At 41.3% G+C, this 144,179-nt stretch overlaps 1 protein-coding gene across 1 annotated transcript; it reads right to left on the reverse strand.

Moving 5' to 3' along the window:
- Window positions 1-35,892: 35,892 nt before the first annotated feature.
- BASP1 (brain abundant membrane attached signal protein 1) lies at window positions 35,893-89,148 on the reverse strand. The gene is made up of 2 exons (XM_004274474.3): window positions 88,928-89,148; window positions 35,893-37,479 (listed from the first exon to the last, which is right to left on the reverse strand). Exon 2 carries the CDS (start codon window positions 37,468-37,470, stop codon window positions 36,784-36,786), a length of 687 nt encoding a protein of 228 aa, XP_004274522.1. The 5' UTR covers window positions 37,471-37,479; window positions 88,928-89,148; the 3' UTR covers window positions 35,893-36,783.
- Window positions 89,149-144,179: the final 55,031 nt, after the last annotated feature.

Raw genomic sequence — 144,179 nt, forward strand, 5'->3', positions numbered from 1 at the left:
AGAACAGAAACCACATCTTCTGGTTATTATTCAGATCATTAATTAGTTTCCTTGGTTTGAAATGGGCAAAGCATCCCTTTTTGGACAATGTATAACCTCCACTGTTGCAAAAAAAAAAAATGAGAATTTGGTACATGGTCAGATGAAGTCATTGCTTGCTTAATGTTTTTTATTACAATAAAATAGAAAATCTTGGAGTGCAAGTCTGTATAACATAATTATTCTAGACTATTTCAAGATAGGAAGTTAAACTTCAGCCTTGAAATTATCTTTCCCTACAGGAAAGTCAGCCATCACTTTTCTAGAATATTCTCCCTTCTGACCTTAATGAAGAATTTATAGGACACCTCCTTCTGGAAGTATGATCACCACACTACAGAGTGTCCCCCAAAAGGGGAAACTGGAAACTTGAAGAGCAACCAATCCCAAACTGGCTGTATTCTGGGGGTTTTGTGCTGAACCCTGGGGATATGATGAACTCCAGGGTCATCCAAGTTGGAATCTAACAGAAAAACCTTTGCTTTAAGCTGAGACCCCAAAAGAAAACAAGAAATACATCATGCACAAAAGGAGACCAAAGCCAAAATGAAACAAAACAAAAACTACACACCCATCTCAAAGTTGGTGTTGGATAAATGGAAAAGAAATCTCCTTTAGGATTTTATAATGGTAGTCTGGCCCTTATATGAGTTTCAGTCTAAATGTACACTGTTCATGTGATCTAAAACATCTCAACAGAGAATTGGATTAAAGTAGTCTCAGTTTTATTGCAAACAGAGTCAAGATATATCCTCTCTAAAAGATCTCAAGTTCAAACCAAACCTCAAACAATTGCCGCTAATAAACTCCCAAGGGAAATGGGCAGCGCTCATTCAAACTTCAGGGTACACACAAGGAATAGGCACCTTAATGAAAATCAGCAAAAAAGAGGAAGTATCTGAAACAGACATATAAAATTTTAGATATTGAAATTATTAGACACAATATAAGTAATTATATTTAATAGTTTATAAGGGACATCTTTAAAAAGAAGCTTTAATATATAAGCAGGAAAGAGGAAAATTTAAAAAAACAACTTCTCAAAATGAAAAGTGTAATAATTAAAATAAAAACTTAATAAACGTGAATATTTGATAATAAGAAGGAATTATCGTTAATGATTGTAAGTGTAATAGTAATATGCTGGGGAATGTCCTTATTTTGAAGCAATGCATGCTGAAGTATTCATGAGTCAAAGTTGATGATATCTGCTACTTATTTTTCAAAGGCTCTAGAAAGAGAGACAAATGGGAAGATAGATCAATGGGTGGATGAATGGATGCACAGAATGGGAAGGGATGGAGAGATAGAGGGCCAAGGGATAGTTGAACGGATCGATACATTGATGGGTGGATAGAGCAAATATAGGGAAATGTTAACAATTTGTTTAATCTAGCTGGGTGGATATACAGGGGTTCACTGAACTATTCTTTCTGCTCTTCTTCATCTTGAAATTTTTCAAAACAAAAGTTGCAAGAAGAAATAATCTGTATGAAGAGAACAAAGACCTCCTTCTCAGTCCTGGAGTCTTTTCTCCTTCCAAAATTCCCCATGCCTTTCCCGTTTTCTCTTCACCTGATGCTGCCCTATTCTTTTCTTCCCAGACAGCAGAGAAGAAAAATGTAGTTTCCTAACTTCTCAGTGGGCACTTCTGGAAAGCCGTTCTTTATGGGGAAATAAAACTAAGTTGTCTAAGTTAAAACTTTTACTAATAATTATTGAAATGTAGACATTTGGCTTTGTATAGAGTCTGTTCTAAAGATCACAACCATAAAGTTCCCCTTCATCTCTCACCAATTGTATTTGCTGTCACTTGAAATTTCCATGATGCTTCTCCTTCATTCTTTATTTTATTTTATTTATTGAGATAGTTGATGTACAATGTTATATAGGTTACAGGTGTACAACATAGTGATTCACAATTTTTAAAGGTTACACTCCTTCATTCTTTAGTGCAAGTCTAGAACACAGCCAGTCTTTCCCTCCTTACAAGAGGGCACATGTGTATGTACACACACACACACACACACACACACACACACACACTCACACTCACACACATTTTCTGCTACTTCAAATCAAAGCCCAGCTGGCCCTATGAGAATCGAACAGAGTGAGGTGATGAAGCAGACCACACAGTATATTTACGACTGGATCCCTGGAAGGGATGAGAATTCCTTGACATCTCCCCAGGGAAAAGTAAAGTAAAATTGTGTCATCCTCAAATACTCACGTAATTAAATTCACGTAAAATTAAAACCAAAATGAAACCTTCCTCTTCATGTTAAAAGTAGTTCACTTAAGCAGTCCATGTACTGTCGGCTGCTTCTGCTACACATTATTAAGTGACTGAAAAGATTAATTTTAGCAGAAATCACAGTTCAGTGGTTATTAGGCTAGCATTAAGCAAATAAGCATCCTGCCTCCAAAAGAAGCTGATGGCTGCTTGGCAGAGGGAAAGAATAGAATCACCTTTTTCTGCCACAGGCAATACTATAGTATTCATATTCCATGTTTCAGTTTGCAGCTTGCATATGTGTCTTCAACTCGTGAAATATTAGGAGAGGACCCTTTTCAGGAAGTGAGAGTCTGAACATGACAGACACATAATCTCATCTAGAATGACAACTGCCTGGTTCCTAAACCACAAGTATTCATTTCCACAATTTGCAATAATCTACCCTGTGCATACCAGAGCATTCTAGACAGAACCAGCAGTAGCAGGCTGGTCTCCCGCCCCACAGGCTTTTCCGTTAAAACCAGATCCATAATCAAATGCTAAGAAAATATATGCCCTCAACCCTAAGTCAAAAATACAAATGCAAACTATATGAAAGTATGTTCTCTGGGAGAAGATACTTGTAAATCTAGTTTGCATATGGAAATCGAGGTTGCTTTGCTTCCCTGCACATTATGTTGAAACAAAGAAAAACAACTTCTTTGACCTTGACCAGGAACTAGGAGGCTGTTGGTGACACTGAATGACACAAGCTGGCCTCAGACATGGGGCGGGAAGAGCGTGGTGGAGATGCGAGAAGAAGGTAAAGAAACAAAGGGTTTACAGCAGGGGTGAGCAACCTCTTTCTGTAAAGGGTCAGATAGTATATTTTTAGGCTCCGTGGGCCGCTGGGTCTCTGCGGCAACTCCCTAACTCCGCCTCTTGGAGTGTGAAAGCAGCCAGACACAATCTGTAATGAACGGGCTTGGCCATGTTCCAATAAAACTATTTACGAACACTGAAACATGAATTTTAGATCATTTTTACATGTCACGAAAGAGTGTTCACTCTTTAGAAATTATTTTAAAATGTAAAAACCATTTCTATTCTAGCCTTGATAATTTGTCAACCTGAACAGACTAAGATTGTATGCCTGTGCTCTGAGTATGGAGAACCACACCTGGCAATTTGCAAGCACTTAAATCTCCTTGAATGAATGAATGTATAAGGGATACCAATCTATCTGGGTTTAAAACAAGAAAATATGTGAAGACAGTCTGACACTTTCAAGGGCTTTGTCACAACCTTTTACTTGCTTATAGTTCATATGGAGATCATAAAAAGAAATTGAGTATGCATGATTCTGTAAACTTTATGATCTTGCAGCTGCGAGTTTAGTCTCGAGCATCACGATTTAGGATTTTAAAAAGCCTGGGCAACCCTTTCATCTAACCACTTCCTGTCACAGAAGATAAAGGACTTTGTCATTGTTCTTAACTCCAATCCATCCAAAACCCCTCATTTCAAGGGTCTCACTCATGAACTCCGCTGTCTTGGTCTACTCAGGCTGCCATAACAGAATACCATAAACTGGGTGGATCAAACAACAGAAATATATTTCTCACAGTGTTGGAGGCTGGAAATCGCGATCAGGGTGTCAGCATGGGTTCTGAGGAGGCCCCTCTTCCTGGCTCGCAGACAGCTGCCTTCTTGCTGTGTCCTTACGTGGGAGGGAGAGAGCGAGAAAGCTGGGGGTGTGGGCAGCTCTGTCGTCTCTTCTTATAAGGGCTTTAATTCCATCGTGAAGTCCCCACATGCATGGCCTCACCTAAAGCTAATTATCTCCTAAAGTCCGAATCTCCAAATACAGTCACTCTGGGGGGCGGGGTGGGGGGGCATGGCACAAACCCTCAGTCCATAACCACTATCTTTTGTGTTTCCACCCTTCTCCTTGTAGTACCAACTCAAATAATTACTCAACACTAGTTAACTCTACGATCCATCAATCCTACCACTTTTCAATGCCCTCCTTCTTCCTGGGGTTCTCATTTCCCTACCTAGCTTAAATCCTACAGTTTCTCATTTAAAGCATCACCTTAAATACATTCTCAGCCGCCAGAATCTCCATCCACTATCCTGTGAGGTGAATGTTGTCATCCTCTCCATCCCCATTTTAAGGTAAGAAAATCAAGGCCCAAGGAGAAGCGTCCAGCCAACATTCAAGCCCAGACTTCACAGCCTCCACTGCTTCTTGTCTTATTAAAGTTTATTCACCTGGTCATTTAGCACAGTTGGTTTACTAGTGAATACACTAGAGAGATGGTTTAACCAGTGCAACTCCTACTGTGGCCTGCAGACTAGTGCCCACTGGGAACATTGTTACCAGTCCACCACCGGGTCGTTTCAGAAAAGCTGATGCTTACATTTTGTGCATCTTTTTTTTTTAAATCTCATTTTTCTGGTAGTTCATTTAATTGTATTTTATAGAAGTAACAGCCCAGGATGAATTTGAAATTAAAAAACAAACAAACAGAAACAAAACACTTTTTCAGAGATAATTTTTAAAGCTCTAGTTTGAACAACTAAAAATGCAAGTTAATTTAGCCCAGTATGTTCTAGATTCCAATTTTATTAAAAGAGAAAATCTGTCCTATGCAATTATTGCATCTATGAGCCAACCTATTCAAATTAAATGATACAGATAACTTCAACATGGAAACTCAATCCAAAGCGTTTTGAACTGAAAAATTATTAAATATCTTTCTCAATGTTTTTCCCCAACTCTCTATATCCCCCCTGTTATAAGTCTTTTCACCTAACTATGTGAATGATGATCAAATGGCAATATTTTCAATTTCATGAAAAACAACAGTTTGACCTCTTTTTGCCTACTCTGCCACATACACCATACTTTTTCTCATTATTGAAATTTAATTCCACTAATTAGAGCAAATCAATAGTACGTGATCTCATAGTTTCACTTGGATCAGGGCTTCTCAGGATACCTGGAAAACTTGTTAAAACACAGACTGCTGTGCCCACCCCCGGAGATTCTGATTCAGTAGGTCGGGGATGGGCCCATGAATCTGCATTTCTAACATACTCCCAGGTGGTGGCGGTGCTGTGGATATGCCAACCATATTTGGAAGAAGCACCAAAAACACCAGGTAACTTTGTGAATTCAGCCGAAATATTCATTCATTCCATTATTTTTGTACGGTAAATATTTAAAAATACAATTTAACAACTTAAAAATGTTTTTAAACAAATTCAGATTAAAATCCAAGGTATTTAAGAAACATCAGCTCCTAAAGACGACCCTTGCAAACGATAAACTTGACATACTTTCCAGCACGTAGTATTTTACACCTTGTAGATGTCTCATAAACGTTTGCAGAAAAGAAAGGAAGTCAGGAGTGGCTGAGAGTATGGGACCTCACCTAGTTCAACAAAACAATCGGGAATGGAACTACTGTTATTTCGGATCATGCGTGCTCTAATCTATTCTAGTATAATCATGAGCGCAAAGCTACACCGGATTTTGCCAAATATTCTATCCCTTTAATTTGACCCCTCTTCCAGTTGAAAAATATTGCCAAAGAATATCCTCAGATTGTTAAAATATCACAAAACTCTCAGAGAACTGTGATTCTGAGCTTTCCCATGCCTCTTCCCCGGGAGCATACCGAAACACCCTGTCCTTATGTGTGTAGTTTTGTCTCCAATACTGGTAGCAGACATCCTCTCTGTCAATCTCCCAATAGATGTAGTGAAATCTTCTGGATTAGCCCAATTTGGCAGGCTGTTGTTAGGGTGTATTCAACCTAGCAAGCTGATATCTGTATTATCTTCATTACTTGGTAATATGCAAAATACTTCCTAGTTAAATATTTTATTTTAGGCCATCTCAGATTGATCATCAATCTAAGACCTCCATTACAATTCTTCAGCTGCATCTTGCATGTCTGTGCAACTTAAATAAACATTTAGCTTATGCTAATCTAGGGTCAACTTAATAGCCTGCCACACACGTATCAGCCATCTGGGCCATATTGCCAATATTCTTCCTGACATCTATGGGTTACAACTCAATCAAGGTTTCCAGCGATGAATTCAAGAGGTTACTTTTCCATATTTTACTGCCTATACCTTTTATAGAAAAGAAAATTGAGGCCTAGAGAATTTAACTAATTTGCACAATGGAACAATACTTACAAGCATTATAACCCAGTTCTCACTCTCATTCTGTTTATCTGGTTAAAGAACCATATCAAATAGATTCAGCCAGAGTTCCTGTAGGTAGGAGCTGTGGAGAGGGGTGTGGGGCTGGGGGAGGAGAAGGAAGTAAATTCTAATCCTGGGGAAAAAGGGAAAAAATTATATATATATACATATATATATATGTAATTATAAATAGTTTGAAACAAAATATAAGAAAAAGTTAAAGTATGGTGAAAAATAATCATGCATATTTCAAGGAATACAGGACAAAGAAAGAAAATTACCTTCTATATGAGACTAAGTCAGAAGTGTTCCCAAAAGGGAAAAAGAAGTAAGAACAAGAAATTGAGCATATATTCATCACATTTATACAATAACCTTTAGATTGTTTAAAAAAATCAACCTCATTTTTGTTTTCCCTACAAAAACAGTATGCCTCCCAGAGTAGGTACTCAATAAATGTTTGTTGAATTGATTTAAATTACTCAGTTTGGCAAGATGACTCTTTCTTCATAGTGCTCGGAGGGGAAAAAATCATTAAATGGATTTTTATCCTACCTTTTATAAATGATTCTATACTGCTGGCCCAGTTGAGGATTTTCCTTTGTAAGATTATTATATTTTACTTCTAGTCTCTTGTACCTCCATTCTGTGTTTTGTACTAAAACTGCAAGTAAGAGAGACTCTCACTTGCCAGGTCCCCACTGTCAAATTTCAAAGATTTCCGCAAACAGGTTAAGTGTCTTGAAGCCAACTAATTTCTTCAAGGAGCCAGCTGAACCCTGATTTTTGCTTGTATGATATTGCTGCCCTTGTTCTATTTCAACCACCCCAGGCAGAGAATAAAATTTTTGCTTGGCCTTCAATTCCATGTTTGTATTTATTTAGAGTTTGCAAATGTCTTGCACATTATTATAAACAAGGAAAATCTTTGGGGAACTTTAGAACTCCAGTTGGAGAAATCATTGCAATCAGAGCTTTCGCTCGTGGGTAGGCTTAAAGATCCATTGAAGATCCCATCAACGTTTAAGAATTTTTTTTATACAGTGTTAAATTTCCTTGAAAAGTTTACGTCAAGGAGTCAAACTTCATGTATTCGTCATTTTTCCAGACAAGGACTGTTGTCTCAAAAGGCTTAGACTATGTCTTAGAACTCATTCCCACTCATATTTCACAAAATTATATTAAGCAACAAAATTTCACATTTGAAGGAGACTTTCTTCAGCTTTCTTCTTCTTTAAACTTGTCCCATGATCAGGGTGGGGGGAGAGTAGCTGACAATAACTTTCCCATCTTGGGTGATTTTCCATTTATTTCAATGCAGGGACTCTTTTCCTTCGCCACACACATGTGCATAATAATTAAAGTTTAGAATGGGTCAGAGAGGCCATCTGGTCCCAAATTGACTGATGAGAAAATTGAGGCCGAGAGAGATTAAAATCCTCTCCTCAGAGGAGGAAAAGAGCCAGAATTCAAAATGAAATCTAATGACTCCCAGATGATTCTTTCCTCTGCTTTTGCATTGTCATTTATCTTTTTGTTTACTACCTGTGTCTCATCTTGCCAACTAGATTATCCTTAGCTTAGCTCCAAAACTAGTCAATGAGCATCATCTCTGTTCTTGGTGTCATCTTAGATGTTGGAAGTAAAAGATAAATGACACCTTCCTTTCACTCAAGAATGTTTGCCTTTACAGTACCTGTGATGATGAATGTTGAAGAAAATCAGGACTCAGTCCTGATGTTCATTCATTCACTCCTTGACCAAATATGTACTGAGCACCTGTACTATGACAGGTATTTTTTTAGGTACAACAGTGAATAAAAATAATAAAATTCCTGCTGTTGTAGATTTTATATTCAACTGGGAGGAGAGGCAGGAGATATGTCTGTTGGTGAAAAGTGCTGTAAAGACAAAGGGTGAGGGGGACAAAAATGATGGGAGTTCTATTATAAATGGGCCAGAAAGGCCTTTCTGGTAAGGTGACCTTTGAACCAAGACCTCAAGTAAGTGAGACCAACCCAACTGTTTGGCTGGTTTCTATCAGGCCTGTGCTATGATTGGGAATGAAAAGGTGTGAGCATAGCGGGTATAGAAAATTAGATTCCTTTGGTTTTATTATAGATTTAGTCTTTTTAAATTATTTATTCAGATGAAATTCACCTAACATAGAATTAACTATTTCAACACATACGACTGGGTGGTATTTAGTATGTTCACAATGTTCTGCCACCATCACCTCTATTTCTAAAAGGTTGTCATCACCCTAAAAGAAAACTCCATTCCCAGCAGCCCCTAGTAGCCCCCAATCTGCTTTCTGTTTCTCTAGATTTATCCCTTCTGGATACGTCATGTAAAGGGGATCGTACAATCTGTGAAACATTTTGTCTTGGGCTTTTTTCTGTTAGCATCACGTTTTCAAAGTTCATCCACATTGTGGCACGTGTCTGTACTTCATTCCTTTTATTTACGGCTGACTAATATTCCACTGATTGTATAAACCACAGTTTATAGATTCATCCATAAATCCGTATTGGCCTGTTTCTACCTTTTGACTGTTGTAAATAATGCTCCTAGGAAATTTTTTGTGCAAGTATTTGAGCACCTGTTTTCCAATTTATTATTTTTTTACCCCTCCTTAATCCATTTCTGAGTCTGTTCACAAGTCACCTTTGAAATTAAAAAAATATTTTAAATGACCCCACAGGGATGAAGGAACAAGTATATTTGAAGCCTCTAAACGAATGCCTGGCACATAAGAAGCCCTCAATAAATGGCAGTTGTTATTATCAATGAAAATAATGAAAAGAACACTATGCTAAATAGCACACAGGGAATGCAGACTTCATAGAGAATTCTTCCGGTCTGGAGGGTAGAAGTGAGTGGGGACCCAGATCCTTGTGGAGAATCAAGCTTTTCACAGCCTGTCCCTACACTCTTCATCCACCTCATCTACTTCCCAGTAGCTGGAGAAGTTGGCTGGAATTTCTTCTCAGCATTCAGGTCATTTATCTGCCATACTCTAAGATATTCGCTAGTCTCCAGATTTGCCAGTGAACACGCTCTGGGTTTTGCCCTGAAGTTACACAAACCTTGCCATGAAAAGCAAATGGAAAGAGATTGTTGTGTTTCTGATTGTGTAACTTGGCATTAGGTGAATCTCTAATTTATTTATTTAACACGCAGCTGCTGACATCATTGCCTGAAGCAATATCAAGCAGGTCTGATCCCAGCCTATTTGCCACCCAGAGTCAACACCATTTAAATGCATTGTGACAATAAAAATTCCATTTTTATCTAGAGCTAAATATCTGCTCAAATAATCACTTGATCATTTGAACGGCTAGGATTTTGGAGATGCACTGGAGTCAGGAGAACTTGAGGTGTTCCTAGTCATTCTGTGACTTGTTTTGACCTCCAAAAGCATAATCCTGGCATTGTGCTACTTCCCCCATTGTATTAAGGTTACTTTATATGACCCTATTACCTCATCAAAGGTTGCAAGACTTATCCTATATTTGTTTACCTAATCTGGTCAATTCGGTCAACACGGCTATGAGTTGTACAAGTCACTACTTAATTAAGACCATATTTTACTTTTTAACATCAATTATGCCTTCTTTTTTTAATTTCAACTGAAGTTTCTTTCATGCATTACAATATTAACAATGTTGGTGAGAGAAAATGGTGACAATTGGACTAACTGTAATTTGTAGTTACTGGCCAATGCCAATTTAATATCCTCACAGAAGTGGCAATTTTAAGAAAGCCATGTTTTTCTTAAGAAAATAAAACAGTTCTCTTTACAATAATCAAGATCCCTGTTCCTACATTTGCACTTAGAGCTCCTCTACTTGCAGAAACGAATTCTGGCTCTTCCCTGTATAGCTGTCTACCTTCTCCATGTATCATATTGCAGACAGAAGGAAGCTTTCAGAACATGCTCCCCAGACATTAAAAGAAAAACACAGCAACAAGAGGCCTTCACTATCTCAGGGCTGAGTGACCCAGCTGAATTATCATCAGAGCTTAGACCAAACTCCAAACAAAACAAATATAGTTATAAGCAAAATTTCTCTACAAGAAAAATATTTTGCAGCTTTGAAACCTTGTTGCCATTGACTCAGTAAACTATACCGTGCAGAGGTACAAATTGACTCTGTGATGCTACAATCTCCACCTTCCCACTAGAGTGTCTTTAAGAACAAGGCTTTGTATCTCTGGTGCCTGGTGATCAATATAGGGATGCTGAATAAATCTGGAAATGAGTAGGTTCTCAACGCACGTCAGTTGCTGAGCAAATAGGTTCAGTAAATTCCTCTTCCTATATGTATATGTATAACTGATTCACTTTGCCGTACGCCTGAAACTAACACAACATTGTAAGTCAACTATACTCCAAGAAAAATTTTTTAAATTTAAAAAATTTAAAAATGAAATAAAATATAGTAATTTTCAGTAAAAAAAAAAAAAAAAAAATTCCTCTTCCTAGAACTTGAAAACTCAAGGAACAGACAGTTGTCAGTATTGCCAAGACTATTAGAAGTATTTTAATCCTTTATTTGCAAATATTGAATAGATTGTTCTGGAAAAAAAATTATTTTGTAGAAAGAACTGTTTTCATTTATTTCAAACTTGTTCCACTATCTTTCTCCTCCCCTGGACAAAAAATTGTTTCACGGAAGAAATTATATCTTACTCATTTGTTTAACTGCACCAGCTAGCATAGTGCCTATTATTAGTTCCAGCCATAAGAATTTCTGTTATTGCTAAACTGAATCTTTAAGAGGTTGATCAGGAAATAAGTCAGTAAGGTGGGATGGCAACCCCACACCTAGAAGCAATTACTGCCTGACTGAGGGTTTTGCACAGAGGCAGCCACAGTCCCGCTGAATCCTTTGTTGAAGGCACTCTCTCCCACCCAGCACAAGAGCAAAGGAGAGGGCCCGGGAGATCTGGGCCACTTGCATTTAGAAAGGCCAGAAGTCTTTTCCAAGTCCTGTCTCCATGGTGTGCAAACTCAGAGACAATATGTCGTGTATTGGTTTCTCAATGGAATTGAGGTTTCTTGATGAAATTCCACTGCTTTCCCCTGAAATAAAAATAAACATATTTTCTTAAGTGCAAGAGGATCTGCTAGGAATCTTTCACTATAAGGTTAGGGTTTCTGAGACAGAGGACGTTGCCTACAGAAATGTTTCCAGGTACCAACCCACCCCTTCAGCCATTCTCAGCTTAGCATATCGGACTAATCTCAAGGCATCCTACCTTGTCCCTCTGGGCCTCCTGAGAATGGTAAGGGCTACAGAGAAAGAGGATAGGCCCATCCTACACCAGGGACCCCGAGAAGCAGGAAGAGCTCCTTTGGAGGTGAATGAATTTTCTGAAAGTTGTGGTATAGTAGAAAGAACACTGGGAGAGAAAGAAAGGAAGAAAGTGGAAGGGAGGGAGGGAGGGAGGAAGCAAGGAAGGGCAGGAAAGGAGGGAGGCATGCCCACAGATCTGGTGCTCATAGAAACCTTATTAGTGAGCCAAGGCAGGGGGGTTATTTCCATTTTACTAATGAGGAAATTGAGCCCCAGGAAGGTTGTTCAGTCAATATCTCACAAATAGTGGAGCTGAGACTTGAACCCAAATATTCTGATTCCTGGTCCTGTGGTCTTTCTGCTGCAGATACTACAGCATCTTTCTTTCTTCATTCTCCTTATTTGTGCCTACTTAAAATTTCTGTGATAGATTGATTGGCACCTGGATGAAATGGTGTGGGTACAGGGACACTCACTCTGTCCCCAGAGTGTCTGTGATCAAGAAGTTTGGCAGCTCATCAGGAGGAGAATGATGAAATCAATTAACCCAGGGATTCCCTAAGAGCACAAGACAACTCGATACAGCATGATCCTGATACAGCGTGATCCCAAGGTATATTGTCAAGTGTAAAGCAAATGTGATACGTATCAACCTGCACGGTATCAACCCAAGGTCCCCAGGGGTGAGGGCATCTCAACCAAAGGAGGACAGTTCTATGGTCTCCGCTGTGCCCTGCTGGAATCCACACTCTTTTGCCTCCCCCTCCAGCCCATTCAGGGTACAGGGCTGTGAAAACCACTCCATAGGGCTCCTGGAACAGCTCTCTGCAGAAGTCTGGGCTGTGTCTCCAGAGTGAGAAATCCTCTAGATAGGACACCTGGGAGGAGCCCAGAAAGAGTATATTCCTCCAGGGAGCAGTTTACTCTGGGTAGATGTCATAGAGTAACAACAAGAAAAGAGGATTCCTCAGCAAGAAAAGCTGGCGGCAAACAAACAACTCAGAGTTGTAAGACTGAGCAGAGAAAAGTAAGCGTGTGGCACATTTCAGCAGAAACCCTGGAACAGCAGCAGAAGTAGGGGTCTCAGCAAAACCAGCCAAACTGCCGGGTCTGAGCAGTGAAGAAGTGGCAACGCCAATGGGGACCTCAAGGCAGTGGCTCAAGCTACCAACTGATTGCTCAGTAGCAATCCCCAGAATTGCAAGGCTGGTGTAGTTGCGAAGATTCAAAGCTGAGAGGGGTCCAAGGGGAAGTCATGAAAGAATATCCATGGTGAGCAAGGGCCTCCCTGGGGGTGACACTGGCCAGGCACCAGGCAGTGGGACTCTGCAATGACCATATCATGGAAGTGATGAGCATCTTCAAGATCACCTGAGGGTTCCCATCAAGGCAATGAAATGTTTTGCTTCCCTCCCCTCCCCTCAACCTGTATAATTAAACTAATTTGGCACAAAGCTTAGTGCCACAAAGCCAACTCAAAGCTGATAAAAGATCCCCGAATAATAGCCTGAGAATTTTATTACCCAAGGCTAAATCTGGGGGTACAAGGCCAACATCAGAGGGGATGAAAGGAAGTTATTAGCAGCAGAGTGGCTATGTGAGCATTCCAGGGTTTACTGAAGGCAGGAACTTTGTAAAGGGGTTCATATGAGAGGCTGACAAATTCATATTTGCCAACGGAAACCGTTGTCAGACCAAATGAAAATTCCAATAAAATGTTTCTCATGACTGGTATAATGCATTCTAACTTTCCTATTTCCATGATTTGATTAAAGTGTGTGTTTGTTGTACAGTAGGCATGACCATAAGTATATTTTATTTAATCTGAATTCTATTCCTAACATCCTAAATATGCCCCAGGCCACATATTAATAGTTTAGGGAGGTTTACAACCACTGAAGAATATTAACTAGAGCTTTCTTTTGATCCATTATGAATTCAAGTTTTTAAGAATAAATTATGTACAAGCTTTCTTTTCCCCAATGTGCCATTTATAACTAAAGAATATATACAATTCTTTTGGGAAATACATTGCTGTCCAGGGTTATATTATTATAACACACTACTATTATTATTATAGTATAGTATATATTATAACATTTTATTGCACAAGATTGCTATCATAATCTAGCTTGAAGTGGTGTCTTGATACACATCTTTGTCCTTAATATATATCTTATTAGACACAGGTCAGGTGCGGGGAGAGTCAGGCATGGACTGAATTTCTTTTTTTTTTTTTCTTTTTTTTTTTTGGTCATGCCACACGGCATGTGGGATCTTGGTTCCCCGACCAGGAATCGAACCCGTGCCCCCTGAAGTGGAAGCACAGAGTCTTAACGGCTGGACCGCCAGGGAAGTCCCCTGGAATGAATTTCAAACATAGATGAAGCCGAGGTGACAGACTTGAATCTATGGGCCAGACTGGTCCTGCAAACTGTTATTTTATCCCACGCATTTAAAAATATTACATTAACTAACATAAAAATTCAGAAATCCCACATAAAAAACAAAATTGAGAAACAGGCCTGGCAACTCTGGGCCTGCCTTCACTTATAACAACCATCTGTGGGAACTGAGCATCAGCCAACCCCAGAGCTCTTTGTCTCAGTCTCCATTGGGCTCTACGTGGCTCCTGTAGGCCCCTGAGTCCGCAACCCCTGGGTTCACAACTACTGGGTTTGCAACCTCTGAGCTAGAGAATGAAGCAGTGTTGTTAGGGTGTGAGGAGAGGTGAGGACAAAGTAAGAGCTGTGGTGGGAGGAGGGGAAGGATGAGAGTCACAGGTTTTGTAGACTATATGTATACAGCACATAAGGCACATGATTTTACAATTTGTTGTGACACCAGAATGTTCTGCTTAATGTCAAAGACTGGTCGGGGCTCTGCCCTGGTGCCTAGAGATGTGAACAAGAAACAAAGGTTAGGCTCCTTCTCACAGTGTCACCAACGGGAATGAGCATCTGGTGGAGGAAATGAAAAGAAACTGAGCTGGGAATGACACTGAGAATAATTTAAGTTTCCTTTGTGATTTGGTCATCTTTGCACACATCAAGTATTTTATTGTGCACCATAATGCAAGCTTGCCTTCAAGAGCTCTTGAGAAATGTTGGCAGAGATTCCTTAAATTCCCTCTCAATTCTTCTGCCTTTATCATTTCACTATAATACAATTCTAATAAATCCTTACATTTTATTTTTATTGAGGTATAATTGACATACAACATTATATTAGATCCAGGTGTACAACATAATGATTAGGTATTTGTACATATTGTGAAATGATCACTGCAATGTGTAGTTAACCTCCATCACCACACATAGATACAGAATTTCTGTGTGTGTGATGAGAACTAAACTTATATTTTAAATAGGAAAAAAAAAAAAAGGAGTTCCTCAAATTCAAAAAGATACATGTCATGCTTCCCTGGTGGCGCAGTGGTTGAGAGTCCACCTGCCGATGCAGGGGACGTGGATTCGTGCCCTGGTCCGGGAGGATCCCACATGCCGCGGAGTGGCTGGACCCGTGAGCGATGGCCGCTGAGCCTGCATGTCTGGAACCTGTACTCCACGGCAGGAGAGGCCACAGCAGTGGGAAGCCCATATACTGCAAAAAAAAAAAAAAAAAAAAAAAAGATACATGCACTTCAATGTTCATAACAGCACTATTGACAATAGCCAAGACACGGAAGCAATCTAAATGTCCACTGAAAGATGAATGGATAAAGAAGATGTGGTATGTATATACAATGGAATATTACACAGCCATAAAAAAGAATGAAAGAATGCCATTTGCAGCAACATGTATGGACCTAAAGATTATCATACTAAATGAAGTAAGTCATACAGAGAAAGACAACTATCATATGATATCACTTATGTGTGGAATCTAAAAAAAAATTATACAAATAAACTTATTTATAAAACAGAAATAGACTCACAGACATAGAAAACAAACTTATGGTTATTAAAGGGGAAATACGGGGAGGGATAAATTAGAAGTATGGGATTAACAGACACACACTACTGTATATAAAATAGATAAACAAAAAAATACATAAAAAACAAGGACCTACTGTATAGCACAGGGAGCTATATTCAATATCTTGTAATAACCTATAATGGAAAAGAATCTGAAAAAGAATATACATATATATATATATATATGTGTAACTGAATCACTTTACTGTATACCTGAAATATTGTAAATAAACTATAATTCAATTTTTTTTGAATTTTATTTTATTTATTTATTTTTACAACAGGTTCTTATTAGTTGTCCATTTTATACATATTAGTGTATATATGTCAATCCCAATCTCCCAATTCATCCCACCACCACCCCCCTACCGCTTTCCCCCCTTGGTGTCCATACATTTTTTCTCTGCATCTGTGTCTCAATTTCTGCCCTGCAAACCATTTCATCTGTACCATTTTTCTAGGTTCCACATATATATGTTAAGATACGGTATTTGTTTTTCTCTTTCTGACTTACTTTACTCTGTATGACAGTCTCTAGATCCATCCATGTCTCAACAAATGACCCAATTTCGGTCCTTTTTATGGCTGAGTAATATTCCATTGTATATATGTACCACATCTTCTTTATCCATTCTTCTGTCGATGGGCATTTAGGTTGCTTCCATGACCTGGCTATTGTAAATTGTGCTGCAATGAACATTGGGGTGCATGTGTCTCTTTGAGTTATGGTTTTCTCTGGGTATATGCCAAGTGGTGGGATTACTGGGTCATATGGTAGTTCTGTTTTTAGTTTTTTAAGGAACCTCCATACTGTTCTCCATAGTGGCTGTATTAGTTTACATTCCCACCAACAGTGCAGGAGGGTTCCCTTTTCTCCACGCCCTCTCCAGCATTTGTTGTTTGTAGATTTTCTGATGATGCCCATTCTAACTGGTGTGAGGTGATACCTCATTGTAGTTTTGATTTGAATTTTTCTAATAATTAGTGATGTTGAGCAGCTTTTCATGTGCCTCTTGGCCATCTGTATGTCTTCTTTGGAGAAATGTCTACTTACGTCTTCTGCCCAGTTTTGGATTGGGTTGTTTGTTTTTTTAATATTGAGCTGCATGAGCTGTTTATATATTACAGAGATTAATCCTTTGTCCATTGATTCATTTGCAAATATTTTCTCCCATTCTGAGGGTTTCCTTTTCATCTTGTTTGTAGTTTCCTTTGCTGTGCAAAAAATTTTAAGTTTCATTAGGTCTCATTTGTTTATTTTTGTTTTTATTTCCATTACTCTAGGAGGTGGATCAAAAAAGATCTTGCTGTGATTTGTGACAAACAGTGTTCTTCCTATGTTTTCCTCTATGAGTTTTATAGTGTCCGTTCTTACATTTAGGTCTCTAATCCATTTTGAGTTTATTTTTGTGTATGGTGTTAGGGAGTGTTCTAATTTCATACTTTAAGGTGTAGCTGTCCAGTTCTCCCAGCACCACTTATTGAAGAGGCTGTCTTTTCTCCATTGTATATCCTTGCCTCCTTTGTCATAGATTAGTTGACCATAGGTGTGTGGGTTTACCTCTGGGCTTTGTATCCTGTTCCATTGATCTATATTTCTGCTTTTGTGCCAGTACCATATTGTCTTGATTACTGTAGCTTTGTAGTATAGTCTGAAGTCCAGGAGCCTGATTCCTCCAGCTTCGTTGTTTTCCCTCAAGACCACTTTGGCTATTCAGGGTCTTTTGTGTCTCCATACAAATTTTAGGATTTTTTGTTCTAGTTCTGTAAAAAATGCCATTGGTAATTTGATAGGGATTGCATTGAATCTGTAGATTGTTTTGGGTAGTAGAGTCATTTTCACAGTATTGATTCTTCCAACCCAAGAACATGGTATATCTCTCCATCTGTTGGAATCATCTTTAATTTCTTCCATCAGTATCTTATAGTTTTCTGCATACAAGTCTTTTGTCTCCCTAGGTAGGTTTATTCCTAGGTATTTTATTCTTTTGGTTGCAATGGTAAATGGGAGTGTTTTCTTAATTTCTCTTTCAGATTTTTCATCATTAGTGTATAGGAATGCAAAAGATTTCTGTGCATTTATTTTGTATCCTGCTACTTCACCAAATTCATTTGTTAGCTCTAGTAGTTTTCTGGTGACATCTTTAGGATTCTCTATGTATAGTATCATGTCACCTGCAAACAGTGACAGTTTTACTTCTTCTTTTCCAATTTGTATTTCTTTTTCTTCTCTGATTGCCATGGCTAGGACTTCCAAAGCTATGTTGAATAATAGTGGTGAGAGTGGACATCCTTGTCTTTTCCTGATCTTAGAGGAAATGCTTTCAGTTTTTCACCATTGAGAATGATGTTTGCTGTGGGTTTGTCATATATGGCCTTTATTATGTTGAGGTAGGTTCCCTCTGTGTCCACTTTCTGGAGAGTTTTTATCATAAATTGGTGTTGAATTTTGTCAAAAGCTTTTTCTGCATCTATTGAGATGATCATATGGTTTTTCTTCTTCAATTTGTTAATATGATGTATCACATTGATTGATTTGCGTATATTGAAGAATCCTTGCATCCCTGGGATAAATCCCACTTGATCATGGTGTAGGATCCTTTTAATGTTGTTGGATTCTGTTTGCTAGTATTTTGCTGAGGATTTTTGCGTCTATATTCATGAGTTATATTGGTCTGTAATTTTCTTTTTTTGTAGTATCTTTGTCTAGTTTTGGTATCAGGGTGATGATGGTGGCCTCATAGAATGAGTTTGGGAGTGTTCCTTCCTCTGCAATTTTTTGGGAGAGTTTGAGAATATATTTCAATTTTTTCAAAAAGATATGAGAAAATAGAACAGCAACTGCAACAGAAAAAAGAGCTCCTGAGAACTGTGACACCACTTGCTCCATGCTTGATGGACTCAGACTGTGATATTTCTGCCCATCCTTTAGAGTTTTTCTGTCTCCTCTCTCTATGCACAACCATTATTGTGTAATTCTCCATCTTTCTATTCCACTCCCTTATTTGCAGACTACTATCTAAGCAAGGAACTGAGACCTTCTGGAGAGCAGTGCCTTGCAGGCTGTGTAACAGGAATTTTCTTTGATTTCTGCTCATGGTTTTCTTTGGTTTATTTCTGGGTTCACATCTCATGAGCTTCCATAAGCCTGACCCCCCAAGGTAAGAGGAATGTCACAGCGCTAACATGTCCACGAATTGAACTGTTGGGTCTTCATAAAATGTACTTTAAATGTTTCATTGGTTGAAAAAAATTATTTCTTTAAAACAAAAACTCATTTTATTGTTCAAAATATGCGTGGGTGTGCCTACCAAAATGTTTCAGTTCTTAACTGTTTATGATTTTAACTCCATATATCTACTCACAAAGGATATTTCCCCCAATTTATGAGTGACCCAAAATAACAAATATACTTTTTTCAAAGGCTAGAAAATGTATAATAAAAACAACTTTGGAAGGTCCAATCTTATTTCCATTCTTAGTTCTACTGTAGTTTGATAGAAAAAAATATGTAAACTAGTTCTTCTGGAAATTGCCATTAACACAGCAATATTCTTAGACTGCCATCTCAGGAGAGCAGAGAGTTGTGGCAGCAATGTCGCTCTTCCTGTAATGCATCACTGTCAATCAACACTTTGAAATGATCACTGATGTTTTGTGATTATTTTCCATTCCTTCAGTGTGTTCGTTTTGTCCCTACTTAGATGCACTTACATGCACATGCAAACATACATACACAGAAACGCCTTCTACCGATTGTCACTTGTCCACATATAAACTTAAAATACCCTAAAGTTCGTGTCTGAATCTGCAGCGTCTCAGTCTAATTCCTTTTTCCTCTTTTTATCTCTAATAAATATGGCATATCAAACACACCCTTATCTGAGCGCACTATCTGTAAATAATAGCCCCTCCCAAACCATATTAGTACTTCTCTAGGATGTTGCCCTTCTAAAGGTCTGATTAATTAGACACACAGGGTGTGGAGTTCCAGCCTTATTTCCAACATGAAAAATAGCCTTTTGTTTTAAATTATGATTTTTCTCAGATGAAAACAGCGACCAAAGCATAATTCCTCAAGGCAATAACTGAACAACTCCCTTATTCTGGAAGTCAAACTTTTGGAAAATCTAACCATCTTGAATACAGATATGAATGCAGAAATGAGTTAGGCATTAGTGTAGAAAACAATCCAGATCATGAAATCAGAAAGTATGCCTAACATTGTATTTATTTAGCCTGCTGCTTGCTGAGCACTCACCGAGCATGTTTACGCCCAGTATTTGTTGCTTCCCCCTTGCAATAATTCAGATCAGAGAAAAATTACTTTCAAATAAAATGGCAATTCAATCAAGAACAAGTAAGGCTTTAGGGCAGATTTAAACTAAGACACTAGCCATAAATCTACAGAAAGTCAGGGTATTAGAAAATAGCAATGGAAGAGCATATGGATGCTGTCAAACATCCATCTGAGACTGAGATTTCTATATAGTAGAAATATAGCAAAACATGTGAGCAGCGCTTTCCGAGGGCCTGACACTATTAACCGCATTCATCCCCACAAGAACCCCAAGGGATAGGGACCCATTTTACCTATGTGACTGAGCGTAAGTAACTGAGCCAGGATTATCAATGGTTAGAGTCAGAACTAGATGTCAAGCCCATTGAGGTGAAACCCCTGCATTTGTTATTAAGAAAATGTTACCATGGTACCAATGAGCAAGATAAATAAATCTTTTCTTTTTACCTGTTGATGTGGCTTTTTGTAAGGACTTTGAAATGCTAAAATATGGAGTGTGGTACTTTTCTGATAAACACTCTGGCTGTATTTCCAAGACTTTATGTTTTATATTTAGGTAAGTTTCTCTCCTCTGGTATATAAGCACATGAGCTGAATATTTAGGACAGGCCTTACTATCAGACAAGGAAGACAGTCATCCCTGCAACGGGATTTGATATGTCCACTTCCGCCACATATCTCTCCTACCCACCGAGCATACACTGCCTAAAATTGCACCCCCTGAACACTTGTGAGATGGTCATATCTTCACAGTTCAACAGAAATGTGTCTTCAAATTGATTTTCCCCATTCTTCCATGGCAAAGGGCACTGGATGATGGAATGTTGTTACAGCAGTGGCACTCGAGAGTTATAGGAATGGTCCACAACGTGACCCCAACTCTGGACAGAGGAGAACAACAGCAGTTTATCAGTCACGTGTACTCACAGCCTCGGGAGGGGGACGCTGCTCCGTGGAGGCACATGGGAGGTGCACTTGGGAACAGAGTGAAGGAGCAGAGGCTGGAGAGGCAGGCTTTGTAGTAACAAGAGGGTGGGATGGCTCCCACGGGAGGGGGCGATTGGCTCATCTGAACAAATCTAGGGGCTGGCAGGGAACTGAAGCCTGCCGCTCAGCAATAAGCAGGACCAGGGCCTGGTCCCCATGAGAAGGGGGGCTGTTTGGCTAGGGCACCTTGCCCACGGGAGCAGAGAGCAGAGGGAAACATGCTTTAGGCCATTCAAGCCCCTCCCAGTTTCCCCTAGATGTCAAGGCAACACATAATATTGGGCCTTAATTTTAAGGCTTACACCACAAGTGGACAAGTATGGAGAGAAATGGAAGAAGAGAGATGAGAAAAAGTGGAGAGCTTAGTGCCTGGAAGCTGAATGACAAAAGGCTTGAAACTGAATGAAAAAATTGTTTGAAGGGGGCCTGGAGGCAGCTCCTAGCAAACTCTTTGGGGAAGCTCTCAAGGGCAGAGTCTGCACAGAGAGGTAGCAAATGATTCGTTTCTTCTTAATTATTATTGCTGTGTGAAGTAGCAATAAGCTAGTGACATAGCCAGCTAAAGGAGCTCTTTTATATTATTTGAAAGAGGACAGTATGTGATTGGATTCATCTTTCTCTTTTCAGCTGATAGTGTTCACAGCTTAGGTACAATAGGAATTATGTTCAGAGTAGCAGGAACACAGACAGTTTCTGTTGAGCACAGACACAGTTTGGTCATTACTTTCCATGCAGTGTGATGTCCACCCTGGGGACTGGCAAGATGATGTTAGGTGGTTCCTGGAACCAGCATGAAATAAAACACACAGTGGTTCCCTTTTCAGCATTCTTCAATCCAAATGAAAGCCAGGTTAAAGTCTCAATTTGATCTACTAGCTCTTCCTCTCCACTCTTGCACTGACTAATCTCCTCACTTGAGCCAGTATACCTCCCATCCAGAGGCTGTGTCAGTCCACGCCATCTGGCTAGAATTCAAGTCTTCAGGTATCTCCTATTTATGGCAAATTATAATGGCTTTCCATTTTGAAGGTGAAATAAATGTTCCTCTTTAAATAAATATGACTCAATAGAAATAAATAAACCAGTGAACGAATTTGAAGAAAACATTTAAGTAAACAAATCCAGGTGTTACATGAATGCAGCAAAACTATCAACTTTGTATGTGAGTGACTGAAAAAGAAAACATTAAGTTCGTTAGAGACATTTTTAATATATATGTGTGTATGCATACATGTATATTTATTAGATACATATATATCTTGATCGATTTCAAATCTCAAGTCTGACAAAGAATAGTGTTAAAAAAAACTAAAAAGGAACTAAAAAGTATCTAAAATGCCTGTTTTATTTTGTAAAATAAGCAGTCAATTCCCAATGATAGTGCCAAGATTAAACATCTATTTCACAAAAGAATGCTTTTTAATAACTCACTGAGAGTTAACATAATAGATGATCAATAAGTACTCTAGAGGTGCAATGGTAAAGGAAGACAGTAAGCTTTATTCCTCACGGTAATGGAATATATGTAGTTCATAGAGTCTGAGTTCTTATCCAGAGATTAGGCGAAGAACTCTTCCCCAAAACTTTCTATAACACCCTTGTTTCAAAATTTCAGCACATAGTTCTTCTGTTGGGTGACACCATCACCAAACGCTCAGAAATGTCAAGAACATCCACCTCCCTGGCACCCATGTTTCATCTCAGGACATTGTCAGGCAAAGTCAGATTCACTGTGGTGTAAAGATTAGACCAGAGGAGGGGGACCCAGAAATAGGCCTGCCCCTTAATGTGGGAAATGCTCTGACACCCGCCAGTTCAGGGACAAAACTGAGCAAAACTCAGAATTCAGAGAATTTGGTAAATTTTGACCAGTCCAGGCAAATAGTGTTAGGATGTATAGGGTGGAATAACAATAACAGCATTCTCTGTACAGGTAAGAGGGGCAGGGGATCCAGGTAAAAGGCAAAATTCAGAGATTCTAGAGGCAACCTCTGTAGAGTCTGTGAAAAGCCTCTGTTGGCTGCCGGCTGGGATCTCGCTACTAGCAGTGGGCTAACACCTGGCCCCCCAGTCAAGACAAGGACTGGCAAGGTCTAGGAAGGACCTCAGTTCTGGAGGGGCACAGTTGAGGAAGGCACAGGTTCTGGGATAGGCCGCTGATTCTCTTATCCTAAGTAAGTCCAAGGGTAGACTGGGCTTCAAAACCAAGGCCACAGTGCCATCATTAACCACAATGTTGGGCTACGTCTTCCTAAGTCCCCTGACAGGACTGAGGTCAAGAAATTGTCCCCTGGGCTTCCCTGGTGGCGCAGTGGTTGAGAGTCCTCCTGCCGATGCAGGGGACGCAGGTTCGTGCCCCGGTCCGGGAAGATCCCACATGCCGCGCGCGGAGCGGCTGGGCCCGTGAGCCATGGCCACTGAGCCTGCGCGTCTGGAGCCTGTGCTCCGCAACGGGAGAGGCCACAACAGTGAGAGGCCGGCGTATTGCCAAAAAAAAAAAAAAAGAAAGAAAGAAATTGTCCCCTATCCTGGAGGCAAAGATGAATCTTCATGTGGGAATGAGGTCTTCCCAGAGGCAGGTAGAGGAGGGATTCAGAGGATGAGAACGTGGCAGGGGCTGTACACAAAATGGAAGGTGACAGTGTGATCTTTCCATTATTACACGGAACAATTGTGACCTGTGAGGGTCAGTGGTCCAGCCTTCTAAATCTGGTAGGTTATGCTCTGAATCAGTGGTTCTCGTCCAGGGGCAGGGATCACATGAGAGTCTATTCTCTGAGAAGATCACCCAGTGATGAGGATTTTTACATGCCCCAGCATTCTATAAATCTCTGCTATGTACAAACCAAAGTTATGCAGCCTTAATTTAACTTTGTTGTTGTTGTTTTCTTTGGCCGCGTAGCGCAGCTCGCCAGGATCTTAGTTCCCCAACCAGGGATCGAACCCACGGCCTTGGCAGTGAAAGCGCTAAGTCCTAACCACTGGATCACCAGGGACTTCCCAATTTAACCTTATTTCTATTTTAGTCGTATGTGGGGGGTGGAGGGTATGTTGGGAATGGTCAGCAATCCTTTGAGAAAAGAAAACAAAAAACTCTCTACGTAGTAAAAGATACAGGAGCTGTCATTTAGCTGTCTCGTGTTGGAGGCCAAGCAATGACCGTTCAACATCTCACGACTTAAGCCTAGCAATCATTCAGATACAGACAGCAAAGCAGAAAGCCTAGAAATATTTTTTTAAGTACCAGACTGGAAAAAATTAGATACACACCTATGACATACGTTTCCAGAAATCGACAATTATCAATTGTATAAAATAAATAATATTAATTATTTGAAATCCCTTAAGACCTAGCTATTGAAGTGTGGAGCAAGGACCAGCAGCACGGGCTTTCCTTGGGAGCTTTTCAGAAATGATGAGCCTTGGCCCCAGTCCAGACTTACTGAATCAGAATCTGCAACTGAATGAGGGTTCCAGGTGACTCACATGCAGGTTATGTTTGAGAAATACTCTGACATATATACTAGTACCTTTCCCTTTTCAGTGCGCTCAAAAAGGAAAATTTAGAAAATTACATTTATTTCTTATCCAGAGAACTCTCCATCCTGGTTGCCATTAGTTACCTCTTACGTATAGTTCTTAATTGGTGAAGGTAAATACACTAAGGAACTACTTCCTATCTCCACCCCTCCACCTCGACCATTTCAAAAAGGTGAAAATTCCCTTATACTTAGCAAACCCATTATCAGAAACACAGTGGAATGAGGACTGGTGTGAACAGCAGAGGGGAAGCCCACACATTCAGGAAAAGCCCTGGGAGGACTGGGGAGAAATCACAAGGCAGGAAAGGTAGCCTGGGGAGAAGCTGAAAGCATGGAGCATCCATGGTAAGTGCACATATGGTTGGGTGTTTGGCTTCATAAATCACAAAGATCTCTGATTTCTGACTTCGCCAATTGACTGGGTGCTCAAGTGGATAACCAGCTTCTTCTTCATCTGATTTGCTAGTCCCCAGCTGGTGTGCTCATTCCTGGGCCCTGTTGGTTTTCAGGCATCTATCCTGTCTACAACTATTACCCCTGCACCTTTATCTTCCTAAGTGATCTTCCTCAAAAGTCACACAAGACTCTCTTCCAACTCTTCCATAAACCAAACTGTCTCAAGGAACAATGCAGAACCATAGTCTAAGATATAAAAAAGGAGCCAGACTTCAAATACAAAGTATCTTTAGGCTCAACCCAACAAAATCATCTGAATCATCAGCAATACTTTGGCCTCCTCTTGCCTTTGGGAGTGGGTGGCTTGTAGCTGGTATGAAATCTCTCATAAGTATGAACTTGTGCTTGCTTCAGAGAATCGGAAGATGGGGAAAGTTGGAAGAATTCTGATTAACACATCAAAAGGACCTCATGTGAGTGACTCTGAGCTATGAAGTATAGATGGTTGGGCAGCCAACAAAATGGTGACCTTCAAAAAAAAGTAATCAAGATTTAAACTATCAACTTCTCAGTTGATAGATCCCAATGTTTCCTCGAGGACTAAGATTATAAGAAAGTATCAATCAAACTACGTAGCACGACTAGCCAGAATTTCTCTCTAAAATCAGATGCCCAGGATAAATGAAGAAACTAGCAATGTGAATTTTTTTTTAATATAATAATCCACACGCTTTATAACCTTATACAGATTATTTCCATTGTATTATAAACTTGATAAGTAAACAAATTTAAGGATAATAACAGGATTTTTTCTTTTTAGAAGTTGAAGCATCTTTTTGTATGCTTTGTGTCAATGAAGAATACGTTATTTTTAATTACTGAAATATAATGAAGATACAGGCATATGCATAATACATGATATAATTGATGGAAATTATGCACACTGTATATTTTTTTCTGTCAAGAAAAATACTACATTTCATAAAAAGAAAATCCATAAGTGAATCATGTACATTTCCACTAGAAGTTACCGAATCATCATGCGTTACATATAGAGAGAAGGTAACATGTATGTTAGTTTACAGTAGGGGCTTTACCAGAATAAACTCACTCTCTAGTTACTTAATAACCCTGATGGATTGATTATAGACTTAGTGTGTAAACTCCTAGTTCCTTGTTTTAAAAAGATAAAGTTATCCAATAATTATTAGTTGTCTTTAGAGACACTTAGAGAATTAAGTAAGGAAATGCCAGGTCTTCTAGTTGAACTTCCTATGGGACCTTCAGGAAAAGTCTGAAACTCAGAATACAAAACAGACAGCAAATTTCCAGGAATCCAGGAAGAACTCAACAATAAATGTTACTTTCTCCAAAGAATATCAAGCAAATCAGCTTGATATTCTAGTTGCTTTCTAATTTCTTTTATTTTATCCAAATTTAAATTGAATAATAGTATTTTCAGCAAGATCACTATAAGGCCATCTGCTAATTACTGTCCAATTCCACAGGAGGGCTGTTGGAGATCTTTTGGACTCTATGCAGCGATAGGAAGCTCAGGGAGGCAATTCGGTTCAACATCTTCATAAACTAATAATGCTTGGCTTCAATCTGTGATTCATAGATGCATGTTTTTCATTTATAATATTTGATTTAGAACAAGAACTTCCCTCTCTTCTTTTCCAAATGCTAGAGATTGCTATATATTAAATCATTAATAAGAAAACAAGTTATGTTGTTATCATATCATGTATTTGTAACAAATACCAAATACAGAATTGGCCTTATTAGCTGAGAAAGTCCGAACCAGCCACATACGATGCAATTTCAGTGGTTCTAGGAAGTTCCTCATCAATAACGCTGTCCTGCCCACACAAAGTCACCCCACTCTTCCCCAAACAACTACCTCTCCTCTGCCTGACCATTTACCTGAAACTGGGCAATTGAGAGTCTTTTTTTTTTTTTTTTTTTTTTTTTTTTGCGGTACGCCGGCCTCTCACTGTTGTGGCCTCTCCCGTTGCGGAGCACAGGCTCCAGACGTGCAGGCTCAGCGGCCATGGCTCACGGGCCCAGCCGCTCCGCACCATGTGGAATCTTCCCGGACCGGGGCACGAACCCACATCCCCTGCATCGGCAGGCGGACTCTCAACCACTGCGCCACCAGGGAAGCCCTGAGAGTCATTTTAACGTAAACTTTTTGTCTCATCTCAAAAGGCAAATAGGTCTGGGAGAGAACATAAGAGGCCATATTATATAAGCCACTTACAGCTCAACAAATATTTTCAAAATACTAAGTGAGAGGCAACATTCAAAGTACTGGAGATAAGAGAATGAGAAATTATGTTTCTGCCCTCAAGTCACTCACAGCCTAGTGAGGGAGCTATAAGACAGAGAGGTTTTGAAAAGGTCCGGTGAGTCTGGATTTTAGGAAATAGTTGGAGAAATAGAGACAAGGCTGCACATTTTCTTTAGTCCATCACTGGGTTCCAGGTACTGTGCTTCAGATCCATCATATCATTGATCTTGGTGACAACCCTATGAGTCGGGTGATATTATTATTCCCATTTTACAGATAAGGAGGATGAGGCACCAAGAGGTTAAGTCACTTGCCCGAGGTCACTGAGCTCAGAAAGTCTCAGAGACAAGCTTCAAACCAGGAGTCTGCTAAGAGCTTCTCAGTGCAGGTTGTGAAAGAGGAAGGGTCAAGGAGCACAAAGGGATGGGAGGTCTTCGGAGAGATGTGAGGTGTGTGCTGAGCCCACATGGAAAGCAGGTTCACCCACGTGTGCTTTGTTTGAGGTCCAGCCTGCAAGGTCTACTGAGGCAAAGTGGAGAATACCTCTTTGGCCATTAGGGCCAGAGCTCACTGTCCTCAAAGGGGATGTTAAAGCTTAATCTCCACGTCTCTCATCTCCGATTACCATCAGTCAACATGCAGTGTAAGCTACCGGGGGGCCCAATTTGCTGCAACATCATCCTCCCCATAATGCACTCTGTTTCCCTGCCTGGACTCAGCTGCGCTCTCCTCCCCACCTCTCAGACTCTGCTCCAGGAGCGCAGCGTCATAGCAAGCAGAGGTCTTTTGCCCTCCATCGTCTTTTTGGAACATCCCTCCTCCCTCCTTGCCTTAACTGGAGCCACCGAGGATGAGCTCCCTCCTTGCTTTCTACAGCAACTGCCAGAAGCCTGGTCTGCAATGGTCCTGTGCAACACAGCACAAAGTCTGCTTTGAGGCTTCCAAGTGAACAACTTAGCTCAAGTCCTGGCCTCTTAGTGTTTTCACTTTCTCTCATTCAATAACCCACTCACCCCTTCAGTCACCTTCTTCCTCAGTCACCAGGAAAGCTGTCACTGTGCAAAACTTCTCCACTTCCAAAATTTCCAATTCAAGTGTCCTGCTCCATTTCTCAAACAAGCTTTTCCAGCCACTCTTACCAAGACTGTGGTTCGACTTCCCCGCGGTGTTTATCGCACGGACTGGTTTCCTTCTCCCCATCTACCCACCGATCTCCTGGTTCTTCGCTCTCTTGGTCTTATTTCTGTGGGATGGCCACCGTATCAACAACAATCTTGCCAGTTCCCTGATTGGGTTTTGAGGGCTGGGTTTCTGTCACACGCACCTAGAAAAATCCAACCCTGGAGGCCCCCAGCGGTGCTCTTTTTATGTGTCTGCACCCAAGTAGCCAAGGAATTGTGGGGAAGAGCTAGCAACGGAGCGTCATTACCCATCATTCAAGATCAGCCGTCTCCAATGGGCCCTCAAGTGTGTCTTACCACCTTACTAAACTTTGAGGGTCATCTTGCAGATCTTCCTTCTTCTGCATCTTCAAATCTCCTACTAAGCTATCTGCCCAGCACCTCAGCTGGCCCCCCTCAATCACAGTAAATACTCTTGCCTCAGAGGAATAGTCATGACTTTTTCGAGAGCAGGGGTGTAATTTGGACACAGACCTGATGCAACATTCCTTTTCGGTAGTTGTACGGCCTTTTCTGGCTGTCGTCATGGCAACTGTCAACTCTCATGGCACTGGTGGGTGTGTCTTTAGCATGCTAATGTATTACAATGAGCATATAATGAGGCTCAGGGTCTACTGGAAGTCGAATCTTTCACCATCTTGGGCCTAGCTGGTTCTAACCAGTTCTTGTTTTGTTCCCTTTGCAGCTTCCTCCTGAAACTTAGATAAGAGTAGTTGGTTTCCATTTGAGGGAGAGGCAGAGGTATGATGCTGGGGCAACAGCCTTGGTAACACTTATGTACTATGTACTGTGCTGAATATTCCCTTTGATTCTCTCCACAAGCCCCCAAGATAGGCATATTCTCTAACTTTCAGATTAGTATATATTGAGGCTTTGAGAAGTTAAAGCTGTCCCAGTTCATAGAGTTAACTAAATAATAGAGGTAGGATTCCAGGTCTTCACCTGCTATACACAAGGCAATTCATTTTCCCTCCTTGAGTCATATCTTAGTTATCTCAGTAAAGTAATTAGAATATTCTCAGGGAAACCATCTTGGATTTTGACATTCCCCTCCCTCCCTCCCAAATGGTTTCCATGCCTTGCATGTGTGTTTTATTTTTTTCCTACAAACTAGACTGTCTTGTCTAGGATAATGTGGGTCTAAATTCCACAGTCATTGTTTTTGTATTTCCAAGGAAACATTAAGAAATGTCTTCCCATTACATTTTCCTTTACAATTTAAGTAGGATAGACAAGCCAGAGCTTACAATCCCAGCTTTTTTTAGGAACTGAAGGCTCTGCTGTGGTTCATTGAGTATCTATCAAGAGCTGGTTACTTCCAGCTCTTATTAAAAATATTCACAGCAACTTATTATTATTCCTTTTTCCCCTAATGAGGTAAGGGAGCCTCAGAGATGCACAAAAACAGATTCTAACCCAAGTCCCTTTGCAAATCTTGTGAAAGTTTCACTATCTCAGTGAATTCCCAAAGAAGGGCTTTATGAAACTCTTCCCCTCCCTCTACCTTCCATAAGAACTACTGATTCAGCATCATGGCTTGGTGGCTGGAATGTTTTTATTTCAATACCTTAGAAAATTTTATGTAGTCGGGTTGTATGGCATTTCGGAACCGCAGCCCTGCATTCTGCAACAGAGTTTCTTGAGGTGAAACCTTTAGGATTCCCTTTTAATAAGCACTCTACATCAAAGACTGTTTCAAATTATGTTAGATTCTGAATATATCTTCCCTTAATCTCCCTGTTATTCTTTTAGATAAATGGGGATGGCGGGGTGGAGAGGAGATGTAAGTAAAGTACAGGTAAGTTCCAAGTAAAGTATATTGTTCTTCCTGAACAAAGAACAAATGAATAATAAGTGTTGTGCAAAGTAAAAAACAAAAAAGTACACTTAAAGTGCATTTAAGAAGTACACATTTAAGATGTATATAATTTTTATAGTTCTGGCCCAGCGTATATATTTGCCTCAGTGTGAATTCAGTGGAAGGAAGGTAGGAAGGAAGGAAGGGAGAAAGGGAGGGAAGGCAGTGACCATATCACTTTAGAATTTAATTAGTTGACCAAAAAATGTAGAAGTAGGAGACTTGATGGGATAGACAAAATGCAGAGGAAACAGAATAAGGAAGAGAGCAAATAAAAGACAAAATAAGTTATAATGAAGTTCTGACAAGCATCAGAAATGTAAGCAACTCTTCTTTGTCTTCTAATTATGTTATTTTTTGGGGTTTTTTTGTTTGTTTTTAGTATTGTGTGTGTGTGTGTTTTATTTTTATTTTGAAAAGGTAGAATTAGCTCTGAATGTCAAGGCATTTCCAGCTCCTGCAAGAGAAGGCAGTTGAATAGGTAGCAAAATATAGTCTCTATTATCCTCAGCAAAAAAAAAGAAGTAAAAGAACCAAGAACCCTCTGGGGAATTTGCATACTAGTCAGACTCTGGTGGCTGTGGTGGGTGGCTCTGGCTGACAGGCAGCTCTATTCTTAGACGTCTGGGCTGAGGCAGAGGGTAGCATGGAAACTGTTCACTGCTGCTCTAGGACCTTCTTCTAATCGGAGATTTTAATGGGGTTCACCTGTCAGATCAAATTTCCCAAACCTGCGCGAAAGGCAACTGTAATCAGACGTGTCATTTCCTTCTGCTCATGGCAAATGTCCAAACAGGGTCCTTTCTATCAGTAAAGTACTAAAATGTAGTCTTTCTCTTCCATTAAGAGGATTGCTTTCTTTTTGAGGGCTCAGAGATTCTTTTTCTTTTTTTGTTTTCTTCGCTGTCCTTTTTGTTCACAAAAGTGTATTACAAGTGAATGTGTTTTCCTCCAGGTTATAAAAAGTGCCTTTTTCCTTGAGTAACAATGTTATGGGCCTGACTTTCTGGATATGTGGCTCTTAAGTACAGTCCAGTAGGCATTAAGGATTAATTTAGTCAATTATAAAGGTAGAGTCTTTGGTACCTACTCCAACATATTTTCTACTTGAATAAATTCATAGCTTAAAAAGCCAAAAGATAGTGAGGTTGCCAGTAGGCTTTCTAATGATTGAAACTCAGTCTTTAAGATATATGTTTTTAATGTATCAGAATATTTATGTAAGTTTAAAAAATAGATTTCTCTTTAAGTTTTAGTAGATGTTCCTACACCCATGACGTCAGGGAAGCCCGCAGCTTGTCTGGCTTTGTTTTCGTTATCTGAAACTCTGCCTCAGAATTAGGGAAATACATGTAAAGCCACATTCAAGATGAGAATTCCCCAATACATCATTTTTGAGACACTTTTACTCTTACTCTTTTAAATCCTGGACTATATAAGCAAAAACATATGTGAAGAAAGCAAATATGAAAGCTTTCTAGATGCTTCTAAATTGGTGCTTATTGCTGTATCATTTTTTCATTCGACCATTAAAGACATGAACCTGAGGGAGTTAAAACAAAAGAGGTGGATACATTATAGAAGGCTAATTAATTTATAAATGAATGATATTAAATGTGAATTTTCCTGGACTCAGAGGGAAACTTGGGGGAAACATAAAACTACCTTCAAAGGGAACAAAATGAGGAACAAATGTGATATTTGGACCTTAGGAAAATATGAAGGTAAGTGTGCGTGAGATAGAGATATATGATATTGCTATTTGATTTTTCTATTTCAATGTGTACAGTTGTACTAAGTATTCATTTTCAAGAGCATCGTTCTTCTTTAAATAGATATTCCCTCTAGGAATTCAAATATGTAAATGAGTGGAAGTATACAGCGTCAGAAGGAAAATTGCTTTTAATAAAATGAAGACTGAGAAAAACTTGTAGAAATGTACTGAACCAATGGTTCCTGGATTTTGAGATTTCATATGCTCATAAAATTTCTGTCCTTAAAAAGGCATGCAGCATATAGGCTCTTAAAGGAAATAGCATTTTTTTTTAAAATCAAGGACATATACCTTTATGAAAAACTCTCTACGTTACTCTCTTTTAACTTTTTCATGAGCAGAAAGGGTAAAAAAATGTGACAGCCTAGCCAAATAGTAGTCCCTGAGCTAAACGTTTAAAATATGAACTACTTGGCTGACCAAAAAGTGTCAGTTATAAATGAAGCAAATTTTGCCTCCTTTTATAAGGATGCATAGAAAAGCTCGTCCGATTAATCCCACAAATATTACTGGCACTGTTATTCGGTATATTCTTAAAATTATCTTCTAAGCATCTGATTTCCATTCTTGTGTAAATTAGTTAAAAATAAAGATCAAAATAACTGCTGTTACTCTGGAAAATAGAAATCAAAAGAATGGAGATTAAGCTCATTAATCTTGAGACAAGAATTGGATAAAAACAAAATAGTAAATTCTCTAAATAGTAGATTATTTTCCCATAAATGAAACTTGACTGAAATTGCTGTATGTCAAAGCTTTCTATATGTAAAGGAACAACATAAGACGGGTGTCCCAAAGCCAGCTGACACTGGACATCAGTTGATATGCTGAATGTTTCAATGAAGATGCTGTGTTTCAATATACCACGGTATGTCATTTAATGAAAATTAAGATTTCAGGATGCTTTATGAGAACAAAGTGTGTAGCTGTTGACACCTAATAAGTTTCCCAACTTAGGCAGCTAAAGAATGTCTAGATCCCGTCAGTACCTGGCGGTTGACAGTATACACTGGACCTGGGTCTGACCCCACTGAAAGGAAGGACGCCCTCTAAGAATGGCAAATGGCATTCCTGGATGGTGGCCACGTGTGGCCTCTGCCTCAGTGGCCAGGGACAGGCTGAAGATGGCCTGCTCTTAGGGTTGAGTCCAGGTAGGATCACCATGGCACACCCCAGCTCTTGAGGACTTGGGTCCACCCCTATCATGCAGAGGTAGTGTCAGCTGCTGGACAGGACACCCAAGGTCAATGTGGACAAATTCATTTCAATTCCTATTAAGTTTCCTACCTGCAGTATGTCCATAGGCACTCAACAAGTGTTAGACCCTGGAACCCTTTCTTCTTCATAAAGCAGACGTTAAACACGCATGAGGGAGTTAAGCCAGACGTGTGGGGAGTCTCCAAATAAGTTGCCAGTTAAGCAAATTCTGTGCATTACCTTCACTTTATTTAAGATCATTCATGAAAAGGGAGCGATCGAGGTTCCTCCAAAGTTAAAATGGATGCTCAACATTGTTCCTTCCTGAGCCCATCACTCCCACACGCAAAACACGTTCTGCTGAATATACAATGTCAAGCTAAGTTTTTCTTAACTGTGGTAAAATTAAATGTCATGAGCCGCAGTTAGGTTAAAATTCTGATTTCAATATTTGGGGGATCATATTTCTGATACTTTTTCATTGCTGGAACACCTACTAGAGTTAGAAAAAAGAAAAACAGCTCAGATTTTAATTCTCCCACAAAACAACTGTTACGTGTAAATAAACTAGGAAAAATGCCTCCTTAGTTTCGTTTATCCCTAAACGGCAATTTATAGGGATAAACGCTAATCCAGGAGGCTGATTTGATTGTTCTAATTACCCAAAATCCTAGTGAATTTTTTATTAAAAGATGAAGAGTGAATTTATATGACCTCCATCAAGCACATCTGTCTGCAAAAAATGCGTGGTATTTAATATGAGTAACTATTTAAATGTCTTCCATGGTTCATAGAATCTGTTATCTCCCCACCACCACGACCAACCCACCCCTGAGCTATTTTACACCTGCTAGGACACACCAGTAATAATCTGGACATTCCTCTGCTAATTTTCTTACCTAAAACAGTTGCTTGGTGGTTCATGTGTTTACATATTTCTTGTTTGTTGTGCTTTCAAGCATTAAGAGTTCAAATTTATTTCAAGAAACAAGAACCAAAAGTGCCAAAAGTTGACCATAGATATGAATTAAACCCAACAGGTATATTAGCCTAGTATCCAGTTTTACCATTTCTTCTGCTCCAGTATTACCCACTGGCAACATCTCAGGTGTGGTACATACTAGACTACTGAGACGATAATTGGAGGGGACTTTTTTCTCCTTTTTTATTTAACCATGTGTAATGTAACCCGTTAAGAACCGAATAAGGTTCATCCGCATCCACTATATCACTAGTGTCCATCTGAGAATTAATTCCAGTATATTGGCCCTTCACAAATTCTAAAGAAAATTTTCTAGGTTACAGGGTGAAACTGTATTTATTACTCTAGGTAATTACCACCCAATCCCACTTTCCCCAAAACCTGCCATTTAACTGATTCAATCATAAGAAATCTTTGTAGTGGCTACTATTAAATTCATTTTTAAGTGTTTTATAGTTGAGATTTGGTTTCTAATATCCAATCGGAAAGACCAAAATCACTACCAAGAGATTAGAGACAATTCCTTCTTTTCTTACATTATAGAATTGATACGCATGCCTGGCTGCTCTGTAAAAGCCACTGCTGACACCAGCTCTCCAACCCCTTCCCCATCTACAGAGAATATGAGCAAACTGAGGGTCACTATTCCAGCTCTGGGGGAGAAACCAAGGGACAGAGGTGACATCACATCTGTTGGTATATACCTGTCCATCCTATAAAACTGTCATCAGACATATATACAAACTATTAAATATTTCAGAAGTAAAAGGGGCTTTGCTTTAACCCTCCTGTAGGTAGAGCCTGCAGGTTGGATGTGACTTAAAAGCCATGAGTCATTAGTCAAGGCAAAATCTGAACAGGAATCTGGTCACTGTAAAGGCCAGTTCCATGCTTGCTTTCACTCCACTGCTATCTCATGGCCTGCTCACAACACTCAGGTCCCCTTTCTGGGCTCTATCATGACTACGGTCCATTAACAGATAAAACAAAACAATCTTCAGTGGCTTCACAACTTACATACATGTGATGTTTTTATAAGACCTTATTAATTCTCTTCTACCCAGCCTTCAAGTTCAAATCTATTTATTGTCTTTAATGTATTTTATTCAAAATATTTGTGACTTTTAAGTAAATTTTAAATTAAATTAAAACACCCACATTTTTTAATAGGGTGTACCTCCATAGACATAGTAAGTCTTCAGTTTACCTTCTTCCAAGACTTACTGACACAGATCCAGCTAATTTTTGTTTGTTTGTTTGTTTTTTGCGGTACTTGGGCCTCTCACTCTTTTGGCCTCTCCCGTCGCGGAGCACAGGCTCTGGACGCGCAGGCCCAGCGACCATGGCTCACGGGTCCAGCCGCTCCGCGGCATGTGCGATCCTCCCAGACCGGGGCACGAACCCGTATCCCCTGCATCGGCAGGCGGACTCTCAACCACTGCGCCACCAGGGAAGCCCATCCTGCTAATTTTTTAAAAAGATAACACTGAGGATCCTGCTTTATACTTCTATCCAAATATACCCATGAAAATGCCCAATACATTGTTCTGTTCTCTACTGAGGCAATTACAGAGGAGGGGACAGCGTGCTGGTGGGAAAAGAAACCAGTAATCCTTGTGACTTCAGTTTAATTGTTTAACTTTATTACTGTTGCACCATTTATACAATTACATATAATTTCAATGCATCCATTGTACATTTTTTTTGTTTTTTTTATTTTTATTTTTTTCCATTTTCCAATGAGTGGTGTGTTGGTGTCTGTGACACAGAATGGAAGAGAAAACTGGAACTGCAATGAACGCAGACTTTTTTTTTTTTTTTTCATTTCCACTGACCAATAAACAGAACTACAGGTGCACCCAACCACGGACATGCATTAACTCGTCATGAGAAATCTAGGGAGGCTAAGTAGGATGAGAGAATGTTTGTTACTCCCAAAAAGACCTGGGAAGGAAGAATGGAGAATTGGCATTGAGATACATGTGGACAGGCTACGTGGGCTGTCTGAAAGTTGGCATTCATCCACAACATTAAAAAATATCAAAATAAGAAAGGCTGTAAATGAAAAAGAACACACAGAAAATACTGCTTTCATAAAGATCTGATTGCCTCGGCACAGGCCCTGTGGGCAGAATCGAACGCATCACTCCCAACTCCCCTTGCAGAAGACAAGATGCTCAGATCTTAGTGGCGGAGTGCATGTAACAGCAGTTCAGGTACAAAAGATGTACTGTACTTTCAGACATTGATCTTTCAAATCCAGGACTGATTGGTAGAGTTGACCGAAGGTATATTAGATATTTCCCCACAAAAATACTATTTGGATTCTCCCCCCCCCCTCCCTTGATGGGAACACATCCTTATTCTTGGGCAATACGTATCATTACTTCCAATCTGAAACAAGTTAGTATAGGAGAGAGAGAGACAGAGAGAGAGAGAGAGAGAGACAGAGAGAGACAGAGAGACAGGTCGTCGTTAAGCGGTATTCTTTTTTTTCCATAGGCTGTCCTTGTTACTCTTTCACTGCTACGGTTTGATCAGAATTAGCTGCCGGGGTCTCGGCGGGTTTGACCTCGTCTGCGGGGGCTGCGGGGGCCTGGGCCTTGGGCGTGGAACTGGGTGCTTCCGTGGCTGCCGGGGTCTCCTTGGAGGATGGGGCAGCCTCAGTGCTGCTGGGTTTTGAGTCTGAAGCTGGGGCCCCGTCACTTTTCGTCTCCTGCGCGGCAGGCGCTGCGGAAGCCTCAGTCTTTGTGGGTTCCCCACCCTCCTTGCTCTTGTCATCCTTGCTGGGGGCCGCGGGCTCCGCCGCCTCGGGCTCCGAAGCTCTGGGGGCGTCGCCGCCTGCAGCGGGGGCCGCGGCGGCCGCCGGCTCCTGCGCAACATCCTTCGGGGGCTCGGGCTTCCCCTCGGCTCCCTCCATCTGCTCGGGCTCTGCCTTCGGGGCGTCTTCCTTGGCCGCCTCTGTGTCTTTCTCGCCTTCCTTGTCTTCGGGCTTGTTGGCAGCGTCCTGGGCATCCTTCTCTGGCTTCTCCTCCTTGCCGTCCTTCACCTCTGCGGTCTCCGCAGCCGCCTGGGTCTCATTCTCCTTCGGGGTTCCCTCCTCTTCCGTCCCGGCTCCTTCTGCCTTCTTGTCTTTGTCCTTGGCCTTCTCATCATTCACATTGTACCCCTTCTTCTTCTTGCTCAGCTTGCCTCCCATCTTGGAGTTCTGTAACGAAACATAACACAAAACGAGAAACAGTTACTCGTGGCTCTAGACCAAACGTCTGTGTCCTCCCAAATTCATAGGCTGAAATCCTAACCCCCAGTGTGACCGTATTAGCAGGAGGGGCCTTTGGGAGTTGTGGGTGGAGACCTCATGGATGGGATCATTGGCCTCACAGAAGATACCCCACCACAGAGCTCTCTGGCCCCTTTCCCCACGTGCCCACGCAACCAGAAAGCAGCCGTCTACAATCACAAAGCAGGCCCTACCAGACACCAAATCTGCCTGCACCTTGGTCTGGGGCTTCCCAGCCTGCAGAAGTGTGAGAAATAAATTTCTGTTGTTTTCCAGCCACTCGGTCTATGGTACTTTGTTATAGCAGCCCCAATGGAGGAAGATGCTTGCTCTGTTTACAGAGTAAACAGTTCAGAACACTACTGAACTGTACACTTTAGAATGGAAAACACGGTAAATCTTATGCTACATGTATTTTGCCACAATTAAAAAAAGAGTCATAAAAAAAAGGTGAAGTGTCTCATCATAGTAAGCCAAGGACATACCAACCTGAGATGAAAGAATCAGTGATTAAAAGACTGAGCTTGTCAATTGTAAAGAGAAGTGGTGCAGTATTTGTTTCATCCGCTTTCCCATGTCCGGCTAAACACCAAGCCTTGAACAAAATGGCAGTGACAGCCATTTTAGGTCTATAGTAAAGCTAGTAAAAGGTGTCATAACTTGAAAACACTTTGCAAAGAAATGGCACAGCTGGAAAATCACAAATTTCAAGAAAATAATCTCGAACTACAAACTCCTTTCAAACTCCATTATTCATATATATGTACATATATGCACACACATCTTCAAAGACCAAATGCAAGGAGGATTTAGTCTATCTCATTATTAAGAAGGACCCATTAAAGGAAAACTATCACTCAGAAAATGAAAAGCATGGTGTTGCCAGTTACATTTAGTTTGTTAGTTGTGTCATACTTGTATTCATTGCTTTTCAAGGTATTTTTGGCTTAAAAGAAAACAGTTCCATAATAATATAAAAGTGTCCTTCATTATCAATTTCTTGATGAGAAGTCAAACTAGATATGCAACTTCAATGGTCATTAACAGCCTATTTCACTCAAAGTTAAGTCTCCAACTTCCTGGAGGTTGACACTTTTATTCTATGAATATATTTGGATCCTGAATTTTTCTCCTCTGGTACTAAAGCATTAATCCAAATCAGTAATCAATTATAAATTTAAAAATAATAAATTCAATCCAGAACCGTTGTCGGAGCTAAACAGGCACTCCATTGCTTTTTCTTCAAGTGTATTTTAACGGCATCATATATATCAGTGGGAATCCACCGAAATGTTGCTCTTTAGAGGAAAATCTGTTGCTTTTCCTTGATGAATCATGGCAGAAATTCTATGGCAATATCCTCTTTAGTCCACACAAGTAAGTCCAGGAGAGAAAGAGAGAGAAAAAGAGAGAGGACACACGCCTTGCCCTGTGCCCCATGTGCCGGTGTACAGGTGAGACCTCTGGTTCTGTTCTAGTTCAGGGCTGTCTCCTGGCAGAATTATACTGTACTCTTGGACCAATCTTTTTGGGTTTTTTTTTAAAGTATTTTCCATTTAGAACAGAAAATTTGCTGCTTATACATTCCATTCCTTGGAATCATGACTCAGGACAGTGATAACCGACATTTATCTTATTTAGAAACCAGGTGTTAGGTAGAAGAGTGCTATTCTTCAGTCAACATTTGTCTCACCACTCTATACGTGAATCTCCTGTCCAAAACTGGGGAAGAAAAAAAAAAGGAACAAACCGAAGGATGATGAAAATACTGCTCCAATTCTCAAGGAAGGCCTTTATTACGTTATCAAAGTAAGAATTCCTCTTACACATTTCTTTCTAAAAAGAGAGTGGCTTTTGGTCATAACCTACTTCAGACACCCAACAGGCTCTATTTGACTTAATTTTTGGTTATTTCTCCCCCAGAAGTGGGAGCAAACATATATGGTAAAAATACTTTAAATGCACCTTTATCCTGTAAGCAATCACAAAACAATAGATGAAAATCTGAAGAAATAAACTGAAGCAGTATTTTAAATTATAGTTTATAACTCTTCCATTGAATTCTTAATTACCCAGTATGCATGAATGGTGCACATCAAAATGTCAGCTCTGATATTTCAAGATATTTTGGTACGTTAGTTTAGAGCTAAGAAAGAGAAAACCTGACAGGCCTGCCTTTAGGATCTTCTCCCAATTCTATAAGAGAAACCCATACACCAACTTAGAAATTATGGAATAGAAAACAAAGGATAAATGCAGTGTGTGTATGAACATAACACGAGTGCCCCTTTCTCACCCACAAGGCATGAAATTCTATACAGCTATTCCCAGAGGCTTAAAGTCATGTTGGTTTACAAACCTGAAATCTACTTTACTAAAATTGGTGTTCTGAAACACAGTTAGGGCCACTTTCTAGTCTTTATTTCTGGGTAGGAAATGAATGTACATAATCAAATTCTAAGTAAGAGTGTCTCCATTCCTGTTTGTCTTTCAACGTTAATAAACACTCCTACTTTTGCAAATTTTCTCATGTTAGTTATAGTGAGGTATCAGAGGGAGGTTTATAGAATCCACTAGAACCCTGGAAAAGCAGGGCAGTCTGGTTATTTCCCTAGACAATGTGGGTGAAAACCTTGCCAACAGCCAGGGATAAATTAAAATTATAACTTAAAATCTATTAACTGTTTCCAGGGGTCCAGCACAATCCTAATTCCAAACACATTACTAAACTATTTTATTTAATCTTCTCAACAGGACCATGAGGTCGTAAGTATACCATTAGTGTCCTCCTTTTACCCATATGGAAATTCTAACTAGCTGAGTTCATGCAGCAGTGTCATAAGCAAAAGGCCAAGCCAACAAAATTAGGTAAGGCAGGAGGGCACTGTCTAGGAGGTTACAGGGAACCCCACCAAGAAGCTGGCAAACGGGCAGAGCTCTTGTCTCAGGAATGGTACCCACCTTGGGTCACAAGGTTGGTGCAGATCTACGGTGATTCAAAACTCAAGATGTTGACAAGATAAGGATGAAATTCAGAATTTCAGGTACACTTTGCCCCTAAACTTTTTATCACCCCATTTGCCAATGGAGATTTGTATCAAATCCTTAACAAATAAGGAGAGTGGTGGGCATATTATTTTCATTATTTCTCATTTCTATTACTTCTAATTTTGAAAGAAATGAGTTGGTATAGAAATTCAGAAGCTGGAATTTCTAAGTTTAAAAAAAGGGCAGTTAAACAAACAAAACAAAAACAACACGGCAACTAGTAATTCATGCTGGAAGGCACTTAAACCCAAATCTAAGCTACAATGAAAGGGCTGGGACTACCTTTGCATTTCTCCACATTTGGGACATTCACTAGCCATAGAGTGACACAGCAAGAAAACTCACACCCAAGCTGATGCACTGGAACTAAGCTCTCCATGTTGATACAATAACCAAACAGTAAAGTTGATTTATTAGTTACAGCATCTCAAAGGAAAGCAAACCCCGGAGCTGTCCTTTGAAATTACAGAAGAATTCTAATTTACAAGGGCCAAAACTATTTGAAGACTGATGGCTTCAAATCGGCACAGAAAACAACTAACAACCAACAGCAAGAGAGAGGAACTTCACTGTGTTTAATCTGGAAAATGTTGGACAGGAATTATTTCGTGGAGACTTTGCACATTGCATCATGGTAGATGTTGTTATGAATCCCATCTCCACAGCACACTGGCCCTGAATCCTTGGGCAAGTTACTTAACCTCACTGTCCTTTCATTTCCTGTACGATAAGAAAGGTCAATCTTAGGAAAATTTTATGTGAGGCATCAGTACAACGTTTGACATTTCATGGGCTTGCAATAAATGTTAGTTCCTTTCCCCATCATTGAGTTTTGCAATTCTTAGATAATTCTGTGCTTCTAAACCCCAAGAGAAAAGTAGAACACAGGTTCCACACCCACAAACACACACAAGTTCTGGAATCAGGAATTAGAAGCACTGTAATTAAAACATTTAAAAAATATTTTTAAATGGCATCAAGAAGATTTTTGGTAATTGTGTTCCAAGCATGCTCCTGCTGACTGGATATATGTGGAAAAGAAGTTTGTACAGTTATGTTGTCACCATACTACCACCATACTGCTAATATTCAAATCAGTCTACTTCTTTGATTTGAATCTTTTATGCACTTAAGATTCTCGAGGTTACACAAGTCTTTAAAAAATATAAAAAGTCTCTTATACCAAGAAATCATTTTCCAGACAGAAGTAAAAATTATAGATCAGTCATCAAATCTAACTCCTCCCAATTTGATCTGATACTGGAGTGATCATAGAAGAAATATCATTTCATCTTCCCACTACCTCTCCATCACCTGGTCCAAGGAAACAAGAGAAAAAGTCCCTTTCAGTCATCAGGATGAAAAGAGAGCCCAAATTCTTCAATTAAGACTCATTTACTGACTCATATTATATACATACGTGAAAGACAAAAAAAAATTGATCTACACTTTATCTTGGCTAATAAGCTAAACATAGAATGTCTATGAGGGAAAGTAACAGTCAAATGTCACCACCTTTTTTTTTTTTTTTAAATTTTCCACAGATGACATTTTTCTTGTATAAAGTCCCAAATCATTTAATATTTTTTAGGCACTAACAGTGTTCTAAATCTCCCACAGCTGTCTTGTGACTTATTCCGCCCATCTTATAAAAGTGAGCCTCTATCTAGTTAATTAATCCCACTTGGCTATAAACAAATAGTCCAGAAGAATTAAAATTCTGCTTTTTGGTGAAGAGAGAAAGTGACATTCTAGCACTGTTATGTGATCAAAGCAACCTGGGATGGTAGGTGGGAAAACAGGAGAAAGTGAAAGTGAAAGTGTGAACGTTAGAGAGAAGATCAGTGGCAGTTATGGGGCCCCCAAGCCCAGTTCTCCTTTGCCTACACCTCTCGTCAGGGTCCCAGAAAGAGATGGCATCCGTGTGATAAATTCCTAGTTAGACAGGCTAAGTAAATGAAGTAAATAATAAGTGCCCTAAATATTAGATTTTAATTTTTTCTCCAAAGCAAATACTTGGAGGATTTTGTTGGGTCTTAGAGCTAACAAGTATTTCTTTTCTTGTAAAAGGAAATCCTGTTTACAAGCTAATATTCAACTACCAAGTTGAATACAAATATAGATCTATAAGAAAAAATATATATGATCCTACATATTGCCACCCTAGCAAAACTAAAATTAAAAAAAATTTTCTTTGGGGGGTTCTGGGCAAGAAATAATTTGAAATGCTATGCTGTAATAAAGATACTTTAATAGACAAGATAATCACCTCTACGGAGCTCTTCAAATTCTTTGTTCCTTTCACTCCAGGAAGTCTGTCAGGGAACACAGAAGATGGTCCTTAGCCATTCAAATCAGCTAAGTTGTGTTTATTTTGTACACACAATCCCAGGACACACTGGGCAAAATCACCTCTGTAGAAGCTGAATTATCATGGGGTTTCACTAAACAACCACCATTCTTGCAAATTCTAATATGATCAACTCAGCCAGAACTTTTCTAATATGCACCTGATTGTTTTTCTCACCTTGAAATAAACCTATCTATCAGCATAGCCTACGGAATTAAAACTTAGTCTTTCATTTTGAGAAAATAAAGGTAGACAGGCAGAGGACAAAACGTCATTTAGAAAAAAATAAATTATAAATATTTTCTTTACGACTCATGTCAAAAACCAGCCACCTAACACTCGCTCAGTATGAAGTTTGCTGAACACAGCATGCACGTTGAGTGCTGGTCCCAGCTGTCAATAATTTGCTATAAAACTCTGAGCAAGTCACTTCCCCCTCTGGGTCTCAAATTTCCCATTCCGTAAAATGAAGATATTTAGTTTATTCCTTTTCTGACCAAAAAAAAAAAGTATATATTATGGATGCTTATAGCACTAAACAATAAGGTATGTGTGAGAAAATGTGCTGTGATCAATGCTATGGTCTGAATGTTTGTGTCTCCCCAGAATTCATATCCTGAAACCTAACCTCCAAGGTTATGGTATTAGGAACTGGGACCTTTGGAAGGTGATTAGGTCATGAGGTGGACGCCTCATGAATGGGATTAGTGCCCTTATAAAAGGGACCCCCATAGAGCTTTCTGGTCCCTTACAGTATATGAGGATACAGCAAGAAGATGGCAGTCTACAACACAGAAAAGGGCCTTCACCAGAACCCAACCACACTGGCACCCTGATCTTGAAATTCTACAGCCTCCAGAATTATGAGAAATAAATTTCTATTGTTTATAAGCCACCAGGGTATAATACTTTTTTAGAGCAGCCCAAATGGATGAAGACAATCAATAAAGTTCTATACTCCTGTTAATTATTACCATAAACACTTACACCATCTTTCACCCTGAAAATCAAATTGACAACCAGTTGGTTTATTGGTATGATTGGATTTCTTTATACATAATTTTAACATGTGTGAAGCTTGTTAAAAATCAGAAATAAAACATCCAAATGTTTATCAAATACCAGACTTTTTAATGTTTTCAATTACGTTTAGGAAATGTTTTCAGGATAATGTGTCAGTTCGGTAAGTAATGAATGGGAATGGAACTGAACACTGAAGACGTCTTAGATGAAGATATCAGTGCTAGAAAAATTCTGTTTCATTAGCTTTGCTTATGCAGAACTACTTCATAGCATTGTGTTTATAGAAGATGCTCAGTTGTTTCCACTTCACTTCCTTTTGATGGGTAACCTACCAACCACTGGTGGTTCTGCTTGGCAAGATTTGCTCTATGCCCAAATTTTTTGAGTGCTTCCTCAAAACAATCAAATGCTAACCATTTTCCTTTTTATGCAATGCTTAAAGTATTTTTCAACTATTATTTCAAATGCAGTTGAAGTCAATCTATGGAGGGCCCATCACAATTTTCACAAACTAACACGGCATTTAGTGTATGGAAATGTTGAGAAAAATCAAGCAGGAAGAGTTTTTAGGTCTAAATTTCTACAATATATCCACCTAACCCTCTTAAAAAAAAAGTCAGGGACTTCTAACTTAAATAGAAAACAGTAACATACGATGATTACCAAGCCTGGAAAGCCAAATTAAAACAATTTCCTTTTCCCACCCTGTATCATGTGAGAACCATTTAAATATATAAATTCAGTAATCTAAGACTAAGTAATTGTGTTTATAGAAGATGCTCAGTTGTTTCCACTTTACTTCCTTTTGATGGGTAACCTACCAACCACTGGTGGTTCTGCTTGGCAAGATTTGCTCTATGCCCAAATTTTCTGTTTCCTATATATAAAAACCAGTTATGAAACATAAACTGGTGCAATGTAGATATTATTTTCCTGCCCTCACCATCTCCACTACCTCATCCAGAATTAGCTGATATTGTGAACAGTGTTTGCAAATCTTTCGGGAACACACGTTCAATGCAAATGCAAGGCTTGACTTTTTTCTAAAGCAAGATTTGCTGTTTCATAGGACACTAACACGGAGCACTTAGTCATGTGTGACCTCCCAACAGGGTGTATTCTGTCTGCCAGAAACCAGCTTTCAGCCCCTTGCTACTGGTGAGAAAAATTATCTAAGTAGAGGCTGGATTCACTTGCTCCTCAATCAATGCTAAAATTCTCAAGTTCCTAACTAGAGACTCCTTTGTCCTCCAAAGTTCACAAAGGGTAATTTTATTTACACCTAGGTTAATCTTCTCATGGAAAAAAAATATGATAAAGTATCTTGAATTTTACGAAGAAAGTGGATTAAATTCCTGAGCAAGAATAAGTGTTAAGATTGTCCGATACCACAAAAATGGTCTCAATTTTGCCAAAGTTGAAGGTTTTAGCTGTGGAGCCATTCCCTTTTCCTTCCTTCAACAAATCTGAAGAGGTGAACACATAAGCAAACACTATTATCACCAATCATTTATACCATTTACTTTGGAAGGAACCATTTTTGTTTTGTTTTGAATTGAGCCCAGAAAATGGAATATTTCTTGAGAAAAAAAATGTTCACTTGTTCATAAAGGCTTGTATCTTTTCATGGATTCTCTTGTATGTTCAGAACCTGATTAAATAGTTTTATCTAAGAAATCGCTCATGAATTGCTTATTTCCAAAGTCAAGGGGTAATTCATTTCTACATCGATTGTATTGGAAAGCTACACCAAACAAAACTAGGACATAGAACCATTTTTACAGAGCTGTTAGAATGCAACATAGAAGATTTTGTTTGGAGTTTATCACACGCTGGGAAAGAGTTCCAGGCCAGCTATAGGTTTTTAGTACCAACAGCTTTGCTCTGGGAATATCAGCATGAGGTCACGGTGACTTTTAACACAGTAAGGGCAAAGATGCATTACCCACACATACAAGAGAGAGGGAGAGTCTGGAGAAAGAGAAAGTTTCTCTTTTTGAATAGTCTCTCTTCACCTTCCCTATTCTGCTTCTGAATATCTACTCCTCCACTGGAACCTATCTTTTTCTGCATTTTAACTTATAGAAACTGAAGCCAAATATTCGATCCCATAAGCTTCTCTAGCAGGACACCTTCAGAGGCAAGACAAAAGTATCCAGCAGTAAAGGATTTAAACCTTGACTCCATTCTGCACTAAAGGTAAAGCAATGGTATTAGGAATAGAAGCCTATTGGAACAGCTTTCCTGTTCCCCAGTGTTAAGAAAGGAGCCAATTAGCAGACTGTGGTGAGTGGACCCATGGAGCTGATCTGGTCCTCAGTAGTCTCTATAGAAGACAGTTCTGTCCCTTTCAGTGACTGAGGCTCTCCGGCTACCAAGTGAAAACAGACAGCTCAGTCCCTCTCCCCATATATTCCTTTGGTTTCGGTTAAGACGGCTGCCAGTGTTTTAAGACATAGGCACAACCCTACCTACCAGGATAGAATCTAATCAAAATTTTAGCTGTTCTGGAAGTTGTTCTTATGGCTTTCCAATAAAATGTGAGGTTTCTGGGAGCTATCATTTACTGTTTCCTTTCTTTAGTCTTTGAAATAAAATACGTGCTAAGTAGTCTGGTTGAGTGCAAGTGAGGGAGAAGGGGGAAGTGTTGGATCAAAAGGAGTTTTGAGTAGGAGAAACAATAAGAGAACTGTCATCACCAACTTTAAAATTTCAGTCCTTTGAGGGAGGTCTAAGTAATAGCACACCATCAGGCATCCTAGAAGAGTCCCTCTAGAGAGCTGCATTATCCAAAGAGCTTTCAAGAACCATTCTGCATTCTGCTAGCAAGCAAAATTACTGGTAATTAAATGTTAGTGTTTATCTCAGCCCATGTACTGAATTTTAGATGTTTTGATGTGCAGATGACCACCGTTTGTGACTGCTGAATTTTCATTTAGGTAGCACTTTGTTGGTTATATCCATTAGTTAAAGCTTCCCACATCTTCAGATAAAAAAATGCAAGCCCCAATTATAGCACTGACCCTCTTCAGAAAATGCAACCTTGCATAATGACACAGTTTCCAGGCATTAACTACCCCAAAACCGCGGCGATTACATGTGCTGTATTCTTCCTACAATTAGTACGTATTCCATGACATCTCCCAATTCCATTTCTCATTTGCATACTTCTACATTTTTGCTACTCTGTCAATGAACAATAATGCAATTCTGTGACAATGAAAATCATTGGCATATGTTAACTGGTGTATAAAACAAAACAAGAAAATGACTGATAATAGTATTTCTCCATATGGTCTGAAAGTTACTATATTATGACTTCCAATGCTATTCCTATTTATATCTTCTCTCGCTACACTAATATCTAGGCATTTTCTATATAGGACAGTTTGAATCATACAAAGGTCCCATCCATTGCCAAGTTTCTATTTTGAAAATACAAATTTGGATTAATTAACCATGTCATCTAGAACCAGGAGACTAAAGTTCTTAGGGATGATGTCAAACAGATTACAAGTCTATAGACTCCAAGTCTATTGCAAAACCCAACATGAATATGCAACAGTATGTGTCAGAGACTGAAGTGTTATTTCTGGTTTGATTGCTGCTTCACGGTGTGATCAAGACAAGAAACAGTCTCCTTCTGATTCTGTTTCCATCTGTGAGGCAGATATATCTTCTTCTGATTATAAGATGGATGCAGAATCACAAAGAGACTGTTTCTTGTCTTGATAACATATGAAAACGAATCAATGTTTCCTGACAAAGTTAAACATGTGACCATAGCACATTAACTGTGTCACTCTGCAAATTCAAGGCTGCAAAGGTTCAACAGGTTTAAATACAAGATAATCCATTACTGATTTTTTTAAAGTAACATACAAAGTTAGAACTGACTCATAAGTTGCATCTGCAGACAAACATCACCAGACATGTTGGCTTTACAATGACACAGGCTGAAAGAATCCAACTTGTTGGTCAAACCTAGCTGAAGCAAATGTTGGGAAAAGAGAAAGGAAAAAAAAATTTTTTTTTTACCTTAAGGAAAGAATTTACAAAGTATGGAGAAACACAACAAATTCAAAATACATTTTCAGTAAGAATACAGGGAAAAAAATCTAAAACATATGGTTGGTTATGTCCAACAATTTCATTTTCAACAAACAACTGTCCCTTTTCTTTCAAATACCAAAACTTTTATTCTAAAAGAGGAAAATGAAATAAAGATAATATAGCCTATGTGTATTTTTGGTATTCCCATCAGGATGTACTTTGTCATAATGATTTGCACTCAGGTTTTATCAATGCCTGGTGATAATTTCTATTGTTGGAATTACTGTTGTCAGTATCTGATTCAGTGAAAGCTTCCATTCAGCAACTGTAACATCACCAACATTTAGGGTATCGGAATGTCCTCTGGGGAGAGGGTACTATAGTAAGAGCTGTTAACCCATGTTGAAATTTCTAACGCCAACCTATTAAATACAAGAGTAAAATTTTAAAGAAAACATTTTCAAGAGAATTTATTTCCTTGTCACAATAAATATGTTCAACTTTGTAAAAATGTACTGTAAAATGTGCAAGAAATATTAGAAAAACACACAGATACACATACACTGCTACAACCCAATTTTCCCAAAGAGGTGGTTAGGATGAGTTAGAGCTACACAGTCAGAAAGCCCTCCTATAGAAAAGGAAATTAATCACAAGTGACACTTCCATTATTCTCCTTCATGAAGTTCAGGCCAGCCCATGAAGTTCAGGCCAGAGCAACCTCAAAGTATCTTTGGGGACCTCTCATCAAAAATTCAAAACACAGAATAGTCTCAAGACCTTCAAATCTTCAGAAATTATTTTAGGAAAAAATCGACTTGATCTTCAGTAGGAAAAGAAATTTTTTTTGAAGTTAAGTAAGATATGAGAACATATGAGAGCAAAAAGCCTACTCTAATCTAGGTTAAGACAGAGACAATTAAAATTAGAGTAAGTTAAGCCTCATAAGAGAGCACAAAATAACAGTTTTCCCAGAAGAGATGACCTTTAGTTGGACTCAGGAGATGAGAAAAGTTTTATAGACAAGGTGGAGTTTGAGAGAGTAGAAATATCAAAAGTACTTACACACATAGAACTTACTCTGTCTAGAACTGTCTTACTATTTAATCTTTACATATATTAACCCATTAAGTGTCTCATCAATCCTACAAGGAAGAAATTATTACTACTTCCACTTTACCATGAGGAAACTAAGGCATGTTGGAGCCAAATAACTTACCCAAGATCATATACTAGTAGTCTGGAGATGTGGTGTGAACCCACGCACTCTGGCTCTGGAGTGAGGTCTCTTAACCATCATGATAAACTGTCTTGAAAGATGACTAAGCTACCTTTAGATCAAGATAGGGAAGTAGGAAGTATTTATGTTAGAGCAAACCAACAGGAAGAATCCAGTCAGTATGAGAAAAACCTTATTTATATTTAGGAGCTCAGTGAGGAAGAACTCATCTACCTGGAGGGAGGTATGATGGAATATAATCTATCAAGGTTGCCTAATCGAATGTTTGAATTTAGGTGGCAGAAAACCAGCTTTCTTCCAGAAAGGGAAAAAAATAAATGTTTCAGAAATCAACAGAGAATTTTAGGAAGCAGCTTGGAGGAGTTATATTCTGCTACAAAAAGATGAAAAAAGAAACAAGAACAGGAATTGTGCGACTTGATCTTGTGATGAGTTGTTAACTACTGACCCTGGAGTGACTCAGGTTGAGGAGTGAAGACACATGCCTCCTTGGAAAGGCTCAAAGAACGCATGAGGAGCCAGAAAAGATAGCCACAAAGGCCCACACTGAAGAGCGTGAGTGAAGTAAAAGCAATGTCAAGGCAAGAATTTGCAACTTTGTCAAGACTGAGTTTTGTCTATTTGTTTATAAGCAGTTGGAAGACTGAAAATATATACGGGAAGATGGGATGAGACTAAGAATAGAGAGAGAAACGAAAGTGGAAAGACAAAGGAGAAATCATTGATAAGGCAAGGTTCCGGAAGACTCAGAAAGGTCAGTCAAGATTAAGCTTGGTAAGGAAGGACCCTTAACTATACAGGGGGCAAGGGAGGAGTGAAATGAATTCCAAATCCAGTGGTTTTCCCAGCCTGGCCACTGGTATCTCTGTCTTTCAAGTGCACGCAGTCAAATCTGAATGATTCCAGACCAAAGACTGAATAAGGTCTCTCTAGAGTAAATGTTTGATCATGTGTCTTTGAAACAGTCATTTACCTTTTGGTACTTTATCTTCTCAGTTCTTTCATATAACAGTGAGGATTTCTCAAGTACTGGGAGGAAAAGGACAGACATTTTACCAACCAAAATGCTTTAAAATGCTACAGAATTAACACAGTGACCCCTAAACCAGGAGAGGTCTTATTGTGAAAGAACTTAATGTGCAAAGTAAAGCAAATAGGCTTAGTGCATTATGAAGGGGTTTAAGAGTTTCTTAGATAAGAAATGCATAGCTGATGTCTAGACCTGTATTCATACAGCATTCATGTATGAATTTTTCAAATTCGTTTCCCATTTAGGTTATTACAGAGTATTAAGCAGAATTCCCCGTGCTATACAGTAAGACCTTGTTGCTTATCTATTTTAAATAGAACAGTGTATACAAGGGACATTAATTCTTAAGAACTTCATTACTACCCTTATCCTTTCCTTATTAGGCAATCTAGTCTTGGTTTTAGATAAGCCTCCATCTTTGGTTATTTACCCGTATCATCATTGCTTAACCCTTTTATACTGTGATTGTGCTGGAAGTTTTAGCAGTAAAATAGATCTGACCCCACTTCAACATCGACCTGAAGTCTAACTTCAGATTTATTCAACGTAAATATAATGACCTCAGAACAAAGATTTTGTTTTTAATATTGGTAAAGCACAATGGGTACTTGGTAAGTACTACGGACTCACTATCCACTGAAGCATGCAATTTTCAAGCTTTATAACTTGAAAGAGTTATAAAACTCAGAAGATGAAAGTCTATACAACCATATACATTGAGTTATGTAAACTCTGCTTTCACTTAGCAGTAGAAATAAGTATGCTAAATTAGAACTGAAATGTCCATTCCAGTCAATGAGACATGGCCAAGTTCCAGGGATCATCCATGATGGCAAACTCTAAAGCACGAGAACCCATCACATAATTAACACAAGAATACACAGAAATCATTACAATAATATCGACAAGACATTCTTCTTTTAGGTTACTATGTGCATATCGTAGGGACCAATTCTTCAAAGTGTATCTCCTAATTGAGTCTACAAGTTTTGAGCGTAAAACTCTGAATTGACGCTGCTGTTATAAATATGACAGATGACAGTTAAGCCTGTCTTGGAATATAAAGGTTAACTAAATGCAGACCTCACACAGAGGGGTTTTTTCCCCGCTTTTAAAATATCCTGCCACATGCAGCAAACACTATCAGAAAACATGTATTATTCATTCTCATCAATAGTCTACTATGCTTTTAGAGTCTGCTGGACATTCACATCGTTATTTATTTGCACTTAACGGGTAAGGTGGCCCTTTCCAAAGCCCTGGTTACAGCATCCTAACATATGACTTTATATGAATCACCTGGTCTTTTATTCAATAAAGCTACTAAGTGAACCACAACCAGCCCAGGAAATTCAAGCCCCTGATATCACTTCTGAACCTTTTCTCTCTTCCACAGAGTCAGGAAACTATCATGTCTTATCACCACAACTAATTTTGAATTCTCGAAACAGAGTTAAAATAAACCACAGGGAAAAAAACTTACAGGAGCTGAGATATTTTTGCTGCTTATTAATGGACTAGACAGACCATCATGGGCTTTGGAGCCACAACAGGCTTGCTCAGTGTAGCTCACTCGACAAAGACAGGCTGGTGGCCAAGGAGATGGGGAGGCGGCCCACCTACACCAAGAGGAGTTGCAATTTTACTTCTAGTAATTTCTATATCCAATCATCAAGGGAGGGTCACACTTTCTATGATTGTCTAAAATCGTGATATATTGACATTTTAATGTGTCTTTCCTGCCCCCCACCCCTCCCTGGCACCAAAAGCAAATGTAGCATTTCCAGTCCTAAAACTATTGCATATTTTAATCATTTTTGATGACAACCTTTCCAAAATTCTTCACACGTGTCCTTGATTTTTAAACAAAGCATTTGCTTTTTTTCTTGGTGCTGTGCTTAGCACAAATAAGGATTCAGTAAATGTAGCTGAATTAAGAAACAATGCATTAAAGCCACAGGCAGAAAGTATGTGCTATGCCTATCTTCAAGAGGCTCCTACAATGTTGAGTTTAAGCAACACAGTGTAACATTTAATGTCCTTTGTCATCCAGCCTCTCCTTACAAATCAAGTTTATCTCTCAAAACTTCTCAACCAAACACTCTGTCCCAAGCTGTCCATGTTCACACTCCCTGCCACACTTTTGCCTTCTTCAAATTTGAGCATCTTAGCTACTTAATGGAGCATTGAGCAACGAAGAGACATTGAAGGTTTGAGTCCCAGAGAGCTGTGGGATTTAAAAACATAACTGAGGGGTATTTCTTCCCAGCCATGGAACTCCTGAAGAAAAAAGACTGCCTTTCATCCCCAGACCTGGCATGTGGCAAAAACGCAATACTTAGCTTTTCAAGTAATGACTGAATGGGAATGAATTCTAACTGAAGCAACCGGAATTCAATACCAATTTGTTCCTTATTCATTATGTCATTTGGAGCAAAGTCACTCAAATTTTCTCTTTTGTTGATGTTTCAATGTAATGTGTCAAACAGAAGTAGTGAGATGTGTGTATATAGGAATCACCCGAGGAGCCTGTTAAAAATCTAGATCTGCGGTCTCATTACAGAGGTTAATTAGAGGGTCCAGAGTGCATCCTAAGAATCTATTTTTCAGCAAGCTGACCAGGTATAGCCAGAGCTGGTGGCTCAGAGCCACTGGTTGAGAAATACAGATACATGGAGTTTGAAGTGACATTGAGTCAGTTAATGATTTTTCATCATCTGTAAAAACTGAAACATGAAAATCTCCCAAACCAGTGTGATTACTGGTGGTTACAAAGCTAAAAACAAGCATGGCAGAACACCTAGCTGGGTCTAACCTGCAGATAGGGGTGGACAGAATGAGGTGGTATCAGCCCCAATGAAATCTCATCAACTACTGAGCCATTTTGTCTCTGGGTGCTCTTGCTACCAGAATCACAAATAAGTTAGAATTACCAGGGCTTATTCTCCTTCTCCCAAGCTCCCCAGCATCCAATCGCCCCACCACCCGTCTACCCTCCTCTCCAGCACTCTCCCACCTAAGCCCCTCCTTAATGCCATTGTTCAGCCGCAGAAGGGGCACCGCACAAGCAGCCCACCTAGAAGAGCAAGGTTCCTGACCGAAGAGCAGTTTTATCAGCTGCAGAGAAGCCCCTGTGCCTACACCAGGCTGTGTGCAGTCCTTTGTTACCCCAGCAATTTCTGTCGCCGGTGGGGGAAACACGGCACGGTGGATGTTCAGCTCTGTAAACTCCTTTCTTACATAACGTGAGGCTTCAATTGTTGTTCAACGTTTACAGTCCACCCTGTTGAGACAATACTGTTTTCAGAAGTGTCCATTTAATGTAATTAGAGTTTACGTTTCAGAAAACAGGTTTTCCTCCTTTCATTTCAAATGGAACTTTGATGGCTTGCCCTGAGTTTTGAGCCCTGATCCAGTATAGGAGAAAGCCTATGGGCAATGGGGTCAGCAGGCCAAGTTCAGCTATCTGAACTTAGGCAAGAACGTTAACCTCAGCACACTCAACCTCACCCTTAAAAAAAAAAGAAAAAAGAGGGAGAGGAGGTTATCAATAGCATTTAAATGGAGTATTTGCAGGAAAGAACATAGTTCAGCTAAAGACACACAGTAGGTATTCAGTAAATTTTTGTTTACTCCTTTACCTAAGACCATTTCTCAGTTTTGTTAATATGGAATAGGGAGTAATCTTGAATTTCAAGATTAAGTAAAACAGAGGTGGAAAAAATTACTGTGTTCAAAACAGGCAAACAAATGGAAATTGATACAATTATAATCAAAATAATAATGACGGGCTTCCCTGGTGGCGCAGTGGTTGAGAGTCCGCCTGCCGATGCAGGGGACACAGGTTCGTGCCCTGGTCCGGGAAGATCCCACATGCCGCGGAGTGGCTGGGCCCGTGAGCCATGGCCGCTGAGCCTGCGCGTCCGGAGCCTGTGCTCCGCAGCGGGAGAGGCCACAGCAGTGAGAGGCCCGCAAAATAATAATAATAATAATAATCACTTTCATTAACATTTAAATTCTAGATTAAAGTCTGCAATATCCATTATATAATCTGTAGATTTTAAAAGCAGTGTTACCTAAGGGGCAAAATCTTACAATGATGAGAACAGAGGTTGGTTTGGGACACGAGTCCGTCTTCTCCCCAGGTTGCCGGCCTCCTAAATAAAGCAATCTTTCCTTTCAAACCAACACTCTCCACTGTGGGCTTTCAAGCAGTGGGCAGCTGAACCTGAGTTTGGTAACACTGGGAAAAGATGAATGCCAAGCAGGAACGCCAAAAGGACTGAGTGAGCCCAGCATACACAAGAAAATGCCCCAGGGAAAATCAAAAAGGGACAATGGGCCTTAAAATGTGCTTTAAAGCAACCTTCTGAAAGGGAGGGTTTTTTCCCAAATCTATTTCCATCCTATTTGCTTTCGATTGAGAGGCTGTGGGGAAGAGCCATGCTCAATATTCTGTTTTACCAATTTCACCTGTTTGGAGTTCATAATAGTTTTAAGATGGAAATATCAATAAACCTTCTCCCTAGGAATATTTTATTCTTCATCTACAGCTATAAAATATTACACTTAAACATTTTAAAGTAAGAAAAGAATGACCAGATATCCTTCCTCAATTTTAGCAAAAAAAAGAATTCAGGCAAGAAGCCAGCCACTTCTCTATTTTTTCCTATAGGCTTAGAAAAGCAAGTTAAGAAAAGCCAATTGCCCGAATCCACGAGCATTTTTCTTGGAATTCAGGGGGCACTAGGGAAGGTGGCATTGCATTCTGAGCCACACCAACATCACGCTTGTACTCAGCCTGCTGACCAAGTGCTAAATACCATCCCAACATGTGGAACTTAAAACAGGGCACCCATTTCATGCCTCAGTGGAGTCCCTCGAGCTGCTCAAGCCACACAGTAACTCATCTAAGGCACGCTCCTTTTCAAAGGAGCTAACGCCATTCCTTGTACATGTTTTGTGAACCTGAATCTTTACAAATATCTGTTAAACTTGAGCTTTTGAGTCTCACCACAGCCACTACTGGCTGCTTATGTTAAACAAGCCACTTTTAATTCCCCAGGGCTTGGTTATTTCAGTTGTCATATAAATGACTAGAACTATATACCTTAAGTCTATAATTTTTTATCTTTACATAAATGTGCTGTAATAATGCACATATTTAATTAGATTATGCCGAGCATTCAAATCCACTAATGCATTTATTTCAGAAATGTCACTAACGTCCAAGCTCTGTGCTGGATGCCCAAGGGGAAAACAAGGTCAACTCAGACAGCCCATAGATCTTTCAAGTCTAGGTCATAGGAAAATTATGCCTCTTAAAAAGATCTAAGGTAACAGCAAATGCTAGCTCGTGGGCTGGATTCTGACGGTATGGCTTAAACTATTTTAACAAGTACACTACAACAGAAAGTCAATTTATTTTGCAAAAGTTAGAGCAGAAAATACATAGGCAGGGGCCCATATCTCATTAGGCTTTCTTTGGGATGTCCAAATTTTGTTCTGCACCGAGATGCGGACCAAGGTTGGAGCTGCTGAAAGAGGAGTGCTGAAAGGGGTGGAAAGGCATGCTGCTACCAGACAAATGAGAGGCAAGGAACACCTCAAGAGTGACTCAGTCAGTCAAAAATTTCTTCTGACCAGTAGACCAAGGGTCCTACCTGTGCACTCAACCCATGTCTCCTGTGTGTGAGTGTCTGCAGTTCACTGTCTGTAAATGTACTCTGATCTGAGGACATTGCTAAATGGAATGTACCAGTGACAGCGTGAGTCTTAAGCAATCCTGGAGTTGTGACACATACATTTGATGAGGGGTGTACTGTCTTAATAAAAAAGTCAGAGGCAAACATAGCGTCCACTGAAAACAGAAGGTGGAGGTGATAGAGAAGATGTATTTAACGTGACAAAGTTCATCTGACTTATACAGGCAGGAAAATCTAAGCCTCAGTAAAGATCCCGAGGGTTCTAGTACTCATTCCCACCACCAACCTTGCACTCCCACAACTTCCTACCCTGTAATACCTTCAGGGTAGTGGGTAACAAATTACAGCATTTCCTGATTGACGCTAGGCATCAGTGTGGGGCAAGAGATTTCAAAACACACACCAGCCTTAGACTGGCACAGGTACCACAGATGCCCTACAACTCTTCAGGTGTACAGAGAGTATAGAATCAAAGCTGGGAAGGTAACACTAGGCTATGACTCATGAGTCTTTTAATGGGAAAATCCTAGTGAACCTATTATAGTATTAAGTGGGTAAATTATTCTACTATATCATTACCAGGAGACCTAAGATAGATTAACTTGAACCAAAGGGAAGGAAAATCTTTGTTAGAATGGCATCCTCTAGCCCTTGAGACTGTCCACCCATCCCTGCCATTTCTGGGCCTACAAGGTTTTCCTTGAAATAAAGGGCTTGGGGCTTCCCTGGTGGCGCAGTGGTTGAGAGTCCGCCTGCCGACGCAGGGGACACGGGTTCGTGCCCCGGTCCGGGAAGATCCCACATGCCGCGGAGCGGCTGGGCCCGTGAGCCATGGCCGCTGAGCCTGTGCATCCAGAGCCTGTGCTCTGCAACAGGAGAGGCCACAACAGTGACAGGCCCGCGTACCGCAAAAAAAAAAAAAATAATTAATTAATTAAAAAAAATAAAGGGCTTGAGCTATTTCATCTCTAAAATGTCATGTGTGTAAAACACTATTACAATAAATAACAATATAGAAAAACTTGCATGTCCCAAACTGTTTACTTGTTTGCAAAAATGGGTGCAAATAAGTACATAAATAAACGTTGCTGGTTAGAATAAATTATCATGTAACATGAAGAAAAATCAAAGCTATACCTTTGGTCAGTTGGAAGGCTAAAAAGAAGCAGAAGGTGAATTAAAATTACCTAAGACCACCCATAAAAGAGGGAGCATCTAATAAGGTAAAGGTCAGTGTCAGAACGTTGTTATTTCTTTTGGTGTCAACTGAAATAGGCCGTCCAAGGTGCCATCTCCTGAACTAAGGACATTCAACATAGACAGTGCTTTAAGATTTATTTCCTCCATTTTAGTATTGGACCTCTTACTAATTTAAGCCTGAAATATCTTAGGGATCATTACCAAGCATGCTGTACAGTAAAAATTCCTTGCTCTAAATCACGATTCACACTTTGTGATGACTCAAACATGGGCTTTGTGATTCTTACCGAATGCTTATCTGAGAAATGAATATAGTTATTCAAAATTTATTGAATTCCTCATTAAATACAGTAGAGCCATTGCAAATTAAACATTTCTATCAACCTACCTCACTTTACTTATTCACACAGATTTATTCTGTTTATAACGCAGCTTTGAAAGCAGACGACGCTAAAATCGAAACCATCCTCTTAGGTCTCTCTTTACTTGGAATTAGTGAAACTTGACTGTCACAGGTGATTATAACAGACTCATGGGATTCCCCAAACACAGTCACAATGTCTCAGTTCCCCCAGGCACTCGAATTTCAAAGACTTTCTGCACGAGGAGGAGAAATATTTTATTTCCTGTAAGTCACGAAGAGAGGCAAAGGCCAAACACAGAAGCAGAACTCAGCAGCAGTGAGGGGGACATTCACCAAAGGTGCATCCTGTATTACTACTACAGTGCATGCAGCCGGCCTTGCCTGGGAGGGGAAGGGCACTTTGAAATGAACAGAAAGGATGACTGACAATTATGTTAGCAAAAATTTGCCTTTTCAATTACAAATAAATGAGAAGTGCAAAGAGAATCAAGAATCTGCTTATGATTCTTTTACAAATTAATTATGCTCATCTGTCATAATCAGCCCTTATTTGCACCCAAGACGTTAAGTCCTCCTAGTTGGTTCTTTCATGCGAAAAGAAATTATTTCCCTTAAAAATTCCATCTACTTCATGTTTCCAAAACATTCAACTACAAAACAAATGCAGCTTTGCAATTTGAACCTATCAGAAAACTATCAACATGCGAATTCCACTTAGAATGCTTTTCTAAGATAGCTATGTACATCTGCATAATACAAATAAAACACAGGAGATAAAGTAACTGATGTTGAAGGACTTTTCTATTCTATAAAGCCCCCAGAATGTGCTAGTGGTCTTATCATTGGTGAGTAAAATGCATGAAACTTTGCTAATAATGCACGTATAGGAACTTTCTCACATTCACAAGATTCCAGTCTGTGAATCCACAGATGCTGGGGTCCACACACACATGGATGAGGATCAAAGCAGCTCAACGTCTCAGCTTGGTAATCAAGGATCTCCACGATTTAGGGGTTGACTTGAAAAATATGGATTATTTTGAGAGATGTGGAGGCACCCTGACAACTCAGAATTCCATCAAGACTACCCAGGAGAAAACAAAATAGAGAACAAAATAAGGAAATCCAGTTTCATACTTTGCAGCTGCTCTCCCAGAACTGTCCTTACACTTATAAAGGATCATTACGGAGATAAGTTAATTTTAAAAAACAAAATTAGTCAAATATTTTGAGTTTTGGAAATGAAAAAGAACAATTGCCTTTTTCACAATTTTGTCAGATGACTTTACATTCAGGACTAAACGTGGAAATTCTAGAACTTAGCTTTCTTCTAGGGCAGGGGTCAGTAAACTGGGCCACCTGCTCATTTTCGAAAATAAAGCTTAATTTGAACACAGCCATGCCCATTCATTTACATATTGCAGCTGCTTTCATGCCGAAAAAGCAGAGTTGAGTAGTTGCGATAGAAATTGTGGGGCTGGCAAAGCCTCAAATATTTACTATCTGGTCCTTTAAGAAAAAGTTTGCTGACCCCTGTCTAGTCTTGGATGAACATACTTCACCAGTGACTCAGTTCCTACTATCAGATGAAAGTGTGATTCAAGCCTAAAAGATGCTGCAAAGATTAATCAGGCTCTTTGGGGTTTGCAACAATTATTATCAGTAAAGAAGAATGTCACATGGGAATGTTTTAAGATTGGGAAACAAGATCGTGTTTTTTTGGGTTTTTTTAACCTCTTATCACTTACTCTCTGCATTCTGACTGCCAGAGAGCAGGGAGACTTAGGTTTGGTATCAACACAGCACTTCCAGGTCAAAAACTGGACAAGCCACTGAACCTCTCAGGAGGCACGGTGCCCCAGCACAAAATCCAGACGACAACCAAAACACTTGCTTAGTTTCCAAGCCAGGGCTCCATTCCTTCCTGCCGCATGGCATAGACTGAGTTCCCTATCCTCTGTGAGCCTGTTTTTTCAAAAGCATAAAATGGGGATAATACCTTTACACGTGAGAGGATTTATAACAAATCGGACAACAAAGACTTCAAGGCTCCTCTTGAGCAGAGGGCGTGGTCTGTGACACTCCGGATTCTATCACGCCTGGCCTTCTCTGAAGTGAAAACGCTCAGCTTTGTGATGCTTCCATAATATCAAACAATGGTGAAAGTGAAGCTGAAGGAAGCAAGCTGTTGCTCTCCTTTCATTCTCCCTGGAACTGTCTTGCTTTTCCCGGGAGATCCAACCACTTGCACACTTTCAAGAGCCTTCTGGGATGCTAAGGCTCCCTCTGCCGAGTGTCTACAGCTCGCTGACTGTTATTTCCTGAGCTTCAGACTCACACACAGTATATACCACTGACCCAACATGGACGTCCCTTGGGTATTTCAAACTCAATATCTCCCCAGGTGAGCTCACTGCTACCTTGCCCACCTTCCTGAACCTACTCCTTTTCCTGTGTTCCCATCCAAGAAACTACAATCACCATCCATCCCACCGCCTGGGCAGAAATACAGGGGTCTTTGTGGACCAACTTGAACCACCACGACCAGCACTTTTGTATCCAATTGCTTAAAACAGTCCATCATTCCACAGCTAAGTGCTGGAAAACAAAATATGATCTAAAGTGTTGTACGTACTTCTGAAGAAAGATAGCTTGGAGCTCCAGCAGCCATTTTGAGCCATGAGGACAGAAAGACCGCCTGGCATCTTGAGGGCACTGCTGAACTGCCACATCAGCCCTGGGGCCCATCTCTGGAATTTTACGTAAGAGAGAATTCAATTTCTCTTTCACTCAAGCCATTATAATTCTGGATTTTCTGTTCTGTCTGTGCAGCAAAATCTAATCCTAACAGAGAGTAGATTTCTCAAAATCACTCCTCAAGCACCAAAAGTTCAGGTTAAAGTATCTCAACACATTTGGCAATAAATCATTCCGATGACTCCTCCCCAGGACCATCTCTCAAATAATGCATACATACATTTCTACATAGTCAGTGTTCAGAGTAAGGTATCACCTGAAAATACCAAGTCTGCTCAGTGAGTTCGCCACAGAAAATATGACTGATGCTGTAAAAAAATAAAACAGTAACAGAAAATTAGGTTGATTTGTCATACTTACTACAAAGTCAGTGCAGCTCATCTCACAAAAGAATAGACAAGCTAATCAAAGAACACACTTTCTGTAAAGTGCAAAGATTTTATAAAAAAAGAACAAAGTGCCTTTTTATAGTCAAGCAGACCATATATCAAATTGAAACAGAAGGGGTAACTTTAGTAAAGATGGACCAAACAGCACGAGCAACAGTGAGTCTTAGCAATAAGTCAAAGCAAAAAGGAGCTCTAAAAACACACTCGCATGAAAAGGCTTAAGGATGGTCAAGAAAAAAAGTTGTGGGTTGAAAAACATTAAGTAGGAAGGAGCAAAGCAAGGAAAGATAGAGACGTGTTAGTATGAAAAAAGTGATTTATAGAAAACAGGATAGGATCTAAATTGAAGTTTTAAAAAGGTAAAGAGGCTATGTTTAGCAAGTGGTTTTAAGTAGGGTTTAAAAAAATATATGATGGGAAACTCCCTTGGCATTGATTGAATAGGACCAAGAAGGTATCATGGAACTAGTCACTGAATTTGGCTTTGCAAATTTTGCATCAGTTAATCACACCCATTTAGACTTCTGCCAGCCCCTCAGCTCAGGAGGGAGCTACCATAAAGAAGGGCCTGAATGCTGCAACTCAGGATGACAGCTCTGACTTGTTGCTACAGGCTTGCGTAAGACAGGTGCAGACAGCTTCTCACCTATGACCAAATTTTCTTCAGAGTGAGAAACAAAAGGCTTCAGGGACACTGGCAAAAACTGGACCCCATACAGGTCTGACCCACCCATCAAGAGGTGAAGTAGTGCAGGCCAGCAGCAGGAACGGTTCGTGCGTCAGGCCCTGAAGGTGCAGGGCAAGGCTGGCTGGGCTCACAAGGGCTCTGGAAAGTCTAAAAGTTTGAGATCTCGAAGAAATAAAATAGTGCCTCCAAAGTGCAAAAAGAAGACCTCCAGATTTTCACTAGTAAGTGTTTAAGTGTTGCTATAGACTGAATGTTTGTTTCCTCCCCGCTCCCACCAAAATCCACATGTTGAAACCTAATCCCCGACGTGATGGTGTCTGGAGGTCGGGTCTTTTCGAGGTGCGAAGTCATGTAGGCAGAGCCCTATGAATGGCATTAGTGCTCTTATAAAACAGGTCCCAGAGAGTCCCTTGCCCCTTCCAGACACTGCATCTGCTAGGGTCTTGATCCTGGACTTCCCAGCCTCCAAAGCTAAGTGAAATTAACATTTATTGTTTAAGCCATTCTACATTATTTGTTCGAGCAGCCCAAATAGACCCAGACAAATGCGTCTACAGTAACACTTATGCCAGTGAGCTCCTACAACTCAACACAGAGAGATTTATAGTTATGCAAATTACGTTTAATTTGGGATGAGAGTGTTCTCATGTTTAATATGATGTGGAGTAAGTCTTCCATAATTAAGAGATGCTAGAACTTGTGGAATGATGGTATGCGAGTAGAGAAACGTAATCAAGGAGCCTAAAAAGTGCAACAACAGGTAAAAGTGCTTAAAAGCTACGAAAAAGCACAATTGTAATGTTTGTAGTGTATTTATAGCAAGATATTATGGTGTCAGAGTCATCCAGTGCCCTCCTGTTTGATGGGGGGCCCCAGACATGCTTGTTTTAGGACATCATGCTCTACCACAGGCCTCAAGCTACTCACATCCTATAGGGCAACACATCGCTCCCTTCTTCTGAGTTCAAAAGAACACTCCTGTGACTGAACTTGGTTTTATTAATCCTCTAGTTTATGCAATGAGAATGTTCCATCATAGAATAGACATTGGACAGAGTAATGTCCAACTCAAGCTGAGGCAGATCTTTTCAACAGTCTGCTGAAGTGACCTCCCATTTAAATTCACCTAGTCAACTACAGCATCAATATGCACTGCCGTTCAGAAGTAAATTTTAGTTACAAAATCCTTACCCGGCACACACAGCAACAGCATATGATGAAAACACCTCTTATTTTAAAGTATGATGCAACTGTTTTCACACCAAATCAATAGGTTAAGGTCATAACAGAGGCTGCTCTGAAATGCACACTTGTTGGTCACTTTCTCCAGGTAATAGATGCTGGACGTGAACTTGGTCCTTTCACTGCAATAGTTTATAAACAATGGCTACATTTAAGTGTGTGCCAGAGAAACTGTTGCATTTATAGCTGAAGTGAGAATTTCTGATAGGCAACCATCTCAAATGTATTTACTAGAATACTGACCAGCATGAAACCATCTGTTCACTATCCCAGATCTGGAATATTTAAATGTTTGAACTGAAATAATCATAAGCAACTAAGACCAAGACAGAGAAAACCTCATGACTGTGGGGCTACTGGCCAGCCTATGCCTAAGACAGCTTCGTGGTGGCCCAGATGCAAAGAAATTCACGATTTCTCTGATCACTAATGTTGCTTTTCCAGGAAACAGTGGGGCACTGCTGAAGAGACCACAAAAATGCTAACTATTTTCCAAATCCTCTGCAATACATTTATCCCCTGATTCTCATAACACAAACCCTACTGATTCTTTTAAGCTAAATCTGGGACATGTGAAGGGCTAGAAGATTTATTCAGACACACTCGTGTACTTCATTCCTGCCACTGTCTTATATGCTGAAAGAGATACAATTTCAGTCATATTGCTTAAATGTGACTGAGGCGTGATTCCATCAAAGGCAGGCTTAAGTGCCGGTCCATGAACTTTATAAACCACATCAAAGCTGATTCCCAACCATGGGTACCTTTTGAAGAAGCAGTATCCATGATACAGTTATAGCTTTGGATCAGTCTCAAAAGCTGGACAATAAATGGGAACACACACCCACTGGGCAGTCTGGTATTCAAATGATTTCTTCCATAGTTGAATGAAGACATGGTAACATTTATGTTTTCCCATCCTCTGAACCACATGGAAACATCGCAATAACATAGTTGTAGGTATGAAGTCAGGATCCACATCCTTTAGAGCCCGTGGAGCCCTTTTCCATGCCGAGGGCCCCTGGATCAAGGGCCTCTCAGATCCAGCGACCAGTACTTTCTATGCTCAGGACTCTAATCCAAGTAAGAATCCAACATTCAGAAATCCAGATGACGTTTACAAGGCGATATAAAAGGACGGCTAAGAAGGCAGGGCAATTCACCTCTGTGGTGACAGCCAGAGTTCAAATCCCGAGGCTCAGAGGTAGAAACATGCAATTTTGAAGAAGACCCCTCCTTTAGATTTTGCCAAGTTACAAATATCTGTACAAGCTTGTACCTAGACGCAGAGATGTGAGTCGACCCAAAGCACAGCACCGTTTCTCTCATAATGAGTTGTATTTAACAAAGTTTGAACTAAACAGCAATAACTGAAATAATAACCAGGGCTCGATTCTAAACCCAAAAATCCTCTCTCAAGTTTACTAGTTTGCCTGTAGGTTAGCTCCTGGCACACGAGTTTCTTTCTCACCCTCCCATGTGACAACGTTGTGCACTGGAGAGCTGTGGATTTGGAACCTTGCTGCTGCTCCATTAGTGACCAGTCTAACTCCCCACTGCCATCTTGTGAGCCCAAGTTCCAACCTAGTTTTCAGGGTTGTCTTCTGGTCCCTCTGGTCTAGAATCTCTCCCCTCCAAAGGTCTTTTACAGGGAGTCTTTTGTTCTTGTCAGTACAGTTGAGACTGTCCTCTGAAGAGGCTAAGCCCGGCCTCAAAGCTGAGACAAGTCTTGCTGAAAAACCTTCTTCAAATACCTTGGAATGTGATGTGGCTCTACCATGAAAGCTTCTCCAATAATTCTAGAAAATTCCAGAAAAATTCTAGAAAAACATCTATTTCCTTTCCTTTTCTAGCATCCTCTTCACATTTTTTTCTCTATCCATACAGTCCATTGATATTATTCAACGTTATCAGTTACCCACTACTGCCCCCCAGTTTTGTTTAGACTCCATGAAAGCAAACACACAAGCTTAAGCACCACACACACACACACACACACACACACACACACACACACACACACACACACACACTTCTGAATCCTGGTGCCTCTATGTAACACCTGAGTTATCCTAAGCAATGTATTTATTCACTCTGATCTCAGTCTCTCCTTTTCTTGTCTTCCTCCCTTTACCCTTTTTCTATTTTCACCTTTTCCCACCCAGCAAGCTTTCTCTGTATTTTTTTTAAGTGAAACAAACAGAAAAGACCGAAGAGATTCTCTGATTAGAGGAAAAAAAAAAAAATTATGTAACTTTCTATGAGAAACCTAGTAAATTTTAAAGGCCTATAAAATCATAAATTTATTTATCCTTAATCTCAGAATCTCATATATTAAATTGCTGAGGTGAGAATGCTTATAAAAGAAATGAAATTAATAAAGGAGGCAAAGTGGTATTTATAGATTTATATACAAATATATCTGGCATTTAGATTTAGTGTTTATAAATGTCTAGTTAACAACTGAAATACTGAAACAAAACAGTGTTAATCAAATACCTGAGACAAAATAGTATAAATAATGATAAACTCCATCTTCAAAATGAGTAAAAAATAATTTTTAAAAATTAAATTTTAAATAATTTAATATTAAAATTTAAGATAATTTTATATAGTTTATTTGACATCCACTATTAGAAAAACATGTCTTAACTACCTTTTTAGAAACTGTAATTAGAGTATTTTGCACATAAACGTAAATATATATTCAATGCCTATACACCAATCAAGCCCCCTTTACATTAAAACATAACTTTAGGATCTGACAGTGTATACAATAGCAGCGTGCTTGTGGGTAACTCATAGAACCTTTCGTCATCGGTTTCCTCACCCCCAAAAGGGAGAGTTGGAAGAGATAGCTTCTAGGATTCAATGTCAGACCCCAACTCAGCAGGAGTCACTGGCTAGAATGTAGGTCCCCAGATATCCATGGATAACACATTTCTAAGCCATTATGTATTTTCCTGATAACAGGCAACACATGTTTTATTCATGTTTGTGATTCAACATAATTTTTGCCTGTACACACAGAGCAAATCGAACAAAAACTGACACTATATAATACTCAGCCTGAAGTTAAAGCAGATCACTTATAAACATAAATCCAATTATACTGGCATGAGTTAAATTACTTGTTTGGAAAAAAAGCATGATGTTGGACCAATCTTTCACCTAATCTTGCAAATGTATAATGTGTATATTCTTATCAAGAAGGCATGTATTGGAAATATTTAATATAGAGATTCTCACCGACTAGAAAGTTATCTACCAATATTTGAGAATCTAAAATATCAAAACAGAAATCTTCAACTCTGTGTTACAGTTCTGTGTAAGGATATATTTGCAAGGAACTGACTTTACCTGATTTCACGTAGTACCCAGCATGTATTGCACTGGAGAAACTGTGCCTGATAAACACTTTGGCAAGAGCTCCAGTGCTTTGTTTTCTGCTGGCAGTGAATAATTACGCACTGAGAAATGCAAAGTGAAGAGCGCTGGAGATAGACCTGGGCTGATAGCAGAGAGCTTACATTACCGGCTAGCAGGGAGACAGCATCATGCACATACAAGACAAGACCACCAACAATAAGATCATATGATCAGACATAGTCCACAAACAAGACAAATTCCCAAACAAAATAATTACTATGTGTTATAAGTGCTATAAGGAAACAAAGATCTGGATTAGAGCAGGGAGGTGAATAACAGTAACTACCACTCCTTCTTGAGCGATTACTCCAGTGCCTGGCAAATCCTTATAATAACATGAGGTAGATACCATTCATGTCAAATTAGACACAAAGTATCTGAAGCTAAGAAGGATGGAGGAGTTGGATATAAATAAGGCATAGAACAAAGATTTTAAGTCCGGATGGGTCTATCATGATTCCCTTTCACCATCTATCTCATGAGCCTGGTGGAGACAGTAGGGTACAGGTGTTCCAGAATGTTCCTTTCCCCTTTACACACATGATCCACTCTTATACTCAGATTTTAAGGAAAAGTGCAAATTTCTGGGGATGGAAGGGCTTATAAAAATGTCATTTTAGGGCTTCCTTGGTGGCACAGTGGTTAAGAATCCGCCTGCCAATGCAGGGGACACAGGTTCGAGCCCTGGTCCAGGAAGATCCCGCATGCCACAGAGCAACTAAGCCCGTGCACCACAACTACTGAGCCTGCGCTCTAGAGCCCACGAGCCACAACTACTGAGCCCGTGTGCCACAACTACTGAAGCCCGCGTGCCTAGAGCCCGTGCTCTGCAACGAGAAGCCACTGCAATGAGAAACCCACACACTGCAAGGAAGAGTAGCCCCTGCTCACCGCAACTAGAGAAAGCCCGCACACAGCAACAAAGACCCAACGCAGCCAAAAATAAATTAAATAAAATAAATTTATTTTTTTTTAAAAAGTAATTTTACTAGCACATGTTCACTTAAAGATATGCCCTCCTCCCCCCAAAAAAATTCCTTTTAGGAGGGAAAAGATGCTTACCATTTTTTTTAAACCAAGTTGATTTTTTTTCCCTAAACTTCCACTCCATTGGAATATTAATAAGTTGAGCAAATATGTAATATTATAAATAACATTAATTTTTTTGTTGTTTAAAGATTTTAAAACATATCAATAGTCATAATGACATAATAAATGCACTGGCAATCACTTAATCCCCCTTAACTTAAATGAGGAGGCCTGACTTGAACATTTATTAAGAGACAAAGTTATGACACAGTAGTGGTAGATACATGTCATAAATTAGTCCAAACCCACAGAATGTATGACACCAAACTACACACTTTGGGTGATTATGATGGGTCAACGTAGGTTCATGGATTGTAACAAACATGCCACTCTCGTGGCGAGGTGTTGATAATGAGAGAGGCTATGCATGTCTGGGGACAGGGGGCACAAGGGAAATCTCTGTGCCTTCTGCTGCATTTTGCTGTGCACCTAAAACTGCTCTAAAAAGTATTAAAAGAGAGACAGAGAAAGACAGAGCCACAGGATCATTCTCAACCCCATGCACTGCTGATATGAACGTATCCTAAACTTCTCCCTCTCCTTGCTTTTTTATTAACTGTCATCGATAAAATTAAAAAAAAAAAAAGAACTACAAATTCAGTGATTCAGTGTGGTTGATAGTGATTGCCAGAAGTATGAAGGGTGCACCAAGAATGCCTTCCACGCTACAGAGCAGCATGAGAAAATAGTGCCTTACTGTCATTGTACTCCTTTCTCTGCCACTCAAGAAAGCGCACAGAATGCGAGGGAATGAGGTGTCTTCTCAGAGAGAACCACTCTCCCTTAAAACTCAGCACATCTCATATTTTGTGGGGAGACCACAGTATGGTTCAATACTTCAGTTAAGAGTCCTCTGATTTAATGTTGTAAGCTTAAGTTTGAGTCTCAGAAAATCCCAAGTTTGTCCTGACTCCATGTACTAGTTTTGCAGTCCGGTCCCCAAATCCCCAGCTTCTGTTCAGTCGTGGCGGGGGCGGTGGGGGGGGGTTGAAACCTCTGTTTTGTTTTGGTAAATTGACCCACAGGACCGATTCCCGCCCACTGCAGCCAAAGAGACTGGAGGAGGGGCGTCTGTGACACTGGTGGCCCTCAGGGATTCACAGGCAGGCACAGTGACCGCTGTGCACAGTGGTTCCGCTCCAGTCCCAGAACAGACATAGGAAAGCTTCAGAATCTTGTTCATTTCCAACAAATACAGCTAATGCGTGGCAGTTATTTAAAGAGGTCAAAGAGAAGTGACCCAGATTGGAAGCAACAAATTAAGTTTTTCTATTGACCGCAATGCTTTTGGCAAGTTAAGAGCATGGAATGTGGCCCGAGAACGGCTGGTCACACAGGCTGTGTGACCTGTTACTTATTTCTCTGTGTCTCAGTCTCCTCATTTGTACAGTGGGATGACAACAGTCCCGTCAGGTTGCTGTATCTTGTCAGTCTCTGTAAAGCTTGGTGCACTGCCTGCCTGGCCCATGATAATCTTGTATTCAGTAGACTAAAAGGTTTTATTTTATAATAATATAACTTTAAAAGATTACAAAATGCTGTGAAATGCCATTTAAAAACTAGATATTTGTATAGCTTTGCCTTTCCTGTAATGATGGTTTCATGTTATCAACTTAGAATCAAAATCATAACAATCCGGGCCTTTTATTTATTAGAATCTTTGAAACTGCATCTCTATGAACAGTGCCAAATACAGGACTACAGGTTGGAAAAGGAAACGCAAATACCACCATACTACTTTTCCAAAGACTCCACCACCACCGTGGTGGTTACCAGTAAAGAGGACTTGGAATAAGTACTGTACAGATTGGGGGTGGTGGAGGAGGGGAAATCTAAACTGGGGAGGTTTTGCTTCACTAAGTGAAGCTCCTGTCTTCAACCCTTAGAGGACATTTAGCAGATGCAAATATGCCACACACATCTAAATCCCTAACTGAGTTCAGACTAGGATCAGCCTTACATTGCAAGGTCCTGGAAGGAAGGTAACCAAAGCTGTAATTAAGGTGATGGTCTAGGCTGTCTAAACACATCCTTCAGGAGAGGCCTAGGTCCCAGAGTGAGGACGGGGCCAACAGTTATCGCCAAATATACGGCCCTCTGTATATGGACCGACATTGACCTTATTTGGACCCTGGGTTTGGCAACTTCAAAAATGCTTTACCTGTAAATCAACTATACTTCAATAAGGAAGGAAGGAAGGAAGGAAGGGAGGGAGGGAGGGAGGAGGGAAGGAAAAGAGAGAAAGAAGGAAAGAAAGGAAGGAAGCAGAGAGGGAGGGAGGAAGGAAGAAAGAAAGAAAGAAAATGATTTACGAAGAAAAAACAGAGTGAGGGGACTTTTCATCTACACCAACCATACCTCCTTCAGAAGGAGCTAGAGTAGTGTGTAATATTCAGTCAAGTGCTGACTGACTATTCAGGTAAGAATAAGGAGTTGTGTGGCTTTATTCCCCCCACTTCTTTACACATTCCTTCGGCTCAAGCCAGCTAAATTGGCTTCTTACCCGACTGAAATGAGGAAGCACTAAACCAATCCTCGTTTTCCAGGCGTTTATCAGACAGCTGGGCAGTCTTCATCTGAGTGGAAAGGTCCTTAAAATTTACCAAAGATAACCAAAGTTCAACAGGAAAGTAGGTGATTAATGGTTTACACTCAAAAAGAAGTCTCCACGTGTTCTTTGGGAAATCATCGCCATATCAATATTTAAATACAATTCATAATGAGTCACATTTAAAGAGTCATATCCTTTATGCCACACTTCAGATATTTATCAGAAATTAGGAGCAGCTCGTGCTGCTGGATAATGGTATGGCAAACTGGAGATGGCCCAAGGCAGCAAGAGACAGCAGGAGATGAAGAAAAGGTGGATCAAGTTCAGATGTGAAATGGCTGTGGCTACACTTCAGCACTTTTGGTTGAGGTTATTGGGGAGTCAGGCAAGCATCTACACTCCTAGCTTTCATGGAGTCCATAGAAACCGATGGCCAAAGACATCCAACACTCGACAGAAAATATCCAAGGTTTCTGCACACCGTTCTGAAGCTTGACATTAGTCTCCTTTAACACTTAACTACATGTTTCATCAAATAAACGTCGAATTACTCCGAAGATGAACCTCAGTAGGTGTTAGTTGAAAGGGAGAGAGGGGGACGCTCAAGCTCCTTCAGTTTCTTTGAAGTTTTATTTTGCTTTCAATAAAAATTCAGATAGGGCTTCCCTGGTGGCGCAGTGGTTGAGAGTCTGCCTGCCGATGCAGGGGACACGGGTTCGTGCCCCGGTCCGGGAAGATCCCACATGTCACGGAGCGGCTGGGCCCGTGAGCCATGGCCGCTGAGCCTGCGCGTCCGGAGCCTGTGCTCCGCAGCGGGAGAGGCCACAACAGTGAGAGGCCCGCATACCGCAAAAAAAAAAAAAAAAAGAGTAAGATGTTGAGGAGAACCAAAGGAATCTGGACTGGGTTTAAGGAGAAGGGAAGTGCAATGCTGTTCTGAAAAGAGAAAGCGCTTGATATAGAGAAAAAAACAGAAAGGCACCTAGACGATAGAATAGGTACAATTCACAAACATATTCCAAGTTGCAAACCAAATAAAGTGTTAGTCGAAGTGTCAAACTGCTCAGATCCATCCAAGAGAATATGACTGAGAACTGGCAAAGACAAGACTCCCCCAGACAAGCATTTATATAATTAAATGGCCTCTTCACACACATTCCACTTAGTGCTGGCTTGGTGACACCACAAGCACTCTGACTTCAGAAAGTCACATCAGGGAACACCCAGGAAAGGCCAGGTTACAGAAGCCTCATTTAAACACCTCATTATCCAAGGTCTACACGGTAATGCCTGCAAGTTCAACCCCAGGTTTAGGCAGTTTTCCTTCTTCAAAATGAAAATTATCCAAGTCACTAACGTTAAAAACAGACCTATAGTCTGTGTTTTAATTCAGAAGAGAATTCCAGATGAGCTCAAGGAGGGTTCTTTGCTCCCCTACCAGAGAGCCTTATGGGTCTTCCTTACAACACCTCCAGGAAGAATTCTTGGTTGTTTACTGCAGGGTGGGCTGGAACATTCCATTAACAAGCTTTCAAAGGTATACACAAAAATTCCAGCTCTTGAAAATTTCAGAGGAATTACACAGTAGCTTGTTCGATATGAAGACATCATTTATTTACACCAAGACCGCCTCTTAAGAATTTCTTCTTAAGATGGATCTAATTAGAAGTGTGCGTTACTTGCCACATTTGACCTACTCAACTCTTTGATATTAGGAGCCACAAAGATGATATAAATCTTTCATTCGTATTATTAAAATATTTGGGTTTTTTTAAACAATGATATGAAAACTAAACTCTTAGGATACGGTCTCAGGATATATTCAGTAGCCATTTAACTATTTAGGAGAGAACATCAACAGAGCATGAATACTTTAATTCCCATTTATCAGCCAGGAAACTAGCTCTCTGAGTGATTTGCCCAAGAGACCCACAAATGTATCACTGGTTTAAACTCATGTAGTAATCAATTTTTTAAATGTAAAAAGTAATCATTTTTGCTTTTCTCCCTCAAGGTAGAATAATCTCCAAAATTAACACATTGGTTTATGCTGAGCAATTATTCTGGGCCAACTATCGCCTTTAATTCTAGGAGAACAACAGTCAAGCAGACAGGGCTCCTATGTCCAAGGAGTTTCCCCATGAGGTTGAGAAATAATCGTTTGTCAGTCAGCTGATATAGATGGCAGGTAGTACAAATCAGACTAGAAGGTGAAGGCTAGAGGAACAATAAGAAATTGGTTACCAACCTTGCCATAAATTCATTGAGAGATTTTTTTTAAAAAGTCATGTTCAAGAGTCTCTGTAAGCTCCTGAATTGCAAATTTCAGGAGTCAAGAGAAACCAGCACTTTAGAGCAAAAAGGACTAGATGCATAAGGAAATATAATTCCTGTGACAAAACATTAATGGAAAGATGATCTGCTATCAACCTTAGCACTGCAAACTTACCCAATCCTAGAAGAAACTCGAATTTACATTTTTCAAAGCACAGTTTATCAAAATAAAATGTTTTCTTTGTATAGAGACACTCCTTAGTCGCATGTCAGTCATTTCCACGCACCTCCCATTGTGTTCCTAGAGATTCCATCTCTCTCTGGAACAAAGGACCAGCAGCATTCATTCCTGGATTCAGGGAGTAACTTCCAGAGAATAAAGACTTGAAGGATCCTGCAAACCATTGTGTGCTTTTCTGAGACTCTTGAAAAAAGAACAACAGAAATTCTTCACTGTTTCTCCAGCTGAGTAGCCTGTCTTAAGGCAGTCAGGCCAGCAGGAGGGAACAGCAGCTGGGGACGTTTCCCCAAAAAGGTCCTCAGGTACTGTAAGGATGCTTTTCGCTCGAGATCTAAAGCATATCCTTACTGTGTTTTAAAAACTATTCTTGAAGGCTTTTCCTTCAATTCATAATCCTAAAGTACTTTGTTTCTGATGAAAATGTAAGATATGTAAATGACTTTTCTACCGGGTTACAACCTTTGAATTAAGTGAAATCAATCCTGAATTCCATATTCTCAAAAGAGAGAGTTACATAAAACTCTTTTTAAGTAATAGCCAATTGAACTTGGAATATCCCACATGGCTTAGTCAAGTGGAAGAGATGGATCTACTGACAGCAGAATATAGAAAGGACAGAGGTAATCATTGATCCATGCTGTTAATTCAATGATTATCTGCTAATATCTCTACCCTGTTTATACAGACCAATGCTTGTCTCACTGTAATTACTGGTGTACTTGTTTGTCTTCACCAACTGTGAGCTTCTTAAAAACAAGGTAACAGGTCTTTGCATCTCTCAGTTCATTCAGTAAACAAACATTAATTCTACAAGATTTTAATGTGGTTTGTATTTTCCTACGTTGCATTTAGCAGAGTAGAAAACTCCTACATCCATTGCTCATTTGAACTGCTTTTAAAAAGCTTAGTCTTAAAAACATGCTTACCAAAACAACCGATCTTTTTTTAAATTTTTTTAGAAAACCACTGATCTCTAAATAAAGAATGAAGTCATCACCAAAGCAATACTTGCACCTTTTAACTATATAAAAGAAAATTTTAAACTTACATCTTGTGCATCCAACCCAATAATGCATTTATAGAGCAGAAATAGAATTGTCTTCACACAACTGGAGGGGAGCTATGTAGGTACCCACAATAGCAGAAGATGGAGGCCCACAGACAATGTTTTCTGGAGTTAGGGGATGGTGGAATTTAAACATCTAAGCCAATCATGCCCTGGGCTTCCTTACTGCAGCCACAGCAACTTTCCTGTTTATATTCCTCAATCGCAAAACCAAAACGACACCTTTACCCTAGCAAGTCACATGAGAGGACTCTTTAAAAAAATAAAGTAAGGAAAATATTATCTAGTGAACTGCTTGGAAATACACATCCAAAGGTATACCAGTCGTCCAGTTACTCATTTGTCATAAATTGCTGCTCAACCATCAATACCATGTCATGCCAGCTGATTACATATTCCAAGTACATAATCTACAACCTCAGGGCTTCAAAACAAAACATGAAGTTTGGTAATCAGCCAGCCATATGGTGAGTTAGGGATACTCGACGGTGCATAACATAAAAAGTTAGCTGCAAAGAGCTATCACGAATGGATAAAGAAGATGTGGCACATACGTACAATAGAATATCACTCAGCCATAAAAAAAAAACGAAACTGAGTTATTTGTAGTGAGGTGGATGGACGTAGAGACTGTCATACAGAGTGAAGTCAGAAAGAGAAAAACGAATTCCGTATGCTAACACATACACATGGAATCTAAAAAAAAAATGGTTCTGAAGAACCTAGGGGCAGGACAGGAATAAAGACGCAGACGTAGAGAATGGACTTGAGGATATGGGGAGGGGGAAGGGTAAGCTGGGACGAAGTGAGAGAGTGGCATGGACATACATACACTACCAAATGTAAAATAGATAGCTAGTGGGAAGCAGCCGCATAGCGTAGGGAGATCAGCTCGGTGCTTTGTGTCCAACTAGAGGGGAGAAAGGGAGGGAGATGCAAGAAGGAAGAGATATGGGGATATATGTATACATATATGTATACATATGTATACATATAGCTGATTCGCCAGCTTTCACTCACTGCGGTTTATGCCTGAGAAGACCTCACAGTGTAATACTATTTGTTTCCCAAATAACAATACGATTTCATTCCTCCTTTGACACTCTACCTTAGGAGGAAGCTCGGATGCAGGAGCCATTAGTACTAATCACTCCATAATGTCCCAGGGCTTTAGTACAATTACCACTAAGGTTACCGCTTGGAAACAGAATCCTTACACTAATTGGAGTTCATCAGCTATTCATCTTCATAGTAAGCACAATTGATGAGCTGAAATTTCCCGTCCATAAATGGAAGTTACCTCAGCTGCCCAAGGCCCTCAGCCTTTCAGAGGACGTGTGCGCTCCATGAATATAATGTCCTGTAGGCAACCTTTGACACTGAACAAATACGGAGTGCTTGCTAAGTCCCAGAACTGTTGCACGGCACTGTAACGGATCAACAAAACTGACACACCCCTGCCTCCCAGGTCTTTCCACCTAGAGGAATGGAGACGTTAAATAATCACAGCAGTTTTGATGACTGTGGGGATAAAACTGCCAAGTGTTCTGAGCGGTGTGGGGATAATCAAGAAAGCCGTCTCTGAGAAAGTGGCATTTTTAAGCCGAGGAGTACTCGGACAATGGGAAAAAAGAACACTCCCGGCAGAAGAACGGTGGGAAAGAGCTTGGAGCCTTGGGAGAACTGAGAGGCAGGCCGTGAACAGAGGGTGGGTGACGGCGAGGACCAGAGGAGGCTGAAGAGGAAAACAGAAGGTGAACACGTGGGAACTGACAGATCAGCAAAGGATTTTTACATTTTATTCTAAGTGTAACAGAAAGTCATGATAGAAAAGTCTTCAGCACAGGAATGCCATGATTAGACTTAGCAGAGGAAGACAGCAGTAATCGAGGAGAGGGATCCAACTTCGACTAGGTCCCTAGCTTAGTGTAGAGAGGAATGGACGGATGTGAGGGCTAATATAAGGTAGACGCCATAGAGCTTTGTTAACAGGAAGAGCCCAGTTTTCTGGAGTGAATGGAAGAAGGTGCTATTAACCAGAAGTCGAGCACTGAAAGAAGACCACAGACATTGGCTCGAAAACAGATGTGGCATAAACCAGTTAAAATAAAAAATTCAGGGCTTCCCTGGTGGCGCAGTGGTTGAGAACCTGCCTGCTAATGCAGGGGACACGGGTTCGAGCCCTGGTCTGGGAAGATTCCACATGCCGCAGAGCAACTAGGCCCGTGAGCCACAACTACTGAGCCTGTGCGTCTGGAGACTGTGCTCCGCGACAAAAGAGGCCGTGATAGTGAGAGGCCCACGCACCGCGATGAAGAGTGGCTCCCGCTTGCCACAACTAGAGAAAGCCCTCGCACAGAAACGAAGACCCAACACAGCAAAAATAAATAAAGTAATAAACTCCTACCCCCAACATCTTAAAAAAAAAAGAGGCTTTAAAAAAAAAAAATCAACAGTAACTCACATTGCAGGTTTTATGCAGAAAATAATTTACCAGTGAAATTTTTTATAAAAGATATTAAACAGTACCAACTTTCAATTAGTTTAGGGCTGCCGGTTCATCTAGAATCATCACAGTGAATTACTGTATTCAATTAGACTGTGGCTTAGTGAGGTAATATTTTTACTGCCGTAGTTAACACAACATGACGTGACCTGCAGCTTGAAACAGAAAGGCAACAGCTGAATCACTTGAGAGGGCACTTTCAAAAGCTGTAAATTGCTTTTTGAAAAAGAGCATCTCCAAACTGTTCAGTGAAGACATACCCACATCCACATTTGTTGAGAATGCCCCTCAAAAAATCCCTTCAGGGGCTTCCCTGGTGGCGCAGTGGCTGAGAGTCCACCTGCCGATGCAGGGGACACGGGTTAGTGCCCCGGTCCGGCTGGGCCCGTGAGTCATGGCCGCTGGGCCTGCGCGTCCGGAGCCTGTGCTCCGCAACGGGAGAGGCCACAGCAGTGAGAGGCCCGCGTACAGGACAAAAAAAAAAAAAAAAAAAAATCCCTTCAGTATCACTACTTGTTTTAGTACTTGGAAAGGCCCCAACATTCATGAGCCTTGATTTCTGTTATCATCAAAGACTTCACATGACTCCTGACACTAACTTCCCACTGTTTACTGTCCCTCTGTGCAGAAACCTATCAAAACTCCAACCATTCTTCCCACATTTGCTTTCTGTTAAAGCTTGTATCTTCTAATGTCTTCAAGTCTCTATGCAATAAAACTTGCCCTGTAGTAATACTCTGTATGGTGAATCCCTACCAACAAGCATGGATGCTAGAATGGGATTTTAAACTGGCTTACACATCTGGTCAACTCTTCCATCTAGAGTAGGAAGGGCTCTTTACCAATGCCACTATTGGTAAGAGTTTTTTGTTTGTTTTTTGTTGTTGGTTTTTCCCCCCAGAATACCTCTATTTTAATTTACCCAAGACTGGCTAGTTCTTTACAAGACATGGACTACGTAAATCCTTCTCTCTTCCTTTACTCACTCTTGTCATTTTTAGGTATATGGATAACCAATGGGAAATGCTTCAAGCAGAGGAAAAACATGATCATACAGTGCTAGAATGAAAACTAGGCTTCACCACGTATTAATGCCTATTGATTGGTGGCGACTGCCTAGAGCACTGTGTTGAGAAGGATTCTGAGGCCTCATCCATAGACCCAAGTCCATCCTGAGTAAAACAGAGGGAACGGTACCTGCATACATACTTTGCCAACCCCAGTCCAAGGGAGCCACAAAAACAGGCTTTGAATCACACACAGGATCTACCTTTTCCAGCAACGTGAATCTCAGGGAAATTAACTTCTCTGCATCTCATGTTGTCCAAAGAGAACACTACTTAGGTCTGCCTCACATGGATTTGTGAGGATTAAACCACAGGCTCCAGGGTAGCTCATCTTGAGGGCAGGGAAAATGGCATTTTGCACAGGGGCTTCGAATGTTCCTCACTGTAAACCACCTTTCCTAATATGAAACATGAATTGTTATGAGCTGTGTCCCCTCCTCCCACAGATTCATATGTTGAAGCTCTAACTTCCAGGGCCTCAACATGTGACTGTATTTGGAGAGAGGGCCTTGAAGTCCAATAGGACTGATGTGTCCTTATAAAAAGAGATTGGGACATACAGAAAGAGACACCAGGGGTGCACGCACGCAGATGCAAGACCCCGTAAGGACACAGCAAGAAGGAGGCCATCTGTAAGCCAGGGAGGGAGACCTCAGAGGAAAACAAACGCCCTGACTATCCACACCTTGACTTTGAAATTCTAGCCTCCAGTCTGGGGTATTGTGTTATGGCAGCCCTAGCAGATGAATACAGGAACAAAGCATCCCTGCCTCTGCCATTCCTATCCCTGCAAGAGCATCTCCACCCTCCTGTTCCTTGCCTTCCTCCTCACGTGCTCTACTCTCCTTTTCTCCCCAGAAAACTCTAGAAGGAGGGGGCAGTGCGGGGCTTGGAAACGAGGTCATTGACCGCTGATCTAGAACGATGCCGTTTTGCTTCCTGTAGCGTACTTACCAGAAATCCTGCCCACGCAAGGGGAATCCAGACACTCTTAAGAACAGAAAGGAATGGCATTTCCCTCTCTCCATCCAGAAATATGGCTGCAAAAGTACCTCGTTGAAACTTCCCTCAAGTGTAGCCATCTGCTCCCTCTCAGAAGGATTTTACAAAGCTCACTATTTCACAAGAAATGCTACTGTATCCAAATGTCTCTCCCTCTCTCAAGATAAGATGGTTTAATTAGCTAGGGTGGTAGTTAAATGTGTTATCAGAATCAGATTTTAATGGAAATTCATCCCCAGCCAACTCACATCTCACACTAACCGTGGTGCACGTTAGTGATCTAAAACATTTATTCTAGTAGTTAGATATTTTCTCTACTAGGTAAACTATGCAAACAATTGCTAGCATGTCAGGGCCTGCTGGTTTGCCATGCTGTGTGCTGCTAACATTAATTGTATTATATTATGCTGTCTAAATACCCTAAGGGTTTGGGAGGTTTGGGGGTCGATTTTTAGATATATCTCCCTCAGGTCACACCCTCTTCCAACAGAAATCATGCTCAACTCAAAACTGGCTTGAGGGTTTTTTTCACTCCCCTTAGAAACAGCAGTAACATTTTTTGCAGTATTACACCATTCTGGACTTCTTTATCTGGGATTCTTGGCTATCTCACTACAGGTATGACAAAGGATACTCCTTAGGTAGTATGCCTAGCAAAGTGGATCAATAACAGGAAAGAGATATGCAAGCAGTAGCTCTTGGTCTTACAGAAGGCAAGTTAAAGGGGGTAGCATGGGTACAAATCCTAATTTAACTGGGGACAAATCCTAATTTGCCACCTGCTTCATTTAACCACCACTTCTCCATTTAACATGGTAATATTTGTTGCAGGGAAATAAGGATACAGTCAAAGAATGTGTTACTATCGACAACATTAAAGTTTAAAGTACAACAATGTGATATTTTTTTAAGCAGGAAGGACTAATTAACATGGCTGATGAGGCAGAGGGATGTGAAGCCTGTTGACATTCAAATTCAGTTTTTCAGGAGTTCATTTTTTGGTTATATTCTCAGCACTCAGAGTTAGGAGTAAATCAAACATCATAGCTTAGAAATATTAATGGAACTCCTTTCCCATTTAAAACTACAACTCTTACCTTTTGTGTTATAATCCCATCATGTGGTTGCTTCTCTCTGCATTGTAGCCAGTTGAGTTCTCCTAGGACAACACTCATACCCAACTACCCACCCAGCCACCCACCCAGGAGACTTTATTATGGATGAAATCGAAGCTAAGCTCTCTGGATAGTGGAAACAAAACCAGTAAGAATAGAAAGGGTGGAGGTAAATGGAGTGAGCTACTAGCTCTGTCTCTTACACCAGAGAAACTTTCAGTGAGACTTTTCCTTAGTCAACCACCAGATTAGGTGAGGAAGAAGACTGATAATCATGTGAGTCACATGAAGAAACACATACCTGGGAAACTCAATCTTGTATTAACAACCTTCTTGAGAACATTGCTACAAACACTTGTTACTATTTGTCTGAAAACCACACACTGAAAGTGCTGGAAAAGTCCAGTTGGGTAAGCCCTAGGAATTCAAAGCTTGAGGTCTCAACAAAAGATCACCAGGGCTACTGAGGAAACCCTAGTGCCACAATAACCTCTGGTCAATAAGGGTAGTATTCACTGAGGCTGGGTGATCACGAGACCCCCCAAGAGCTATTGTCACCAACTGTTAACTGAGACTCTTCCTTTCTTCCTTAGGAAAATGAGTCATTCAGAAAAGATTCCAGAACACCTCATTTAATCATTTAAGTCTTTAGTGAATACCCAAGTGGTCATATAACCTCACCCTACCTTCTTGATGGAATGCAGGATAAAGGAGGAGAGAAAGTCATCTCAAAATCTCTCCACCTGTAAGTCACTGATTTCTCTCAATTTTCCTTTTACCCAATAGTCTTAAATATGCCGAAAGCAAATACAGATGATGTTATCTTGTATTGAAACAGCTGAGAACATTTGTAAAGGTCAGAGACAGCAAATATTCCTATAGCTCCTACAGTTTCCAAGACAAGCTCAGAGAAGCTTAAAACAGTACTCTGTGACTACGCAACGATTCCAAGGAGACACTCTTCTCTATAACCTTAAGAAACTGGGATGTCCTCAGTTATTAGATGGTTCCTCTTATGTTCTCTTTTGATATACTATTTTCCCAATTAGATCTTGTTACTATTTAACTTGGCTATCGTATTAGTCTGTGTGGCAATTGCGTTTTGAATGCCTGGCAGTGGGTAAATGATGTGGGTCTTTTCAAAATCCCTTGGCCAAGCAATCCAGGAAACTTGTAATTTAGAAAGCTTCACCAGGAAAAGCTGTTCTCTGACATCTTTTTCTTCATAAACTTACAAAAAACTTTTAATCTGGGTTTATTTTAGGAATATATCCATTTCTGAACCTGCAAAACTATAATAATTAAAAGCATTACAAAAACTGTGACGCCCTTGCTTATTGTAGGTTTCCCTGGGAAACAATACAAATTTATCCAAAACTTATTCTCCACTTACTGAAACGACTAAAGAGATTATTTTAAATATGAAATTAGAACTCTCTTATCCAAAACTAAACTTACCACAGCTTCTCCAAATACAGATGCACATAAACAGTTTACACTGCTAAAATCCGTTTCAAACGTCTGAATATGAAGCTTTATGAAGTGTTTTAACACCTTAAGTACTTAAGTTCCGTATCTTAATGACTACTTCAGAAACGTACAGCCCTTTTAAATCCTCTAAATCAGCCCAAATACTATAAATGGTAATGTTAAAGAAAAAAGATGAAACCTCATGTTTCACGCAGCTCTCAAACCAATAAGCCAGATGACACCAGTAATCGGCGTAAAAGCTTGTGTCCATCACCTCTCCACAGCACTGCGCACGCTGGCTTTTCCAGGAGATTCCGGAGCATTTCGAGAGTACCATGCTCGACTGCTCCGCTCACTCTACAGCCCCAAATTAGTCTAAAACCAACTGGCTTTCTTTTCAAACTCCTACCCTCCACGTGCAGGCTCCAAACCCTGCCACGCTGTTTATTCTAGGAGGAAAACAAAGATATGACATGAAAATTGAGTTTTCTGGGCGAAGTTGTTTTAATGCATGCCATAAATTCTTCGGCATCTAAAGGAAACCACATGCCTATAATGTAACAAAAAAAAAAAGAGAGACGTTGAGGGGGAAAGATGGCGCGTAGATAAAGCAGTAGCGGGCAGTAAGCACGAGTGGGTGTTACCAAAAGGCAGAATGGCTTCTCTCTGCTGGAGGGGGGAGACAGGGCATCAGGGAGAGAAACAGGGTCAGCACTGGGTTTTCAAAAACTGGTATCAGAGTCAAAAAATGGTAAGTTTTTTTTTTTTTTTAAAGTTATAGACAGTGAGTAAGAGCTTGACTCAATCAGACAGAAGGGAGGGCCCGTAGGAGTGAGGCTTTATTGAGAAATAACCTGGGTTTCCACTCAGCCACTAACCAGCTCAGGGGACCTTGAATAAGCCGCTAACTTTTCTGAGGTCCTTTTGAGTTCCAAAAGAAGTGTCTGAGTCATGAGCTTTCAAACCTTCTGTTAGAATGAGGCAAGTACTTACAAAGGACTGCGGTTGAGTTAGGATGGTATTACAAGCAGCCACCAACCTTCTGTAAATGAATCTTGTGTGGGTGCAGAAGGAAAATGGGGTCACAGATTTAGGACTTGGTTTATTTCTAATCAGGCAGCCCTAACTACATAGCTGGAAGAGGGCTGACCAGTATCCCTGATTAGTATTTCAAAGGTAGAATCATAGGTAAGGCATTTGAAGGATTCCTTCCACTTGGGAAGTGTCACGAGGAAAGTGAAGGCGGCAACCAAACCCACATGTCTCTACAGTCCTGAAAAGCAGCCCTCATTCTCACCGTCATCATCCCAGAAATAATTTAAGGATGTCAGCCCATGTTCACTATGACGGGAAGCATTTCTAATCTAGAGATCACTTAATGTATTTACAGATTAAATATTTATTAGACACTGTATCTCTTCTAAGACAAATAATTTTTCATTGAAGAACTTAGTACAACTCCCTCTAAATGAATATTGAAGAAGTTAATGTGTTACAATATGTTATCCATTTTATCAAGTGTCCATAATTACGTGAAATAAAATGGCCATGGCTTATGGGAAAGACAGCAGCATTGGCCAGCGGAATAGGGCTATCAGACATGGATTCAAATTCTATCAATTTCTATTAGCTCTAGGATCTTATGTACATTATTTAACCCTCTATTTTTTCCTTTATTCACAGGTAAAATGCATCTTACAATTTGTTTGAGGGCATAAATTGCAATTAGAGCATATGACATACAATCAATAGTCAACAAGCGTCCAATTTCGTCCCTTAACTTCTCCAGATGTAAAAGAAAAAAAAAAAAAACCTTTGATGGAGGAAATGTCTTAAATGATAAAATCACTATATCCAAAACCTCTTTCCTATACTGAATACCTGACAGATAAAGTAAAATATAATTTCCTTCCTGAGTCCTTAAGATTCAAACTCCTGTTTAAAGAAACTATTAAAAAAAAAATTTAGCCAAAATGAGAATGATTTTACCTTCACTCAGCAGCCAAGCCCAGTGTCCTGAAGGACAAACACAAATCACTCAGGCAGGTCCCTGAATTAAATGCCTGAAAGGTCAAACGGATTCCAGGATGAACCACCTCAAATATCTGAAATTCCCAATAACTTCCCTTTTTTTTTTTTTCTTTTCAAAGAGGCCACGATGACTAAGGCTGCCAGAGAGATAATTATTTCTAAAGATTTTGTCAACAGGTGACAACACCTTCAACATTCCTGAGTAAGACAAGCTTTAGTTTTTACTCCTGGTGTGGGTGGTAGGGATGTGGCAAAGTGAAAACTTATCTAAACTGGTTTATATCAATCTTTGCACTAATGACTAAAACACTCCTTTCATATGCTGATGATGCACTAGATTCAGGGCACAACAAAGCCAAGTCTCTTCAGGAATATGAATGAATTATGTCTACACCCAAGGTTATCCATCTCAACAGAACAAACCAGTGAGCCTTTCTCTGAAGGTCTCTCAATTTCCAAGGACTTTCATATTATTGTTTTATACTGTAATACCAATCAATACAGAGGCTGGGGTTCTATGACCCTACCCATTTTGGACTTTCAAAACTAGTACAAGTGTCCTGGCAACATATTCAAGGTATCATAGCTATACTTGGAGGATTTTTCCAAACCAGACTTCTATGTTCTACCAACTGTCCAGGGTACCACCAACAGCTTGTCTTGCAATAATAATCTTTGAAATAAGCATATGAACAGCTATAAATGTAGAGGATGAAGTACAGAAAGCTGGTCCTCTCACAGCTTTACAGTGTATGTGCATTATAAAGAGGCACAGAATGTGTGTGAGGCATTGTCCTAGGTCTCTGACTATTTTACTTAATCCTTACAATAACTCTATATTATAACCCCCATTTTATAGATGAGAATTGAAGCACAGAGAAGCTAAGCAATTTGCCAAAGGTCACACAGCTAGTAAATGGTTGAGACGAGATTCTTAACCCAGTGAATCTGGCTCCACACCCAGCCCGCCAAGTCACGCTTTCTAAATATCATACTTCCTACACAATGTACAGTGGCTGAGCCCTATATTTCAAGGTGAAGTTCAAGGAACAAACCCACGAAGTCCAGTCCTTCCTCCCTCATCCAAAATGAACAAGAAAATAAAAAATCAAGTCAAAAACCGGTTCAGAAAGTGTTTAAGAGATAAGAAGGAAATGTTGTGTAAATATTTTGCCTTCCTCACTGAACACCATTTTCTTATATTATCTTGAAACGTTTCCTTATGACCTGGTTCCCTGTTGTGCTTGCAGATGACTTCCATTTCTAAGTCTCTAAAGCTTTCAGGAATTTATTCCTAGACTTCGAAGCATGCTCGAGCACAACCTTCCCTCACTGACTGCCTTCGCTAGTCAAAAAAATCTCTGCTTTCCTTGTTTTTGTTCAAAACTTCTACTGCCTTTGGAAAGCCTGGTTTTTAAAGTTACTTAAACCCTCAGGGTGCAGAAGAGGGAAAACACACTCTGAGACTCTGCATCCATCTCATCCCATTGCTGAGTTCCAGAGGGAAAAAAAGGCTGTGGTCTAACCTCATTGCTTCTTAGGCTTGTGTCTTTTCAAAATTACAATTTCACTATATCCTGGTAAGAATTTGATTCCCTAAATGATTACCTTTTACTTTTGATAAGGTTTCCTGGACATTTTTTCTCACACGGCACTTACCTAGATGTCTGTCTTAATAGCAGCGGAGGGAATGGCATTTAAAAAAACCTTCCTTTGGCAGGCTGGGAACTTCTGTGGTTTTAAGACTACCCCTGTATTTTCTCAAAAGAACTTAAATGCCATCTCTTGAGTTACATAAGCAGCCATGGTAAATTCAGTGAGGGTGGCCATCCTAGCTTCATTCAATCCACTTTGGGGCAAATTCCCATACAGCATCTCACAGAATTTCAAATATCTACATGAGGTTTGAAATATCCTATTTCTGACTGAATACACCGAAACCCTCAGGTCTTAATCAGCGTGGAAACAAAAATACAGCTCAATATACAGAAATTAGTTACCGATGTCAATCACACTGATGACTGTGCTGAAAATGCAGACTGAGAGGTTAGGCCGGCCCCTAAGAGCCAGCCACTGTACTTATGCACTTTTCAGACATTATGTGTGGTCCTCATTATAGCCTAAAATTAGGAATTATTACTCCAATTATACAATTGAATAAAGTGAAATTCAAAGAGGTTTGAAGTAATTTGGCCAAAGTGGCCGAGCCAGTGCCTAGAGATTTTTCAAACTGACTCTCTTTTCCACTAACTACATCCTAGGAAACCTCTCCATCAACAGTATTTGCTCTTTAATAAACATTCTGGCTGTGCACAAGCTCAGTTATTTCCTGATACTAATCCACCAGAATTAAGCTGTAAAGTTCACACTGCATTGTATTATCCAAAGTCTTAAGAGGCAGAATAAATGCAAAGGATTCAGTGAGTTGAGAAAACTTGATAAAACGACAGATTCCGCACCCATTCCCCCCACCCCCAGAACTTCAACCCATACACATGCTCGGTTTTCCCTTAGCAGTTACCTGGTTTCCAGTTTACCAGCTAAAACAATCATTAAGAAGATGTTAATCTTTTGATAAACAGGGTGTAAAATGAGTAGGTAAAAACTACCTATTAGAAAGATAAAGACCTAAGCAAACCAGAGCATCGCTCGCAACAGAAGCAGACACCAAAGGCAATTGCTTTGGACAAATAGTTAGCACGCCTTTTCTGAATATTTTTCAGAACAAAATTTTACAAATGATAACAAAAATAAGGCAAAGCAACTTTATTATAAATCTTTTATTTAGGAAGCATTGTTTATTACAGCTTTTAAAGGGCTTTATGTGAATGTTTAAGCCCATAAATGAACAGGTTAATTTCAGATGCTCAATGCAACCCATTTGTTTCAGGGGTACATGGGTAAAAATTGGAAATGAGCATCTCAGTAGACTAGTTAGGTTCTCCCGTCTATATACATACTGAGAAAAACAGAAAATTGATTACTTTCCGAAGACCATTATGAAGCACTGTAAAATGATATCCTACACCAACTAGTTTAGTTTCATATCATTAATAAAATTTTATTTCGTAACATGAGTATATACGTATAAATTGTGTATGAGTATATACACGGCACCTTACTTGCTTTAAAAATGGTTTTGGATTTTGCCATTTTTTTACAAAACTACAGTGACTATTGCAGACATCCACTGTACAGTGACCGAATCTCCTCCAAACCTAAGTTTTTCATACTCCACTTATCTTGACCACGGAATGAAAATGGTTTAAAATTGTTGGTAATGTGAATTTTTTTTAAAAAAGACAAAAATTAAAGAGACAGAATATGTCACATCTTAGATTATAATATGGTTTGGTCTAGTAAATCCAGGAAGATGTAACGATGCCTCCAAAGAGAGGGAGCCAAAGCCCATAGGGCTCTTCGGTTCAAATTAGATGTTCAAATTAGGGTGGTCTGTGGGGAGGAAAGGTCCTCCTGTGCCCACATAATCACAGTGTGAGCACCAGTTAAGGAGAGATGCGCCACTGGCGCCACTGATAATACTGTGTAGTCATTGTTGGCGCATTTTGTCAAAAGGCCCAACTCCCTTTCTCTACCTGTTAAAGCTTGCCAGAAAGCTAGCTGGATAAAAAAAAAAAGGTAACTGATCATTTATAATTCAATTTAAGAATTATCTTCCTCAAAAACCTAAGATTCATTGAATTGAGGACATATTGGCATATATATGCTATTGCATGTGGTCTATATTGACTCATCTCAAAAACATAACCTAAAGGAAAAGAAAAAAAACAACAAAAAAACCCTACATCTAGCCCTCTAAACCATAAAAAAAAAAAAAAACACTCAATACTAAGGAGTAGAGAGGGTAGCAGGCAGTCACCCTACCAAATAAAGGTCCTGATACAGTAAACTTGATCAATATCAAGTTTTATTAAAAGGAACAAAAGAGACGATTTCCATTTTCCTGCCACGTGTTGTCTTGCCAGGGTGTACCGAGAATACTTAGGCATAAAATTCTCTCAAGCATAACGTACCATTGTGAAAATATTATTAATATTTAGCTCCTTTTTATACACACAGTAAGTCTCCTTTTAGTTGGTAGAACAAACTAGCCCAAAAAGAGGCCATAATCTGTTTACTGCATCACTGGAAAAAAAATCAGTCATCAACCATCAAGTGTGTGTGTGTGTGTGTGTGTGTGTGTGTGTGTGTGTGTGTGTGTGTGAGAGAGAGAGAGAGAGAGAGAGAGAGAGAGAGAGAGAGAGAGAGAGAGAGAGAGAGAGAGGATGGCTCATGGCTTCTGTTAGACACAGAAAAATGAAGAATTTAATCAACCATCTTCACCCCAGCAGCCCCAGCTGCTTCTTCCTCTCCTATCAGTGGATTTCCATCTCCATGGGGTTCCTCTTTGGGATTCCTAATGAAACAATGAGGTACTAGGAATCAAGAGAAAACAGACAGCGTTAGGATCCTGACAACCCTTTTTCTCAGCTCTGGGTTTTGTAGGCCATCTTGTTCGTATAAACGCCAAAATGTCTTAATTTTTCCCAAGGAGTGACACTAGGGGCAATGCCCACTGTCATTTCTGAGACCAAGGTCCCTTAATCAAATGGCCAGCAGCAAAAATCTGTCAGACAAACGGTTAATTGATGCACATGAAGACAGCCACCATCACTGCAGCGCAATACGTTACAGGAAAGAGAATAATGAACAGCACGAGAAAGGAAAACAGCAGTGTTCGGTTACAAAAATATTTAATCCCCAGTTTGCCCTCATCGTCAAGGCTAATCTTATTTTTCATCAATTGAAATCGCTAAGAAAGCAAGAGATGAGATAGCCTGGAAAAGAAGAAATACACACACAAGGGGGGGAAAAAACTGTCATCTGTATCCAGCGGTTTCACGCAACGTTTAGGGCAAACGCCTTTGTTCCTGGGCTTGGGAAGGGAGTGGGGGGGTGGGTGATGGAAAGATCAGATAGGGCTGCCTGGGCCCTCCACTCCCTGTTCTCCGGCGCATGCGCCAGGCCAAGACAAAGGAATAGGTAATTACAGTCCCGATTCATTCATTTTGCCCGCAGTACTGAGGATCTGCTGGCCCCGGCTGTAATCCCTGGGAGGCTGATCCACACCCCTATTGCAGGAAGACCACCTCTAGACTAGTGTTTGATTTTTAACCCGCCACAGATGTGCTAGTGGCCTCGCGGCAGACCGAGGTGTGGTGTCAATCCTGGTCAAGGTACTAAAAATGCAGCCGTGTGCGCTGTGCTAATTTAAGCAGAGTGAAAATTACACAGGCAAAGACTGTTCACTGAGTCCGTTTCAAGGCGGACATGTCTCCGAGGAAGCAGATCAGGAGGCCAGCCAAGCGTTCGATGAATATTCATGAAAGAATGCGGTTTGTAGCCACGCTTTGTGTGTGTGCGCGCGGACCCAGGGATTCTGCAATTTTTATTCTTGGGGTGGGGGGCGGGTAGGCGGGGGCGATTGGGCGAGGAGGGCGAACAAGGGCCGAGAGTCGGCTTTCAGTGTTAGCGCTTTCAGCAAAACCTGCTAAACCCCAAACCTTCGCTCACAGCCGGGCTGGGCGGTCAGGGGCCGCGCGCTGTCAGGTTCAAGCTCACACCCTCCCGGCCGGGCCCGCGACAGGAGGCACTCGGCGCATTCTCCGAACCGAATACTCGAAAACATAAAATACTCAGATGTAGCCCACGGGTTCATGGGAAGGCAGTTCAGCCACGACCGAGGCTGGGGCTCTGATCTGCTCAGCTGTGCTTCTGGAGGCACGTTGTGGTGTGAACCTCGCGTTTCCTTGGCCACCCGAAGCCAAGATTCAGGAGTCCCACAGGTCAAGGAAACCCATCTGCTGAACCCAAAAGCCGCCTCCTCCCTTCGGATCACACCAGATTCCCCGTATTCCTTCTCCCCTCCCTCCCCCCCGCCCCACCGCACCCCACCCTCCATCTTCTGCTGCTGCGCCCCTCGCACCAAGCGCTTTCTTCCCGGCTCTGGACAGGGCCAGTGGCAGATACTCTCCCCTCGGCCTCCCAAAACCGTCTCTTCGGGACGCAATTCATTTAAAGGGTTTCACATTTGGCAATTTCCTCCTTAACTAGCAGCTTCCCTCCCACCGCCCACCCCCAACTCCGTTTATCAGGCTCACCAACCCCCCATCCTCCCCGCCCTGCGAGCGGTCGAAACCACCCACCTCGGGGCCCCCCATCACCCCAGATGCCCGAAGCGCGACGGAGGCCTCACGGAGGGGGACCGCACGACCCGCGCCGTCTAGTGGGGACCGCACCACTCCCTCCCCGCCCCGGGCTGCGGCGCCGAGAGAGAACAAAGGGCCTCGGGGGTGGGGCGGGGGCAGAGTCGGGAACGGAGGCCCCCGGTGGCCTGCAACCCCGGTCCGCGGCGGCAGCTGGGCCACCGGGGCGCGCCTCCTTACCGGATCTGGGTGCCTGTGCCGCCCCTGGGTGAGCGCGGTGCCGCGGAGGGGCCCGGGTCGCTGGCGTCGTCCGGCCGGGTGCCTGGCCGCTGGCGGTGGCTCTCTCCCCGGCTCGACGGCGGAGCCCGGAGCGAGGAGCGAGTTGGAGCGCTGCCGCCGCCGCCGTCGCCGCTGCCGCTACTGCTGCCGCCGCCGCCGCTGCAGCCTCTGCATTTCTCGCGCTCGCGCTCCCCCTCCCCTTCCTGCCCAGCGCCCTCCCCCGGCGCGTCCTCCCGCCCAGCCTCCCTCCCGCTCACCCCGCCCACCTCGCTCCCCTCCCTTCGCCTCCATCCCGGTGCCCCTCCCGCCTCCCCTGAGTTACCCGCCGCGCTGGGGCCCCGCCCGTCTCCCTTCAAATCCCCTCCATCCCGGTTACCCCCACCTCCCTTCTCCTCTAAACGGCTGATCCCCTCCTTTCCTCCCCTTCCCTCCATCCCTGTGCCCCTCCTGCCTCTCTACATCATATCTGAACGCCGGTTTCCCACTCCCTCCTCACCTCCCCTCCCCTCTTCTCCCGTCCCCTGCTCCCCACCTCTGTCGCCTCCCCTTCCCCGCGGCGCCGGAGATGTCCGTGGGCACTACTCTCTGTTTTTCTCAATCTCTCTCTCTCTCTCTCTCACTTTCTTTCTCTCCCTCTATTTGGAACGGTTGGATAAGAAGTGCCCGGGCTCTCGTTCAGACTCCAGGGGCTGCCTCGAGGTGGTGAATGACGCCCCCTGCCACCTGCTACCCTTCTCAGCATCCCAACCCGGCCGCTCGCGACGTCCGGCTGAGATTCTGATCCCCGGGCAGGCAGTGAGGTCGTGGGTGACCTGGTGGCTGCCCTCAGCCCATCAGGACAGATGCCCGCGCGGTTGACAGTGACCTCCAACTGCAGGCGCGTCTGGGCGGCGCCCCGGCCGACTGAGTGCGCTCGGCGGGCGGCGGGCGTACACGCTGGGCTGAGCCGGGAAGGCTGCGGCTTTGGGCAAGCGCGGCGCTAAGGTTCAGCTGGCCGGGCGGGCGGCGTAGCCCCTGCGAGGATGCTCTCAGGACTTGGGAGAGGAAGGAGGGAAGACAAGAGCCCTAGGCAAGGAGCCGTCGGGTTTTTTTTTTGATGCCTGTGCTTTAATGGAGGCACCGGTTCTCAGGAAGACTGAGTTATAGCCGAGGCAACCTGCACAGTGCCGCTCAGAAACGCACAGGTCAAAACCGTAGCCAACTGCCGTGTGTCGGCGTGGCCCGGGGGGCTGCCACTTTGTTTAAAACAGGAATACAGAGTAACCACCAGGGTGGGGAGATATGCTCACCTTGCTTATCTGTTGGCAAGAAGCAAATACGACATCGTTTAGAATGGTAGCTCTTTCACTAGACAAAAGCCAATTTTTCCTTCCTGCAAAACCCATCTGAACGTTGGAACTTTCATTTGCGGCATTTGGGCGCCCTCTGGCCGTGTCTGAATTGCTTTCATGCTCGCCTACGTCGCATCTAAGAAAAGAAAAAAATGATTGAGCTGCTGTTTCCTCTCCAGGATGGTTCTGCCCTCTAGACCTGGGCCTGGATTCGAGGATAGAAATGTTTTCCAAAATCGGGGTGACAAAATGTAACCGTATTTAGGGAGGCAGACGCCAAAGGCAAGTGCATCCGCTTTCAACTGGGGTAAGTCCATTTTCGATGAACAGGGAGAAAACTTACCAGAATCTAATTACTATATTTAAATTCAGCAGGGTGGCAGTGTCAATCTCATACTAGTCTAGAAGTTTTGCAGTGGAACAAGGCTCCCCGGCTGTGCAGGTATTTACAGTTTATACAGGCCACACCAAATTAGACAAAGACATGCAAGCTGGAAGTTCACACATTAAAGCCAAAGTGGCAGGGGAATTTTGCTGTCTTTTTCATTTTTTCTTTTTTCTGTTTGCCATTTAAATGAAATAACAAAGAAGTAAATATGGTACAAAAACAGGGAAGCAAATTACAACTAGGGTTTCCTCCAAAGCATTTTATTTATTTGAACGTAAATGTTCAATAATTTAATATGTTACATATACGTCCCTCTTTCCAGCACGTTATCTATGAAGCTAGATGTAGGGTTTCTCAACCTCCTGTTTTGGGCAGATAATTTTCCAATGGGGATGGGGGTGAACCTGTCCAGTGTACTGTAGGCTGTTCAGCATCACTGTTGGCCTCTATCCATCCACTAGTTACCAGTAACACACACACATATCACCACCAACAACAATAACACCAGTTGTGATGACAAAAATGCCTCCAGACATTGTCAAATGTCCCCTGGGAGGTAAAAATCACTCCAGGTTGAAAACTACTGGGCTATAATTTTTTTTAACTGTCGTGAGTACGTCTCTAAGTTTTTCCCCTATTAAATTAAATGAGCACTTACGATTTTATGCTCAAAACCTGTACTGAGTGTACCTGTTAGTGTATCTGTGTAGTTATTTCGTTTAGCATTCAGTTTTTATCCCTGTGATCTTCCAGGCATGTAAACTCATCTCAAAATTAGTAAATATATGTTCCTATTGTGTTTGCATGATAAGCCTCTGGATGTTATCTTCTTTCTATCTTCTCTTTTTTCAGTTTTTCAAAAAGAGACATAAAATTTAATGTCTTCGGTGCTACTGGCTAAATTTTCATGATGGAGAAAACAAGCCTTTTAAAGGTGTGATTAGAATATAGATCATAGGTTATCATAGAAACAGGAGGCAAAAGCTTACACCAGTGAGACTGTGGGTCTCATCAATTTTGTCTTCCATCAGATTTATTTGTTTACTTAAAAGATTTTTAAAGGAATTCTTCTTTAATAAAATAATGTAACTGGCTGATAGTGCTATTAACCTTAAGAATGGAAACTTTTCCAGAATTTATAGACATACATCAAATGGTACCCAAAATGTTATATCCAAATACATTACTACATAAAATCCAATTTGATTATGTTTTTAGTCTCCTTTTTAGTTGTTCATCTAACGTCTTACATTTTTAAGGTGCATTCTTTTGAAAGTTTTTTTTTTTTTTTAACACACACTTAGGAAATTAATGAATAAGCATTTAAAGCTCTGGAGTTGAGAAAAATTTTAACATTAACTATTGTGGATGTCACTAGCTGTTTAGATTATAGACGAATGAACTTGGGAGTAGATGTTAAAGGTGCAATTTATGACAAATGTAATTACCTTTCAACATTATACTCCTGAAAATAAAGATTGCTTTATACTCCTAAAGGAATGAATAATTTTTTAATAATAAAGCTAGACCTCCTGGGTTGTAAAATGAATTCCACTGTCATTTTCAATTGCCTACATATTTTGCTTCAGTGAGGCATAACCTGCATTATGGAAATATTAATCAAAAAGATAAATGAAAAAAAAGATAAATGATTCAGTGACTACTGATTTTTGCTAAATGATTTGCTGTAGAATTGCTTGCAATGTAATGGACTCATTGCCACCTAAATTAGTAGGTTTACAAAAACATCAATATGTGTTCAGCTTTTCAAATTGTATCTATTGTCAGTTGAGACATATGTAATAGATTATTATATAGACCTCATCTCACCTCCAAACCTCACCCACATCTCCGCTCTCGGTACCTCTCATATCACCCACCAAGGCTAAGCATCTTCCCAGTTCCCCATCCTTTCCTCCTAAACAGTAAAAAGAGAATTACGATCCCAAATAAAACATGTAGACCAACATGGGTGAAGCAAAGGCATGGTGACAGTAGTGTCACCCCAGTATTGCCCTAGCTACCTTTGCTTGACATCTTTTTGACTAGCACCTTTCAAGGCCACTGCATTAACGCAGACCCGCAGAGACCCACGTAGAGAATTTGATCAATTCAGCTCGACAGCTAAGTATTGGGTGAAGGACTGAACTGCTATCATTCGTTCACAAGATCTCTTCTACAGATTGCAAGCTAAAGGCCAGACAGCCAATATTACATATGGAAGCAGATAGGTTTTCTTTCTTAAATATGTTAATAATTTTTAATCAAAGGAAAATGTTTAAATCTGTATATTTACCTCATCTTTCTCCTTTTCTACCCTCCCCCTGGTGTTACAACCTCACCCTTCCCATAGCCAAGTGAAAGGACTTTGTTTCCATCAGTGGTTCTCAAGCAGGGGCTCTTCTGCATCCCAGAGGACATGTGACAATATCTCCAGGCTTTGGGGGAAAAGACTGTAAGGGGAGACATGCTACTGGCATCTAATGAATAAAGATCAGTGTTGCTGCTAAACATCCTACAATGCACACAGAGCAGCCCCATAACAGGCAATTATCCATCCCAAAATGTCAATAACGGTGAGTTGAGAAACCTTGTTTTAAAATTTGATTTTTCTGAAGAGCACATGCTGCCTGGGGAACCACCTCTTGCTGTGGTTTCAGGGTATCAGTAGCAGGCAGCAGGTCTGGAGATGCAAAGATGTAACAGATTTTCCTTTTAGCAGGGGCTGCATTGTGCCCCGAGCCCTTCATTGCCACCTTCTTTGGCTAGAACGTAGATCTAGGCGGTGGCTTCCAGAGCAATGACAAAGGTTACCATCCGGGATTATGAATTCCACTCTGTTACTATACGCTGAGTAACTGGAAGAAAACAGCTTACCTGGTCCCCTTTTTCACACTCCTCTTTATGTCCTGTAAGAGGATAGTTGGAAACCGGAGCCAACGTGTGCTTACCACGAAGCATTGGACTTGAAATGCAAGGAGCAACCTGGCCTTGGTACCACATTGGGAACATTTTTGCCCAAGATAAAAGGTGGATAAAAAATAATCTTATCCTCCACCTGAATAGTTCTCATTCCCAACTCCTCCCTTTCATAGACCAGAATTTCCCCACCTATCCTTTCAATCCCAAAGCACTGTTTCTACTCACCAGCATTTTCTGTTAAGGAAATACATACAACTAGACATGGAAAACAAACTTATGGTTACCAAAGGGGAAAAGGGGGAAGGGATAAATTAGGAGGTTGGGGTTAACAGATACACACTACTATATATAAAACAGATAAACAACAAGGACCTACTGTAGAGCACAGGGAACTATACTCAATATTTTGTAATAACCTATACAGGAAAAAACTGAAAAAGAATATATATATATATATATATATATATGTATATGTATGTATATATACATGTGTGTGTGCATGTGTGTGTGTGTGTGTGACTGAATCACTGTGCTGTATACTTGAAACTAACACAGTATTGTATATCAACTATACTTCAGTATAAATAAATAAATAAATAAAAGAAAATACAAAAAACCAGGGATCAAAGGGTGTTTGCCTCACTAACCAGGGAGGGCTTTTTTTTCAGGCAGTGCTTACCTGTTTCTACAGACACAGGGCAGGGGGTTAGAACAGGGAGACCTTCGTCTTGGGAGAATAGTCCTTAATTCTTTGGCTTCCCTTCCCCCATAATCACCAGTTAAACCCTTCAAGTAACAAGTGACTTTCCAATGGCATGTAGAATGTTGTAGAACACTTTTTCACATGGCTTCCTTTTTGAGTAAATGAGACTGCAGAGGTTCCAGCGTTAAATAGTGTGAACCTTAGGTCTAGCCCCATTTCTTGTTACCACCTGCTTCTCTCTCAGATCAGCCCCTACTGGTAATGAAAATATTTTTACTTTAACTCCAATGCAAGAAATGGTGCCCAAAATCAATTGGTAATTGCAAAAGCACATTGCCAAACAGAATGCAGAGGATGCACTTTTTGCTGTAAATTAATAAAGCGATACTGCTTTGCCTACTTCTCCAAGTGCAAATATTGTCAAATTCCAACATCTCCCTAACTCTGCTCTTTGGATACACTCCCTAAGACTCCTGAACAGATGCCCTAACCCTCTTGCTTCTCAAGCCCAGGAATCTCCTACTCAGCTAAGTTCAACTCAATGTCAGAAAGAATGATTTCTCCCCAAAGAAACAAAAAAAAAATGAAATAGTGAGAAATGAGAGAGCCAGACTTAAAATGTAGTAAGGAAAGAGCTGGCATAAATAGTTGAGGATATCCAGAAACAAACCAACCAACCACGAAAAGAGTTATTGTGTCAGTAGTTTTAAGGGCACCCAAAAGCCATCTGTGAAAATGAATGATGGACCAGGGTATTGGACACAACAAGAAAATCATGGTTCCCGTCTTAAAGCATCAGCATTTCTGGAGGACATGGGACAAAAAAGAAAATCAATCTCATTGTAGTAATTAAAATATTCATCTGATCAAAATCAAACACAAGGAAAGATGTCAAAAACAACTTCTTAGGTGCCTAAAGGAAGTTTCTGCACAATATAGAGGGTACTTTGTCCCTATATTATGCTATAAATAAATATCAATACATGGGAAGCATCTGCAGGATTTTAGCCCAAACTGTTAATCGTAGCTCTCGCTGGGAATTGGTGTCATTTCAGAGGTGGGACGGAGGGTTGCTCAGCTTTCTAGTACTGTGTTCTATGTTGAATGCATGTTTCTGCAATGAACGCTCATTACTTTGAGAATCAGAATATATAATTTTGTACGTTGCTCAGGAGACCTAGGCTGAGAAATCACTACTTGGAAACTGCTTTCTCATCAGCTTTCCTGACACTCTGTCTTTTAACACCGTACTTCTGCTTCTTGCATCTCTCTGCTTCTTCACCACTGAACGAGTAGCTCAGTTTGGATGAAGAATGTGGCCACAGCCCTGTCACTCCCCTTTTGGCTGTGGGCCTGGGTCTCTGGGGTACGCTAATCCAGTCCACTTCTAATGCAGAAGACTGCCTCCCATCCCCAGCTTCTCAGGTGATTGCAGGAACAAGAAGGTTTTAGTCTACAGTCAGCCCTGCTACTCCATCCTTGTATTGACTTAATTTTTGCATTGATGGACTCATAATCAACACAAAGTTCTGTTTTCTATGTAGCATTGCTTTTCACGTTTTCCTCAGTATACCAGCGAACTTCTAGTACACAGCATTGCTGCTGAATCAAACATCACTTAAGCATTTTATCTTCTATTGAAGATCAATTATCTCCTTTCTTTCTTTTTACTCCTAATAATGCTGCTGTGACAGCTTTGAACACATAGTCCTCATCTTATAAAATATTTCCTCAGTTTCAGCTTCTGGAAATGGGACCCATAAATCAACGCTATGCTGATTTTTCTGACTTTTGCTCTCCAATAAGATTAAACAAATTTGGTGCAACCAAAAGACCCTAAGAGAACCCGTCCCCCCAGAGATTCAGTGCCAAAACTTTTTACAACTTTTCATAGGTGCAAAATGGTTTTAAGCTGCACATATCAATATTTAATTACTGACAAGATTAGACTCTGTTTTTCCAATGTTGATTGACTGCTTGCATTTCGTTCGGTGTAACAGTCTCCTATGAAAATGTTACTATCAATTCTATGGATAAAAGTCTTCTAACTGTTCATCCTTTTAATCATTGTTCAATGGGAAAATTGATTCCATTTTTATAGAGCCATTCTCTTTGACATCTGTCGAAATCCACTGGAGTATGACTAGGGGCGATTGTCCATCTCAGTGGTTGACAGGGTTGGCTTTTAGATGATAATGGTGTCAAATCCGAACTTTGCCTTCACTTTCTAGCTTTATGAGTTTGAACACAATCCTTCCTGTCTTTTAGCCTTAGTCTTTTCATCTGAAAAATGGGAAAATTACCAGCTTCATTGGGTTGTTCTGAAAATCATATAAGAAAATGGATTTAAAGCCCTTAGCCAACTCATAAAACACACTCACAAAATGTGTCCTAAAGAAGCTAATTTTACAGCACCACCAACAGGACCATGAAGGAAGGGATAAAATAACAAGAGTTAAGTATTGAATCAGGGAAGATGGGAGGGCTCAGATAGCTATAACGGAAAACCTGAAGTATGTCGTTATGTTTCCATAAAGAATTTAGCTCGAAGCTTCCTGGAAGCCAAGAGAAAAAAATCAAAATGTTATAAGCTATTAATTTTTCTAAAACGGGAAAACATTTCAAGTGTGTCAGAAGGGACAACTCTTCCTAGCAATCAACTTTAAGAAGAATGTATCACTCTATCCTTTTCTGTAAAAGATGCTGAATTTGGGCTTCCCTGGTGGCGCAGTGGTTGAGAGTCCGCCTGCCGATGCAGGGCACACGGGTTCGTGCCCCGGTCCGGGAAGATCCCACATGCTGCGGAGCGGCTGGGCCCGTGAGCCATGGCCGCTGAGCCTGCGCGTCCGGAGCCTGTGCTCCGCAATGGGAGAGGCCACAACAGTGAGAGGCCCGCGTACCAAAAAAAAAAAAAAAAAAAAGATGCTGAATTTCACAAAGGACAACTTTTCGATAATGACTTTTACTGGAGATGCGGCAATTTTCTCATAAGGCCATTTATTATATCCACCTGCAAACTGCAGAAACTATCTCAGTATAATTCTGCTAAAGCATTTTTATGAAAAGAGTAAAAATTATGTGGTCCAGACCAGCAACTCTGTGTTGGAGCACATAGACAGATTCTCCATGTGGATGGAGGGTACAGGGAGGAAACAGGGAGCCTCTCGTTGGACTGGGCAGAATGTCCATTGCGGGAGCAAGGTCTACTCAAGATATGTGTCCACGCTCACCCCCAGGCTCTGATGCCACCTCTCCCCTTGAGTCTCAGGCAGAAGTTTTCAACCTGGGACTCCAGACTCCCCAGGGACTTAGGGGTGGCCATCAGGAAACTCTTCACCCCTCTCCCTTAGCTTCTTCTTACTAAATGCTTACTAGATATTTTCATGTGAAGTTTAAGCAAACACTGCAGTGCAAAAATTGACTTCTCAAGTATTGTTTTGGCAGAAAAATAATAAGAAAATATCTGTATTTTAAGGTTTTCTTTTTCTTCTTTTCAACTTAAGCCCCTAGCTTGTATTTTGGCACAGGTAGAGAGTTCCCCGATGTCTGCCGGAAGGGGTGCCGTGGGAGTCTGGCAATGGACACCCCACATCTTGCTGCCAGCTGCTTAAAATCTGCTCAAGGGCCTGAAAATTGCTCCAGAGGCTGAAAGCCTGAGGATGGAAGAGGTGGCCTGGGCCGGGAAGAATTTTTAGGGCAGTTGTTTCCTGCCAACCAGCTGGATGGCCTCAAAGATGCCATAAGTGGCTCCTGGGGAATGTTGGGAGCAGATCCAGGCTGGAGGGTGACGGTCCTGATATCCTGCTCTGCAGAACGCCCTTCCGGGTGGGGCTTGCTACAAACCCAGCTGAGGGCAGAGAAACAGAGGGCACAAGCCTTTCTCTGATGGCTGAAAAAAATCAGGATTGGCCTAAAGGACAGGCGTAATTACTGATACAAAATACCACCCACTGCATAAATTTGTATTTTATACTCTGTTTTTTAAAGTTGGTATTAACTGATAATCTCAAAGGGATTGATACTTTTTTAAAGAGAAATTACAAACTGAAGTTAAACCTAGAATCCCTGCCTTCAAAAATATACAATCTAATGGAGAAGCTTATAATCTAGAAAGGGCCAGGTAGTAAATACTTTAGGTTTTGCAAGCCATGAGATTTCTGTCTGCCACTGGGACTCTGCCATTTCACAGCAAAGCAGCCACATAGACCATAACGACAAATGGACATGGCTGTGTCTCAATAAAACTTTATTTACAAAAACACATTGACAATTCAGGGGACACGGGTTCGAGCCCTGGGCCAGGAAGACCCCACATGCCAGGGAGCAACTAAGCCCCTGCGGCACAACTACTGAGCCTGCGCTCTAGAGCCCGCGAGCCACAACTACTGAGCCTGCGCGCCTAGATCCCGTGCTCCACAACAAGAGAAGCCACCGCAATGAGAAGCCCGCGCACCGCAAGGAAGAGTAGCCCCCACTCGCCGCAACTAAAGAAAGCCCGCCCACAGCAACAAAGACCCAATGCAGCCAAAAATTAAATAAGTAAATTTATTAAATTAAAAAAAGATGTGTAAGCCATTTATTGAAAAAATAAAATAAAATAAAAAACACATTGGCAGCTCAGCTTTGACACAAGGGCTGCAGTTTGCCCACCCCTGCTCTAGATCATTAGTAATTTCCTCCTGCTAAAATCACCAGTCACTGTATTTTCTTTTCACTGAGATAAACTCTACAGATTCTTTTAAGTCTCCATGTCCATTCAGGTGTTTTTTTCATCCACTCAAAACATTTATGACTGCCTGAGTGACCTATAAAGTGATGAAAATTTGCATTTAATCCTGATTTTCATTAAAAGGGGGGTTACACTCCCTTCTAAGGTTTATTTTATCTTAATCTCATTAATTTCACATTTATTGTTCCCATAATTGAAATATAGCTTGAAATATTTGTCAGTCTAATCTGGAATTATCTCCTTGTAAAGAAGCAAAATGGAAGAAAAGAAAGCAAATGAAGCCAGCCAAATAGAAGAAAAGATAACGCATCTGGGGAAATAAAATAATAGGCATAATAAATACCAGACAGTGTGGGACATTTTTCTGAAAGGAACATTTTTAATATACAATAAAGTGCTTTTCTTTCGAGATATAGGATATCAGATGAACACTGGTTAAATAAATAGATGCAGATCCCTTTCCATTCATCTTAGATTTATTCCTGGAGATTGCAGTTTATCATTTTGCGTCTGAATTGAATTCTTACCCTATCATTAAAAGTTGAGAACTGCTCAAAGGTTTAAGTCTAGTTCAGATCTAAAATGCAGTTAAAACAACAACGTTTTGACAATCTGTCTTTTAAAATCACGTGGTTTCCTTTAGAGCTGAAGGAAACCATGTGCCCCAGGAATGCACAGCCAACACTGCCTTCCGCGTCCAAGTGGGCATCGTTAATCAATCAATATCAGTGAATCACAGCATTCTTTTCCTGGCCAAAAAATCCATTGCAATACTATACCCAAGATCCCACTGCCAATTAGATCATACCCAAGGCTGATATGTAATTGTCATCGGCAATGTATTACAGTCCCTCATTTTACAAATTGGGAAGCCATAAGGTTAAAGCATCTTCCCAAGTGCTAAGCAAGATCTTCATCAATTCAATGCCTTTTCTACTTCTATGTTCCATATACCAGATTACCCAGAGACCAGGGTCGGGTGGGAGTCGCCATTCTTGAAATATGAATTCATATGCAAACTGAACACTTATCAAGCAACTACTAAATGCCAGGAACTCTGCCAGAGTGCTGAGAATTCAGCAATAAACAAGGCGGGTGAGGTTCTTGCAGGCACAAGAGATAGAAACAAAATTTTGAGAAGTTTTATTGTGATAGGAAGCAGAGAAATGCAGCATTAGCTAGAGAGAATTTGCAGTTCGGGAAAGGTTTTTTTTTAACGGCAGTTTTTGGGGCATGCGTATGTTGAGGGAAATGTAGAAAGGAGGAAAACTGAGAAAGTAGGAGAACAAGGGGTTGATTACAGATGAAAAGTCCTTGAGTCCTTGGGAGGGCAAGAAGTATTTGGATCCAGAGAATAAAAAGGGGACGAGCTGACCTTTACAGCAATAGGGATATTTTGCTCACGTACAGCAGGAAGAATCGTAGAGAAGATGGGCACACATGCCGGTAGGATATCAGGTTAGCAGGTTATGAAAGAGGGTCACATTTCCAAATTTTAACTTATATACGCAAGTCTTTGTGCTTCAAAACATAAGCTCCAGGAGGGTAGAGATTCTTGTCCATTTCATTCACTGTCACAAGCTGAGTATCTAGGACATCACTTGGTACACATTAGGAGGTTAAAAAATACTTATTGAAGGAAAAGTACTGCAGAGCACTTGTTTTGCCAACTCTGGTTTTCCAAATGACCACAAGGTGGCAGGCTCGTACCAAGAAAACACTGTCACCTGGTTAGCTAATTACTATGGTGTGATAAATGCTAAACGCAGAGAAATGGTGACTTTTTAATGAACATTCAAATAAACTAGAAAAAAATTTCTAGTATTGGGATGTGTATGAACTTATTGGTCTTGAAAAGCACTCACTTGACAGATAAGACTTTATGTAACCACGAGAAAGGAAATAAAAGGCAAAGATTGGCTAGGTACCCAAGAGTTTAAGATATGCTTCTGACAAGGTGAAATTATTTCCTTTGAAAATCATTTTCCCTTTAAAACAAAAATAAATAAATAAAATAAAATTATTTCCCTTTAAAACAATAACACTTAACTGCCTCAGCTATTTCTCAAATTTGGCAAGTTTCACAGTCACATGATGAATGTAAAACACTACAGAATCTCCAGGGTGAAACAGGATCCTCTTTGAGACCACCTAAGCTGTCTGAAATGGAGATTTTAGAACCTGAATTTAATTTGTAGAAATAACATTAGATTGGCCCTTTTGTAAAGAACGCTCTTGGTGTTATTCCTCATAGATAATATCTTAATATTTTCTTTTTCTTTCCCAACTACCTCCTAGAATAATAACATACAGGGGAAATTTAATTCTTTCTCTTTTTAAAAAAGTAGCATACAGGGTTTGATTCTAACATTTCTGCATTATTAAGCCCTCGATATTGTGTTTTTGTTTTGTTTTTCTGGTTTTGTTTTGTCTATGGTAGGTTGTATTCCTCAAAATATGTGCTGCTCTTCCTGATGGGGGAATTGGACTTCCCTACCCACTGATAGCAGGCACGGCCACGTGATTTGAGATGTGTCTCCATGAAATAGAATAAAACCTCCCTGACACAGAGGTCAGGAGTGACCACGTGACTCGCTTTGGCCATTGAATGGAGGGGAGAAGTGACATGTATCGCTTCTGAATAGAAGTTTTAAGAACCAGCTCATGGTTTACCATCTCTCCTCTCTCATCACCTGAGACTACCAACACCCACCCAGATGCTGCTCTAATCTCTGGGTCTCTAGTGATGCACATGTCACAATGGACATGTCATGTGAATAAAAAATAAGCGAGTGCTGTCATAATCCTCTGAGATCTGAGGGCTCTTTTCTACTGCAGCATAACTTAATCTAAATTGACTGACACAATATCTTATATGGTGGTTGTAAGAATAAGTGAACAAATACCTATAAAACGCTTAGCCTCAAGTGTGGTGTATATTAAGCAATGAATAAATGTTAAGTTATTAGTATCATTGATCGTTCCCATTCATCCACTTTACCTACCGTATTCATGATAAAAACATACTTAGGCTTTATCTAATTTGCATTAGGAAGTGTTAGCATCATAGAGAGGTTTAAAATGAGATTTAGAGTCTAATATAGAGACTAAGGCATCTTTTACACGGAGAGCGATGGAAAGTATGGTGAAGTGCCGTCCATGGGATGCACATGCTCGAGAGTCATTTCTCGAACAGCTAGTGTTAATCTCCTTGATGCTGCTACTCTGCCTTTACAGCCTGTTAGTCAGAAGGCGCACATTTCTTTGACTGCTAAGTGCCTTTAATGAAACCAAATTACTTAACCTGAGATACTCTGATTTTAAAATGCCATTCCGTTAAATAATTTTGTGCTCTTCACTTATGTTCTCGGCATCAAGGAAGGGAAAGTACATACTCCCCTACTGGTCCTAGGGCACAGTAACAAAGCAATGTCTGTCTGGTGCCAAATTAAAATTATTTTTACATCCCCTTGATGTTTCTGCAAGAATGCATTCTAATGTCCCAAAGAATACAAATGTACTTTCCACCTGGTGACAACTTAGTGTTCTTAATACAGCTTTTAATGCGTGCCTGTTAACAGCCAGCTTGCTGAGTCATGTAGATTCTGACCTGCAGCTCCTGCTGATTCTTTCAGCCCAGATCAAGCATCACCAATTCCACCCCGTCACACAATTCATAACAATAATTCTTCAGCTGGTCCCTTGAATGAAAAAGAAAGTGGTTTACACTGTAATTCTTTTCCAGAAGTATTGGAAAGCCAGCTTACCTTATAGAACCTTCAAAGAGCCACAACTTCGAGGTGGGAGATACCCAAAGGCAGACGGGAAGTGCAGGGGGGTGATTGACAGTCTCTGCGTAGAACAAATGCAGCCCCAGCTTCCCTCCCAACCATTCAACAGAGGCAACAACATCCAAGCTCCCTGCCCCGAGCCTGGACTGGAAACATGCTCTAGAGAAACTGGCTCCAAGAAGCACCAGCCTAGTGGTTACTGATGAGCACAGAAGGAGAATGAGGCAACAGGCCTGAAAGTGGGGGAATTAACTGAGAGTTGGCCCAATGATAGTAGAATACCCAGCCCATTTCCCACAACCTGATGCCAGAAACGTTTTCCAGAACGTGTTACCTGTCTTTTCCTGCAGCCATAAAATACCCTTCACTAGGAGATAGGAGTCTTCTCTGGAGAAATGGCTCCCTAATGAAAAGGCCAGTTGGCTCTCTAGCCAAAATTTTAGTTTGACACCATTGTGAAGCCCGCTTGCCCACAGCTCTGCCCACACAGAGAGCTGTAAATTGCTTTCAAGTCTCTTAGTCTAAATTACAAAAGGACAACCAAGGATTACCGGGTATTTAAGAAAATTTGTAACACAACTTAGAGGAGAGTGATAGGAAGGACTCCAAGGGAAATAGAGATGATGCAGGAAACAGATGTGTGTGTGGGCGTGCACGAGTACGTGTGTGTGTGTGTGTGTGTGCGTGTGCATGTGCGTGTGTGTGCGTGTGCGTGTGTGTGTATACCATCAGAGCTGTTTTTGTTTGTTTGTTTGTTTGTTTGTTTGTTTGTTCTTGGCCACGCTGCACGACTTGCAGGATCTTAGTTCCCAGACCAGGGATTGAACCCAGGCACCCTGCAGTGAAAGTGACCTAATCACTGGACTGCCAGGGAATTCCCACATCAGAGCTATTAGAGAACAGAGTTTGTTCATAAAATAAGAACAGGAAGATATGAAACAAGCATCAAAGAGCAAGAAAGATTTCCTGAGAATTAAAAAAAAATTATAGCCAAGATATAATTTTTTTTTTTCTTTTGTGGTACGCGGGCCTCTCACTGTTGTGGCCTCTCCCGTTGCGGAGCACAGGCTCCGGGCGTGCAGGATCAGCGGCCATGGCTCACGGGCCCAGCCGCTCCACGGCATGTGGGATCTTCCTGGACCGGGGCAGGAACCCGCGTCCCCTGCATCGGCAGGCGGACTCTCAACCACTGCGCCACCAGGGAAGCCCCCAAGATATAAATTTTAATAGAAGATTAAAATATAATATGGAGCAAATTCTAGAAAGTAAAACAAAAATATTAAGCAATAGAAACTAGGAAAGAAAAGGAAGATAGGTATGGAACAAGAGGTCCAACATTTCTGAAATTCCAGAAAAAGAACAGAAAGGAAGAAATTGTCGAAGAGTTTATAGAAAAATTTTCCCCAGAACTGAGGATCACAAGTCTCCAAATAAAAAAGGCACACTGAGGGCCAAGCACAATGTATGAAAATATCACAACAGAGCCGACTATCTTGAAATTCCCCAATGATAAAGAGAAGATGCCAGAGCCTTTCAGAGAGGAAAGAAGCAAATGGAATCAGGAATAAGAATGGAAACACCAGAAGTGAGAGATAAAACTTTTTAAATTCTAAAGGAAAATTGTTCTCAGTCTAGGATTTTCTACCCAGCCAATCTATGCACCAAAAGTAAGAGTGGAATAGACATTTGCAGACTTTTAAGGACCCCGTCAGAATGAGGACCAACACCAAGGAGAAGTGAGACATGGAATCAAGAAAGGAGGATGTTCAACATAGGAGAGCATCCAAGGGAAGTCCCAGTAGAGCAACAGTGCCGCCAATTCAGTCCACAACTGGTCTAGATTAGATCGATTGAATTAAAATCTAGAGGAGGAAGTTCTCCCAGCAAAACCTGAACCAAAAGATTATATGATGCATTTGAGAATTTGGAAAATAATACTGACAGACACTTTTTAGTTCTATGAGAGCATTTGGAAATAAAATGTAATGACAGTTTCAGAGACAACAGAAGTTTGGGGAAAAAAATGAGCTCATATACTCTACTTGGCTCAGTTATATAGTCATAACTATGTATGTATGTGAAAATAATTTCACAACAAATTGTGATTTATTAGGAAAATGCAAGGTTGAAAAGGGGGAGGAATAGATGGGGAGAAGAATACCCTATGTTTATATTCCTTAGAAGAAATTCAATAGATAGCCTATAAGTGACAATTCGAGACCTAGAGAAAGGGCAATGATACAGGGAGGAATTTGCCAGGAGAACCAAATAAGACTTGAAAGGAAATTCCTGTAAGGAACATGAAAAGAAAGATGAGTGAGTAGAAAAATGGTATTTTTCATTATAAACTTTTTCCTACTTGTGACATCGTAAATTATGTGCACATATTACGTTGATTATTTTTAAGTTAACTAAAAAAAAAAAAAGATAAAACACAGGCTCATCATCAAGGAATTACCAGTCCAGTTGGGGAGATAAGACAGAAGCACGTAGAACTAGAATAATAATAATAAAAGTCTCAATAACAGTTAAAGACAATAATAGAAGATAACTCAGCAGGCAGTTTGACTAATTCCCAAAAGGTTATTTCCAGAGTCAGAGAGAGGAGTCCTCGCTGCAGTCTTGAGGTTGTAAGGAAAGACTTCGTGGAGAGGTGAGATCCGGCCCAAGTTTTCTTGGAAAGGTAGAATTGTCTACTTGAACAGGGGGAGGGTGATTCAAGGACTTTAGAGGCAAAAATGAGGGATACTTGAAGGGGACAGAGAGCAATCCACTTAGACAAGTCTAACTGTGTACATACAGTATGGCCCCAGCTGTCTGACCATCTGAGCAGGAAAAACCAGTGGAGACCAGGTTTTGGAGGGCCTTGGAAGTGGGGCTAAACAGTTTGGACTTTATCTGTAGACAGTGGTCCCCAAAGAGATGCACGTTCACCCTGTAAGTACACAAAGTGGGAGGCAACAAGAGCATATGGGGTCTTCTCTTTTGTCAGCATTAAATAGAGCAATGGACACTCATGTCCTCGCTCAGCCTGTGTGTCAGACGGCCAATGAGTGCACAAGTTTATCCCAAAGTGGAGTGGGTAACCAAAGGGCCTCCTCTTTGTTTCTTCACTTCCTATTTATTGTCACATTTTATAGTGCAGACAGTTCATGGTTTAGTTTAATTAACCCTCAAAAAAATGGACAAGTGGCTTAAATAGATTCCCAGGAAGAAATGGCATACTGAACAAAAAGCCAACACAGACAAGGAACAGGAAAATGTCAGGGCAGATATATCTCTACTTCAGCGTTAGGTAAAAGCAACGGTAATCAATTCACCTCTTATAATACTATGGACAGAAAGCCTTAAGGCACCAGGAAGATGCACTGTCATGAGGATTTGCACCCACTATTGTTAAAGAGGAACCTCGCCCTAAGAGTAAACCGTGCCTGGAGGTGACAGGTAATGGCGGGATTGAGCAACATGATGAGCGAGACATCTAGAAATACTTTTTATTTCTGCACAGATTTATCTTTTAAAGCTTCCTGTTGTTGTGTGCTTTATCACGTACCTATGCTTAGTATAATTGTATTTGCGTATTATTTATATGACTTGTGAATTTTTTTTCTCCACGGACTGTACGCAGGATCAAAAGAGCTTTGAGCCCACTACTGTAGACGATGGGAATTTCATAGGTCTGGGGACTGCAGAAGGCTGTGCTCAGAATTCTGCTGGAGGGAAAAGACTGAGTCCTGTGGGGATGGGTTCCATGAATATTTACAATAGTGCAGTCATGTAACCATAATGAGCTAAATGAGATTAATCTATTAGCCCTTGAATTGCAATGATGGAATAAATTGGAGGAATACTGCAAAGGACCAAGAAAAGAGTCCTGGCTGGTTTAATAAGGGAGGGCATTTGTCATGACGCTGCCTGGTAAAAACAACCATCAACAGCACAAAGCGCAATACTACTACTAACTTCATGACTATCATTCCTTGTTTGTGCCTAGGCAAGTGTATTCTGCTTAAAACTTTATTTTCAGTTGTATACAGGGTTATGTACCTAGGGGCACTCTCTTTTATTTTTTTAATTTATTTTATTGAAGTATAGTTGATTTACAATGTTGTGTTAATTTCTGCCGTACAGCAAAGTGATTCAGTTATACATATACGTACATTCTTTTCCATTCATGGTTTATCACAGGATATTGAATATAGTTCCCTGTGCTCTACAGTAGGACCTTGTTGTTTATCCATGCTATATATAATATAATCCTGCTAATCCCAAACTCCCAATCCATCCCTCTCCCACCCCCTCCCCCTTGGCAACTACAATTCTGTTCTGTATGTCTGTAAGAGATCTTTCTTGATGCTCTTAGTCTAAAGGAATAATTTAAGGTTATGAACACTCAGTCCTTTCCCGTTTTTAAGGTGCTTTCACACTAATTGGATGTTTGAGGTATAAAGACATGAATAGTTAAGATTTCTGTGGCACTCAGCATGCCTCTGGTGGTATTCTAAGAACTTTACACAGGATTAAATGTGTAACTTAATCCTCACCAAAATCCCTGTAAATTGGTACCCAGTTCTTACCCATCATCATACGCATTTCCCAGATGAGGAAATCGAGACCCAGAGAAGACAGATAACTTGCCCACCATCAACTGGTAAAGCTGCATCCCAGCCCAGCAAGTCTAGCTCCAAACCACACTAAACTGCTACAAAAATGTAATCAGTGTAATTGCTCACAAATACCTTCACAGGACATGTATTTCCTTTTGAGTTGTCAAACCATTCAACTCTATAAGTTTCCCAGACTTCCGCTCCAAAATTTGCGGATCAGAAAACAAACCAATTTATTTTCTGTTGACTGATAGAGAGAAACTGAAGCCTCCTCCAACCCTAGACACAGCTCATAAGTTGACACATAAAAAGTAATGATTAGAATACACAAAGGACTGAGATCAGTGACCTACAAGGTGCAGTAAAATGTCGACAGTTGGAAAATAGCATTAAATATGGGAATAGTGAATGATTAGCACTATATAGGAAATGTGTTGAACATAGTCTTAGAATAGAGCAGACTATATTAGTTTTCTGTGGCTACCTTAACAGGTGACCACAAAGTTGGTGGCTTAAAACAACAGAAAGGTATTCTCTCCCAGTTCTAGAGGCCAGAGTCCAAAATTAAGGTACTGGCAGGGCCGCACGCCCTCGGCAGGCTCTGGGGGAGAATCCTTTCCTTGCCTCTTCCAGCTTCTGGGAGCTGCCAGCATTCCCTGGCCTGTGGCCGCATCCCAGTCTCTGCTTCCATCTACATATCACCTTTTCCGTGTGTCTCTCCCACGTGTGTCTTTGATGAGGACACTTGTCACTGGATATAGAACCCACTGAGATAATCCAAGATGGTCGTCCATCTGAAGATCCTTAACTTAATTAGATCTGCAAAGTCCCTTTTCCCAAACAAGGTAACAGTCACATGTTCCGGGGACTATAGGACGTGAACATTTCTCTTTTCTGGGGGGTGGGGAAAGGGGCATCATTAGGTTCACGACAGAGACACCAACAAAATCAACAAACTGAGTTAAACAGTTGAAATATACAACTAATTCAAAGGTTGGCAGCATAAGACAAGGCAAATGGAAGGACACACAACCAATAAAAATATGAGGAGTATGCAATGCACAGACACTCAAAATGGACAGAATAGGAAAGTGCCTGAATTGTGTAAATGTTCAATGTCAATTGAACATTAGGACACTGTGGCCCATTTGGAACAATACTTGTGAAAAGGGAACTAAATTTGAAAAAAAAAATTTGAAAAAAATTTAACTAACAATTAAATATTTGTAAAATAATGGCTTTAAAGAAAGGATGAAAAGATTGGGCATCAACAGGAGAAAGCTTAGGCTATAAAATAACTGATACAAGCCCGGGGGAGAAGGCTCTCAGGAAAGTCCTCTGCTGTTGCCTTTTCTTCGGCTCACAGGGGTAAAGGCTGTACCTCAGGGGGTTGGGGTTAGGAGTGAGGCTAGGTGTCAGGAGACCTCAGCCCAGGCACCCACCACCTTGAGCTGTTCCGTGTTCAAGGCTCCAATGTTGGGCAGTGGTGCATACGGAGTGCCAGCCACTCCAAGAGCATTTTAGTGAATCTGTGCTTGTCCTTTGCCTCTTCCAGGTGAATTAGTGACTTCATAATATGGGGAAATTCAACTACGTGATTTTAGGCCTGCTCTGGCTCTAAATTGCTGATTCTAAGCGTCCGTGGATTTCCTTTTTGAGAGCGAGCATTCCTGAGGGTAGGATTACCGTGTATGAGGATGATTTGGCCCTGAGCGTGAGCACAGCCTATCTGTCTGGGATGCTTCACACGTTTTAGGATTAACCAGGCAGTGTCTTTGGGTCCTGTGGCCCCCAAGGTTCTCAGAAGTCTGAACTGACTTTGGGGGACATGTGCCCCAAAGCAAGCCCTTCACAGCAAGCAGAGTCCAGCAGGGAACAAGTTCTGTAGCCCTAGACTGCAAACTCTGTCTCTCACAGTTCATCTCTCCTTACACAGCAGTGGGTCCTGAGTCCAATTTCAAAGAAATCAGGTAGTGGAGGTGCTCTCCAAATCATGCCAGGGAGGGGCAAAGTTCAGGAGCAAAGTTCCCATACCGTCCCCCAAAGCCAGTTCACAGACAGCTGCCAGTTCAGGACAAACTTTTCCCTGTTCCATGGTGAAATGAAAGGCAAGGAAGGGCAAGTGTGTGTGTGTGTGTGTGTGTGTGTGTGTGTGTGTGTGTGTGTGTCTATGCATACACATACACACATGTATAACATATATAGAAAACACAATTTCCACCGGAAGAAATGTCCTTCTATAATTATGTCTTACCTTTCGTATATAATTGTTCTCTCTTTTATGAACTAATGTGGATAATAGTTATTTAATTATTACTTTTAATGCCCTTCATTGGGGAAAACTTTTTAAATTAGCAGTCTTTTTTTTAATTCCCCATTTAAAACTTTCTTTTATTTTTGGCTTGTGTGTAAAATCTCAAAGTCTGGGAATCTCTGCAATAGCTTTAGAGAAGACTTGAGAAAGCCCACCCCCAGATCTGTTTCCTGTACAAGACAATCCTTGCTTGAATCCCTTGGCTTTGCAGCCGTGCAGTCTCCTGGAAGCTACAGAGCCAGGAAGGGAGGCCAGGGCCTTCACCTCCTCCCCATTTATGGACCAGAAAGAGAGGGAGCCAGCAGGGCAGCTGGAGATCCGGGTCTTAGCCGAATAAAATGGGGGTAATGTCACAGGCAGAATATCTTTATGCAAAGCAGCAAGAAAGTGGCCTTTATCTGGGGACCTGCCGTTTCCTCCCCTCGCACTTGTTACAAGCCCTCTGGCAGAAAATAGAGGTCAAACTCTGGCTGTGTGAATTCACATCCTTATCCTTCTGTTAAAATTGTTTAGTCACGATAATCACAGTTTTTTTTTTTTTTTTTTTTTTTTACGCGGGCCTCTCACTGTTGTGGCCTCTCCCATTGCGGAGCACAGGCTCCGGACGCGCAGGCTCAGCGGCCGTGGCTGACGGGCCCAGCCGCTCTGCGGCATGTGGGCTCTTCCCGGACCGGGGCACGAACCCGTGTCCCCTGCATCAGCAGGCGGACTCTCAACCACTGCGCCACCAGGGAAGCCCTAATCTCAGTTTTAAAGCTTCACTATAGCCATATTTTCAGCATTTTAGCTTTTGAGGCACCTGTATCACGTTACCAACCACAGTTCAAAATGTCCTTATGGTCATTTCCTTCTGTGCCTATTTCATTGCATCTCCCTTCCTTCTCCCTTCTCTCTTGCAACAAGCAAGAGGGGACGCGTAGAGAATTTCATGTGAACAGTCAGAGAATTATACGTATACACAGTCTGGTCATGTATTGAAGTGAACTTTCGTTGGAAAAAAAAGAAGAAACGAAATACGGACCCACTTTATAAAACAATGAGTTTGTTAAAATGCATTCTTCTATTTCTGTCAAGTGATCAACCATGAGAACCTTATTATAAAAGTGTCCACTAGGGAGCACTGCAGTCAAAGCAGACCAGAATGAACGCTAAACCTTTCATCAACTTGGATAAAACCAAGTCATTTCACTAATATTGTCAAAAGCATATTGTTTTCACAAAATGAAAGGCCACCTTTTTCACATTTTGTTGAAGGGGAAAAAATCCATTTTTCTGGCAGCAGAAGCTAAAAAGTCGCTCACTCTGGGCATCCAGAATTGACTCTGTACTAAGGTTAATATACATGAAGCTTCATGAGAATGTGAACCAAGACGGTCAGGTCAGAGGTAACAGCGGGTCTTGTAATTGTCGCACTGCACTGGCTCTGCTGAAAACGTCCTCCCTCCTCCTTTGTCCTCTCCCCACCCCCTCGTCACCCCTGCTGATAAACAGAGACAAGAAAATTTAGGGCACTCAGAGAAGCTTTAAAATAAGATTTAGGAGTAGAAGGCATTTAATTTCATAATGCAGCTGACATCACCAGCTGCCTCCAGCTGAGTGAGGGCCTAATCTCCAGGGGGATGTGGTCCCTTTGCCTCAGAAGGTCAAGAGGGGCTCCTTTGTGGCTGCAGGAAATGGAACCAAGGAAAACGAAGTGGAGTGCAAGAGGCCAGAAGCACGTATTCTGACCCATTTCTTAAAAACAGTTGACTTTTTCATTTAACTAACTCCATTTTTTTAAGTGTTTGATTTATTTGTTAAACTAAAACTAAATTTAGTGGACGGAGAGCAGAAGAACAACTGAGGCTCGGGGCTAGTGGAGGGCATGATGGAACCCTGGGAAAAAGCTACAGCAAAGGCACCATCAAAGTACGTACAGCACAATTCAAGTCCCTACAGCTCAGTCCCTGGGCTTCCTGCCTGCCCTCTACAGCGCCCTCAGACACCTCACCCACACAGAGAAGTTACCAGTGCCTCAATCACCCAGGCAAAGGGAAGATTTCGTTTTAACTTGGTCAGCGTTGTATGTTGAATTGTGTCCCCCTGTCCCAAAATAATATGTTGAAGTCCTAACTCCCCAACACACTTGAATGTGACTTTATTGGGAAAGTAGTTCTTTGAAGATGTGATCAAATTAAGATGAGGTCATTAGGGTGGACCCTAATCCAGTAGGACTGTTGTCCTTAAAAGAAGAGGAGGGGGGCTTCCCTGGTGGCATAGTTAAGAATCCCCCTGCCGATGCAGGGGACACGGGTTCGAGCCCTGGTCCAGGAAGATCCCACATGCCACAGAGCAACTAAGCCCGTGCACCACGACTACTGAGCCTGCGCTCTAGAGCCCGTGAGCCACAACTACTGAGCCCGCGCGCCTAGAGCCCGTGCTCTGCAACAAGAGAAGCCACCGCAATGAGAAGCCCGTGCACTGCAACGAAGAGTAGGCCCCACTCGCCGCAACTAGAGAAAGCCCGCGCGCAGCAACGAAGACCCAACGCAGCCAAAAATAAATAAATAAATAAATTTATTAAAAAAAAAAAAAAGAAGAGGAGGTTTCACCACTGAGACACACGGAGAGAAGAGGCATGTGACTAAAGAGGCAGAGATCGGGGTCATCGATCTACAAGCTAGGAACACCAAGGATTGCGGACAGTGGCTAGGAGAGAAGGATGGCCCACATCGTCCCGCAGAGCCCACAGAAGAAACTAGTCCCCCTCAAACCCTGATCCCAGACTTCCAGCGCCCATAATTCTGTTGTTAAGCCACCTAGTTTATGGTACTTTGCTACTGCATCCCGAGGAAGGTAATTACTTATGACCAAACTCAACAACAGTAGGATGGAATTCTGGGAATGGCAGTGAAGAGAGACTTAACTTACGTGTAAGGGTTTAAAGAATTTTTCCTCTGTTTTCTCCCTTTCGCTTCCTTTTTTGCTGTCTAACCAACCCCGCTATTCCAACTTTTTATCAAATATAAAACACTATTTTTATTTCTCTTTACATGCACAGCTCTTAATGCTTTCTAGAGATATGTCCTTTTTTCATTCCTGGTCCATTTTATACTCCTCAACTACCTAAAAACTTCACAGAGCAGATGGCATTTTTAAAGCATCTTGCTCCCTTGAGTTGCTCGAAGTATGACATAAAGGTTCCCTTATTCTTCATGACATCTTAAAGGAAGAGATTTTTTTAAATGAACAGTTATTTTAAACCTCAGGAAATATAGAGCTAAGTTAAGCATCTTGTCCTAAATCACATAGCCTTTCAGTGGATGAACAGGGTTTGGGAGACAGATCTCCCAGCTCCTTGTATACAGTAGTTTCCCCTTATCTGAGGTTTCACTTTCCATGGATTTAATTACCTGAGGTCAACCGCGGTCCAAAATTATTACAAGGAAAATTCCAGAAGTAAACAATTCATAAATTTTAAATTGCGCAGCGTTCTGAGTAGCATGATGAAATCTCACACTGTCCCACCCTGTCCCACCAAGAACATGAATCATCCCTTTGCCCAGCATACCCGTCCACTGGTATAAGAAAAAACATAATATATCGGATTTGTTATTATCTGTGATTTCAGGCATCTACTAGGGGTCTTGGAACGTATCCCCATGGATAAGGGGGGGGCTACTGTGGTCTCTTTTAAATATTGTACAGTTCTATTTTATTCTTAATTATCCACCAAAAGGAGTAGAGTGCAGAAATCCTCCAAGGTCAGGGTCAATCAGAAGTTGGCTTTTGGGTGCCTTTTCTGTATTTTGGATAGAAATGTGTCTGATGCTCTGGGACTTCATAAAACCTCAAGCCATGTGGTACAAGTACCTTGTCATGTTCTAATTTCTCAGTATCCATGAGAGTTTCTTCTCCCTTCCTCCCCATTGCATCGCTGAAAAAGGGCCAGCCGCCTCTCAGGATATGGGAAAGATCAAGCCCAGCTAAACATTCTCCCCAACTTTCCTGGCTCCCCACGTCCCTGGCACAGGGAGATCATTCGCTTGCTGGTTCTCTGCGCCAAGATCGCTCAGAATGCCTTAGGAAGCCCTTGGTCCTATTCCCTCTACCGTCCCTATGTTGCCTCCCAAAGAGCAGTGTCACCTTCCAGGTCTGGCTCACGCTAGGACAGAATCTCTTATGCTTGCTGTGACTCAGCAGGGTTGAGTCAGACTGGAATTTCTGAAATTACCAAAGAAAAATTTAAGGGAAATCAAAGAAAGTCAAGGAAGCAGAGAAGCATAGCTGGGTTTGTCCCAGGGCTCAGAGGTCCTGTCCCATTCCTCACTGGAGCTCAGACAATGAATTCAGATGATGAAGACCACCTCCTGGTGTCCCAGCTACTGAGTGATTATCAGGTGAAGGGTACCATCCTGCCTCCCCACCAAGCCAGTGTCCTAGACGGATCACCCCCTGGGATCAAGGCCATTACTGGCCTAAGGCCCAATCTCCAGCTGAGAGGCAAAGGATAAGATTCTTCACATAGGGAGTGGGTTAGCCCCGTATTCAGCCTTTTAATGGAAGAACTATGAAAGTACAACCTTAGAATAAACAGGACTCTCATACAAGGTGAATAACATACACATCACAGCCCGTGTAGGTTGCAGGGAATGTAAGCCATCTGACCAAGGCTGAAGGTTCCAGCTAGTGACACAGAAAGACGAGGATGTGATGGATAAGAAGGCAGTGACACGGGCGGTGAAGGGGGGACACGTAGACCAGGACGTTGTCATTAGGATGTGGGATGGGCATGCGGCAGAAAGCAGGGAATCTCTGGTGGGAAACAGCTTAGGTTGTTCCAAGGAACACTGAAGTTTCCCCAGATGCTGGTGGACTTGGGAAGGAAGAGAAGCAGCCAGATATAATAGTTAATAATTCTTGAGTTATGCCTGAAATGTGCCAATCACTTTACTTGGATCTTCTCATTCCATCCTTTCGACAACCAGATGCTCCAGGAATTACTGTTATCTGCATTTTAGAGAGGAGTTCGTAACCCTAAAAACACTCAGTCACTTGGCCAAAAGTCACACAAACTAGCGAGCACAAGGCGGAAATTAGAATCCAAGTCATCAGATATTGCAGCCGGGGTCTTGACACTATATAGATACACACACACACACACACACACACACACTCACATCTTAATTGAACTGGGGAGGTGGGAGGGAGCAGTCACCAGGCCACCCCATAGGGGCAGTCAGGAGGAAAGGGAGAGGAATCACACAATGTCAGGCACCAAACAGACAGAGGATATTTTCCAAAAAAGAAGAGTGATGGATTGCAAGTGATTGGGGGAGGGGCGGGGGGAGGAGGGGAGACTGACATAACCTTGAATCCCCACCCTGGCCGGTGGAAGGTGGAAAAGTGAACAGAAAGCCAGATTTCAGGTAGGGTTAGCATCCTTTGAAGGCTCTGAGAATGCAGAAGAGATTATCCGGCTCGTAACCAGGATGCAGACAGCGCTGTGGGAAGAGCTGGAACACAAGCGGAGTCAGAAGTCCTTGGGAGAGACCCACAGAGCAGCGGGGAGCACGCGAGACAGATGACCGGAGGGGCCAGTCCTTGGGTGATCCCTGGAGACAACAGGATAGCAGACACGATGGGACTCGCCAGCCTCCGGGAGCCCCACAAGCGTCTAGTCGGTTCCAGTCCTCTGAGCCCCCAGGGCACCGGAGCGCTCGGTCGGCTGGGCGCCACCCCAGGTGGAAGGGGAATCTTTGGGGCTGCAGATACCGGGATCCCGCTTCGCCAGCTGACGGCTGGGAGCTGCCAGTCCTGCAGGAGGGGAATTAACTAGTCTAGGAAGCGTACCCTGGCATGACAGCAAAGGTAAAATAATCTGCCTAATATACATTCCTTTTTCCACTGGAAAATCTGAACCAGAGAACAATTTGCCTTAAAGCATGACTGTACCTTCTGCTTGTCTGGAAGGGGTGGGACACGGAGTCACACAAAAGAGCCAGACCTGTAGTAATTATGATAATTAAGACCCTAGAACGGAAGTACTCTCTTCCGGCCCTAGGTAAAGTCGAGTATGTAGCAGCCACGTGACTAATCGCGGGATCACTGGTTTTAGTCTATTTTTCTAATCTTCCCTTTCTGTTTCTGCTTGGAAACTATCTCAACCAGCCGCTAACGATATGTCATAGACTTTCTCAACCATCTTGTACTCCTGCCATCTCTGACCCCTCCCAGGCTGGATTGTGTTGAAATAGTTTTTGAGTGTGCTTTTAAAGTTCCAAGAAAACATTCTTTTTAAAGTCTCTTTAAAAGATGAGTTGGAACTAAATGGAATCCGTGCTTCTGTTAAGGTCCCCTTGAAGACTCTTGCAAGCTGACAGCAGTCCAATACAAGGACCATGATCATTTCTCTTGGCCACTGTTTTCTTTCTCTTTTTTCCTTTTTTGTTATTTTGTTTTTGGGGTTTTTTTTTGTAAGGAAAGTTCCAAACATGCACAACAGCATGGTGGAAAGAATAATAATGCCCTATGTATCCATCACTCAGCTCCAACAATCATCAGCTCATTTTAGCCACTATCTTCAGGATTCCTTTAAAAATGCATTAAAATGTTGCACACAGTTTGGAGTACGATCCCCCATTCCTTCCATATTTCCTCTTACACGGGAACCCAGATTTGAAATAGTTCTCAGCACAAATGACATACAATCTGTTTTTGCAAACTGTTCCTAGATTCTGAATTTCAAATCGATTTCAGGGAAATCATTAGGTGACAGGAATTAGGAGCCTCCGTATGAAGGAATTTATCTCATTGTCACTTATTATTCTGAACGTGGTTCTCAAACAAAACTGATTCTTTATGCCAGGCTCACATGTTACCTGGGGATTTTAACCACATGCAGCAAATTCCGGTAAGAAGCTTTACATTTTTCCCAGCTAAAGAAATGCTGGTGGTGGCAGGATCGGGGCAGGAATAAGAAGGAGGGGGCGAGGGTACAAATAATATTGGATTGCTGTAACCTCCAGCCAAGTCATGCAAGTTTACGTTTCAGACTGTTGAAAAAGAGTCCATGGAGGTCACTTTAGGGTAAGTCAATGGAGACTATTCTAGAGGGAGTCTGACTATTCTTGAGTAAGGGGGAGAGATTGGTCCGTCTGTTGAGAGTTTCTCAAATGTAGCTCGTCACTTCCTTCCTTCCTTCCTCCTTCCTTCTTTCCCTCTTTCTTTCTGTCTTTCTAAAGAGCCTGGCCTTATTAAGAAAAAAAAGAATTCACATCATCAGTACTAGCAGTCACACAATCACTCTCCTGTTTTCTGTTAGCAGGTGAAATTGAAAAGAAAAAAGTATGAGCAGTAGGTACCAATTCTCGCTCAAGATCTAGCCATGTAATTTATTTCCAGAGTCACTGGAAACCTCCAATTGTGGGATTTGATGAACTCAAATGACGGCCTCCAAATCCTGACCATGTCTACGTAACAGCAAACAATAGGTTTAGCATGAAATGGATCCGGGCAGAAATCTTGGCCAGAGGCATCTCCACTTCCACGTGTATTCCCCCCTGGAAAAAAATGCTTAAGGCAGACACGTCTCTAAAATGAATGCCTTCCCACAGAGGAGGGTGGATGCATAGCTTACACACACACACCGTACATGAATAGAAATAAGGAGACCGTTCTCTTGGGCCATGAATACCCTGTCAGTCAAACATCCTGAAATGGAAGAATTTCCTCAAGGATCCCAGAGGTGGTTGCATCCACTCAGCACAACTTTTCGCAATTCTTTACCATCTGCAGAGGTGCGAAAAGAGAAGACCACCCTCTAGAGAGCTAGTGGCTGGGTTTTGTCTGCGCTCCATCAGGGATTTATGTTTCAGGACCTAATTTCTTCAGCTCTGATGTAAAAGGAGGAAGTGAACCAGATGATTTCTGAAGGTCTAAAGGCAGCTCTAAATACATAGTAAACTATGAACACAGACCAGGGCTCGGAGTTTGCCGGCATCAAACCTTAGCTCCAGGCATCCAAGCTGTGTGTCCACGGGAATGTCACTTGATTTCTTCTGTCATCTAGAGAGAGGAATACCTATGTCACAGGTTCTTATAAGGACTGAACTCTTTCATCATATATAAAGCACCTGACCTATAGAATATGCCACATTGCTAGTACTCTCCTTCCTAAAATGCTATGATTTCAAACATCAAAGAATCTGGAAAGGTTGCCTTTCTGTAACACAACTAGATAATTCAGTCCAAAATATTTCCCACTCTAACTTCTTACTCGCAGTAGCATGAAAATTATACAAATCTGGGTCAGTTCTACTGAAAAATACTCATGAGGTCGAAGTATTTCAAAGTTTGTGTCTTACATGAGATATTTTACATTTTTTCCCCTTATGTGTTCCAAGTCACTCAGAAATTTAAAAAAATGATATATGTTAAACCAAGATGAGAAAGTGAAGTCTTTACAAAGTTTATGTTGCTAATTAAATTAAGGTTCCTAGCAGATCAAGTCCAAATGACTGGGTTCAACCAAATATTTCCTTTGATCTCGAGATTTTTTTTACTTCAAAGCCTAGCCGGCAGGATTGCACAGTCTGCCAGGGGCCCTCCCATCCCTACAATGAGGGGCTCATGGTTAAAGAAGAACTTCTGAGGGTCTGCTTCAGAGCAGTGAACCCGGCAGGGACTGGCCCTCACCCAGGGTGAGGTGTCTTGGGAGAAAAGAAATGAGTTGGAAGATGTGGGTTCGGGCAGCTTGCGTCTGCCAATTACTCACATCCCGTGAGAAAGTTACTTGACCTCAACCTTCCTGTGAAATGAGACAATAAAACCTAACCTATTTATCTTGCAGACTTGATATAATGTTGGGTCTTTGGATACACCAAACACTGAAATAAGATTAAGAAATAAAACCCCAGAGGGATCCTACAGCGGTTTCTTTTTTCTCCCAGGAAGAGTTTTTCCACCATTGTTATCTCTGGTGCTTTAAGAGTAGGTGCTCATGAATTCTTTGCTGAATAAGTAAAGGGACAAATAAAGAGAGTGGTGAAGAATGGACCCAGTACTGTCTGCCACTTAGGTTTGCTCTTTCCTCCTGTCAGACCATCCCGTGTGTCCCGCCATTGCAGCCCTAGCTCTACTTAGTCCTGGGATGTAGTAAAATTCTTTTTTATTACAAGGGTTGGGGCAGTGTGGAGAAAGGCAATGGAGAAGGTGGAGCCACCCAGCAGCAGGGAAGGAAGGAGGATGGCTCTGGGGATGGAAGGGGATTTCCTGCTCCACCTGTGAATGGGCGTCTGCTCAATGTGTCACACGCTGTCTTGGAGAAGAGAGTCTCAGCATTATTCCCTTAAGCCCATGTTTACTTCTAACTGAATGAATTGAACATTCATAGCTTTCCACATTTTCATCAGCCTGGAGAGACAAACACCCTACTTATGATCAGTGAAATACAGCTTCAAATTGGCCTGAATTCTTAGTCACAGAAGAGGACTTGGGAGACGGGGGAACCCAGACGTTGACTCCATGATGAGAATGTAATGAACAGACTTGAAGAATTTGTGCTGCAGACTTATATGCATGTTTTTCAAGTCTCCCTATCTCTCTGAGTTTATCTTTTGCACATTACCTCTGGACAAGCTTCATTTATCAGAATCAGAGATTAGGGCAGAAGCTGAAAGACAGAGTTTTGCTGTAATATAAGCTCCAGGGTAAGCACGGATGGAATTCCCCCATGAGCATCTCTATCTAGATATTTTGACATCAGTGCTCCCAGGCCTTAGAAGGATTGTTCTTCCCTGACACTGTGATGGTTTCCTAATCCGTGTCAGCTGTGAATCAGCCCTGGTGGAGGTGTGATAAAGTGGGCCAGCGTGGTCGGGAACTCCAGATGAAGGAGACCAACTCAAAGATACAGTATCAGTTAGGATGTCTGAGGCTGCAAGTCACAGGAAACCAACCTAAAGTGGCTTAAACATAAGGACGTGTATTCGTCTCACATACCAAGAAGTCTAGGGAATTGGTGGTTTTAGGGTTATGCCGTTCTCTCGGTTCTGGAAATGCAGGATGGTGCCACAGTGAGGGGCACAGCCTCTACCGTCAGTGTCCCTGGGTTCAAATCCCAGCTTTGGTGCTTCTTGGATGTGGGACTTCTGGCAAGGTAACTTCTCTGAGCTTCAGTTCTCTCCGCTGTGAAACTGGAGGTGACACAGTACCTCCTTCCCAGGGGTCTTGCTAGCATTACATTAGTATGTGTAAACTGCTTGGCCAGGGCCTGATGTGTAATAAGCACTACATAAATGTTGGGTGGGGGTTGTTTTTGGTTTTTTGTGTTTTTTCTGGTCGCGTGGCTTGTGGGACTTAGTTCCCCGACCAGGGATTGAACCTGGACCCTCGGCAGTGAAAACACTGAGTCTTAACCACTGGACCTCCAGGGAAGTCCCCATAAATGTTAGTTTGTATCATCTTTATTTATTAATATCATCCTCTCATTGTCACAAGAGGGTTCCCAAGACACCAAACTTCACACTGCACATGACAACCTACAGGGCAGGGAGGAAATTGTGTGAGGGGGACGGGGCAGGACATGAGAGCGGCAGGTGCTTCCCAGTGCATCCCTCTCCTTTAGTGGGGACAAAAGTCTTTCCCAGACACCCACATCCCTTTTCACCGGAGTCTGGACGTCAGGATTGGGCCAGGTGACCATGTCTGGCAACACCTGGCAAAGAGGACCGAAACTATCGTGATTTGGAGTCTTTGTACGACCTGACACGGTAGCCATCAGCCACATTAAGCAATTGAGAGTTAAATGACAATCAGTTAAAATTAGAAATTCACGGACTTCCCTGGCAGTCCAGTGGTTAAGACTCCACGCTTCCACTTGGGGGCGCGGGTTCAGTCCCTGGTCGGGGAAGTAAGATCCCACATGCTGCATTAGAAATTCAGTTGCTCAGTCACACAAGCCACATTTCAAGGGCTCTATAGTCACAGGCAGCCAGAGGTCTCCAGAAGGGACAGTGCAGATATAGACTGTTTCCATCCTCACAGAAAGTTCTATTGGACAGCTCTGGAGTCAAAGTTCATGCATGAGGGACCCACCTGCCCTAAGCACGTCTTTGCCTGGTGTCTGAACAAATTCAGGGCTCTGTTCACAAGGAAGAAGTGGAAGTGGGCATTGGGCCGGCAATCAACAAAAAAGGAAGCCCAGAGGGGGACCAGCATAGATGCTGGTGTGAACACTGGGGTGCGGCTGGGCACACTCAGAGAAGTTAAGGAAGTTTCATGAGAGTTCAGCTTTACCACGCTGGCCTCTAGGCTCCCTTACAAGCAGGAGCCCAGCTATTTGACTGTGGTACAAATTGGGACTATCAAGAAGGATTTGGACTTCCCCAGTGGTCCGGGGGTTAAGACTCTGCGCTTCCAATGCAGGAAGGGTGAGTTCAATCCCTGGTCAGGGAACTAAGGTTCCACAAGCTGCGTGGGGCACGGCCAAAAAAGAAAGATTTGCCAGACCTCCTTCTGAGTCATTTCAGATACAGATATTATAGGACCAAAATGAACCTCCAGCCCAGCTACAGCCTGGACCTCAACCTAGTGGTGTTACAACAATGCTCTGCAAATCACCACACCGATGTCGGCTATTTTTATGATCATGTAAAATGGGGGTAACAACCATTTTCCACTTTGCATAATCACCGTGAGACACAACGGACAATATGACAAAGTCCTCAGGAAAGTTCTCCCCTTCTACCTGCAAAACGCAGACATGGGATCATCCTTGGCTTACCCAAGGGGTCTTGGGCAGCAGGAAAAGTCCTCAGAGCTCCTCTAAGTGTTTGAGAAGGTGTTGGTTGACTGCAGTAGGAATGAAGTTGGAGTAATAATAATAACAACGGATATGCAGCTATGCTTAAGTACACGCCAGGCATTTGCCTAAGGTCAGGAAGTGGCCGAGTGGGATGTGCACGCAGATGTTCTGCTGTCAAAGCCCAGGAGCTCTGCCACACTTTCTCCCCGGATCTCTGGAAGACTAAGCTCTTTAGGGCGATGGTGGTCAAATTCCAGCGTGCATCCGAATCATGCAGAAAGCTTGTTGAAACACAGCCCTCTGGGCCAGTAGCATGCTAGAGCAGGTTCCCCTATCAGCTCAGGAGAGATGATTGTGTGTATCTCTTTCCAACTCAATAACAATGCATTCGATAACTTCACTTTGGTACCTTGAAAGCAGTCACAATGGGAGAATGTAAACCACAGGAATCAGCAAACTCTAGGACATATCTTCCCCTGGTAAACCAGTTGTTAAACCTTTGTCACCACATCACCCAGAGTCTCTGATTCAGTAAATCTTGGATGGGGCCTGAGAATTTACGTTTCTAGTAAGTTCCCAGGTGAAGCTGATTCTGCTGGTCCAGGGACCACACTCTGAGAACTGCTTGGAAAAACACTTCAGACAGCCCTGAAATGGATGATAGGTTCTTATCCTGAAATAAGTTATCACTGACGTGAAGAATCTTGGAAGTCTCAGCAAGGAATGTTGGCTGTAGATGACCCTAAGTCAAATTGACACTAGTAAGAGCTAATGTTTACAGAGTATTGCTTGTAGGCAGCTACTGTCCTAGCCATGCCTTGCATTATCTCACGTAACCCTCCCAACACCCCTGGACAGCAGGTTCTATTATCATAGGTGAACCTGAAGCACAAAGCAATCAAATGACTTGCCCAAGGTGTACAGGGAATCAGTGGAGCCACTGAGCTGTGGGCATGGGCAGTCTGGTTCCAGACCCCACAGGTTTCATTGGTACCACAAATCACTACGAAGAAGGGTGGGGGGCGGGGGGGACCCGGGGGAGAAAAAGAAGGGAAACTTCAAAGAACATACACACAAAAGGGGACTCAAATTTTGTTTCTGCCAAGTAGACTTTCCTGGCTTTAAAGGAAAAAATAGATAAAGATGTTTGCATTCCTCTCATTGCCCTTCCTCCAATATCCTGAATGTGCGGAATCACGCCATCAGTTGATGAGAAAGTCATTCTCCTAGATCAGGGGTCAATAAACATTTTCTATGAAGGAAAAGATAGTAAATACCCAAGGCTCTGTGGCAGCTACTCCACTCTGCCACTGTCGCTGGAAGCAGCCATAGAGGGCATATCAGAATGAGCACGTTTGCACCCCAGTAAAACTTTGTTTACAGAAACGGGCATTGGACCCTATTCCGCTGTGGCCTATAATTTGATGACCTATCCTAGATTCATCTACAAGTTATTCCTTATTCCTAACTAACTAGCAGGAACCATACCTTCATTAAATTTAGGCAGAATTTTAGCAAAAGAAACAAAAACAAAAAACACACCAGTATATCTGAGTAATCACTCAACAGATTCCATTGGGAATCTCCTCAGAAGACCATCCTTTTCTCTAATTTGGTTAGAGAAGTTCTTCCTTAGTTTTAGATTACGATAGTAGGCTCAGCTGGCTGGAAAATCATGCTACTGAGGTGAAGGTCCACACATCCAAAGTTTGGTTCGGTTTCAGTTCCCTTGGTCAAGAGGGGAACCAGAGTCATGACCTCATTTGATCACCTCAAATACATCATGACTAGCCTAGAACCAACTCAGAGGGTAGCTTATAAGTCAGCAGCGTCATCTTTTTACTTCAAAGATAAAATATTTATTCCATTTTATACACCAACAGTGATGCCAAAGAATATGATGGAGGTCTGTAAGGAATTTGAAAATGATGGATCCCAGATCCACCTTCTCCTTAACACTGAGATTGCTGCCTTCTTGGTAAATGCCCCCCATAACTTTTCTCCTAGGCCCTAACCTGTTCTCCATGCCCCCAGGTCCTCCCTGCCCCTGATTCCCTTTCTTAATCCACATCCTTGATCCTTTTGCACTCCTAATCAAGAAACTCTCTCTGAATTACCATTGCATATTAAGTTTGACTTAAGGCTAAACTCCTCAACCCAGCATTCAAGACCTGGTCTGACCTGGCCTCATTTTTCTCTCTCCCAGTTTATCTTAAACTCATCCAATTTCTATACCCACATAATCATGCCTTGAGTAAGAAGTTCCAAGGGCTTAGTCAAATGAGACAAGTGTTTCAACTAAAGCAACAAAAGCCACATAGCCACGGAAGAACCAAAACCACAGCCAAGTGAAAGACAGAGTCCAAGGCAGCAAGATAAACTAGAAATCAGAGGGAGAATGTGGGACAACATTTCAGAAACAAAGCAATAGAAAATGACATGAACCCTCTTCTGTGGTGTCAGGTACTTGGTGTCTGGACAGATCTGGGACCTTAAGAGAAAAATACGGCTGATGCACTAGGTCAGCGCTTTCCAAACTCACCTTTCTGTTACAATCACTTGGGTGGCTTTTCACCGTAAATATTAATAGTCCCTATCCCACACCCAGGAAAAGGGCCGGAGAATCTGAATTTTAATAAATGCTTAAGATCATTCTTATGACTGTCCAAGTTTGGGAAAATGCTGACTTCAGATTAAAATCACCTGGAGGCCATACAGAGACACCACGTAGAGAGGCCACCTAGAGGAGTGCTGGCTGACAGCCCAGTTAAGACTCCAACCAACAGCTAGGCTCAACTGCCAGACACGCATGAAGATGCATCCGGATGACCCCAGCCTCCAGGTTCCAGTATATCCCAGCCAAGGCCCTGGACATCGTGGAACAGAGACAAGTTATCCCCTCTTTGTCCTGTCTGAATTCCTGACCAACAGAATCCAGGAGCCTAATAAATTGGTTGTTTTATGTTTTTTGAAAAAATCATCTGGGGAGCTTCTAAAAAATGCTGTAGCTTAACTCCTGTCCCCAAGACATCCTGATTTATTTTGTCTAGAGTAGGAACTGGTATTAATTTTTCCTCTACTTTTTGTTATAAAAATTTTTCAACATCAAGAAGAGTGGAGAGGGACTTCCCTGGTGGCCCAGTGGTTAAGAATCCGCCTACCAATGCAGGGGACACGGGTTCGAGCCCTGGTCTGGGAAGATACCACATGCTGCGGAGCAACTAAGCCCATGCGCCACAACTACTAAGGCTGCACTCTAGAGCCCACGAGCCACAACTACTGAGCGCACGTGCCACAACTACTGAAGCCCACGCGCTTAGAGCTGGTGCTCCACAGCAAGAGAAGCCACCGCAATGAGAAGCCCGCGCACCGCAACGAAGAGTAGCCCCTGCTCACCGCAACTAGAGAAAGCCCGCGTGCAGCAACAAAGACCCAACTCAGCCAAAAATTAATTAATTAATTTAAAAAAGAACGAGTGGAGAGAATAACATATGGAAATCTGTGAACCCATCACAATCGTGAATATTTTGCAATGTGATAGATAGATTGATAGAGAAATAGATGATAGATAGATGATAGATATATATAAACACAGATAGATACATAGAAAGATAACATAGATACACAGATAGATATATATAGCTGAACTACTTGAACATAATTTACAGACATAACATTTTACCTGGAAGTATTTAAGCATGGAACTATCCAAAAATAATGGCATTGTCCTACATAAACACAATAACATTATCAGGTCTAAGAAAATAACAGCAACTCCCCAATATCCAGTCCATGTTCAAATCTCCCCAATTGTCTCAAAAATCTCATTTTTTGTTCTTTTTTCAAAACAGAATCCAATCAATTTTCATGCATTGCACTTGCTTATTAAGACTCTTTAGTCTATTGTTCTCCCTTTTATTTATTTATTTTTTAAGTTATGTTGACATTTTAAAGCAACCAGGCTGGCTGTCTTATAGCATAGCCTAGAATCTGTATTGGTCTGATTGTCTCTTTGTGGCATTATTTAACTTATACATCTATTCCCAGTTGGTTCTAAACTGAAATTTAAGTCTAAAGAGACTAGATTCAGATCAAGCTTTGAGGCAAGTATAATTCATAGGAGGTGTGTATTTACACCACACCAGGTGGCATATGTTGTATTTCTGGATTGTTTAGTAAGTGTATGTTTAACTTTATAAGAAAATGCTAAATTATTTTCCACAGTGGCTGTACCATCTTACATTCTCACCCATGATGCATGAGAGTTAAATGGTCATTTTTAAAATTCTATCATCCTTTATATTTCTTAACTGGTAATCTCCCATAGGGGGCAAAAAACCCACACATTTTCTCATCAACTTGATATGAGCTCTATCTCTTATCATAAAGGCAGAGTAAATGCTAATTCTTTCTGCTTAATTACCCATTTTTAGAATAGAGAGTTTTTATAGGAATCACCTCCAGTGGTAGCGAGCAAGGTTTTCTTTTTTCTCTCTCTGTCTCTCTTTCTTTTCTGTAACTATGCACTTCTGAATTTATTCCATATTTTACAATCAATAACACTTGTCATTCTTTTTCATTCTCAAAGTGTCCCAAATTTGCCTAATGGAAATGCTATCAAGTTGGTAGCATTTGACCTTTTGATGATTTCATTAGCCTTTGACACTATTTTCCCTTCTGGCACAATAAGGTTCCTATTCTCACCTTGAACTTCCCTTGACCCAGGCCTAGAACCAGCCAGTTCTCCAAAAGCACTGATTTCTTTAAATGATATTGAGAAACTAAGTGGCCATAGCCTTCTCGTGGCTACTGGGATGTCATCGTGTTTAGGTTCTTTCAGTAGAAATACACACACACACTTTAAATCAAAAACTAGAATTCATATCAGTATTTCCTGTTAAAATTTAGCCTTCTCAACATTTTTGACTTTTTAATTTGTATCTCTTTCACCAAACGTTAATAAAATTAACATATTTACTAATCTGCTTTATCTCATCATACAAATAAAATAGTATCAAGATCACAGTGCCACATGACTACTAATAAAACTGCTGAGGGAAGTTTAAGATTTCTTTGCAATTCTTTTCATCCTTACAATATTTCCTGCTAGAGATATCTAGTTAGAGTACTGAGTTCAAAAGTCACTTGGAATAATTCTTTCTCTGGGTGCTTATGTTCCAACTTGATACAGTTAGGTGTATTTGTTCCCATTTGTTTTCCATTTTATGGTCTGGCCTCAATATGTTTTAAAAGCTCCCCAGGGATTCCAGGGTGCAGTTACGGTTTGAGAGGCACGGACTGGGTTGTTTGCTCTCTCTTCCCTTTCCCTCCTCCTGAAACCGCTTCTCTCCCATTTGCTTTCATTGAAATTCCACCTTTTCTTGAAGGTTCACTTCCTCCATTCTAAATCCTTCCTTTGATCCCATTAGTCAAGAGTAACAGCACATATACTAAAATTGGAACTATTAAAACTGGCCCCAGCGCAAGGATGACCTGCAAATTCATGAAGCGTTCCACATTTTTCAGTCTCTTGCACTTAAAATTATGAGGATTTACTATTCAGTTCAGAGAATTGTAGAGAAAAATATTAATAATACTGTGCTATTCCTCTGGACGCTTCCCATGACAGCTCTGGATAGCGTAGGAAGACAACTGATCACCCAGCATGTGCTAGAAGAAATGGATAACTCAACCAAACGATGCCACTAATTAAATGTGAGATGCTTTAGGAAACTCCAAGAGAACAAAAGGAAATTCTCTGTTTTTTGACGGTTTCTGTGTCAGCTCTCAGAGGTAAAGAGATTTCTATCCCCAAAGAATAAAACGGCTTTAACTATTGCCATATTTGTAATTTCCAAAGGTTTCAGTGAAGTTAAAAAACTCTGTAGAATGTGCTTGTTTTTGTTCTTGTGTTGTTTCATTTTTGTCCAGGAGAGTCAAAAAGTGTCAGTTGGGGCTTCCCTGGTGGCGCAGTGGTTGAGAGTCCGCCTGCCGATGCAGGGTAGGCGGGTTCGTGCCCCGGTCTGGGAAGATCCCACATGCCGCGGAGCGGCTGGGCCCGTGAGCCATGGCCGCTGAGCCTGCGCGTCCGCAGCCTGCGCGTCCGCAGCCTGTGCTCCGCAACGGGAGAGGCCGCAGCAGTGAGAGGCCCGCATACCGCAAAAAAAAAAAAAAAAGTGTCAGTTGGACGAAGGATGGAATTCAGAAGTAGCAGCTGCCCCGTCTGGAACCCTATAGCATTTTGACCATTCCTGGTAGGACTTCAATGGAGGTAAACATTCAAAGTTCTACCTTGCATTACAGTCCTTGTGTCCAGGGTCAACGAACTTTGACTGTGAAGGGCCAGATAGTAGCTACTGTAGGCTTTGCAAGTCACATGCATCTCTTTCACATACCCTTCTCATCTGTAATTCTTCATATTCTCAGTTAGCAGGGTGGACAAAAACAGGCGACGCCCTGAGCTTTGGCTTTCGGGTAGTTGCCAACACCTTCCTTATGTCATTTTCTTATTTCATGTACCTTGGGGGCAGGAAAAGTCTCACTCATCCCTGTATGCCCCACCTATGGCAGGGCACGTAGGAAGGGATGCTCACTCAATGTTTGTGAAACTCATGAATATATAAAATTATTACATGGCATATTTATAAGAATTTGTTATTAATACAGAAAATTGAGCTATACAGAACTATGAAAAACACTACGTATAAACACAGAGCAGTACCACCCTGTGTGTTCAGACACTGGCCAAGCCTTCTTCCAAGGGTGAGAGATTGGTGGCCGTGCGTAGGTTTGGTCATCATTGACGTGGAGGTTCTTGGGACTAAACACAGGTAGCCAGAAGAGAGTTAACAGCTACGGATGTACAGGAACAGACAAGAAAGCAGAGGTGGGAGTAATTAAACTTCCCTCCTTGTAACCCCAAAAGTGGCTTCCAGTGCCTGTGACGGTGTGACCTTCCCTCCCCAGGTAAGATGCCAACCAGGTGAGAGGCAACTCTGGTTTTCAGAAGCCTGACTCCATCTGGAAGAGAATGGAAAAAGACCTGTAGCTTGTTTCTAGCTCTTGGGCTCTCTGAGTGTGTTAGGGTGAAGGAAGAGAAAATAGGGCAGGATTAACAGTCTGAACAAGGGCAGAGTGTTATGCTAAAATTCCTGAAACAGCTCCTTACTGGAAAATGCTAATTTTACTAGGAGGAAAACAAAAAAACAAAAGTGGAAATGCTTTTTAAAAACCTGTTGCCTTGGGCTTCCCTGGTGGCGCGGTGGTTGAGAGTCTGCCTGCCGATGCAGGCGACACGGATTCGTGCCCCGGTCCGGGAAGATCCCACATGCCGCGGAGCGGCTGGGCCCGTTAGCCATGGCCGCTGGGCCTGCGCATCCGGAGCCTGTGCTCCGCAACGGGAGAGGCCACAACAGTGAGAGGCCCGCGTACCGCAAAAACAAACAAACAAACAAACAAACTGTTGTCTTGTGTTCCGGGAAGTTTCTACTGACACTAAATTTCCACTTCTGACCTCAGCCCTGGGATGGGTGATGTTACTTCCCATGGTTGGGACCTCCATCTAAGCACCTCGCATCTCACATTAAAAAGTAGATGTCTTTGTGGTTGCTGCCGAGGAATTTGAGTCCATTTGAAGTGTTTTCAGTCTAAGAAAATTTATTTCCATATGTAGTTGGGACGAAAACTATATGCAATCCATTTAAAACGAAGGTGCTTTATAATACTGATGTTTGAAGTTACAATTTTGTTTCTTCCCTTAGCCTGTCTTATCTTAAGCCATATGTTGCTGTAAATTAAAAGAAAAGGGCATTTAAACCAAATGGTTTCTCTGAATAGCATTAATCCTTTCAAGGGTAGTTTGTGACAAAAGCTAAAGATTGTGCCCTTGCCTTTTAAGCGCAACCAAGTTAAACATCTGAAGTATTTCTGCTGTCCCTTAAATATTAAGATGTAACACATTTGTGATATTTGTTGACATTTGTTATACTTTTGATGAACAATTAGCCCACAAGAATATTAACAGGAAATTCCATTCATGAGATAAGCAGCTGTTTCTGCAAAGCGTCAGCCAGATCATGGGACCAGAAATCGCCTTTATGCAACTACTGTTTGTTGAGTAGTCAGCATTCCTTACGTCTCCAAAAGGAAATGCTTTGAAAATAACTTTTATGGCTAATTTTGACTCTTAAATTTTCGTAAGGAAAAAATAACTTTTATGATTAATGTGGACTCTGATGTTTGCAGTTTGTAAAATGTGAATATTTAATAGTGTCCTGAATCATTTGAAATGTAAATTTCAAATAACGGCACCAACAAATGACTGACTCAATTTCCAACCCGTAGTGCAGAATCATAAGGCCAGTCTTAACGACCCTAATTCCACAGCATAGCCTAATACCTTCTTATTTCATTCTTGAAGCAAAAGGCTGAGTGCCAACCATTATATGAAATACTCTCTTATTCAAAACTATGAATCTCTTCCATTTTTGAGCTATTAAAACATTTAAAGTAATGGTCACGTTGCAATATTATTTTAGCATCCACTAAATTGCTAAGGAATACACCTCTGAAAGACAGAGAGGAAAATGACTGGTAAATAACTAGATAGATTACAATGTCATCACAGAATTGATGGTAGTTCTGTAGAAGTGCTAGAAAGGCAATACATTCTTCATTGAGGGGCCAGGGTTTTATCAGAGATTCACTCACAAACCGTCAATCACCAAATCCTAAATACCATTCCCATCTGCTTCTTTCTCTTTATCCCAACTGCTTCATCTCCTCCTCTTTTGTATCCCATAAAGGACAAAAAAGGAAATCCGGAAGGGCCTTGGGTTTATTTTAAAGTAAGAGCAAAAGACCATAATTACGTCTCCATCAGTAAAATATTTCTGAGCAGGCATTCCCAATCTGGGTACATTTATTTATAAGTTATACATATGTAATACTCTGAAGTAGTGTTTAAATATCAGTCAAGTTTAGTGTCTTCTTTTTTCAAATAAAAGAGTACATCTGCAACCAATTTTCTTCTCATTTTTTCTTGCATACTTTTCAGAGTACAAGTCTCCCCTGCAACTTGTGAGACCACTGCTCAAAACAGCCACCAGAGCGAACTTTCTGAAAAGATATCAGATCATAATTAAGTCCCTTTCTGAAGTCCTGCATGCGATTTATGGTCTTTAGCTTTTAAAGTAAACCCAAGGCCCTTCTGGATTTCCTTTTTTGCTCATTGTAGCCTCAGATCCGGCTCTAAAGATAAACAGGTATCTGCTCAGATGAGCAGACCCCCCGCGTCCCCATCTTCACCCTCATTTTCATGCCCCTCCATCCGGCCCTTTGCTCCAGTCCTGCTGAACTTTTGGCAGCGAAGGAGTTAAGACAGAAAAAAGGCAGAGGTTCCCGACAGCCAGAAGCCAAGTTGTTTTCCAGTTGAGAACACCCCTGAGGTATAACTGGCCAGAAGTCTGAACTACAACTTTTCAGGAGATTAAAAGTGTCCCTTTGGGCTTCCCTGGTGGCGCAGTGGTCGAGAGTCCGCCTGCCGATGCAGGGGACGTGGGTTCGTGCCCCGGTCCGGGAAGATCCCACATGCCGCGGAGCGGCTGGGCCAGTGAGCCATGGCCGCTGAGCCTGCGCGTCCGGAGCCTGTGCTCCGCAGCTGGAGAGGCCACAGCGGTGAGAGGCTCGCGTACCGCAAAAAAATAAATAAATAAATGTGTCCCTTTTAGTGAAGGTGGCCAAAAGGTACAAACATCCAGTATGAGATAAATAAATCCTGAGGATGTAACGTACAACATGGTGACTATAGTTAATGACACGGTATTGTACATTTGAAAGTTGCTAAGAAAGTAGATCTTAAAAGTTCTCCACACAGGAAAAAAAATTTTTTGTAACTAAGTGTGGTGATGTATGCTAACTAAACTAATCTTGGTAATTATTTTGCAATATATACGTATATCTAAATCATTGTTAAACTAATACAATCTTGTATGTCAATTATATCTCAATTAAAACTATGTATAGATAAGGGAGGAAGGGTGAGGGGAGGGATAGTTAGGGAGTTTGGGATTGACGTGTACACAGTGCTACATTTAAAATGGATAACCAACAAGGACCTACTGTATAGCACAGGGAACTCTGCTGAGTATTATGTAACAACCTAAATGGGAAAAGAATTTGAAAAAGAATAGAGACATGTATATGTATAACTGAATCACTTTGCTGTACACTTGAAACTAACACAATATTGTTAATCAACTATACTCCAATATAAAATAAAAAGTTTAAATATATATATATGTATGTGTGTGTGTGTGTGTGTGTGTGTGTGTATATATATATATATATATATATATATATATATATATGAAGAAGAGGTACTGTCCTTTTTAAGGCATTTTTAAATCCTGGAGTGTGAGGTCAGTCCTGGATTTCCTCTTTTGGAGGAAATGGGCCCATGCATCTCCTAACTGGCTCCAACTGGCTATAACTATAAACTATAAATCCAAAAGGTAATCCCAGCATGGACCCCAGGACCTTCACCACTGCACATCATTCACATGATTTCAATCAGTTTCTCTTCAGTTTAATGGAACCAACCTGGACTCATTAGGACTCAACCTGAACCTAGAGAAAGCCCACGCACCGCAACGAAGACCCAACACAGCCAAAAATTAATCAATTAATTAATTAATTAAAAGAAATTGCCTTTTCTTTTTTAAAAACAATTTATTTATTTATTTTTGGCTGCATTGGGTCTTCGTTGTGGTGCGCAGGCTTCTCATTGCGGTGGCTTCGCTTGTTGCAGAGCACGGGGACTAGGCACGTGGGCTCAGTAGTTGTGGCACGTGGGCTCTAGAGCACAGGCTCAGTAGTTGTGGCGCACAGGCTTAGTTGCTCTGCAGCATGTGGGATCTTCCTGGACCAGGGCTCGAACCCGTGTCCCCTGCATTTGTAGGCAGATTCTTAACCACTGCACCACCAGGGAAGTCCAAGAATATCTCTGTCATGTGTTCATTTTCATAAGAATCATGATTTTGCCTTTTTTAAAAAACTTACCCTTTAACACCAAGAACCCAGGAAAGCTTCTGAGACCTGTCACATGGGAAAGTGTATCGCCTTGATAAGCAAGCAAAGAACCAACAGAAATTTCCCTCCTATCATCTTTCTGTTCTCTGAGTAAATAGAGGCGCTGCAGTTGCGGACTAGAGGGGCTTAAACTTTCCAAGAAGTCGACTGCCTCTGACTTTTGATCTCAGATCTGTAGTAGCCTTTGCAGAAAACTCTCTGTTAAAATGAAACAAATAAAAGCCCTAATTGAAGCTTGGACCTTCCAACCTACCACAGGCTATCAGAAATGTGGGCCCAGCCTCTCTCTCTCCCCTGTATGTCCCAGCCTTCTGCTTTGAGGACCCCTTGCTCAGCCATGGAGTGCTTTGCTTCATCCCCTGGGCTACTCCCTCTAAGTGGAATGGGGGTGGAGGAGGGGAAAATTCCCTCCCTCCCTTTCATCCCTCAAGACCCTGTTAAAAAGTCACCTCCTCCTATTACAAAGTTCAAACACTTGTAGGCGTGACTAATGACCTCTTTTCCTAAATTTTCAAAGAATGTGTACTAACCTCTACTGCCAAGATGCTAACACTCAATCTGTTTGCTTGAATATCAAGTTAAGAAATCTCATTATGCCCAATTAGCTGTAGTGGTTTACTCTGGGATAGAACTGTATTTGTATAAGAAAAAACCTATAGGGGTAGAAGCTGAGGCCCTGAGTGTATAATTTGGAAGCCAACTACAGGAAGATAGTCCAACAGCTCTGCTTGCTTAGTGAAAGAGAATTAGATGGATGGAGTGAGTGAGGTAAGGGAGAGCAGGGAAGGCAGGCCGAGAGGGAGAGAAGGAAATGAGAAGGAAGGCAGAGAACAGACAGAGATCTCAGCAAAATAGTGGAGGAATGGAATTCGAGTTTATGGAATTGCCCAAGAAGTGTTTTGAAGAATAGGGAAGTCAGTTACTGAATTTTAAATTAATTGCTCTATGGCCTTGCAGCGTAACTTTCCTTGTCATCAAATTGCCAACAGAAATCTACTGCACACAGTTACATCAGATATTGTATTTTAATGGAAGGAGCAAATAATCAAGGGTTGTGTCCCATGTTTGGGCTGATTCCAAGGAAAAGATAAAGGAACAGCTGCAAAACATAGAGTAGAGAACAGAAATTCAGCAGAAGCTGGAAGCTGAAAGCAGAGGTGACTGGGAGTGGGACACCAGGAATGGATAGAAGTTTTTGGCAACTGCATTGAACTTCTTGGTAGACAAGGAGTTTGAACAGATCTGATCCAGATCTAAGGACAGGGTGGGTAGCCTGATACCTGGTTTACACATATATGTGACCCCATTATATCTGCAATCTTTGAGATCCTAAACTAGGAACTCAAGGATAGGAGGATATAGTGTTTGTTTTCCCCTAGCAGGGCAAAGTGCCTACTTCATAATAGGTGAGGAAAGAATATTAATGCATTACTCTGCAAATTTTAACTAATTAATAAGTACCGAGATGTCATTTATCATAGTTGGTAGCCTAAGATTCTGCCATTGCTAGACAAAGCGATTTATTATCTAAAGGCACTCCAGGTTCTTATATTTATTATATAATAATAATCTATTATATTTATACTATTAAACATTTTTTCTGGAATTAAAACATTCCTTATTCTTTGATGGTATCAAGGACTGTGTCAACCCCTTGAGACCACTATCATTCTTCAGTATAGTAATAAATATCCTAAAGAAGTTCAGGTCCCGGTTACCTACCAAGGGCCAGAAGATGACCAGCCCTGCAGGGACTGTCATGGAGTAAATTGTGTCCCCAACATCCCACTCCCCAAATTCATATGTTGCAGTCCTAACTCCCAGTACTGCAGAATAAGACAATTTTGGAGATTAGGTCATTAAAGAGGTAATTAAGGTAAAACGAGGTCATAGGTAAAACGAGTGGGCCCTAATCCAATCTAACTGGTGTTCTTACAAGAAGAGGAAATTAAGACACCAACATGTGAACACAGAGCAAAGACCACATGAAGACATAGCAAAAAGATGGCCATCTATAAGCTAAGGAGAGAGACCCCAGCAGAAACCAACACTGCCAACACCTTGATCTTGGACTTCTACCCTCCAGATCTGTGAGAAAAGCAATTACTGTTATTTAAGACCCCCTAGCTTATGGCGTCCCTAGAAAATGAATACAGGGACCGTATTTTCCTAGTGGAAAATTAGGACACGTGGCCTGACAAGTACAAGTGATTTATAGAATCAATTGACTGGAATACGCTATATTTGAAACCCAGCCATACCTAATCTGTAGTCTCACTTCCAAATAGGACATGACTTAATCCTAGAAAAATAACTTTTACTCAATTCTTTATAAAAGGGAGCTCTATTACCACCACTGGAAATGTACCAAATCCCAATTCTGAAACTGAAGATTTACTGCCATGCATCATTTTGACACCATTTAGAAACCAAATGTAATTTAGAGAGAATTAAGGATAGAAATCCATGGACTTTTTGTCCTTAACATGTAAGTGTAGGCTAAGTGATTGTGAGCACATACTGTTCTATTTTTAGGCAAGAGGAAATCTAAGAAGCCTAAATGCTTCAAGAAGACAAATCCTATAAGAGAAATGGCATAGGCCAGCATTTTCAGACTCTTAGGCCAACCAACTACATAATTAGAAAACACCAGGGGACGGGGGTGGAAAGGGATTATTTTCAACTAAATATTTTTCAAGACCCAAATCAAGGAATGAATTGGAATCTGTCCATTGTTGTTGATACCGTGCATATTAAACACAGTGTCTGTTTTCTCCCACAGAACTAGAATTTAAAAATCAAAGCTCTTATTTATTAATATACGCGACACAAAAATACTAACATGTACATGTTTCAAAGCCCGTTGGGGATCCAAAGAAAATAATGGAACATGTGAGATCCTCCGCAAATGCAAGCCAGGTGTGTTTTTTTTGTTTTTTGCCTTTCACCAGGAAACTTCAGACTCACAGACCTCGTGTTATAACACTGTGTCTCCAAGCTCTCCACAGGTTAGGGAAATACAGCTAAGTAACAAAGAAAATTAAATTATAAATGTTTCCGAAAGAGATATAATTATTTCACTTCCGGGGTCAGATGACAAAGTGGAACCAAGTTATAAAATTGCTAAATTCACAAAAGCCATTGAAGAAAATAGGAAAGCATAAGGAAAAGCATAAGCTAGAGAAAAAGGAAATGTTATCAACTGTCCTTAAACAGATAAGGAGGGAAAACCCATGTTAAATCCTTGAAAAGTGTTACCCAGAAAAACCTGTGTGTTTACAAAGATGGGAAGGAAACTTTTAGCCTTCTATAGCCAGAAACAGTATCAAAACAAAAAGATGAGTGGGTGAAATGTTGGGAGAAAATCTCCCTAATTTCTCCCCAATTTAAAGGAAGGCAGCCTAAGGGAACAGGTAGGCAGCCCAGCAGAATGGAGTGGAATGTCTCCCTGGAATAGGAGTTTCAACCTCTCTGCCCACTGACTCACCCACCAGGACTATAAAAAGAAAAAAGAATGTGCATGAAAGCCCATAATTGGTTCTATTAGCAATTAGGGGTTTCCAAGGATGAAAGACAAAAGAGAAAATAAGACAAAAAGCAATGAGATTGTAGGGATACAGAGCAGGAGGTGGCACAGAAGTCTCGTTTAAACTCCTCAACCTCTCTTCAGATTAAAATTGCCATCCCAAGAGGTGGGGTACCAAGGAGACGCCATTCCTTGTTAGCTGTGTGACCTTGGGCAGGTTACTTAACATCTCTTAGCATCAGTTTCCTCATCTGTAAAATGGGAATTATGATACCTACATATGAGGATAAAGTGAGTTACTATAGATAAGCACTTAGAAGAGTGCAGGGCACATAATAAAGATTATATGAGTGTTGATTGTTATTGTCAAAGTCCATAAACCTCTCTCTTTTTTTCCTCTGGCTGAGACCGGTGTGGCAGGGCCCATCATGGGCCAAGCACCACCTAAGATACTGGTGATTTAAAATCAAAAGATTCAATGTCTGGCTTAGTGAAGCTCTCCATCTATTGAGAGAGGGGAGGGACAAACATAAACAAATGACCCACCCACACTAGCGGTGATTGCCTTGGTCTGTCCATAACTGAGTACTTAAGCAGTCCTGGGAGGAGATTTATGGGAGAGATTCCCCACTGCCAGCACCAGTCATCAACTCCTCTTTCAGTGGTCGATTGTGTTTAGGTAATTTTTTTTTTTTTTTTTTTTTTTTTTTTTTTTTTGCGGTACGCGGGCCTCTCACTGCTGTGGCCTCTCCTGTTGCGGAGCACAGGCTCCGGACGCGCAGGCTCAGCGGCCATGGCTCACGGGCGCAGCTGCTCCGCGGCATGTGGGATCTTCCCGGACCGGGGCACGAACCCGCGTCCCCTGCATCGGCAGGAGGACTCTTAACCACTGCGCCACCAGAGAATCCCCTGCGTTTAGGTCATTTTTAAAGAGTCTGTTTATGTTCTTCCAGCTCTTCCTGCGCTGGTGTTCTGCATGAACATCACCACCCTAAGCCAGCTTCTTCTTGTCATACCTCTTACACAATTTGCCACTTAAGTGTGGTGCATTAAAGCCCAACAAAACTTAGCTCTTAAGCTCCTGCCTTACCACACGAGCATCCCGACTTAACTTGTACCCATGTCTCTGTCCTTCATTTCTCTTGAGTTAACACAGCAATCCTGCACGTGTAAATTCCACACACTGCATTCTTAATTGTTAATTGAAGTATCGTTGATTTACAATGTTGTGCTAGTTTCCGCTGCACAGCAAAGTTTCAGTTAAACATATATATTCTTTTTCATATTCTTTTCCATTACAGGTTATTACAAGACATTCAATATAGTTTCTTATGTTATACAGTAGGTCCTTGTTGTTTATCTATTTTATATATAGTTGTTTGTATCTGCTAATCCCAAACTCCTAATTTATCCCTCCCCCCCTTCCCCTTTGGTAACTATAAGTGTGTTTTCTATGTCTGTGAGTCTGTTTCTGTTTTGTAAATAAGTTCGTTTGTGTCATATTTTAGATTACACATATAAGTGATATCATATGATATGTCTTTAACTTACTTCACTTAGTATAATCTCTAGATCCATCCATGTTGCTGCAAATGGCATTACTTCACTCTTTTTTATGGCTGTGTGAATGTGTGGAGATATATGTATATATATATATACCACATCTGCTTTATCCATTCATCTGTCAGTGGACATTTAGGTTGCTTCCATGTCTTGGCTATTGTAAATAGTGCTGCTATGAACATTGGGGTGCATGTGTCTTTTTGAATTAACATTTTCTCTAGATATATGCCCTGGAGTGGGGTCGCTAGATCACAGGTAACTCTGTTTTAAGTTTTTTAAGGAACCTCCATACTGTTCTCCATAATGGCTGCACCAGTTTACATTCCCACCAACATTGTAGGAGGGTTCCCTTTTCTCCACACCCTCTTCAGCGTTTATTATTTGTAGACTTTTAAAAAATATTTATTTATTTATTTGGTTGCACCAGGTTTTGGTTACAGCAGGCGGGCTCCTTAGTTGTGGCATGCTAACTCTTAGTTGCAGCACGCATGTGGGATCTAGTTCCCTGACCAGGGATCGAATCCAGGTGCCCTGCATTGGGAGCATGGAGTCTTATCCACTGCGTCACCAGGGATGTCCCTATTTGTAGAGTTTTTAATGATGACCATTCTGACCGGTGTGAGGTGATACCTCAATGTAGTTTTGATTTGCATTTCTCTGATACTTAACTATGTTGAGTATTTTTTCATGTGCCTATTGGCCATTTATATGTCTTCTTTGGAGAAAAGTCTATTTAGGTCTTCTGCCCATTTTTTGATTGGGTTGTTTGATTTTTTTGTTATTGAGTTGTATGAGCTATTTATGTATATTGCAAATTAAGCCCTTGTCAGTCACATAATTTGCAGATATTTTCTCCCAGTTTGTAGGTTGTCTTTTCATTTTGTTTATGGTTTCCTTCCACACACTACGTTCTTAACCTTTTTATCCTTCTTCCCCATTCCTGTGATCCTTAAGAACAAAGAATGGAAAAAGAGCTCAAAAATAATGCCATGAGGTATGACTGTGCTGATTTTGTGAACAAGGGTCTGAGAGTTGTGCAGTCCGCAGCCTGAACAACCCTATGCAGCAGCTCTGCCAAAATGAGTTCTAACAATGTGACATGGTACATGGGGAGCACAGTAGACAGAATGCTCAACACTATTTGGGAAGAACAACTGGAGGTGAAGCTATTCAAAACAAGTAGTCATTGACCTGGACTTCGAAGTATGAGTAGGGCTTCTTCATTTTTTCCAAAGGTCTGAGGAGGCTGTTTTAGGGAGAAACGGTACGTAAAAAGGCATAGAAGCATAAAACAGTGCAACGTCCTAGCATTACATGATTAGCAAGGACTGGGGAATATCTACAGCAGAGGGGATAGTGGGAGAAACAGCTGGAGGTGAAGCTGTTAATCATGTAGGGGCTTGCATGCTACGTCAATGCATTCGAGAGCATGGGGACCCTGGGCAGGGGTACGGATTACACAGGACCAGACTTGTGCCTTAGAAAGGTCACTATAGCAGTGTGAATACCTGACTAAAGTGAGGCTGGGCTGACCTGGGAGACCATTTTGAAGCTCTCACCATAGTCCAAGAACTAACAATGAGTATCAATACAGATTAAATGCAGAGATTCCAGAAACATTTAAGAAACACTATAGACAGACCATGTTGACTAATTGGGATAGAGAGTAAGTTGAAGGCTGTTAGGTTGACTATCAGAACCCTAACTCGGTAACTGAGTGAGGGATAGTACTTTTTACCAGTTCTAAAGGAGTAGAGGAAGAGCAGGTTCGAAAGGGTTGAAACAGGTTGAATTGGAAGAGCTCCTGAGACACGCAGATAAATACATCAAGTCACCAGTCGGTAATCTGAGTCTGGAGTTCAAGGAAAAGATTTGAATTTGATTTCAAAATTAATTAGGGAAGATGACAGCAGATGAAAATGAGAAGTAGAGATAGACATAGTGTAAGATTGAGGAGGATATATTTTTGTGATGGGGCTTGAAAATATAAACGGATACAAGAAAGGAATAAGGGAATAAGGAAAGATGGAAATATGAGAAAGATGGACTCATTGGAACCAGATCAGGGAGGGCACGTGATTAAGAGCGCAGTTGAGGGGGTTCATCTAGAACAGAGATCTTCCTGGGACTACAAACTCAATAAGGTGTGGGATGGAAAATGAGGGCGTTCACGTCTAGGAACTTGATTTTCTCTAGGAAATTCTGAGCGCCTGCCAAGTACCCTGGTACCACAAGAAGCATCGTCCTTGTCCACTTGGAGCTTAAAATCTGATGGAGTGGCAGGCATTAATCAAAAATTCATGTAAAATTGCAACTGGGATAGATGTATGGAGATTTACATGGTGCAATAAGAGTTTATAACAAAAGGAATTGACCTACCAAGGTATCAGCAAAGCCTTCTTTGCTAAAGTAACACAACTAGGACATGTCACTCCCTGAAGAGATGTGACTCCAATCCACAAGTTGGAGTCAACTAGAGAAGAGATAGAGGGAGGGTTCAGCATCTGCAAAAGTCCTGTGAAAGTGGAGAGAATTGAAAGAGCCAGGAGGAAAAGACAGGCAGTGTGACTGGAGCAGAAAGAGTGAGCTGGAGACATAAGTAAGACCTTGTAAGACGTGTCTGGAAGGCACATCTTAATCAGTAAAGTACTAAGGAGTCATTGAGGAATTTCAAGAGGGGCTGGAGGCAGAGGTAACACGATCACATTCGAATTTCATGAAGTTGGTTTTGGCCGTAGCCCAGAGAAAGGATTAGAAGAGTGAGAAGAGAACAAGATGGACCCATTTGTGTAATCCTGGCAAGAAATAGCTATAGCTCAAAAAGGTGGTAGTGGTGAAAACTGAGGGATGAGTTCAAGAGACATGTATGAAGCAAGGTTCAGCAGGATAAGGTAAGAGTGTTGAGGCTGGCTCCTAGATTTCCATTCTGCACAGACTGGGTGCACTGCTGAAACGAAGTACCCTGAAGGTGGACTGGGTTTGGGGGAAAGACTATGCGTTTACTTCTGGACATACTGACCTTAACGTGTCTTTGACTGCAGCACGTATGAGCCTAAATCTTGAAGGAGAAGGCTACCCTGTAGATATAAAGCACAGGCATCAGTAGAGCAAGATGGTTTATAGAAAGATTATAGAGGAAAGGGCAGGGTCCAAGACAAAATTTTGAGGAGCTCAAACATTCATTGGATGCGTTGAAGATGATGAGACTGTTCAGAGACAGAAGAACTGGCCAGAAAGATAAGACGAAAACTGATAGCACCGAAAATAAGAGATGAGAATGTTCCAGAAACAGAAAATATCCAAGAAGGTTGCTAAGAAGAAAGACAAGAGTAGGAATGTCCATTGAGTTGACACAGAGTTTGGCTTTATGGCAAAAACAGTTTTATTGTGGTAATGGAACCAGAAATCACACTGGGGCAGGTTGTGGAATGAGGGAGAGGAGAAGAAATGGAGGCAGTGAATATAGCCCAGTCTACAAAGAAATGTGGCCAAGTCATCACAGAGAATGAGAGGGATAAAAGCTGAGAAGATGCCTGACAAAAGAGGGGAAGTTTAGCCGAGCCACTGAGAGTTATCCAAGAGAGGGCTGATCCAGAACAAGTGAAAAAATATAATAAACTGGGAAGACAGATTTCCATTAATTTGCAGTGGCACCAGTGTGCCTTGGTGGACAATTCTTTCTAGCTATTATAGTCTGAGCTTAGTTGGGAAATACTAAATTGTGGTTGAAAAAGAAGAAAAACTTTACACAACAACAGCCAGGAGACAATGAATTTGAGAGGCTTGAGAGAAAGAAGCTCAAATTGTTCTTGGGACCCAGGCTGCATATGGAAGGAATTGTGGTACCAGGAGGCTGATCATTTAGCTGAAGATGAACGAGTCAAGGGATTAGGGACCTCAGTAAAGACGAGAGACATGTTTAGGGGAAATGCAACATTAAGAGAGATGAACTGATGGGTGAAATGGATGCTGTCTGTGTCACCCAATCCTTATTTCTATGCCCCCTTCTCTAGCCAGACTTACTTGCTTTCAGCTCAGCGCCTTCTCAGGCCAGAAACACCAAGCAATTAATGTCCACTAGAAGCAGCCTTTAGCCAAGGACTCATGGGAATTGGTGGATAACTGCCCAGCTCCTTTTCCCTTCCTCCAGATGGGACAGCTCTACGGGATATTCTGTTTCCTTCTCTTCCTTGTCACCCCACTCCCATGCTGGGATTAGGTCCAGAAAACTACTTGGACTGGAATTTCTTTTCAGTGTTTTCTTCTTGGGAGACTCAAGCCAAAAATTAAGCTATTGCTATTGGAGTTTTCAGAGGTGACACTGTTTGGAGGTAAAAAGGTACAGAGTGTGCTAGTGAAAGAGAGACGCTAAAATGCAGTGGAGGAAAATGCATTGGTTCTGAGATCAAGAAGCCTTAGAGGTCACCATGTCTGAGGTTATCGACATGGACGTCAAATTGAGTCTGTATGTTGCAGATGGTGACCTAGAGGAGACCGTGAACCAATGACCAAGGTTTTCCTTAATGTGGGAGAGATCAGAAGGCCAGTAGATGACAGTGATCCACAAGGATGTAGGGTGGATTAGGTGGATGACATGACCCAAAACAAAGAGGCTTTCTACCAGAGGGGTGGTAATATCCAGGCACCGGAAAGGCGTTGAGGACAATCTTGATGCCGTCTCCCAGATTAATGACTGTAGAAGAAAAAGCAGCCTCCAGTAGTTCAAGAGAAACAGTGTCCCTCTGGGAGGACAACAGATTAGACTACAACGAGTTGATGATATAAAGAAAGTCTTTACAACAGAAAAAACAGGAAGTCCCAGATGCACACTTGAAAGGTTTAGGATGGAGGTCAACAGGAAAGGTGTGCATCTGGGGGGAAAAGCAGCAACTAGAGGTTGTGTATTTTTTGTTTCTTTGTTTTGAACCTACAGCTTATTTTTTTATGAAGAACAGTTGATGTATAATATATAAATTACAGGTGCACGGTACAGTGATCCACAACTTTTAAAGGTCATACTCCACTTACTATTATTATAAAATTTTGGCTGCATTCCCTGTGTTGTACAGTACATCCTTGAGCCTATCTCACACCCAGTAGTTTGTATCTCCCACTCTCCAACTCCTATATTACCCTTCCCCCCTTCCCTCTACGCACTGGTAACCACTAGTTTGTTATCTTTATCGGTAAGTCTGGTTCTTTTTTGTTATATTCACTAGTTCGTTGGGTTTTTTTAGATTCCACATGTAAGCGATATCATACAGTATTTGTCTTTCTCTGTCTGACTTAACGTCATGTCCTCTAAGTCCATCCATGTTGCTGCAAATGGCAACATTTTGTTCTTTTTTATGGCTGCGTACTATTCCATTGTGTGTATATGTGTTTGCATGAGTGTGTGTGTATATATATATATATATATATATATATATATATATATACACACACACACACTAAGGTGGCTTCCATATCTTGGCAATTGTAAATAATGTTGCTATGACCATTGGGGTGCGTGTATCCTTTTGAATTAGTGTTTTCAAGTTTTTTGGATATATACCCAGGAGTGGAACTGCTGCATCATATGGTGAGGTTGTGTATTTTGAGCAGTGCCCCAGAGTGAGACTCTCCAACCACCCTCTAAGGCGGGATCCTGGGTACATGAGGCCCATGGTCACACAGCCCATGTGTGGTGGCACTGGAGAAATTGAACGAGGCAGTCTGGCTCTAGTGGCCAGGCTGTCACTAACCACTATTGTTTGCTTGCCCTGAGGTTTAGGGCTCCAAAGACACTCTCAAAGGCGGGGGCAGGAATTATATTATGCAACACTTTTTAAAAAAGGGTGCACAATACGTGATTGCACAGAAATATACAAAGTAACGCAACAGTTAAAATAAAATGCCCATACTCTGGCACCATAACTTTTTTCTTCTTCTCTTCCTCTTCTTCCCCTTCTCCCCCTCATTATCCTTCTACTTCTTCTTTTTAAATTCAGGCCTAGTTACCACCATCTCTACTCTATCAAAGTAAACAGAATTAGCATCAAGAAGGCTGACATTAAGAGGATTATTATTATCTGTTGAGATTTGTTTCAAAAAGGAGTCGGCTCTGTAGCCGCTCTTGTATTGGGTTCAGTCCTCTTGTATTGGGTTCTTTGATGCATCACAGAAGTTACCGTAGAACATTTTAATCTAATCATCCCCTGCCTGGGAGGAAAGTTGGGATGAGGCCCATGGTGGGCCCTGCAGTGCTCAGCACAGATTTCCCTCGGGAATGAAGGCTCACTCCCCCAGCTGCTGGCAGTGCTGCAGGCTCCTAACTCTGTGTGTCGCCCCCACGACAACCGCCATGGTGCAAAGGAGTTGCTTCACTCGAAGTTGCATCGCCTTCCTGCAACTGCCCACATCCAGTGACTAATTCACAGGGCTTATAAAGGTCAAGACCCTTGACCAGGAGGCGCCAACTCTGCGG

This window comes from Orcinus orca, chromosome 3 (genome assembly GCF_937001465.1).
Source record: "Orcinus orca chromosome 3, mOrcOrc1.1, whole genome shotgun sequence".
Classification (NCBI taxonomy): domain Eukaryota; kingdom Metazoa; phylum Chordata; class Mammalia; order Artiodactyla; family Delphinidae; genus Orcinus; species Orcinus orca.

Coding starts and splice junctions, on each gene's coding strand:
- BASP1 (XM_004274474.3), bottom strand. CDS start 37,470: ATGGGAGGCAAGCTGAGCAAGAAGAAGAAGGGGTACAATGTGAATGAT.